Here is a 107,510-nt window from a genome sequence, read left to right on the forward strand (position 1 = left end):
TGGCAGGGATCTGTTCACCATTTGAAAAGTAGCTTCTGGCATGCAGCTAACCCTGACCATGAGACATCAAGTGAGTTTGTGATTCGAGCTGCCCACTCAGCTGAGTATTCTCAAACACCCCCACCCACCACACACACATGCGCACACACAGTCATGAGGTCAGGTGGGCAGCAGCCATCTGTCAAGTCCAAAACTGGGAAGGTCTGAGACTTTATCTATCCTGGATGATCCAGTCAGCCTGCCACGCCGTCACAGTGCTACACACGCACGCACACACAGCCCATGAGACGTCTGGATTTAGACAACAGAACATTTTCTCACACAGCATCTTTGCAGTGCTGACTCCCCACCTCCCCACTCTCCACGGGGCCATGTGATGAGGGTCAGATATATCTGCAGTCCCCCAGGGTCGCTTCTGAGCAGAGCTTTGAAGCTGTGAGACTCAGATCTGATATAGGGTGGCTGGCACATCCGTGCCTTCTCTATCTTTCTCTTTTCTCTGGGAGGAAGACGGGGGAGAGTCCCTAGGTTGGTTTTTGTTGTTCTTGTTGTTTTTAAGTAGGCTCTACACCCAGTGTGGGGCTTGAACTCATGGCCCCAAGATCAAGAGTCTCATGCTCCACTAACTGAGCCAGGCAGGCACCCTGAGAGTCCCTAGGTTCTTATTACTCTTAGAATATAAGCAAGTGGCCCCAGGGCAGATGAATCTTTAAAATTTCGGGAGTAATTCACTATCTCCAATTTCTAAGATATGTTTGTCATTCCGTCATTCTTTAACCCAGAATGACAGTCATTTTTGAGCAGGAAGCCCTAATTGTGCAGAAATATGCAAGTGTTCATGGAGCATTGTCTTCCAACACAATCTATTGATGGGATGCTAAAGGCAGGTCCAGAGGGCACAAGTAAGTCACATCATGTACTTATGTTACACCAGCTTCTCTCCCTTATCTGACACCTTAGAGCTTGGGGCAGTGGAGGGAGGAGGTGAGTGGGTGGCCTGTCATGGATGGGACAGCTCAATAGGATGGTATAGCTGAAAATGGACTGCTTTTGCAGTCCTGCTCAGGGGTGACTCTTGAAGATTGTGGTGAGGGAAAGACTGGGCAGAGCTTTGAGCAGTATACCTGGCCATTAACCTGTTTTAGGGACAAAGGTGACCTGATGTAAGTATATACCTGGACTCCTGAGCATCAGGGGCAAATAAGTTAGTGGGTAAGCCAGGGGCCTGTGAGGACTAACAACCGAGAGATTGGAAACAAAAGATCTGGAGAAAAAGCATGTGGACAGACCCACCCACAGGTGTGGGCAGGAGAAGATACCCATTTACTCAGAGCACGGCAGGCACTGAATACTCAAGTTTTTCGGATGATCCATCTATGAAAGGCCAGCCACCCCCTTTCCTGCCCATGGGGCCTTGAAACTAATGACGGGAATGGAGACTATGAGTGGGCCCAACAGTAAAACTGTATTCTATCCAGTGGGGACATTAAGACTGATATAACTTCTCCACTGCTGTCTGTCTGACCTGTTGGCAGCAGAAGTTGATGTCTCCCAGTATGCTACTTCACCTTCAGAAGACCAATGAGCCATCTGGTGGCAAATTTATTGTATCAGACTGCTTCCATTCTGGAGGGGACAGCAGTTTTCCCTAAGTGAAACTGGACACATATTCCAAATACAGGTTAGCCTTCCTTGCCCTAGTGCTTTGGCCAGCACCACTATCCAGGGTTTTACAGAATGTCTGCCTTATCACAATGGGGTCTTGCTTAAAAATCATATCAGTTTATGACAAAAGAGGTATTTTTTTTTAAAGATTTTATTTATTTGAGAGAGAGTGACTGAGGGAGAGAGAGCATAAGCGGGAGAAGGGGCAGAGGGAGAGGGAGAAGCAGACTCCCTGCTGAGCAGGGCCTGGGATCATGACCTGAGCCAAAGGCAGACACTTAACCGACTGAGCCACCCAGCAAAGGAGGTGTTACAATGGGCACATGACCATGGGATTTACCAGTCCTATTTTTATACCACCTCACCTACAAGCTATTGATCAGATAGAATATGTAACAGCCTCTTAAAATTGCTGCCAAGACACCAACTTAGGGGTAATAATCTGAGAGAGAGCACTATCCTTCATGATGTGGTATATACTTTGAACCAGTGACCATTGTATGCTGCTATGTCCCCACTGGTTGGAACACGTGTCTGGGGAACAGTAAGTGGAGGTACAATGGCTTCTTTCACCACTGCTCCAGCAACTCACTTGGGAACAGTCCTGAACTAGAGGTTCTGTTCCAGGGACAAGAGGAAGCTTCCACAAGGGGATACCCAATGAGAGTTCCATTAAACTTGCTGGTATGACTGCTGCCTGAATATTTGGGGCTCTTCATGCTGGTTGACCATCAGCCAAATAAAGATGGTAGCATACTGGCAGGGAGTTTGGCCTGATTATTATGAAAGACATGGCTGCTGCTATAGGAGCTGGGCAGACTCTCTCTTGTTACATCTACGACTTGATAATTACAAGTGGGCAATTGTACCAACCATGGCCTTACAAGGGCAAGGTAAGCAGGGACTCAGTTGCCTCAGAAGGGATGAAGGTATGGGCATCCCATTAGGGGCAAGCCTTCTAGACCAGCAGAGTACAAATCTAGAGTGTGTGGTAGACGAGAGAGGAGATAAGTATCAGTATTGGCCTCAGGGCCAATTACAGCAGCGCAGACTTTACAGCTTATTCTAATGAATCTCCTCTTGTAAGTTCCCCTTTCTAAAGATTTTATTTATCTATTTATTAGAGAGAGAGCGGGGGTGGGGGGTGGAGTAGCAGCAAGAAAGGGACAAGCCGACTCCATGCTAAGCACAGAGCCCAATAGGGGGGTTGATCCCATGCCCCTGAGATCATGACCTGAGCCAAAATCAAGAGTCAGATGATTAACCAACTGAGCCACCCAGGTGCCCTTCCTTCTTTTTTAAAATTATGACCAGCCACCACCTGGAGGAAGCAGTAACAGGAAAGAGTAAACTTAATGTAGGTCCTAAGTGGATCTCAACAATGCAAAGAATGAACTGTGGTAGATGTTGTACCCTCCTTATCCCCTCAGGACTTAACAAAATAGTACACACAGGTCCCACTTCTCCTATCAATACTTGCATCTTTTCGCCCGAGGACTTTGCCTGAGCCAGAGCCCAAACTGCCTAAAAGCAGAGTCCAGAAGTGCCAAGAATTAACACCCCCCTGGTGTTTATGCAGCGCACCCTAAATCAGTGACTAACAGGAGCTGGTGTATAAATCTCTCTCTGGCCCCTCAGCTGGGATAACTTTAAGACACCTGTGCTTCCCAGAGTTCCTCGGTGGTATTAAACTCCAACTATCCACAAGTGGGTAACTTGCTTGATGATGTACCCTATATTAAATGTTTCTCCTTCCCTGTCTCATTTCCTCATTCCACAACTAGTTCTCCATGGAATTACCTCCCCAATAAACTACTTGCATTCAAACTCATGTCTAAGGGTCTTCCTCTAGGGGAACCCAAACTGACTGAGAATACCTGAGTACATACCTCAGGAGTAAAATTAGCCTGGAAATAGATTAGTCCTAAAAAAGACTGAAACCTAGTTTCAAATCAGTACAGTACCTAATTAGATTAGAATGATTTTCCTTTCCTCTATTTCCATGTCAGAAGTAAATGTAAATCTTTCCTGGAGAAAGATAACATCTTGGGCTCCAAACTGTCTCAGTAATTTCATACACAATGCCTGGCATTCAAATAAAAGTAGCCAGGCAAACAAACAAACAAAAAAACTGACTGAAAATCAAGAGGGAAAGTAGACAAGAGAAACAGATCAACAGGAGGTTCCAGATTTTAATATTACCAGATATAATTAAATTATTTTCAAAGAATTATGACCATATGTTCAAGATAACAATGGAGGACTTTAGCAGAAAACTAGGAACAATGAACTAGAATCATTATAAAAACCCTAGAGCCAAAATATGTCTGAAATTGACTTCAATAGATGAAATTAACAGAAGACTGGACAAACTAAAGAAGATTAGTAAACTGGGAAACAGACCAGAAGAAAATCCCAACTGAAAAATAGAGAAGATGGGAGATACAAAAACATGAGAGACACTTCCAGAAAGACAGATTGAAGTACTTTTCCCTGCTCCTTCAACTAAGTACAACTAAAATCCCCAAACATTATATATAAAACAAAAGAAGAGACTTGAAAGGTTCAGAGAAGGCAGAGCAGCTGGGGACCTTAGCTGGATCTGAGGAATAACATGGTTGTTTTTCCTGGCTTTTATTTTAAAAAAAATTTAATTTTTTTATTATTTATTTTTTAAAAAAGATTTTATTGATTTATTTGAGAGAGAGAGACACAGCGAGAGAGGGAACACAAGCAGGGGGAGTGGGAGAGAGAGAAGCAGGCTTCCCGCGGAGCAGAGAGCCCGATGTGGGGCTCGATCCCAGGACCCTGGGATCATGACCTGAGCCGAAGGCAGACGCTTAACGACTGAGCCACCCAGGCGCCCCCACCAAAAAAAATTTTTTTTAAAGATTTATTTGACGGAGAGAGAGTGCACAAGCAGGGGGAGCAGGAGAGGGAGAAGCAGACTCCCCACTGAGCAGGGAACCCAGTTCAGGGATCTATCTAAGACCATGAGATCATGACCTGAGCCAAAGGCAGATGCTTAACGGACTGAGCCACCCAGACACCCCCTGGCTTTTCTTTATCTGTCCTAGACTTGATGCTGGAGAAGTTGGCAATGTGGAAACACCAACAGCTGCAGACAAAAATCTTCAATAGTGTGTTCTTTCTAGCCAGGGGACCAGGAAAAGGGCAGCCTAGCAAGACAGAACACTTTTTTCTTAAATTTTATTTATTTGGGAGAGAAAGAGAGCATGAGAGCATGAGCAGTGGGAAGGGTAGAGGGAGAAGCAGACTCCCCGCTGAGCAGGGAGCCCAAAGTGGGGCTCAATCCCAGGACCCTGAGATCATGACCCAAGCTGAAGGCAGGTACTTAACCGACTGAGCCACCCAGCTGCTCCAAGACAGAAAACTCTTAAAAAAGACAATGATTGCTCTACTGCAGCCAAATACCACAGGAAAAACAAACAAACAAACATGGTCCTACTTCTACTCTTGCCAGCAAAAACTTAAGTGGGGATGCCAGGTTTCCACCCTTGCCAGGCTCTAACAAGATTCCTCAAGCCCTGATGAGGTAGTGTCAGAGAAGGCTGAGTAGGGAGCTGGGACTCTCATCCCTGCTAGGTGATAATGCTCCTTCCAGCCTCCTGTTATGTCCACTTGGAGAGCCTGGACTTTCATCCTCATTCATGGTAGAGAGGTACCTCCTGTCTTCCTGCTGGTGTGGCATTTCAGGAGACCGGCTGGAGAGTCTCAGATCTTTGATGCTGTCCAGAGATAACATCGATTGAGGCCACTCCACCCTGTGTCAGGGGAGCTCTATGAAGTAAGAGGCAATGAAGCAATCCTGCCCCTCCTAGCCAGAGTGATAGTAGAGGCCTAGTGGGGATTCAGAACTCCCAACTCTGTCCAGCAGGGAAGAGGAGGAGGAACTCCTCCCTGACCCTGAGTGTTAACATAAGCTGAATGGAGATCCTGGACTCCCTGCTCCCCTCAACCCACCAACCTGGTAGTAATAAGGCAGTACTGTCTGTTTTCCCACCACAGTGTGTCAGATGAGGTCTAGTGAAATAGAATATTTAAGTAAGATCCAGAGTCTTATATAAATGCCAAAAAATGTCCAAGTTTCAATTAAAAAAAAAATCACTTGTCATACCAAGAACCAAGAAAATACCAACCTAAACTTAAAAATACCAACAGATGCCAGGATAACACAGAGCTTGGAATTACCCAACAATTTTAAAGCAGTCATCAAAAAATGTTGAAATGAGCAATTACAAAAACACTTGAAACAAATGGAAAACTAGAAAGTCCATATGGAAATTTTATAACTGAAAAACATAATTGGGGGGAAAAAACACCAATGGATGGGCTAAGCAGCAGAAAGGAGGAAAAAACTGGTATTCTTGAATAATAGAAATTATCCACTATTAGTAACAGAGAAAATAGATGAAAGGAAAACAAAACAAAACACGAGAGGATCAGGGGCCTGTGGAACTATAACAAAAGATCTATTATTCATGTCATTAGAGTCCCAGAAAGAAAGAAGAAAATGGGCAGGGCTGAAAAAGTATTCAAAGAAATATGATTGAAAACTCCCAAATTTGGCAAAAGATAGAAACATTCAGATTTGAGAAGCTGTGTATCTCTAAATAGGATAAACCCAAAGAATGCACACCAAGGTACATCATAGTCAAACATCTTTTGAAAACCCAGCCACCCAGTATTTTTAGGAAGTTTTACTGGAATGCAGTGACACATTCATTTACATGCTATCTACAGCTGCTTTCTCACTACAAGAGCAAACATACACACTTAAAACATATATAAGAAAAAAATACCATGAACTCTCACTGATCCATCACCCAGTTTCAACTATTACTAGCTCACGGCCAATCTTATTTTGTCTATACTCCCCTACACCTCCCCTCCACTTCTCCCAACCCCTCTGGATTATTCTGAAGCAAAATCAAGACACCATAACTTTTCTGGGAATCCTTTTGTGAGACTCTTGAAAAGGAGGCAATTTTCTCTCTTCCACTGGGAGAATATAAGCCAGGGGCTGCAGGCAACCATTCTTGCAACCACTCAGAATCTTCTAGTGACAACCTATCTCATACAGAACTCTAGTCTTTACAATAATCTACAAAGCAGAGGTGCCTGGCTTGCTCAGTCGTCAGTAGAGCATGCGACTCTTGAACTTGGGGTTGTAAATTCAAGCTCCATGTTGGGTGTAGAGATTACTTAAAAATAAAACCTAAACAAAAACCACAATCATCTACAAATCCCTACATGATCTGGCCCCTGGATCTCTCTCTAACCTCATTTCCTAACACTCTAACACCCATTCAGCTTCAACTATACTGTTCTTGTTGTACAGTGAACACATTAAGGATGCTTCTGCCTCAGTGGCAGTTACTATTTCCTCTCCCTACACAATCTTCCCTGGGTTATTATCTGCACGAACCTCTCCCTAACTTCCTAAGAAAATGTCATCTCCAAAAGGAAGGTCATTATCCACTTGTTCAACAAATATTTACTGAGCACCTTCAATCTGCCTAGCATTGGTACAACTTCTTGGGATACGCAGTAAATAAAACAAAACATCTCTGATGTCACAAAGCTTACCTTTCAGCAAAGAGTAAATAAACTCCTATAGAGAAAAACAAAGCAGAGAAGGGGAGTATGGGTGGTATTAACAAGGGAGGCTGTGGCAATTTTAAGTAGTCAGGGAAGGCCTCACGGAAATAAACATCTGAGGAGTGAAATGTGCACGTCCAGAAGAGGAAGGACTGTACCTGGTATGTTTGAGGAATGAGGCCAGTGAGGCCAGAGTGCTATAGAGGAGAAAGTAGCTGGCATGTGGCCAGAAAGATGGAGTGGCACAGCAGATATTAGAAAGGTGATTATAAGGACTTTGGTAAACTGACATGAAAGCCTTCAGAAGATTTTGAGATGAGTAACTAGACAATTTTAACAGGCTCACTCTGGCTTGTTTGTAGATGTTTGTAGGGGTGGGTTTTTGATTCCACTGTTGGTCCAAATTCTCTACCACTGCTTTTGCCTACACCTTTTGCCACATAAGCTTGTTATGTCCTCCCATGTAAATGCTGGGACCCGGTTGTGTGATTTTCTTTGACCCAACAGGATGTTAGCAAATTCACTCCGGGACACCATTCCTCGGGGGGCAGGCTAAGCCTCACTGCCTCACTTCCCCCCCCCCACCACCCACCTCTCTTTCCTTTTAAATCTGAGCCCTTAAAGGTTTATGTCATTCAATCGAATGCATCTTACTTTCAGTCAAACATATAACCAGTGCATTTCTCTCACATCTTAGGGTGTTAATTAGTACAACTGAATATCCATGTCACCATCTTCAATGGCAAAAATAACTCAAAAATTAGGGCTATAGCCATCATATATAATTTGAGATTATCTAATGTTATCATTTAAAATGTACTGTCACGGGCGCCTCAGATGGTTAAGTATCTGTCTTTGGCTCAGGTCATGACTTCCGGGGTCTGGGATCGAGCCTATCAAGCTCCCGGCTCAGCGGGGACTCTGCTTCTCCCTCTCCCTCTGTCTCTCCCCCTGCTCATGCTGTCTCAAATGAATAAATGAAATCTTAAAAAAAAAAAAGTACTATCATAGGGTGTCTGGATGGCTCAGTTGGTTGAGCCTTCGGCTCTTCATTTCAGCTCAGGTCATTTCAGGGTTGTGGAATCAAGCCCTGTGTTGGGCTCTGTGTAGTCTGCTTGTCCCTCTCCCCCTGCTCTCTCAAATAAAATCTTGGGGCACCTGGGTGGCTCAGTTGGTTAAGCATCTGCCTTCAGCTCAGGTCACGATCCCAGGTCCTGGGATTGAGTCCTCCATCGGGCTCCTTGCTTAGCGGGGAGGCTGATTCTCCCTCTGCCTGATGCTCCCCCCCCTGCTTGTGCTCTTTCTCTGACAAAACATAAATAAGATCTTAAGATTAAAATAAATAAAATAAATAAAATCTTAAAAAAAATAATGAAGGGGCGCCTGGGTGGCTCGGTCAGTTGGGGGTGTGACTCTTGATTTCGGCTTGGGTCGTGGGATCAAGTCCTGTGTCGGCTCCATGCTCAACAGGGAGTCTGCTTCCAATTTTCTCTCCCTAAGATGAAGTAAAAAAAAAAAAAAGTGCTAAAAAATAAAATGTACTATCATTTAGGGTTTACTCAAGAAAAAAATTCAGATACCCTCTGCACAGGCAACCTTAATGTAATTTGAATGGGAATTAACCTTAAGACTAATTGTATTGCAAGGGACCAAACATGCAAAATACCAATCAAGATATACATGGTTCCTTCCAGATCAATAGCTTATATACAATCTAGGCCACTATTCCATTTGTGTTTGTATTTTTTTTTAAGATTTTATTTTGATAGAGAGAGAACATAAGCAGGGGGAGTGGCAGGCAGTGGGAGAGGTTGGAAGCAGGCTCCCTGCAAGTAGGGAGCCCAAGTGGGGCTCGATCCCAGGACCCTGGGATCATGACCTGAGTCAAAGGCAGACGCTTAACCAACTGAGCCACCCACGTGCCCCACCACTTGTGCTTTTCATCTATTAAACATAAACATAACTCTGAGAGGTAAATGCCATAATATTCCTGTTTTACAAATAATATAGATAAGCATAGACTTGGTGACATTCCGAAGTCCTGCAGCTAGTAAGGGCTAGTTTTCAAACTACACAGTCTGACTCTGGAGTTGAGATCCTCATTCTAGCATCAAGAATTTATATGGCCTACAAATCTGCTAATTTTTAAATTTCTAAAAAGCCCCAAAACTCTTGAACCAACAGTGCAGGAACTGGACATCCACACATAAAAAGATTAATCCTTCACAAAAATTAACTCAAAATGGATTAGACTTAAATGTGAAACACAAAACTTTTAGAACTCCTACAAAGAAAACCTCGATGATCTTGGGTATGGTGAATTTTTAGAGACACTAAGGGCATAACCCATGAAGAACTGACAATCTAGATTCTAAAAATCAATTTCTGTGTTAAGACAAGCCAGACTGGAAGAAAATATTTGTGAGACACATCTACTAAAGGACTCTTAACCCAAATATAAAAATAACTCTTACTATATCCTATTTGATCTAGCAATCACTCCTTGTTATCTATCCAAAAGCAGTGGAAACATGTCCACACACAAACCTGTCCATGGATATTTTTAGCAGCTTTATTCGTAATTGTCTTAGAAGCATGTAAGATGTCCTTTAGTAGGTGAATGGATAAGCTGTGGTACACATCCAGACTATGGAATACTAATTCAGAACTAAAAAGAAATGAATGATAAAGCTATGAAAAGATGGAGGAAACAAATGTACATTTAAGTGAAAAATCTGAAAGGCTAAATACTACAGTATTCCAATTATAGGACATTCTAGAAGAGACAAAACTACAGTTAAAAGATCAGTGGTTGCCAGAGTATGGGAGGGGAGGGCAGGGCAGGGCCGGATAAAAGGCAGAGCAGATTTTTAGAGCAGTGAAAATGCTCAGTATTGTCATGATGGATTCATGTCATCTTCCATTTGTACAAACCCACAGAATGTAATGCACTAAAAGTCAACTAGAAAGTAATCTATGGACTTTAGGTGATTATGTCAACATAGATCCAATTTTAACGAATGTACCCATTGGTGAGGGATGTTGATTAACAGAAAAGGCTATACATGTGTGGGAGCAGGAGGTACATACGGAATCTCTGTACCTTCCTCTCAATTTTGATGTGAAGCTACAACTCTAAAGTCTTAAAGAACTTAATTAAAAAAAAAACAAACAAAAACTGACTGTAGTCTTAAATGATCAAGCATAAATAAAACCATAGACAAATGCCTAACTTTGACCAGTCACTTAATATTTGACACTTGGCTACAAAGTATTCTGGAAAGATTTTTTTTTTTAAGGATTTTATTTAATTAATCTCTACACCCAGTGTGGGGCTCAAATTCACAACCCTAACATTAAGGGTTGCATGCTCCACTGACTGATCCAGCCGGGTGCCCCTCTGGAAGCTTTTTTCTTTCTTACGATTTTTGTTTTTTGAGAGAGAGGACAAGCAGGAGGGAGAGGGAGAAGCAGGCTCCCGGCTGAGCTGGGAGAGTGATGTGGGGCTTGATCCCAGGACCCTGGGATCATGACCCAAGCTGACGGCAGACACTTAACTGAGCCACCCAGGTGCCCCATGGAAGCTTTTCTGTTATTTCTTACCAGTCTTGGATGAGAATAGGACCTGAAGCCATTTGTAGTATCCCACTCAGGGGGTATTTGAATGGGAATAAAGGGAGAAAAAAATTGGGGGCCAATCTCCAGTTCTTTTTATTCTGTAAAATTTGGATTCATTACATTTGTTTTCAAGGAGGAAGGCAGAAGCCCCGATGCTGGCCATCCCTAATATGGAAACAAAGCTAAATATTTCCAAAGACTTAAAGGAAACCTCCAAAAATGGAAATATATACAGGAAGAAAAACAGTGCTAAAAACCGTGCAGGAGGCGCCTGGGTGGCTCAGATGGTTAAGCGTCTGCCTTCAGCTCAGGTCGTGATCCTGGAGTCCCGGGATCGAGTCCCGCATCCGGCTCCCTGCTCAGCGGGGAGTCTGCTTCTCCCTCTACCTCTGTCCCCCTGCTCATGCTGTCTCGCAAATGAAATTAAAAAAAAACACAACACTCTACCTTTAAAAAAAAAATGTACAGATTCCTATAGATTTCATAAGCACAAAAAATTTATTCTGAATAAATCATTTTATACAGTAATTACTGGAAAAAAATGTTCATTACTTTAGCAATTTACTTAAATCAAATTATCCAAGCAAAATAAACAGCAATACAAAAATGTAAGAATTTTACAAAAGCTATACAAAATAACTTATTTAAAAATTAGACTGATACAGTCTATAAAATATCTTCAAGAGAACTATAGATCTATGGAGCTTTTTTAAGGGGGTAAAAGAAGGGATGCTTTAAGGCTTCTTTGAGAGTAATCCTTTTAGCTGGATCATACTCCAACATTTTCTCAACAAGGTCAAAGAGAAGCTCATGTTCAGCATCCTGAGAGAGCATAAATTGCTGAAAGGAAAAGAAATACAGTCAACAGTCTTTTAAACTACCACTTATCGTAATTTTATTTCTTTACCATAAAGAGAAGGGAAAACTCAAGGTTTTAATCATTTAAGTAATGGTCCAGACTCACCTTCAGAGGTTTACAGCGCCTTGAAACATATCTGCCGGCAGAACTGTGTTCATCCCAGTCTAATCGATCATGATGGAAATATTTACGTTTCCTAAAAAATAAGTCAATATCCATTGATGTTTATAATGCTGACAATGAAAACTTAACACCTCTAGGAAAATGATTGGTTTCAATTATTATGCTTTTATAGATCAAAGATTAACACTTTACTAGAGACTTGAAAACATAGCCTAGTTATTGGCTTCCCAACAAAGGAATCTGTTATTTAAGTGAAAAAGCATTAGGACTTCATTGTTTATATTAAAAAGTTCTAATCAGAATATAAGACCAAGTGGTACAAAGGATGGCACCTACTCTTAAATAAAAACATACCTGGTTTTCTGTATCATATGTTTTGGTAAAGGTCCAAGAATCCTTTCCATCATTGCCAAATGCTCCTTACTATCATGTGTCTAAAACAATAAACAAAACTTGTTAATAAGCACACTGTATACTTTGTTCTCATTTAACATAGCTGCTAAATTTCTAGTCCATAGAGATCAAAAGAAAGGTGATTACTAAAAAGGGCAAACTGTTAGCAAGTTACAGCTGACAACAAATATTAAGGCCCACAGAACAAGCTCACCAATGTTATCTCCAAATGAACAGGTAATTGTTTATAATATACTTAAAAAATTTTTTTAAATGATAAATTCTTAAGGAAATGCAAATATCCAATAGCATCAGCTACAGAATTTTTATTCCTTTATACTTAACAATTAAGTCTATTAATTAGAAAAAAAACTTGCCTAATGCCCAAATGTACATACTTTGCGCTTTAAAGTGCTCATTCACATAAACAATTTTTTTGAGCAAAACCATTGAAACAGATCACTGTCACTTACTGGAAATACTGTAAACCCAAGGTAGTATTCAATAAGAATACAACCTATACTCCAGACATCACATGGCTGGGACCACCCTAAGGCTGCAAAGCAAAAGCAAACTGTTAGAAAAAAAACTAGTATTTCTCAAAGACATTAAAAAACAAACATGAGCTTAAAATCCTTAATGTGTGTTTTTTTTTAAAGATTTTATTAGAGTGGATGCGCACAAGCTGGGGGGCGGAGGGGCAGAGGGATAAGCAGACTCCTTGCCAAGAGTGGAGCCCCCCATGTGGGGCTCCATCCCAGGACCCTGAGATCATGACCTGTGCTGAAGTCAGACACTTAACCGACTGAGCCACCCAGGCGCCCCCTACCCTTATTGTGTTTTAAGTTACTAATCTCTTAAAGGGAAAAAGATTTTAGAAAAATCCCCACAAAGAATAAGACTAGAACTATAAATTTTAAAGTTAGCTTCAGGGGCACCTGGGTGGCTCAGTCATTAAGCGTCTGCCTTAGGCTCAGGTCATGATCCCGGGGTCCTGGGATTGAGCCCTGCATCAGGCTCCCTGCTCCGCTGGAAGCCTGCTTCTCCCTCTCCCACTCCCCCTGCTTGTGTTCCCTCTTCTCTCTCTCTCTCTCTGCAAATAAATAAAATCTTAAAAAAGTTAGCGTCAGTAAAGATATATACAGGTTCCCAAAGCACAATCAAGTAACTTACCTAAAATAACTTCAGGTGCCCTATAATGCCTTGTAGATACCAGTGTACTGTGATGTTCATCATCATATGTTGCGCTTCCAAAGTCTACAACTTTAATATCTGGATTTATTAAAGTACGTTCATCACGTTTCTGCAATCACAAATGATGGGTTAAGGACGCATAATATTAAAAAGACATAAGAGCTTCATTTCAAACAATGAAGGTATACACCTGAAGACTTACCATTTTGGGATTATATGCTTCTGTGTAGTCAGACTGCACAAATAAGATGTTTTCAGGCTTTAAGTCTGTGTGAGTCAACTTGTTACTGTGCAGAACTGAGAATGAAACAGAAAAAGTTGTGATCTGAAAATCAAAAACCTAACCAAACTCAAAAGCCCTACAACAAAAAAACCTCTCTGATGAACATGTCCAAAGTTGTCAACATGCAACCGCCTGCTAGAAAACCACCCACTACCCTCAAAGTTAGTCCACCACCAGCTAAATGCTCAAAAAGTGAAGTATTTTTATTCATGAAGCCGAGATTTGCCTGTTTCCAATGATGGCTTGTAACATTTGTAAAATCGTGTGAATTTTTTGGGTGGGGAAAGCATAGAATCTTAAAATCTATTTTTTTTAGCCATTACTTGGAAAGCAGATCCGTAAATGAGAAAGATTATCAAAGTCGATGCTACGTTGACGCATACAGAAATGACTACAGTCAAGGATGTGAACCTGGACATCGTCATAGAGACCATGAAAGCAGGTATCAGAACCATAGTAGCAAGTCTTCTGGGAGAAGTGGAAGTAGTTATGAATCAGGCTAAACTAGTCTTCTATATGACATTATTACATGATGGACAATATACTACTTAATGAAATGCAAAACTGACCAATAGCTTGTCATCAACATCTTCCTCAAACCTACCCTTAAGTTAGGCTTAGATTCCATTTTTTTCTTAAAATATCCAAATCAGTCTGGCATTAAATTAGTCTTAATAATCTCAAATTTCTGGAAGATATGCCAAGTACTTACAATTCACTGACTTGCATATCTGATATGCCATCTTCCTGATATGATCCAGACGAAATGGCAGAAAACCATTTTCCTTAATGAAGTCATAAGTACTAAGTCCTAATAGTTCAAACACAATGCAAATGTGACCATGATGCTCAAACCACTCCAACATCTGGACACAGCGGCTATAAACACATGAAAAATAACTGAGTACAGATTCTCACAATTCAAATGTACCCGAGAGCATTTTCTGAGTTCTACTTTGATACTTACAATGTACTACTGGGGTCTGTTGTATTCAAGTGTTCCAGAACCTGTATTTCTGAGCGAGCAGCTTCACAGTATCTATCCACATTTTTAACTATTTTTACTGCTACATGTCTACTTCCTCTGTTAGAGAGAATTAAGTTCAAGTTAAAAAAAAAATGTTAAAAATGATGTCCTCTTCCATTTCTCTATCACTCTTTTCAAACTGTACTACTTCTAGTTTAACCCAATGTATTTGTTTTCTTGAATTACGGTCTAGCATTCAGTTTTATCTGACTATACGTTAAGTACTCTCTTCTAATTGCAACTCACTGTAAGCAACGAGAATGATCTTTAGCTATATGGTGGAATCAGATGATACAAATACATGTTGAATGACACAATTTTTTTTTTTCATCAAACCACCACTCACCTGATTTCTTTTTTTGGTCCTTCAACTAAACTATATTTAATAGCTGTAATGTAACAAGAATATTACGATATCACCACTTCAATTTGCTGTCCAACTAAGACTCAAAACACATTATTTTAAACAGTTCTCTTGTAGTACCTGTCACTGGCAAATATTTTATCAAATTCTTCACTTTGTCTAGGTTACCAGAAAAGTTGGGATATGGGAAAGCATAGTAAGGAGCTCTACTTCTCAGGGCCTTACTAACCAAGAGTAGGAAGCCCTTCCCAATAATTCACTTAGAAAAGCTCTGCCATTCAGAATGGGGGAAAATTCAAATAGGAAACAAAAAAGATACTGGAAAAATTTCTTATACTATCTCAAGAAATTTCAACCAGTAGGGGTGCCTGGGTGGCTCAGAGTACCACACTGGGCTCTCTGCTCAGTGAGGAGCCTGCTGCTCCCCATGCTTGTGCTCTCTCTCCTTCTGACAGTAAATATAATCTTAAAAAAAAAAAAATTTTCAACCAGTAGTTTGAAAGGCACAAATAAACATGTGATACCAATTTAAAAGGGTTCTCAACCCTAGCTATGTTATCAATTATAGCATTCGTTGTGTTATGAATTATAGCATTTTCTAAATAGAGATTCCTAAGTAACTACCCTGAAGACTGTGTCAATATGTCTTGGGTAAGCCCAGTTTCAAATACCCCTAACATAAAACCAAGGCTGTGGCAAGTTCTGATTTGGATCACTGATATGGGGTGTGTGTGTGTGTGTGCGCGCGCTGCCCAGTGGGACAACAAAATACTTTGTAAAATAATAACATCCATCCTCAAAATCAAAGACTACATACACTATTAATAGCTAACGTTTAATAATCTAAAGGGCTGGTACTTTTTTTTTTTTTAAAGATTTTATTTATCTGAGAAAGGTAAAAAAGCAAGCACACACGAGTAGGGGGGCTGTGGGCAGAAGAAGGAGCAGCATACTCCCTGTGAGTAGGGAGCCCAGCGCAGGGTTTGATCCCAGGATCCTGAGATCATGACCTGAGCCAAAAGCAGATGCTTAACCGACTGAGCCACCCAAGTGCCCCTTAAGGGCTGGTACCTTTTACTGGGAGTTTCCTAGATCAAAGTCAAAAAACCAAGTGAAAGTATATAAAAATATATCTAACTTACGGTCAGGCAATATTCCAAAGCTAAAAAAATTCTCTACTATTGCTGACAACACCAAATGCAGTCTCAGGCTAGGAAACTTACGCTTTATGATCAATGCACTCCACGACTTTTCCAAAAGCTCCTTCTCCTAAAGTATCAACAATTTCATCTAAAAGAGAGAAATAAATCTCAGTTATACCAAGAAGTGGAAATAGTTTACTTATCATAATAAATACTATCAATGCAGATTATTCTAGTTGATGCTACAAATTTCCTTATCACTAGACATTTTATTGGTCAACACTGTCAAAAAACATTTTTAACTATTTTTAGGTCTAATTTCATTCTTAAGCTCATTTTATTAACTTGATTTACTGTTCTGGAAGTTCTGCTTAACAAATATTAAATTTCTAAAGAAAGAAAAAAAACACAATCCCCCCCCACCAAAAGAAATGAAAAACAAACAAAAAAACAGAGAAAGAAAAGATTTCCAAATCCCTGAAATCTTTATATATAGATTATGTTATCTGAAAAGTTAATAAGTGTTGAAAAATATTCTATACATCTTGCACTTAGTACGTCTCCACTCTGACAGATCAGGTGACCCTCCTCATCATCCTCTACACTCCTGGTTCTTTTCCTTCGGTGACTCTTCTGGAAACGTCAAGTGGGCGGCACCAAGATCATCCAGCCAATCAATATACCCGAGTGAATTCAGGGCAGAATACGAAATTCATTCAGCGGGGAGATATTCAGGCATTCAGATACACGCCAGGCCACAAACGGTTGGCAGGAGCAATTTCAAATTCAGTCCCCAGAAATTCACAGGGCACATAGTTTATGTTAACAGGAGAAAAACATGGCAAGGAACAGATTTTCAGATAAGATACTCAAAGTGGCAAGGCAACAAAACATAATACAATTGTTTTTCTTAAAAAAAAAAAAAATGCTTAGTTGTAGCATTCACTGAAACATAATTTTAAGTTTCTAGTGTTCTAATTTAATGTTGCAAAATTGTAGGATGTAATCTTTACTTGGTCAAAGTAGACTGTGGCCAAATTAAGATTTCCTAGCTAATCTAAGAAAACAAATATTAAAACAGTAAACAAAATTAAAGTCCTTATTTTGGGGAGGAAAAAAAAGATTTGGCATACAAGAATAACACTATGTCATTTCAAATGTCATCTGAACTGATCTTCAAATTAACCCATTACCCATAATGTTCAAATCTGTTAAGTGATTTGCTTAGTGAAAAAATTAGAGCATGCTTTGCTAGAAAAAGGCATGCCTAAACCCTCAACCATACAAAAATAAAATGCTTATTCTATTGTGACAAAACTTCAATTTATCAAATAAAATTTCCTGAAATACCATAAAAACAAACTAATCTAATTACCTCCACTGATTCACTGGAATGACAATTAGTTGCCAACTACTAATGTTACTATAAAACTTAATATGTACTGTATTTCATTCAGCAATTTTCTATTCAATGCACAAACAGAAAGAATCCAAGTTAAATTGACATGACTTCTTTTTAAACAGAACTTTCTCAAATGATCAAACACAAATTCAAGTATTACTGTTTCACGTGGGAAATAAACTTTACAAAATGTTTTAAAAGAGCTCATACCCCATGTGAACGATGGTGTGAAGTACTGTGGTGAATCCTGTGTTTACTTTTATAACTACTTCTTCCACTTCTCCCAGAAGACTTGCTACTATGGTTCTGATATCTGCTTTCATGGTCTCTATGACGATGTCCAGGTTCACATCCTTGACTGTAGTCATTTCTGTATTCATCAATGTAGCGTCGACTATGATAATCTTTCTCATTTATGGATCGGCTTTCCAAGTAATGGCTAAAAAAAAAATCAATTTTAAGACTTTATGCTTTCCCCACCAAAAAAAATACACACAATTTTACAAACATTACAAGTCATCTTTGGAAACAGAAAGGAATGGGATTTATCCTTACTTAAGTGATACTATAATTTTAATCAAGAAAATATATCCCCCTCACACACTTTTACTGAGACATAGTTGACATACTGCATTGTAGTGAAATGTATTTTTACACTGAGACACTCTAAGTACCATCCTTACCTATCAGATGTTTTAGAATGATTATATTTGCAGCGCTTGTTCTCCCGGGCACTGCTATGGGATCTCTTCTTTCTTTTATGACTGCTACTGCTTCTCCATTTTCCACAGTCCCAATCTTTTTCATCCCAATCAGGACAGTAAGTTCTCTTTGAGTGTCTCATCTACATAAAAAGACAAGTTTTCCCAGTTAAGTTGTATCCCACCTGTCAACATTGAGCAGGTTAATGAAACTCTTCTTTGCAAATTCACTCTAGCTGTGATTTTTTTCTTTTGTTTTGTTTTTAAAGATTTTATTTTTAAATAATCTCCACACCCAATGTGAGGCTGGAACTCACAACATGGAGATCAAGAGTCTCACGCTCTACTGATTCAGTCGGACCGGTGTCCCTAAAATGTTCTTTTAAATCCAAGTTCAAAAGTCACTGTCAACCAATCTAAAATCATTAATAAATCCAACGAGTGCGCTGTGTGCCAAACTGTGGAGTCCAAAACTCTACTAATAGGTATTATGCACTATACACCTTATGCTAAGATTTACTGAAAACAGGTAGGAAAAGAAATAAAAGGGGTGGGGGCCAGAAAATCCAATTTATCAATTCTGGTAAAAATCGTACTCCTTTCCTGTCAGCTGCACAAATTTACTATAGGTCCATATATGTAACCCTCCCCATTTAAATGTTTATCAGAAACTAGCCTCCAACTCAAATGCAATCATAAATGTTCTTTGCGAAAGAACCCTCATTATTATTTCCGTAAAGCAGATAAATCGATCAAACTACCAACGTCTTTTATTATACACAGAAGTCAACGGTGGCATTAGAAAACCACGAAATACCATATTTTGGGGTACCCAGAACATGCTATATGTAACAAAACCTAGCTTATTCTAAAAGCAATCTTATATGATCAATTTGGGGGACGGGAGCGCCTTCCTTCCAGTAACGTTTCGAACGAAAATCAACTACCGTTCTTACCAGTACAAACTGCTAGGACTCCACCACGTCTTTAACATAACTGAATCAAAACACTCCAATTGTTCCCTAGGGGTTGGGGGGGAAGGGGGCGCAAAAATTCCAACGCATAAAATGTCTCATAGCCTGACTTCTCTCACACACTCCTTCAAATAAACCCTATTATTTCTGCTTCTCCGGGTCCCTAAATCTGATTTTTGTTAACGCCACCGAGGGGAAAGGCACTCGCGATTTTCACTCGAATCTTTCCAAGACTAGTCTAGACGTTCGGTGATACCGCCTCATATCAGGTCAATGTGTTCTCTCCATTTGCTACAAGAGAGTGACACGCACATTCCAGGACCCAAGTAAACACCACCCCCAGCAGAAAGGTTCGCCTCCTCCGCCCCGCCGCCATCTTACAGATCCGCCGAGGTGGCCAAGGCCGTCGCCAACAAAATGGCGCCTATGGGCGCCTGGCCCAGCCTTCCAGCCTAGCAGTCGCTCACTACCCCTCGCCAGGGTCTGGGGCGTCGCGCTTCAAGGAGAAACTCGCGGCAACAGGCTCGACAGAGAAAGGAAGACAAGCCCGCCGCCTTCGTGCAACCCAGGGGTGAGAGGAAAAAAAGGGTCGTCGTGTCGGGGATTATAGACAGCCAACAAGCGAGAAGAGGGCATCACCAGGCGCTCTCGAGGCACAGAAAAAGGGCCCTGACACCTAGCCCGCTTCCTCCGGCATCTTACCGTCCAGGCCACAGAGTCCAAGCCAAAGGAGACGAAGTTTGCAACGCGAAAACGGGAAAAGCCCAACTGACTGCGACGGGCTCCAACAACAAAATGGAGCTGACAGCCGCAGCGTCGGGACTCTACTCGAAAACACTGGTGACGCGGCGAGCGCGTCCCCCCGCGGGGCGGGGCGGGGCCGGCGGCGCCTGCACCCGGGGATGGAGGGAGACGAGCCGTGGCCGCCGTGTGCGCAGGCGCCGGGTCGGGAACCCGAAGACAGAAGGTGGAGGTGGGGAAATCGGCCGTGGCTGCCGTGTCGGCCATGTTGGCGACTGTCTAGGTCTGAGGAAACAATGTAGGTAATGGGGAGAGGAGTCTCGAACGTGCTCATTAAAAGTGGTACTTGGGAACGCTGGGTACAAGAAAAAGTGAGGAAGGCATGATACTAATAGCCTGTGCCCTGATCACCTCCATCATGTAGCTGTAAATTAGTAATTGTCTGGATTTCGGCTTTTGCTAAGGTTCTGAGACCTATTTAAAACTAGTTAAGTCTTTAGTGTTTGGGACTCACACTGAAATTGGATTGGAAAGATTTTTCTCAAGGTTTTTTTTTTTAAGATTTTATTCACTTATTTGACAGAGACAGCGAGAGAGGAACACAAGCAGGGGGAGTGGGAGAGGGGGAAGCAGGCTTTCCGCTGAGCAGGGAGCCCGATGCGGGGCTTGATCCCAGGACCCTGGGATCATGACCTGAGCCGAAGGCAGATGCTTAACGACTGAGGTTTTAAAAGTCGAAGAAACGAGTGGGCAAGAGGTAGGAAACAGGAAGTGGGGACCCTTCATAGTTAAACATTTTGGCATTAAGTCAGTGCTCTGCAGCAAGGCCAGATGAACTCTAAAAGGGGAAATGGAAGGTAGTGAAGAAAAAGTGTCAGGAACAACCTCTGAACAACAAAATCCTCAAACTACCCTTTAATACACCAGTGTAATTGCCAATCCTGACCCCACGCCCTTCCTCCATTTTGTCTCTCTTGCTCATTCCAAACTTAGTGGAAAACGTATAAAATTAAACATTACAACTAAGCAAAATTTTGCTGTTCACACTTGCACAGGAGAGCAACATACGTAGCCAGCCCTACACAGATGCACAATTATTGGGTAAGAAGCAATGAGGAATACGTATTTCTTAAAATTTCTATGGTAGTTTGCGTTTCTTAAGCCCCTTCTCTCAATGGTTTTAAAAACATTAATACTTATAAAACCATTAATACTTAAATCTTTATATTGGGGCCAGGGTCACCAAATAGAAGGTAAATATTTCAGAGGGAGATATTCATAATATTCATAAATTCACAGTAACTTGTTTAATTCAGGATGCATTTAGCACCTTTAAATGTTAAGCAAACCTAGGGAACCCCCATCTTTGGAGGATAATAGCTAATCATAGTGAGCTAGTTATTGTGCTAAGCACTGTACAAACGTTCTCAATCCTAACAATCTAGGAGATGGGCATCAACTATATTCTGCTATTACAGGTAAAAGTTGCAGTGAAGGATTACAGAGAGCAATTTAGAAATCCCCATAGTAAGATTACAAGGGTGAAAGACAATGAACATTGGAAAAGTCTTGTATATACTACCGAAATTAGTTTCCAAAATGGTTTTAAATTTAGCAAACCCTTAGGGCACCTGGGTGGCTCAGTCGGTTAAGCATCTGCCTTCAGCTCAGGTCATGATCCCAGGGTCCTGGGATCGAGCCCCACATCGGGCTCCTTGCTCAGCGAGGACCTGCTTCTCCCTCTCCCTCTGCCTGTTGCTCCCCCCTGCTTGTGCTGCCAACTAAATAAATAAAATTAGAAAAAAAATTTAGCATACCCTCCTACCTAACCAATTACTAACTTGGTATTTACCCAAAGTTTCATTTATGAAATTATTTTGTGTGTTCTTTAGTGCATGTTATTGGTTGTTTTGGGGTGGCACTATGTCCCTCCAATTCATGTTTAAGTCTTAACCCCCACTACCTCAGATTGTGACTTATTTGTAGGGCCTTTACAGACGTACTTAAGGTTAAAATGAGGTCATTAGGGTGGGTCCTAAACCAATATGACTGATCTTTCTTTTTAAAGAGATGAGGACACAGGCACTCACAGATTGTGTCAAGATAGAAGGGTCATCTGCCAGCCAAAGTGAGACCTTAGTGTAAACAACCCTGCCCACACCTTGATCTTCTAACTTCTAGTCTGTGTAACAGAATTTTAAGTTACCCAATTTCTGGTACTTTGTTATGGCAACCCTAACAAACTAATATAGTGCAAAGATTTAAAAATGGTATTTTGGAGGAAACTTGCAACTTAATTCCCTAATTAGTGAAGTTGAACGTTTTCCCTTTTCTCATTACTTGCCCATTCATACCTCATTGCTTTTTTGAATATACAGTTCTCATTTGTCCTTGAAGTTTTTTAATTGCAAGAAAGTTTTCAGTTTTCATGTAAACTTGTTCCATCTTTACCTTTGTCATGTTTGTAAACTGAGAAATTCTTTCCTCTTCAGAGATGTTTTTTCCTTTTTTTTTAGGCATCTGGAATTTTGCTATTTTTCTCCGTATAATTTACTGGTTATACTAACTCCATATAATTTACTGGTTATACGAACACAATTTATGAAATAACTTTTCTTTTTAATGCTTTTGGATACTGCTTTATTTTTTTAAGATTTTTTATTTACTTGAGAGAGAGAGCAGAGGGAGAGGGAGAAGCAGACTCTCTGCTGAGCAGAGAGTCTGGGGCTCTGCGGGGCTCTATCCCAGTACCCCAAGATCCTGATCTGAGTCGAAGGCAGACGCTTAACCAACTGAACCACCCAGGCACCCATGTTTTTCTTTTAAGTAGTCTTTACACCCAATGTGGGGCTCGAACCCACAACCCCGAGATGAGGAGTTTCATGCTCCACCAACTGAGCCAGTCAGGTGCCCCTCATTGTAATTTGTTTTTAAAACTTCACATTATCGTTTATTCTAGATTTGCTTTAGTTATTATATTGAGTTCCCATCCCTACCTCTATAGTTCGTACAAATTGAATTGAAAGGAGCTATCAGTTTTTGTTTAAATTCACTAGTGAAATAGTAACTACAGTAATCTATCCAGTTTGCTAAACTGATTAAAAGTTGAGTCCTGGGCACCTGGGTGGCTCAGTTGGTTGGGCGACTACCTTTGGCTCGGGTCATGATCCTGGAGTCCCAGTATCGAGTCCCACGTCTGGCTCCCTGCTCAGCGGGGAGTCTGCTTCTCCCTCTGACCCTCTTCCCTCTCGTGCTCTCTCAAATAAATAAAATCTTAAAAAAAAAGTTGAGTCCTATGTATTAAAATTTATCTATTTATATATGTTAGCTTCCTAGAGTGCACTCCCATGGAATAAGCAGTGTTCTATGCACCTTTATATCCAAGCCTGGAAGAAAATAAATTACTAGTTTTGAGCAAAGCAGGGGGAGCAGCAGGCAGAGGGAGAAGCAGGCTCCCCATTAAGCAGGGAGCCCAACACAGAGCTCGATCCCAGGACCCTGGGTTCATGACCCGAGCCGAAGGCAGCAGACGCATAACTGACTGAGCTACTCAGGCACCCCTGGTTTTAGTTTTTCAACAAAAAGATGAGAATATGTATCTTTAGAAATACCCAACATAGCTTATATGTTGCTAAACGGATTTGGAAATACCAAGTTTAACCAAAGTATAAATTGTAACTATTCAATTCACCATTAACCAAAGGCCTACACAGAGCTCTCTTGGGGCGCCTGGGTGGCTCAGTGGGTTAAGCATCTGCCTTTGGGTCGGATCATGATCCCAGGGATCTGGGGTTGAGCCCCGTATAGGGTTCCCTGCTTAGTGGAGAGCCTGCTTCTCCGTCTCCCTCTGCTTGTGCTCTCTTACTGTCAAATAAATAAATAAAATCTTAAAAAAAAAAAAGAGCTGTCTTCAAAGAGCTCCAAACCAAGATCTAACAGGATTTAGGTATTCTAATGGATAGGTGCAGGTACATTTTTAGAGTGGTGAAGGAACTATCAAGGCATATATTTAATCTATCCCTTAAGCTTATCAAGCTCCCTTTGCTATGAAACCATGATTTTCTGGCAACTTCTGATATTCTAGATCAAAGATTAGCAAATTTTCTTAAAGGGCAAGATCGTAAATATTTTAGGCTTGTAGACCTTTAGTCTCTGTCACAACCAATCAATACTGCTGTTGTAGCACAAAGCAGTCAGAAAACACAAACAAAATGGGCATGGTTGAGTTCCATGAAGACTATTTGCAGAAACAGGTGGCCAGCCTGAGGGCTGTAGTTTGCTAACCTCTGGTCCAAATCGGGAGCCATATTACTCTCTTTTTAAAGAAAATTTGGTTGATCAACAATATTCCAGTCTTCTTAGTAGTTTATGTGTACTGCCAATTAATAAATGGAACAGAACATCAAGCATGCAACTGCCAAATGTGATCAGTGTGAACCAGTCGTCAACTCAGTGTGAGTGGACAGAAAACAGTGTTAGGATTTTGATCCTCATGATGCCTCCAATAGGCCCAAAGTGGGCAGCCAGTCTGTCTCGGAGATCTTTATAGCTATAACTGAACAGACATTGTAAGAATGAGCTCTAAAAACCAAAAAACCCACCATATTGGTAACACTTAAAAAAACAAAGGCAGAGTTTGGAAGAAAAACTGAGGGAATGCCAGTCAGTACAAAAACATCTTGACAATCCGTAAAAGCCTCTTAATAATAATGACAAAAAATTTCAGTTGTCATTCACTGGAAAAGAAAAATACCAGGTATAAGTGTCAAAACAAATTCTGCCCAAAAGAGGCTTTAATATTAAGTCTAGAAATCCAAATGATTAAATTAAAAGGCTGAATCACAATGTGAAGGCATTAGGGGTACCTGGCTGACAGTAGGCAGAGTATGCAATTCTTGATCTTAGGGTTGTGAGTTCAAGCCCCACACTGGGCACAGAGCTCATTTTAAAAAACAGAAGTGAGGATATTAGTATAATTGGCACATCAGTTTAGTAGAAGGTATAGATGGTAATAAGAGGATATTGCAAGCTAACATCCAAATTGTAGGTAAGAAAGAAAATATTTAGATCAGCTATCTACAGAAATGATACAAACCAAGAAATAACCAAAATCTAATCAAGGTGATCAAAGCAGTTTGAAGAATATGGTTCTTGATGAGATCAATGGTATCACCTGATAAATGATGAGGCCTAATTCGGTGAGAGCCCTGTGGTGGAGAAAGGTTAGGAGAGGTGCTTCCATTTACTCACTACAGAACACTGAATACATGTCAGAAGCTTTACACACATTGTTTCATTTAATCCTTGTAATAGTCTTACAAGCGGGATGAGACTTTAGGGATGAGAAAACTTGGGAGATGTTAACCTGCCTAAAGGTACTAGTACTGTGATTCAAACACAATCCAGGACTCCACAACTGGTGCTCTTAACCAACTAATTGCATTTTCCAAACGGATCACCTGTAGTATTCTATCCTGCAGTACTGTAAATGATAAGCTTTCAAAAATGTTCCATGGGCAAATGAGTTGGGAAATTCTGAGTGCTTACTGTACTCTAGGACTTCTCTGAGCCTTTACTGTAAATCTGAAGACTAGAGAAAATAGCAAAATGGATTGGCTGGCTTTTCTAGATGATCTCTATCTTGTCCTTACTCCTAACTGTACAAAGTGAATAATTAAATGGAAAAGACTACTTCTAGAACATGGACTAGATATGGCAGGAATATGTAATTAGAGTACTCAAAAATGCCTGGATTTGAGACTCAGCATTTAAAAATGAATGCTTATATGTAACAAAAAAATTAGAAGTTTTAAGAAAATTAAACTTAAATACATTAGATAATAGTTTAATAAAAAATATGCTTTAATAATGGGAATAAAAGCTGTTTGGGCCCCCATGGTACCACCAACTCATAGAAGATCTTAGCTATAAACAAGAAGGATGATGTAATCTTTGAACATAATTAAAACTGGGTAAACCACAGTAGGTGTGTTCCTTGAATAGTCTGCCAAATATTTTTCCAGATTACTGCTATTGTGCAAATGGATTGGCATGAATAGTTATGTCCTTAATGTGTACATCGTTAAGAGGTCGATAGGTCTTCTCATTTACTGGTAACTTCTCCAATTCATCCAGAGTCTCCAGACCATCTATTACCCTGAAATAGAAACAATAAAAATGCATGAAAATTTCCTTAGATTGAAACATAGTATCCAAATACCTATAGCAATTACAGTTTCCTTAAGAGAAAAGGACCATGTCTCATAGTTCTTTGAATTCCCGAATTGATTTTCTACCATGGATATGAGCCAAAATTCAGAAAAAAAAATTCATTTTTATGCCTTTAGACAATAGCAATGGGTAGGAATATTACCACCAAAGTATTCCCACAGCATAGCTACAAATGGGTCTAATATAACCAGTCATAAGATTTTTTTTGCTATCGGAAAGCCCAGAGAAAGTATGTTAAGGGTGACACTTATTGCTTAGTACTGCCCTATACTAAAGGTCCTGAAGTGAGTGGCAGCTTTACACTTTATTGTTTAAATGTGTTTTTACTTTTTGCATCTGGGCAACAACAAAAAGCAGTAATAATAAGAGAAGGGAAGATGGGACACTTAAGCCCATTTCCAGCAAGTGTATTTCATGTTACTACAAAGAAAAAGAAATATATAGACAGTTATCCTTCGGGCAAGTTGGTCTAAAACATTTGCAAAGAAAAGGTGGCTTGCTTTATTTATTTATTTTAGAGCAAGTGAAAGAGCATGTGAGTGAGGGGAGAGGGAGAGAGAAACTCCAGCAGACTGGGCTCCGTCCCAGGAACCCGAGATCACGACCTGAGCCAAAATCAAGAATTGGTTGCTTTATGGACTAAGCCACCCAGGCGCCCCCCACCAAAGTCTTTAAATTTTAAGTTTCAAAACCCTTCCCACCTTCTGGGTCAGTAAGAGAAAACAGGCTATAGGAAACAGATCTCAGGCAAAAAAGGTCATGTAGAATTGAGGCAAGTCAGTCAAGTATTTGGGACACGGGCCCCTTTGAGAACAAATGGAAAGCTATGTACCATCTTCCCAGAAAAACATGTGTGTATACACAGAGAACACATAATTTCAAGGACTTAAGGGACCTAAGGTTAAGAATCTTTGTTCTCAACTCTCTAGTTCTGTCACAAAACTAGTAACATAAATCTTAGTAATTAATGATCGATAATTCTGAATGGTGAGTTAAAGGAGAAAATGAAAAGAAGGGAACCTGAGTGATCCAGGCAATTACTACTAGAAGCTGTAATATTTCATTAATTTCACTGAATATTAATCTATAAATTAGACATATATATACATATGGAATGAAAACTAAGAGTTGTTGAGTCTTCTATTTTTAATTAACCTAACTTGGCATCCACACTGTTAAGTGAAAGAAACTCTAGAACTGTGCCTTGGTTTATTGAGCATAGTAAATATTTGTTGAATGAACAGACAAGCTGACTTCTTGCTGATTTATAAAAGCAATTCCCAGGCATAGTGCTAACAGTGGATATTCTGGCAGAACCTGCTAAACACCTCCCTAGGATCCAGGCTCCCCTTCTTACTCCTAGAAACCTGATTTTATTGAGAGCGGCAATGTGTCTAGCTGAAAAACATTTCCTACCCTCCCTTGTAGATAAGGGGAGGCCTCATTGCTAAGTTCTGGGTCTTCTAGGAAAGCTCTTTAAAAAGGGGCTGACTTGTGGAGCCTACTAAATATATACATACATACATACATAAATAGGGCTGACTCAGCTGGCAAGCACCTCTTGCCCTTCCTCCTCCTTTCTGTCTGGAACACTTTCTGACTGGAGCTATGCTGCCCATATTATGACCATGAGGTGAGCATGAGGATGGAAGATAAAGATGGTTTAGGAAGAACACTGGTGACAGAAGCGAACCACCATCTAAGCCCATCTTGTTGAAGCCACTGTTTTTCAGATCAGTTGCTGCAAAATGCTATTCATAAGAAATACATTACTGTTAATTTGCATAATAATCCTCAAAAAAAAAGATTGGCTCCTACTTTACAAAATAAAGACATTAAGGCTTGAAAAGGTTATAAGTTCCCAAGGTCGCAGTGCTGGTAAGTGGTGAACTTACCAGGTGTATTTAGCTTTCCTACCGCTCCTTCAGTATTAACACTATTATCATAGCCTCTCATATGCATCCCTTGCAATGAAATTCCAAAGAAAACAGTAACCAAAATACTCACTTTCCAAATACTGTGTATTTCATGTCCAAATGTGGCTGCTTGCCATAGGTGATGAAGAACTGAGATCCATTGGTGTTTGGCCCATTATTAGCCATAGATACAACACCTCTAACATTGTGCTGTAAAAGACAGGCCAAAATATTTAACTGTGTTTTTATATAAATATTCCAAATATAGGACTTAAGCCAAGACCTGTACTTTTTTTTTTTAAGATTTTTTAATTTATTTTTTGACAGAGAGACAGTGAGAGAGGGAACACAAGCAGGGGGAGTGGAGAGGGAGAAGCAGCTTCCTGCGGAGCAGGGAGCCCAATGCGGGGCTCAATCCCAGGACCCTGGGATCATGACCTGAGCCGAAGGCAGATGCTTAACAACTGAGCCACCCAGGTGCTCCAAGACCTGTACTTTTTAAGGGCCCAAGAAAACATTTAAACAGCTTCTATTAGGGCTAACCCGAATGTTCGCTTTCTGTATTATCTGCATTTCTAAAACTTGTATGTAAATTGTTTATATATCAAATCATATGCCCCAGTTAATTTCATTTTCACTTTGGAGGAGTATAGCCACAAACATTTTTCACAATACCAAGGTATTAATAGACATCCTTACATTATATTAAGGAACATGCTGGCGTGAAACGATCAGGCAGACAACAAAACCAAAATCCCCATAAGCTCTTGACACATACACTGGACTCTGGCTAGTTTCTTTATCTGTAAAACAAGGGAGGGAGGTTGGACTAGTTCAGGGGTTTATTCATAATTCAAATGCTCACAAGGGTCAGCAGATAATAAATTGATTAACTGGACAGAATGTACACATTAGGGAGTGATGGGAGTCTGGCAAAAGGAATGGCATATCTCTTGCCTAACAGCACTAAAAAAATTTTTTAAACCAATGGCAATTGAGAATACATCTGTGGATCCCACCAAGGGCAGTCAATTCATGACCCAGGACTGGATGATCTAAGGGAAGATCTCCTACAGCTCAAATATGCATGATTCTATTTGTTATACAGGGACTGTTTAAAGAATTAAAAGGACTTTACTGATAAGACTGAAGACATGACAGAACTGTGTTATAAGGAGGTGCTGCAATAAATAATGGTTACTCTCTCTTTAGCTATTCATCAAGAAACACTAATGAGACAAACAATAGAAATATAGCTATATCAAGATATTAGTGCTTTGATGGACATTAAGGAGGGCATGTGATGTAATGAGCACTGGGTATTATATAAGACTGATGAATCACAGACCTGTACCTCTGGAACCAATAATACATTATACGTTAATTGAATTTAAATAAAAAATGTGAGAAAAGATATTAATGCTTTATTGTCTTCCTAAAAGGTGACTCCCAAATGTTACATTTGATATATACACAAGAATGTATGTACCACTTATAACTTAATAAAATACTCAACCTATTTCTAAGATAATTTACCAAACTGTTGCATATGCCTATGTACTCATCTATTACCTCAACTTCTCCGAGACCCACTATTCTATCTTTATACATGCCTAAAAAATATATTTTTTTCTTTTGCTTGTTTCTGAGCTAAGATAGTATCCATCTATTTGTAGTCGTCTGGGAAATGGTATTTATACAATCATTATGTTGCTAAGATTTACACATGAATGTGTAGCAGTAGTTGTGATTTTTACTGCTGGATAATATTCCACAACTGAATATAATTTCCATTTTATGATCAGTGGACATTTGGGTTGTTTTTAGATTTTTGCTATTAAAATAGCACTCTAGGAACACTCTTGTACTGTTTCCTGATGCACACGTACAAGAGTTTCTGGAGGGTAAACATTTGGGAACGGAATTGCTGGGTCAGAGTATGTAAATATTCAATACACACCCTCAACTCTGGTATATAAAGATAATGGTTCTTAACCGTAACTGTAGGAATCACCCAGGAACCCTGAAGTATAATTCAGGTCCTAATCATTCCTATTCTTTTTCTCTATATTTAGGGGGTGTAAGGCCATAATATTTCATATTTTTAAAATTTCCACAGGTGAGTCTGTATTAACCAGTGTTGAAAACCACTGGTATACAGATTAGTGTTATGGAAGCAGTTATTAATTAATGTCTAAGAAGTTTTGTTTTTAATTAAGGAAAAGGATGACTTAATAAACAGTTTATCACCTCCCAACCCCAACTCCTATAACAAAAGTAATGTTCCCTTATGAAAGAAAACAAAAAGAAGAAAAAATAAATTACTCCTAGTCCCACCATCCAGACATAAACACTGCAATGGAACTTTTTCAGAATTTTCCTGGATATATTTGAATGTGACTGAAATACGATGTACTAAATTACATATTTTTATTGAGGAGAATTTCTCTTTTTTCTAATTTCTAAAGTTATCATTTTATGCAGATATGAAGTTTATTTAAAAGACCACATGATAACTGTCAGCAGATGTCATCTCTGGGAAGTATAACTGATTTATTTTATTTTTTTAATTTTTAATTTAATTTTTTTTTAAAAAACAGGCATGCATTAGTTTTTTTATTAAAAAAAAAAAAGGTTCTTGGAGTACCTGGCTAGCTCAGTTGGTGAAGCATGCGACTCTTGATATCAGGGTTGTAAGTTTGAGCCCCACACTGGGTGTAGAGATTACTTAAAAATAAAATCTTTTTTTTTTTTTAATTAAGCTTCTTTAGAAAGTTTGGAAAATTGAGGAAAAATATGAAAAGAAAAAAAACAGGAAAGGAAATAAAAATCTCTAATTTCACCATACCAAGCACTTCCCTTTAACCTAATTGGGATCCACCACAGACATTAATTCAGGAATATTCAAACATCAAACAAAGATAATAAAAGTTCATATTGATAATGTGCAATATTGCAACCAGGAGGTCTCAGAGGCTTTCCTCCCTACTCTCAAAAAAGGCTGGTGATTCATGTCATTCAACATTAATTTTATAGTGAGACATTAAGCCCTTTTGGTACATTACTGATTAAACATTTCGGGTTGGACCCAAAGATGAGCTCACTTAATATCAAGATCCATGTGATTGTGACATTCCAGAATATATTTTAGGCAAGAAATGCAATTTATATTTATATTTTCTCCCTGACATTTATCAAGTGTACTAAAACTACAAAAATATAATGTTTGTATACTAATGACATTAACTTGTGTTACTACAACATGTATTAAAGTTTTCAAGTGTAAACAAGGCATGAGAAAATAGATTTTGAAGGACTAGAGATATACCTTAAGATATTCACTATATTCATCCTCAAATTTCTTGCCCCAGATACTGTTACCTCCTCTTCCGGTACCTATATTACAAGACAGACAAATCGAAGTCTCTAATTAAAAAAAAAGTAAGTTGAAAATGTTCATTTTCTAAAACATAAGAGCTATTTTATAACTATCTATTTATTTATTTTTGAAGATTTTATTTATTTGTGAGAGAGAGAAAGAGCACACAGCTGGGGGAGAGGCAGAGGAAGAGGGAGAAGCAGGCTCCCCAGTGAGCAGGGAGCCCAACGTGGGGTTTGACCCTAGGACCCTGATATCATGACCCAAGCCGAAGGCAGACACTTAACCAACTGAGCCATCCAGGTGCCCTAATAACTTTAAATATAAATAAAATTTGGGATGCCTAGGTGGCTCGGTCTGTTAAGCGTCTGCCTTTGGCTTTAGTCATGATCCCAGGGTCCTGGGTTCGAGTCCCACATTGGGCTCCCTGCTCAGCAGGGAGTCTGCTTCCCTCTCTGTCCCTCTTCCTGCTCATGCTTGCGGGTGCACTCTCTCTCTCTCGCAAAAATAAATTAAAAAAAATAAAGATAAAACTTGTTATGTTCTCTCTTATCAAAATTTCACTTTAATATAAATATTAAGAAAAATAAAGTATCTCTACAAAAAAAGTATCTCTACAAGAAAAATAAAGTATCTCTACAAAAAAAAAACCCTCTATCAGTATTTTTCATATTTTAAGATGTTATTTAAGGAGAGAGTGCATGAGCAGGAGGGGCAGAGGGAGAGAGAATCCCAAGCAAACTCTGTGCTCAGCGGAGAGTCTGATGCATGGCTTGATCTCACAATCCCAAGATCACGACCCAAGCTGAAACCAAGAGTCCAATGCTCAACTGACTGAGCCACCCACGCATGCCAGTCATATTTTATTTTAAAGATAGATGCCAGTAGCTTCTACTTAAAAATTTCTTGTTATGGTAAGGTAGCAGGTTATAAAAACGCTATGTACTTATATCTTTGGTTTTATTTTATAAAAATTAAATTTTATTTAAAAAAATATATTTATATATATATTTTCTAAGTAGGCTCCAAGCCTAGTGGGGCTTGAACTCACGACCCTGAGATCAAGACCTGGGCCGAAATCAAGAGTCAGATGCTTAAGTGACTGAGCCACCCAGGCACCCCCCCCCAAATATTTTTAATTTGAGTATAGTTGACACACAATGTTGCATTATATATTTTTCTATTTGTCTACCCTCTTCTTCATACTATATACCCAATTCTCTAGATAGATATTAATGCAGTAACTTACCTGTCGGATCTCCTGTTTGAACCATGAAACCTTTGATATTTCTATGAAATATACAGCCATTGTAGTAATTACTGGCACAAAGAGCCAAAAAATTCTGAAAAGGGTAAAAATAATGATTGGGAAATGATGTAGCAGAAACACATTTAAAGTAATGAACAAACTGTATTTACTCAAAATACCATAACAATGCATTTATGTTTTTTAGGCATTACTTTGGATAATGTCACTTTTCTGTCTAAAACACTTGAATGGCTTCCTTCTGTTCTTGGAATAGAATACAGTCATACCTCTACATCTCATGTGTTAATAACTTCTTTCTCTTACTATGTTAACCCCATCATCATTCTGAAAATTCATCCAAAAGAGGTGGGCTTTCCCATCTTGTGGCCTTTGTACTTCTATCTCTATACCTGGAATATTCTTTTTATCTCTTTCCATGGAGATGCCTTCATTACCTTCTGCACTCAGTTTAAGTATCACTTTCTTGGCTAGGCCTGCCCTTAACTTCTTTTAAATAATTCTCTTCTATTAGTCTCTACTTCAATGCTTTGTTTCCTTCAAGGCATTATCATGATCTAGAATCACTTTTTTCTAGGATGATCCCCCCCACCAATTCTTTTCTCAGAATGTTAGCACCATGAGGGCAAGGAATGTCTCTTGTTCATTACTGTATTCCCCTGGCAAGATAGCCTTTCATAAATAATTGTTGAATGAATATGTAGAGAGAGCTCTTTCCTTCTTTGAAATTTAAATAATTAAAATAATGTAAGAAACAGTTCTCTTACCTAATATCCTAATGATTATATTTCCTGAGGAAAATAAGTGAAAAGAAAAAGATACCAACCACTCTTATGGTTAGGGAAAAATTATCTACCCTTTCTTTGATCCACCTTTAACATCAAAAGTTAAGTGGAAACTAGAGCAGAAATTATGATGGCTAGTTTTTCCTGACATTGGTTTTATATACAAGTGTTTATTTTTTAGGTTAGATAATTTAATTTCAAAATGGTTATCCTGCGGCATTAACTCATTTTTTATATGTACATAATGTACTCACCTCACAAGTTTTGGGTGTCCTCTCACAGAACACTTCTATTTTAATATCACCTACATCTGTATGCAGTGTCACTGACTAAAAAGGAGAAAAAAATGTAAGAACAAACGAGATTTCTCCATGACTTTATGCGCTGTATTATTTCCCCAACTAGATTAAAGATGACAATCTGAATGAAAACACAAAAAGAAATACCATTTCAGAGATGAACTGTCCACACAGCTGAGAGTAAGCTGCACTTCTTCAAAATTTATTTCAACAGTAGGAAAAACTCCAGAAGATAAATATGTTAATGTAAAATGCTGTCTACCCTAAACATTTTAACAATAAATATTGTGCTGGAAATACTTCTTTTAAGTATGAATTTTTCATCAATAAAAATGAAAACAATGGTTAGTATTACTGATTTAAATGGCAACTCACCAACATCATTAATATATATTGAAAAATAGTAAGAAAACAACTTTTCAAAACAGTCTCCACCATTTCCCTATGTAATTTAATTACGAGAGAGAGTGTTAAAAACAATTCCTTTCTTCACTAAAGATCCTAAATGTGCAGAGGTAACCATATTACTCCTTGCTTATTTTTGTTTATCTGATGTTCCAGTAACTTGAACGTTCTTTTTGTTATTCCGTTGTGGGGTGGGGGTTACTCTGAGGCTTCCTTTTTCACTTCTCTTCTTCCAGTAGTATCTAGCAGTCAGAAAGTATGGTGGGTTGATAGAGGGTAGGAGTGTGTGAGTTGGAGGTAGGGTGAGAGGGAGACAGCATTATTCTCATTGCTTTTCTTCTATTTCAAGCTGCTCGTGCTCTCTCTCTCTCTGACAAATAAATAAAATCTTAAAAAAAAAGAATTGTACAAAACTTACCATTTTTCTGTTTGATGGTTTCAGGAAGTACTACTGCTTAATTTCTCAGTCTTACCAAGAGAAGTTAGAAAACGTGTCTCTATTCCCAAAAGAGAAAATTAAGTTCATTTTCCTCTCTTAACTCACACATGCTCATTTTTACTGCTTATTTAAAAGAAAAAGTCTCGAATAGCACCCCCAAGCAATAAAAATCTGGTTATGGAAACGATAAGAACCTACCCGACTCAAGCCCCTCAATATCCTACTTCCCCTGTTCACTATCCTTCAAAAGCCTCCCTGCAACTCTTCCAAGTCAGGTACATTTCCGCCTTAGGGTCTAGACACTGGGTGTTCTCTCTTTGGAGCACTTATATTCAGACATCTGGACAGTTATATTCCTCACATCCAAGTCTCTGGTAACTCTATTTAAAACTGCCTTCACTCTAGTACCGGCCCAATTACCCTTTCCTGTAGCACTTATCAATAATACGCTATATATTTTTCTAATTAAGTCTGTTCCAATACCACCCTCCCCGCCCAGTATGCTCACTCGAAGCCCAAGAATTAAAACACAGAGCTTAGCAAGAGTCTCGGTAAGTGAATGAAAGAATGATGTTACTTACCACTTTAGTTAGCACAGCTGTTGTTGAAACAGAAAAGATGCCCTTGCATATACCCACGTTTCGAAATTAGTGTCTCCTGGCTACCGGAAGTCGAGCGCGGGACCCATTAGAACGCCCCTCACCTGCTCGCCTCCTTCCTTCCTATTTCAAACCAAAATGACTAGAACTAGGAAGACGATGTAATTTATCCTCACCTGGTACGCTTTTGACGGTGAAAGGGAGCTCTTTTAATAATTATACAAGGACACGAAACGTAAACCGGAACCATTCCGGGCACCCTCTAGCAGTACTTTAGGCTCAGACGTAAAATGGGAAGGACCACTTCCGCCCGGCTCCTCTCCATCCCATCCTGTACGCCAAGAGGCCCTGCGCAGGCCCGGAAGTAGTGAGTCCAGTTGTCCCGTGCCGGGCGGTGGTTAGTGCACGCCCTGGAAGTTGTGAGGGTGCTTCTGGGAAAGAAGCCGGAGGAGGAGACAGGGGCCGGAAATTGGTTTGTGGCGTGATAGCGTAGGGTGCTGGTGGGGAAGGAGTGCCGATTCGGGAGCTTCTGGCCGTGTTTGGCCTCTTCATTGTCCTGGAAAAGGTCGGAAGTGGGACTGAAATGAGAGGTAGATGAAGCAAAGTAATAAGGTGCAGTTTGCAGGCTGTAAAGTGGGTCATGCTAATGTCGTTTAAAAACAGTGCGGACAGTAGGCATTGTTCCCATCTGTACGGTTAAATCTTGCGACCACACCGTAAGCGGGGCACTATTATTTTCATTCTTCGGAGGACAGCAGAGGTTAGGTAATTTGTTACACAGCTGTGGCTCTGGGAGTCAGTCTGGTTTCAGAGTCGGAGCTCTACCACCACGTGTGCCGCCTCCCATTGTTAATTGCGGCGTGAAGCCACGCAGCCTCGCAGTTTCCTGTCTGTGAAATGGAGGGTGTTGTGTTTATTTTCAAGGGTTTTCAAATTTAGCAGTAAATAACTCAAAGCTGTGGTGGCCCACTAGGGCTTCACTTTCACGCCTGCCAGATTTAGAAGAGTCTGGAGAGCTGGGCAGTATCAGTACTTGGAATCGGAGAGGGAAAGTGGTGTAAGAACCACTTCCAAGACCCCAGGCTCCCTTGGATTTTGGAGGCTCCGCAGCATTTCAAATCAGATTCTGAATAAGTACACACATGTAGTAGTAAATATTTTTGCTGAAAAAATACTTTTTTCAACAAATTTGTTAAATATTTTTGTTGAAAAATTTGTTTTTGAAATTACTGGATTACGAATACTTGATTAAATTTACGATTGGCTATGCTTATCTTGTCTATGCACACTATGAATGCTGTTCTTCAAAAATAGAAATGATCCTGGATTCTTAATGGAGTTGATAGTGTTAGTTTTGTATAGGGCCTAGATACTGAAAAGGTTTGTCGAGAAAAGCTTTAGGAAGTTGAAGGAGACTTGGAAGGAAGGGTAGTATTTAGAGAACTGGAGAAGGGAGGAGAGTGGTTGAAGCAAGGATGGGGAGAACAAGAATCAGGGCGTGTGTGAGGTCGAGGAGGTGGGGATGAACATTTGTGTATTACGTACCAGGCTCATGCTAGGTGACTTACACATATTAATTGATTTGCTCCGTTGAATGGCCTCTGATGTAGGTTATAGTGTCTCCCATTTTGTAAATGAGAAAATAACCTCAGGTCAAATGACTTATCTAAGATACCGTGTCCTGGTAAGTGGCAGAATCAGTATTTGAACCCAGGAATATGTGACTACAGCTCTTGTACTCGTATGGTTTGCTCCTTCGAAGGTCCAGGCCTAACGTGTATCTGTGTACCCTTTTTCTGTGTTTTGACTTCAGACACTCAGTTTTGCCTGATTTCTGTATGTTGTCCTCTCCTGTACGCCTCATTCCCAGAACAATCCGGCTTGTTCATTCCCCGATCTGCAATTTTTCCCGTTCCTTCATGGATTTGAAGGTGCTCCTTTCCTCCTTGAATGACTTTGCATCCCTCTCACTTGCTGAGAGTTGGGACAATGTTGGATTACTGGTGGAACCAAGCCCACCACACACTGTACACACACTCTTCCTTACCAATGACTTGACGGAGGAAGTAATGGAGGAGGCGCTGCAAAAGAAGGCGGATCTCATTCTCTCCTACCATCCACCTATTTTCCGACCCTTAAAGCACATAACCTGGAAAACCTGGAAGGAGCGCCTGGTGATCCAGGCTCTGGAAAACAGAGTCGGTATTTACTCTCCTCACACAGCCTATGATGCTGCACCCCAGGGAGTCAACAGCTGGTTGGCTAAAGGGCTTGGTGAGAAGCCTCTTATTCTTTCATGTTTAATATTTTCCCTACAAATGCTTTGAAATTTTAGAATGTCTTTCCAACAGAATTTTAACTGCTTTAGATGTGGGTACCATTATTTTATTTTTATATATTTGAAAATAATGTGAAATCTAGCAATTATATTTGAGAAACGAAATTTTTATCCTTAATGAGTAAGGAGAGCATAGGAAATCTTCATTGCTGGACTGAGCTTTGTGAGTCCTCACTTATGTGGCACAGTGCCTAGCACCCAGAGATTTAAGAAGTGCTTGTTAAATTGAGTCGAGAGCTCAGACCTCCAGAATATACTTTATGTATCAGTTAAATAGACATCAGAGTTTTATTGAATGCTTGCTCAAGCCCAGTACAATGAGGACTTCAGCCTATGTGTTTTTAGTTTTGTTTTTAGTAAGTTATTTTAGTTTACTCATTGGGGCTGAAGCTTTTATGATGACATACCTGGATTAATGTGGTCAAGTAGATTATGAGCATTTGCAACCCGAATGATGGTTTACATGAATAAATTTAGGAAGCAGTCACAATTCTGTATATCCTCTAAGAATTCATGAGTCAAGTTTTTGTGATATTTAAGAGTCTTCTGGAAAATAATTCTGAAAATAACTGATTTTGTATGTACTAAATCCCTAGATTATGGGGATTTAGGTATATATGTAAGGGATATGTGTGTGTGTATTACATAAGTATCTGAGAAATGATCTTTAAAAACTCATTTCCTTAAAATCTTGCCCCTAATAGTTTGTTTTTAATTAAAAAAAAAAACAAAACATTTTTTTCCTAGGAGTTTGCACCTCCAGGCCCATACATCCTTCCAAAGCTCCCAACTACCCCACAGCAGGGACGCATAGAGTAGAATTCAGTGTTAACTGCACCGAAGACCTGGACAAAGTCATTTCTGCAGTGAAAGAAATGGCAGATGTTTCTGTCACTTCTTTTTCTACTAGGTACGATATATTTTTCTCCTTTTTTGTGTATATTTATCTGTATGGATCTTCCTTATAAATTCTATAACCCTGGTATTTAGGGCTGAAACAAACTGTTTTCCCCCAGAATGGGTTTCTAAGGCAGCCTACTTCTCATCTGCATGTGGGTGTTCCATGGGGTCTTTTTGAAACAATAAAAATGACAAGTAACACTTATTTATGTGGGAGGGACTGCGCTACACCTTTTACTTATAATATTTCTAGTTCTCCTGATAACATTGAAAGGTGGTTTTTACTTGAGAGTATATAGATAAATCCTACCGATAACACTTGATTACATGGGTTTACTTTCAGTTTCCAGCAAATCAGTGATCCCCAAGCACTTTTTATTTTTTTATTTAAAAAAAATTTTTTTTTAAGATTTTATTTATTTGACAGAGATAGCGAAAGAGGGAACACAAGCAGGGGGAGCAGGAGAGGGAGAAGCAGGCTTCCCGCTGAGCAGGGAGTCCCATGCGGGGCTCGATCCCAGGACCCTGGGATCCTGACCTGAGCCGAAGGCAGATGCTTAACAACTGAGTCACCCAGGCGCCCCTCCCAAGCACTTTCTAAATATTATTCATTTTTGGGCACCTGGGTGGCTGAGTCGGTTAAGCATCTGCCTTTGGCTCAGGTCATGATTCCAGGGTCCTAGGATCAAGCCCCACGTCGGGCTCCCTGCTCCGCGGGGAGCCTGCTTCTCCCTCTCCCGCTCCCCCTGCTTGTGCTCTCTCTCTCTGTCAAATAAAATCTTTAAAAATAAATAAAATTTATTTTTTATTTAAATTTAATTTAGTTAACATATCCTGTATTAGTTTCAGGGGTAGAATTTAGTGATTAATCAGTTGTATTTAACACCGAGTGCTCATTACATCAAGCGCCCTCCTTAATGCCCATCCCCCCACCGAACTCCCCTCCAGCAACACTCAGTTTGTTCCCTAGAGTTAAGAGTCTCTTATGGTTTGCCTCCCTCTCTGTTTTCACCCTATTTTATTTTTCCTTCCCTTCCCCTATGTTCATCTGTTTTGTTTCTAAAATTCCACATATGAGTGAAATCATACAGTATGTCTTTCTCTGACTTATTTCACTTAGCATAATGCTCTAGTTCCATCTACATCGTTGGAAATGGCAAGAGTTCATTGTTTTTGATGGCTGAGTAATATTCCATTGTATATGCATAGCATGTTTTCTTTATCCATCTATCTGTTGATGGATATCTAGGCTCTTTCCATAGTTTGGCTCTTGTGGACATTGCTGCTATAAACATTGGGTGCATGTGCCCCTTCCGATCATGGTGTTTGTATCCTTTGGATAAATACCTAGTAGTGCAATTGCTAGGTCGTAGGGGAGTTCTATTTTTAAATTTTTGAGGAACCTGCATACTATTTTCCAGAGTGGCTGTACCGTTTGCATTCCCAACAACAGTGTAAAAGGGTTCCCCCTTTCTCCACGGCCTCCCAAGTACTTTAAAGGGAAAAAACAAACCATTTGGGTGCCTCTTACAGGGCCAATCATTTATTTAGGGCAGAGATACCAAAATGGCGTCTCATAGAAGATTTCCTTTGAAGCCAGTCTATCCTAATGCCTTTTGAAACATGTTAAAAGACAAGTTACACAAAGCTGTAAATAATTGTTTAAAAAACAAAGATAAATAGAATGATTTTAATAAAGTGGAAATCTTTATCAGGCTACAACAAAAAGTGATTCTTTCATGAGTGTTTTTTTTTTTTTAAAGATTTAATTTATTTATTTGAGAGAGAGCGTGCACGCACACACACAAGCAGGAAAAGGGGCAGAACGAGAGGGAGACAAGCAGACTCCCTGCTGAGCAGGGAGCCCGATGCGGGCCTCAATCCCAGGACCATGAGATCGTGACCTGAGCCAAAGGCAGACGCGTAAACAACTGAGCCACCCACGTGCCCCTTATGAGAGGTTTTTAAGTGTAGACACCTTATAATTAAATTGCAAATGTTTTCTAATGGTGTTGAGGAATTTAAAGAATCTCAAGAGAAATTATAGGACTTTATAGATTCCAGTCATGGCGGTCTTTTACCATATTGAAATACTGTGTAAATACTAAAAAGAAAATGATACAAATAAAGCATGAAAATTTCAAACAATACAAAAGTCCTCCTTGTTCCTTTTACTCAATTCCAGTATCTTCAATGCAAATCATCTTTTCCTTGTTTTCAGAGAAGTGGGTATCTTTTCATATATATACAGGGATATGAAGAAATGCATAGTTGTTTTTTTTTCCCCCTTAATTAAATGGTATGCTGCATTTGCCTTTTTTTATTTGCCAGGGTGTCTTAGAGATCATCCCATATAGTTATAGAAGATCTCTTTACCTGCTGTGTAGTGTTTCTTATTTTAGATGTACTGGGTTTCTTTAAGCGTTCTTCTTCCTAACTGAAGAGTTTTGTTTTTTTTTTTTAACTGATGCACATTTGGTTTTAGTTTTTCCCTATTACAGGTAATATCTCGGCTTTACCATTAGATTGGGGTCCAGGCAGTTTTTCTTTTCAAAGCTCCACAGATGGTTCCAGGGTTGACAACTGCACCTCCAGATTCTTTTAAGGTGTCTTTTAGTTCTAGAATTCTAGGATTATATTTAGAGTTTATGGTTAAATACAAAACTTTCCTGATGCCAATCTTTTTGGATAGTCTCTAGGGCATTGCTTTTCAGAGGGTGCCTCAAGGACCCCCTACATCATTGTTAATGGGATGCTTATGAAAAATGCACATTTTTGGCTTTTCATCCTAGATCTATGTAATTAGAATTGGGGTTGCCTGAAAATCTGTCCCAGAGATACTTGTATTCAGTACTATTTGAAAGTTAACTTCTGTAGGGCCTTAAAAAATTCAGTTTGCCCTACTCCCATTCGTAGAATTTGTGTTTCACTGGATCTTTAGAAGGGTCCAGCGGCTATCATTTTAAGAAGCTAGCAGATTTGCTGATGCACACCTGGGATTAAGAATAGTTTTATAACAGGGCCCCTGGGTAGCTCAGTAGGTTAAGATCTGCCTTTGGCTCATGTCATGATTCCAGGGTCCTAGGATTGAGCCCTGCATCGGGCTCCCTGCTCAGTGGAGAGTCTGCTTCTCCCTCTCCCTCTGCTGCTTCCCCTGCTCTGTGCTCTCTGTCAAATAAATAAAATAAATAAATAAATAAAAGGAATAGTTCTATAACAGTGGTTTCAAAGTGAGGTCCCTGCGTCAGCAACCTCAGCATCACCTGGAGCTTATTAGAAAGGTAAATTCTCAGATCCCCATCTAGACCTACTGAATCTGAAACTCGGGGGGTAAAGCTCAGCAATCTGTGTTTTAATAAGTCTACAAGGAGAATTTGTGGTGCCTTGGTTGTGCAGTGGGGTTAAGCATCTGACTCTTGGTTTCCGTTTGGGTCATGATATCAGGGTCATGAGATCAAGCCCTGTGTTGGGATCTACACTGAACACAGAGCCTGCTTGACATTCTCTTTCCCTCTCCCCCTCCCGCTAATGCTCTCTCTCTCTCAAATAAATCTTTAAAAAAAAAATCTATAAGGAGATTTTGATGTGTGCTGAAGTTTGAGGAATATTATTCTAGAAAATAGTTTGGTTTGGGATTGAATCCTAAATTTCATGTAATTTAATCTATTTCAGGAGGCTGTAAACTGGATTGTTTAAAATACGATTCAAAGAGCACCTGGGTGGCTCAGTCAGTTAAGTGTCTGGTTAAACATCTGATTCTTGGTTTCAGCTCAGGTCAAGATCTTAGGGTTGTGAGATTGAGTCTCGTGGCAGTGAGGCCCAAACTCAGCACAAAGTCTGCTTGGGATTCTCTCTCCCTCCCCCTCTGCCCCTTCTCTTGTGAGCACATGCTTGCTTTCTTTCTCTCTCAGATAAATAAATAAAATCTTTACGAAAAATAAAATACATTTCGCTTACATTTATCCTAAAGGAGCAAGTGATTTTTTTTTTTTAATAGGACTGACGATGAAGAACAAACACGGATTAGTCTGAATTGTAGTCAGGAGGCTTTGATACAGGTGGTGGCTTTTCTTTCCCAGAGCAGACAGTTCTATCAGAAGACCGAAATTCTGTCACTGGAGAAGGTAATAAAAATATATTACTGTGCATTTTTGACGGATTCATTTGTAAATTGTTAGATTGACAGGCTGTTTACTTAAGCACAAGGTGGTGTTGAGTGCATAAAATACCCGGAAAAATATATTGAGAAAGGAAGACATTCCAGGAGTGGAAAAGTGTTGGTAGATGTTTAGTCTGTTCGGGCTGCTATAACACGTTTGGGCTCTATGTGGATAGCTTTTAAAGAACAGAAATGTATTTCTCACAGTTTGGGAGGCTGGGAAGTCCCAGGTAATGGTACCAACAGATGTGGAGTGGCATCTGGTGAGGGCCCACTTCCTGGTTCATCAGTGGCGCCTTCTCTCTGTGTCCTCACATAAAGGGAAGGACTAGGGATATCTCTCGGAGGCTATTTTATAAGCGAATCCCAGTCATGTGGGCTCCCCACTCATGACTTAAGTACCCCCCAAGGGCTCCACCTCTTAATACCATCACCTTTGGGGGTTAGGATTTCAACATATCAATTTGTGTGGGGCAGATACATTCAGGTCATAGCAGTGCCGTACTTTGAAAAAAAGTTCTGGTTTTGGGGTACCTGGGTGGCTCAGGCCATTAAGTGTCCGTCTCTTGGTTTTGGTTCAGGTCATGATCTCATGAGGTGGGTCATGAAGTGGGGCTCCATGCTGGGTGTGGATCCTGCTCAAGACTCCCCCTCCCCCCCAAGCTCACATGTGTGCTCTCTCTCAAAAAAAAGTAATAAAAAATAATTTTAAAGATTCTGTTTTGTTTTTTTTTAAGATTTTTTGAAAAATTTATTTAGTTGAGAGAGAGAAACAAGCAGGGTGAGGGGCAGAGGGAGAAGCAGACTCCCCACTGAGCAGGGAGCCGGTTGCAGGGCTTGATCCCAGGACTCCAGGATCATGACCTGAGCTGAAGGCAGATGCTTAACCAACTGAGCCACCCAGGCACCCGTAAAGATTCTGTTTTTTACTGAAGTGTAGTTGATACCTAGTATTACATAGCAGTACTTTTTAGGGTTAGAGACTCCGTTACAGGTTATAGATTCTGTCTCTTTTATACCCTCTGCCTGGACCATTTTATTTGCTCCTTTAACAACTGACCGCTATTTATGTAATGATTCCTGTATCTTGATTTTTCTGGCTCAGAATGCTTTCTTAAGGTAAAAAGTTAAACCTATATTTCCAGGGACTCTGTGGACATTTTCCTCCTAATGGATCCCACAGGTACTTCAATATATACAAATACTGACCTTATCTCCTGTATCACCCCTTTATTTTTATTTATTTATTTTTTAGAGAGAGCATGCACACCCGTGAGAGCAGGGGTTGGGGGGAGGGGCAGAGAGAGGGGGAGAGAGAGACTCTTAAGCAGGCTCCACCCTGAGATCATGACCTGAGCCGAAGTCCAGAGTTAGATGCTTAACTGATGGAGCCGCCCAGACGCCCCTACATCACCCCTTTAAATATTTTTTCTGTTTCATTGGTGGCATCATCATCTACCTTATTTTCTAAGTTTCCACAACTCTGCCTTGCCTCTCATAATATCCAAGCCCTGCTGATTCTGTCCCCAAATCAAAACTGTCTCTTCTCTATTTGCTTTGTCATCGTAGTAGTTGAAACTCTCATCTTTCGTCACCTGGGAGTTGAGTAGTCTCCCTAGTGGGCACCTGAAAGAGACAGTCCATGCTTTCGGGCACAGTGTACAAAGCCTTCATGACTGGCTATGCCTTCTGTCCCTAGCCCTGCTCTGCACACCAGCTAGAGTGTCTGCTCTTGGATCCACCGTGAGCTTATGCCTTCCACATTTCACCCTATCCCTTTCCTACTACACGGCACTTACCATCACTTTTTTTTTTTTTTTTTTTTTTAACCTTTTTTCTGATCTGGGAGACCCAAGTCTCTGTAAAACCTTTGATTCCAGGAGCCTGGGTGGCTCAGTCAGTTAAGCATCTGCCTTCGGCTCAGATCATGATCCCAGGGTCCTGGGATCGAGCCCCACATCAGGCTCCTTGCTCAGCGGGAAGCCTGCTTCTCCCTCTGCCTGCTGCTCCCCCTGCTTGTGTTCTCTTTCTCTCTCTGACAAATCTTAAAAAAACAACAACAAAAAGAACCCCTTTGATTGCACTTCCTCCAAGTACCCTCACGCCAAGTACCAGCTCATTTATTCTGTGGTTTCTTTGTGCTTCCATAAAATAGCACCTCTCCTGTATTTAAACACTTTTATTATGATTAGTTATCTAAACCTTTGCCTTTCCAGAAGACTGAGCTCGTAGAAGTCAGAGAATGTTTTTGTCAGGTTTGCATCCCGAGACTTTAGCCTGGTGCTGGCTATAGTAAGCTCACAGTGTGCATGTTTTATTCTCATCATTTGCTGTTTGTTTTCTAGGACGAAGATGGATAATTTTTCTAACTTCTCTTTCTCCTCAGCCTCTGCTTCTACATACTGGAATGGGACGGTTATGCACACTGGATGAATCTGTTTCCTTGGCAACCATGATTGAGCGAATCAAAAGGCACCTTAAACTATCTCATGTTCGCCTTGCTCTTGGGGTAGGAAGGACCTTAGGTAAATATGTACCGTTTATTTGTCTGGTGTATCTACTAATGTAGTATTATGTAGTGTTTGGGCAAAAGTTGAAGCTCTTGGTTATAGTCATATAAGTGACAGGAAACATGTTAGCTCATGGGAGATGACTGGTTTATTTTATCAGTCAGAGTGGCCTAGGTTATGCTGTGGTATACATCTTATTGGCTCAAACAAGATTTATATCTCTCTCATATTTGGTGTTCATTTCAAGTCAGCAGCAGAAGTCTCCTCACTGTAGACTGATTTCTGTTGCAGAGGGAGAGTTTTGGAGGGTCTTAAAGCATCAGTTAAGTATGCTAGCCTGGACATGATACATTTTCTGTTCAACTCATTGTCCAGAATTAATCACATTGCCAGTACAAGTCAGGGCATGAAATGCAGTCCTACCATGGGCCAAGAAGAGAGCTGGAAATTGTTATTGCTGCAATTCACAATGCAAATGTTACTTTTACAATACTGGTGATATTTTATAATGAGGTGCAAAGTGACCCACTGCAGTTTGAGTCTTATAGCCACTTCCTTGTCTTTTGGCTTTTCCCAGTATTTTGGGGAGCAAAGGAGGTGAACAGACCATTTGTCCTGCAGTGAGCCTAGCAGTGTACTGAACGTCCTAAGTATGTGAATTCCCACTGCAAAGGCAGTGAGTGGGGCATACTTGTGCTGAGTGTGGATTCTGAATGCCTTGGGTTCAAATTTGTCCTATTTGCTGCATGACTTTCGCGAGTCAGTGAACACCTCTGTGTCATGGTAGGCTCATCTGTTAAAACTGCAGTAACAATAAGAAAACCTTACTCATCAAGTTAGTCCAAGCCATGTGACAGGGCACAGTGACTGGCATACATAACATGCTAGCTGTTAATCATGTGGGAGGTATTATTATTCCCATTATATTACAGGTTCAGACAAATAGGTAACTTAGTCCCCACACAACTCATGGAAGTTAGTTTCCAAAGAAAATGGGTGACAGAGATGGGATTTGACTTCTGATCCAACCGCAAAGCTGCTTTTTTGATTTTTTCTTTCAGACTTAACATTTTTATGTTATTTATTGATTGATTTAATTTTTTAAAGATTTATTTATTTTGGAGAGAGAGCAAGCACGCACGCACGTGGGTGTGCGTGGGGGGTGGGGTCGGGAGGGTCAGAGGGAGAGGGAGAGACAGTCCCAAGCAGAGGCTGCACTGAGCACGGAGCCTAACGTGGGGCTTGATCTCCTGACCCTAAGATCACAACCTGAGTTGAAACCAAGAGTCGGACGCTTAACCACCTGTGCCACCCTGGTGCCCCTGTTTCATTTATTTTAATTGAAGTATACTTAACATACAATGTCATATTAGTTTCAGGTGTTCAGCAAGTCTGTAGACGCTGCTGTGCTCACTAAGTGTGCCTACCAGTCTGTCACCGTACAACACTATACGATACCAGTAACCATTTTCCTTGTGCTGTGCCTTTTGTCCCCATGACTTACTCATTCTGTAACTGGACATGTCTCCTACTCCCCTTCACGTATTTTGCCCATTCCCCCTCTCCTCTGGCAACCATCTGTTCTCTGTATTTATGGCTCTCCTGCTTTTTATTTCTTCTTTTGTTTTTTTTTAGATTCCATGTATGATTCCTCATTATGGTATCTGTCTTTCCGTCTGACTTATTTCACCTAGCATAATACCCTCTAGGTCCATCCATGTTGTTGCAAATGGCAAGATCTCCTTTTTTGTGGCAGAGTAATGTTTCATTATGTATACTTACCACATTTTTCTCCGTTTATCTGGTGATGAGCATTTAGTTTGCTTCCTTAGCTTGGCTGTTGTAAATAATGCTGCAGTAAATGTAGGGGTGCATATGTCTTTTCAAGTTTGTGTGTTTACTTTCTTTGCGTAAATAGTAGTGGGATTACTGGGTCATATGGTATTCTATTTTTAATTTGTTGAGGAACCTCCATACTGTTTTCTACAGTGGCTGCACCAGTTTGCATTCCCAACAGTACATGAAGGTTCCTTTTTCTCCACATCCTTGCCAGCATTTGTTATTTCTTGTCTTTTTGATTTCATCCTTTCTGACAGGTGTGAATGATACCTCCTTGTGGTTTTTGATTTGCATTTCTCTGATGGTGAGTTGAGTATCTCTTCACGTGTCTGATGGCCATCTGTATGTCTTTGAAAAAATGTTCAGGTTTTCTGCCCATTTAAATCGGGGACTTTTTGTTTTTTTAGTGTTGAGTTGTATAAGTTCTTAATATATTTTGGATGTTAACCTGTTTTTGGATTTATCATTGCAAATATCTATTCCCTTTCCAGTAAATTGCCTCTTCATTGTGTCGATGGTTTCCTTTGCTGTGTAAAAGTTTTTTGTTTTAATTAAGATTTTATTTTTTTGAGAGAGAGCAAGAGAGCAAACACAGGGTGAGGGGCAAAGGGAGAGTCAGACTCCCTGCTGAGCAGGGAGCCCAATGTGGGGCTCAATCCAGGACTCCAGGATCATGACTTGAACCAAAGGCAGACGCCTAACTGACTGAGCCACCCAGGTGTCCCTGTGCAAAAGCTTTTTATTTTGGTGTTGTTCCAGTAGTTTATTTTTGCTGATGTTTACCTGGCCTCAGGAGACCTATCTAGAAAAGTATTGTTAAGGCCACTGTAAGAGAAATTACTGCCTATGTTTTCTTTTAGGAGTTTTATGGTTTCAGGTTTCACATTTAAGTTTTTAATCCGTCTTGAGTTTATTTTTGTGTATGGTGGTAGGATAGGGGTCCAGTTTCATTCTTTTGCATATAGCTGTCCAGTTTTCCCAGCATCATTTGTTGAACGGACTTCTTCCCATTGCATATTCTTTTTTGAAGATTTTTTTTTTGAAGATTTTTTTTTGAAGATTAATTGACCATATATAAATGTGGGCTTATGTCTGGGCTCTATGCTGTTCCATTGATCTGTGTGTCTCTTTTTGTGCCAGTACCATGCTGTTTTGATTATTAAACCTTTGTGGTATATCTTGAAATCAAGAAGTGTGATGCCTCCAGCTTTGTTCTTTCTCAAGATTGCTTTGGCTATTCAGAGTCTTTTATGATTCCATACAAATTTTAGTATCATTTGTTCTAGTATCATGAAAAATGCTGTTGGTAATTTGATAGGGATTGCATTGAATCTGTAGATTGCTTTTGGTAGTATGGACATTTTAACATTCCATTATCAAATCCATGATAATGGATTATCTTTCCATTTGTGTCATCTTCAATTTCTTGTATCAGTGTTTTATAGTTTTCAGAGTACAGGACTTTCACCTCCTTGGTTAAGTTTATTCCTATTTTATTACTTTTGGTGCAATGGTAAATGGAATTGTTTCCTTAATTTCTCTTTCTGCTATTTCATTATTAGTGTATAGAAATGTAACATTTCTATATATTAATTTTGTATTTTGCAACATTGAATTTATTACTTTTAATGGTTTTTTGATGGCGTCTTGGGGTTTTTTTGTATATTGTCGTGGCACCTACAAATAGAGTTTTATTTCTTCCTTATCAATTTGGATATCTTTTATTTCTTGTTTGTTTGCTATGACTGGGACTTCTGGTGGCAAGAGTGGGCATTCTTATCTTATTCCTGAGCTTAGAGGAAAAGCTCTCAGTTTTTCACCATTGAGTATGATGTTAGCTGTGGGTTTCTCCATATATGGCCTTTATTATGTTGAGGAATGTTTCCTCTAAACCCACTCTTTTGAACAGATGTTGAATTTTGTCCAATGCTTTTTCTGCACCTATTGAGATGATCATATGATTTTTATCCTTCACTTTGTTAACATGGTGTATTACATTGATTTTATGACTATTGAAGCATCCTTGCATCCCTGTAATAAATGCTACTCGATCGTGGTGAATGTATTGTTGAATGTGGTTGGCTAATATTTTGTGGAGGATTTTTGCATCTGTGTTCACTGGGGATATTGGCCTGTAGTTTGGGAGTGTCTTTGTCTGATTTTGGAATTGGGGTAATGCTGGCCTTGTAGAATGTATTTGGAAGATTTCCTTCCTCTTCTATTTTTTGGAATAGTTTGAGGAGAATAAATATTAACTCTTGTAGAATTCACCTGTAAATTCATCTAGACTTGTATTTGTTGGGAGTTTTTTGATTATCAATTTGGTTTTGTTACTAGTAATCAGTCTGTTCAGATTTTCTATTTATTCCTGATTCATTTTTGGAAGATTGTGTATTTCCAGGAGTTTATCCATTTCTTCTGCGTTGTTCAGTTTGTTGGCATGTGATTTTTCGAAGTAGTCTCTCATCCTTTGTATTTCTTTTGTGTCAGTTGTTACTTTTCATTTCTGATTTTTTAAATTTGGGTCCTCTCTGTTTTTCTTGAGTCTGGCCAAAGGTTTATCAATTTTGTTTATCTTTTCAAAGAAACGAATCTTGGTTTCACTGATCTTTCCTATTGTTGGGTTTTCGGGTTTTTTGTGGGTTTTTTTAGTCTTTTTCATTTATTTCTGCTCTGCTCTTTTATTTCCTTCCTTCTACTGACCTTGGGTTTTGTTCTTTTTCTAATTCCTTTAAGTATAAGGTTAGATTGTTTACTTCAGATATTTCTTGTTTCTTGAGGTAGGCCTGTATCACTGTAAATTTTCCCTAGAACTGCTTTTGCTGAGTCTCAGATTTTGGACCATTGTGTCTTCATTTCCATTTGTCTCTCTGTATTTTTTTATTTCTTCTTTGATTTCTTTGTTGACCCATTGGTTGTTTAGCTTTCACATATTTGTGGTTTCTTCCAGTTTTTTTCTTGTGATTGATTACTAGTTTCATGCCTTGTGGTCTGAAAAGATGCATGATTCGATTTCATTCTTAAGTTTAGAGACTTCGGGGCAGCTGGGTGGCTCAGATGGTTAAGCATCTGCTTTCAGCTTAGGTCGTGATCTCAGGGTCCTGGGATTGAGCCCCACATTGGGCTCCCTGCTTGGCGAGGAGTCTGTTTCTCCCTCTCCTTCTACTGCTCTCCCTGCTTGTGCTCTCTCGCTCTCTCTGTCAAATAAATAAATAAAATCTTTTAAAAAAATTACTGAGACTTGTTTTGGGGCCTAACATGATTTATCCTGGAGAATCTTCCATGTACACTTGAAAAGAAGGTGTATTCTGGTTTTTTTGGGATGGAATGTTCAATGTATATCTGTTAGGTTCATCTGGACTAATGTGTCATGCAAAGACACTGTTTCGTTATGGATTTTCTGCCTGGATGATTTATCCATTGATGTAAGTGGGTGTTAAAGTTCCCTACTATAATGGTATTACTGTCAAGTTTTCCTTTTATGTCTGTTAATATTTGCTTTATGTACCTAGGTGCTCTGATGTTGGGTGCATAGATATTTATAATTGGTATATTTTCTTTTTGCATTGATCCTTTATCATCATGTAATGCCCTTCTTTGTCCCTTGTTAGTCTTTGTTTTAAAGTCTGTTTTGTCTGATGTAAGTGTTGCTACCTTGGTTTTTTTTTTTTTTTCCTTTTGCTTCCATTTGCATGGTATATCTTTTTCCATTTCTGCTCCTTCATTTTGTATGTGTCTTTAGGTGTGAGGTGAGTCTCTTGTAGGCAGCATATAGTTGGGTCTTGTGTTTTATCTGTTCTGCCACCCTAAGTTTATTGATTGGTGCATTTAGACCATTTACATTTAAAGTAATTACTGATAGGTATGTACTCACTGTTATTTAGTTTCTGGTTGTTTATGTAGTTCTTCTCTGTTCCTTTCTTCTCTTGCTCCCTTTCCTTGTAATTGATGATTTTCTTTAGTGTTAGCTTGGCTTTCTTTTCTCTTCATTTTTTGTGTATCTGTTACAGGTTTTGTGTTTGTGGTTACCAGGAGGTTTGCATCAGGCTCCACGCTCAGTGGGGAGTCTGCTATAGAATCCTAAGTATATAGCCATCTATAATAATGTGATGGTCACTTAAGTTGGAACACATTTTGTTTTTAAATTTATTCATTTTAGAAAGAGAAAGTGAGCAAGTGGGGGGAGGGGCAGAGTGAGGGAGAATCCTGAAGCAGGCTCCCCGCTGAGCCCGGAGCCCCATGTGGGGCTCAATCCCAGGACCCCAAGATCATGACCCAAGCCGAAATCAAGAATTGGCTGCCCAGCTGACTGAGACACCCAGGTGCCCCAGTTGGAACTCATTTTAAAAGAACTTCTTTTTTACTCCCTCCTCCATGTTTTTTGTATACATTATCTTATTTTACTTCTTTTTATTCGTAACTTTCTTCTAATTACGGCTTTTTCTTTTCCACGTAAAGAAGTTCTTTAATATTTTTTGTAAGTCTGGTTTAATGGTGGTGAGCTCCTTCAACTTTTGCTTGCCTGGGAAGCTCATTTTATCTCTCCTTCAAATCTGAATGATAATCTTGCTGGGTAGATTATTCTTGGTGGTAGGTTTTTTTCCATTTAGCACTTTAAATATATCCTGAACATTCCCTTTTGGCCTGCAAAATTTCTTCTGAAAATCAGCTGATAAAATTCTCTTTTAGTCCTTGACATTTTAATTATTATGTGTCATGGTATGGACCTCCTCGGGTTCATTTTGTTTGAACTCTCTGTGCTTCCTGAACTTGAATGTCTGTTTCCTTCTCCTGATCAGGGAAGTTTTCAGCTATTATTTCTTTAAGTAAGTTTTCTGGCCTCTTTCTCACTTCTCCTTCTTGGACTCATATAATGCTAATGTTTGTTAGCTTGATGATGTTGAAGAGATCCCTCACTGTATCCTCGTTGAAAAAATGTTTTTCTTTTTGCTGTTCAGGTTGGTTGTGTTCCATCACCTTGTTTTTCAGATCACTGATCCATTCTTCTGCATCCATTAATCTGTTGATTTCCTCTAGTGTATTTTTCATTTCAGTTATATTCTTCAACTCAGATAGGTTCTTTATGTTTTCTGTCTCTGTTGAAGTTCTCACTGAGTTCTTCCACTCTTCTCTGTAGTCTGGTGAGCATTATTATGACCATTTCTTTAAACTCTGCCTGGCATATTGCTTATCTCTGTTTCATTTAGTTCTTTTTCTGAGGTTTCGTCTTGTTCTTTCATTGGGAATTTACTCCTCAGTCTCCTTGTTTTGCTTGGCTTTCTGTGTTCATATCTGTGAATTAGGCGGAACAGCTACTTCTCCTAAACTTGAAGGGATGGTCTTGTGTATGATCATCCCTGTGTAGGCTGTATGTGCCCGGTGACTTTGGCTGGCTGGCTGGACGGTGTCTGGCATGATCTGGGAGTCCCAGGGTACTCTGTGCTGGGGCTATCCTAGTGGGATGGCAGGAGCTAAAGTGGGCATGGACCAGGATGGTCCTGAGGCTCTCAGAGAATGCCCTGGTAGGACAGCTGAAGCTGAAGTGGGTACACACCGGGGGGGGTGTCCCTTGGCTCTCAGTGTAGAGGGCATCCTGGCAGGATAACTGAAGCTGAAGTGGGTGTAAGCCGAGTGTCCCAGGGTGCTCTGTGCAGGGGGTGCCTTAGTGGGGCAGCTGGAGCAGAGGTGGGGAGTGGGCTGGGGAGGTCCCAAGGTGCTTTATGCAGGGGCACCCTGGCAGGATAGCTGTAGCTGAAGTGGTACAGGGCTGGGGATCCCGGGGCTCTCCATGCAGAGAGCCCCTCTTTTAAAATACCCCAGGGGGTGCCTGGGTGGCTCAGTCAGTTAAGTGTCTGACTCTAGATTTTGGCTCAGGTCATGATCTCAGGGTCCTGGGATCAAGCCCTGCATCAGGCTCCACGCTCAGTGGGGAGTCTGCTTGAGGATTCTCTCTCCCTCCGCCCCAACCCTGGTCACACTTGCGCACACACACACTCTCTCTCAAATGAATAAATCTTTAAAATACCTCTAATGTAGTGACCACTAATGAAGTGTCCATTCTAGAAGCCTTAAGGGCTAAATACTTGTTGGATTTGGGCTTCAAAGTTTGTTATTTTGCTCTTCAACTCTTCAGAGGTTGTTCTTTTAGAGTAAATATATTTTAAAATATATGTCAAATCAGCTTGTAGCATTTCTTTAACTAGCTGTTTTGGTTCCTCACCTGAGAACAGAGATAGTACCTGCCTACCTTTCACCTTTGCATGGAAACCCAGGAGAGGTCACTTTACCTAGCAGCAGGGATAAAGCCTAGAGCTGCGCAGTTAGCACTGTTCAGTGGTACCTTCCGTGGACTTGTGCAGCCACGTACATCTGAAGAAATAACAGCCCTGTGTTGGGTTATTTATGCAATACCAAAGAATAATCTGCTTGTTTCTATGAAGACATGCTTTGTTATTTTTTAAAATTCAGTAAGCAAAGTTGATGTACTGGTGATGAGACCAGACTGAAATCTGTATTACATGAAGGATTCTTGACACAAATTATAATGCTAAAATGAAGGGCAATTGTAAAGTATTGGTCTTCTTGTTTCCTTTATCCTAAAGAGTCTCCAGTCAAAGTTGTGGCCCTCTGCGCTGGTTCTGGGAGCACGGTGCTGCAGGGGGTGGAGGCCGACCTTCACCTCACAGGTAGGACAGCCTTTGGGTCTCCTTTTCTTTTTTTGTGTGTATCCTTTCCCAACCTTGGTTTATGTTTTACAAGATAAAAAATAGATTTTAGGACAGCACTTGGTATATAAATGGATCTGATAACTGTTGTTTGAACCTGAACTAAACAGGAACCACACTGAAATTGGAGACAGATCATATTCTTTGTAGAGGGGAAAAAAAATCATTTAGCAGTTTATTATTAGATTATCTAAAAGACTGATGTTGAGCATTTATTTAACCTGTCTTCTTCCTACACATGATTTCTTTTTCTGGGACACTTTCTACCTTTCCACCTTAGCCAGAAAATGGTTCTTACTCAGCCCTTAGAGCCAGTCATTAGTTCCTGTCAGTTCTAGCTCCAGAATCTTCACAGAGCCTTTCCTCTTGTCTCTGCTCAGGCGTCATCTCCTACCTGAAATACTTTGGTAAGTCCCTAATCTTAGTCTTCCACATACGCCCCCCAAATTAACTGTTGTTCACAAGTACAGATTTAATGGGCTGTAGTATTACCCTAGCTACAAAGCCTTCAGCGATTTCCTTTCTGTGTCTTGGGCGAGCCTGAACGTCCGTCCTCTTCGATGCAGCCTCTGCTTATGCCGTTTTCTCCAGCCGGAACGCCTTTCTGGCCCCTTCCTTTATACTTGTAGCGATAAGCTCGGATACCTCCTCAGAGAAGCTTTTCCCGTCACTGTCTGGCTCCTGCCCTGATGGCATGCCTTCCTCTCCAATCCCTGTCACTTTGTCCTTCACCTCTAGGATACATTTCTTTTGGACAGTAATTGTTTGGCACCCAGGCTTGACATTCTGTCCTAGAGGCTAACATCTAATAGGTAACATGGCCTCTTGTTCAAAGGATTTGGAGGCACTTGATACACTTGCTGATACCAGCTGCATTTCCAACTCTGTTCCTCCTTAGGGTTAGGAGAGAGGGAGTTAATTACTTTTTCCAGGGTACCTGGCTGGCTCAGTCAGTAAAGTGTGTAACTCTTGGTCTTGGGGTTGTAAGTTCGAGCCCCACGTTGGGTACAGAGATTACTTAAAAACAAGATGTTTAAAAAAAAATTACTTTTTTGACTTCTAGGACCAGAATCCAGGGTCTTAACCCCCTGGCCATTCCCATGGCTACTTCCTAAGCCTCTGTATTATTACTCCTCTCCTGCCCCCCATGTCCGTGCCCCTTATTATCTAGCACACCCTCCTTCAGAGGCTGCTGAACTTAACATTGTCACATCCGGAAGTATAGAGGTGCAGCATCTGAGCAAGCCTGATGTAATTGCTCTGAACTTATTAAAAATATACACAACCGTTACCCGTTTTCTATTCTTCTAAAGATGTTATAATTTTTATAAGCCCTCCAACTTGTACCAGATTGAAGTAAACTTTCAGGGGAGCCTGAGTGGCTTAGTTGTTAAGTGTCTGCCTTCGGCTCGGGTCATGGTCTCGGGGTCCTGGGATTGAGCCCCGCATCGGGCTCCCTGCTCAGTGGGAAGCCTGCTTCTCCCTCTCCCACTCCCCCTGCTTGTGTTCCCTCTCTCGCTGTGTCTCTCTGTCAAATAAATAAATAAAATCTTTAAAAAAAAAAAAAGGAAAAAGCTTTCAATGCATAAGCAATTTGACAGACTATCTTATAGCATTATATGACTAATTTTAGTATTTATTGTTTTAATTTTTTAAATACTTATTTTAGAGAGCAAAAGCGAGCAGGGGAGGGGTAGAGGAGAGAATCTTCAAGCTGACTCCCTGCTGAGCATAGAGACTGACCTGGGGCCCGATCCCACAACCCTGAGATCATGACCTGAGCTGAAACCAAGAGTAGGATGCTCAACCGGCTGAGCCACCCAGGCTCCCCATGACTATTTTAAAATTAACTGTAGGGGCACCTGGGTGGCTCAGATGGTTAAGTGTCTAACTCTTAAAGTTTCAGCTCGGGTCATGATCTTACGGTTGTGGGATCGGGTCCCGCATCAGGCTCCTTGCTCAGCAGGGAGTCTGCTTGTCTCCCTCTCCCTCTGCTCTTCTCCTTGCTCTCTCTTTCTCTCTCACTGTTAAATAAATAAATCTTAAAAAAAATGTAAGGGGCGCCTGGGTGGCTCAGTCGTTAAGCGTCTGCCTTCAGCTCATGTCATGATCCTAGGGTCCTGGGATTAAGACCCGCATCGGGTTCCCTGCTCTGCGGGAAGCCTGCTTCTCCCTCTCCCACTCCCCCTGCTTGTGTTCCCTCTCTCGCTGTGTCTCTCTCTGTCAAATAAATAAATAAAATCTTTAAAAAAAAAATATATATATATATAATTACAGCATTTTACTTTGAAAAAATTTCAGACTTGGGGAAAAGTTGCAAGGATAGTACAATGAACTTTTGTATGCCCTTCACTTAAGATTACTAATGGTTATGGGGCACCTGGGTGGCTTAATCGGTTAAATGTCTGACTTGATCTCGGCTCAGGTCTTGATCTCAGGGTCGTGAGTTCAAGCCCTATATTGGGCTCCACACTGAGCATGGAGCTACTTAAAAAAATAAATGAGTAATAAAGGTTACTGATGGTTATATTTTGCTACATTTGCACATTCTGTGTCACATATATATGTGTGTATAAATATTTATGGGTGTGTGTATAAATATATTTCTGTTTATGTGTTTCCCCCAAAACCATTTTGTAATAAATTGTATACATGACCTTTTATCTTATCCCTAAATACATCAGTATATGTCTCCTAAGGATGAAGACATTATATGACCATGCACAGTGATGAAATACAGGAATTTAATATTGTTAAAACACCTATTTAATATGTAGTCTATATTTAAATTTTGCCAATTGATCAGAATTGTATCATTTCTTTTTCTTTTTCTTTTTTTTTTTTTTTTTTTTTTAAGATTTTATTTATTTATTGGAGAGACAGAGAGAATGAGAGAGAAAGCACATGAGATGGGGGGAGGATCAGAGGGAGAAGCAGACTCCCTGCCGAGCAGGGAGCCCGATGCGGGACTCGATCCCGGGACTCCAGGATCATGACCTGAGCCGAAGGCAGTCGCTTAACCAACTGAGCCACCCAGGCGCCCTATCATTTCTTTTTCTGATTGGTATCTAGTCCCTCCCTGGTCACTGTATCTAGAATGCATCTTTGTCCACAGCACTGTCATTTTTGAAGAGTATAGACCATTTGTTTTGTGGCATATCTCTCAGTTTGGGGCATGTGATTGTTTTCCTATAAATAATGACTTTCTTAAAACTAGGTTTTTTTTTTTTTTTAACTATTAAGCAATATGTGCAAAGATAAATTAATGCAATTCAAAATTGTTAAAATAGCCTTCCTATCTGGTTACTTGGGGAAATACAAAGTGTCTTATCTGGCTGACCTTGGTTGTCTGTGATCTCTGAGGTATCACTTTGAGTTATAACTTTAGGGATGAAAAGTACCCAGCTCAGAGACCACACACAGGCCTGTGCTGATGTCCGTCACCCTTCCCTTGAGCGGAACATGGTAGTATCAGGTCATTAAGGGCAATATTGTGGAAGGACCAGCAGATGGGGTGCTTGCTCCTTGCAAATATAAATTCTCTCTCATTTGCTCTTTCTTTCCCACAGCTACCATCCTGAGCTAGGCCTTGCTTCCCTTTTAGCTTTTATTCAACTATTATTCAGCTATTATTGCAGAGTCTTTGCAGACTCCTCCACTTTCACACCTTCTCCTTAGAGCATTTCTAACCGTCTAGGCCACCGAACTTGTCTCTCCTGAAGCATGCCTTCTAACTTGGGCCCGTTAGGGTCTTTTTTTCTATTACAGATTAAGATATTTCACTATTACAGATTAAGATATTTTGGGTGCGCCTGGGTGGCTCAGTCGGTCAAACATCCGACTCTCAGTTTCAGCTCTGGTCATGATCTCAGGGTCGGGAGGCTGGGCACCACGCTCCGCAGGCAGTCTGCTTGAGAGTCTCTCTCCCCCTCTGCCCCTCCGCTCGTGCGTTCTCTAAAATAAATAAGTAAATAAAATCCTAAAAAAAAAAGACATTTTAAAAGGTGCTTGAATAAAAACTATCCCATATTATGAAATTTCATATGTTGGGGAGCAGGGGGAAGTGTGGGGGGTTGAAAATTTCTCAGGGAGAAAAAACCTTTTTTTCTTATTTTTTTAATGCTAAATTTTAGGGCTCTAAACATATTTCAAAATTATGCCTGTTATGAACAAGCCAAATTGTGCAGTGTCTTTTTGCTGTTAAATTTGAAAGTCATCACATTCACAAATGGGGTTTTTAAAAATTCAAAACACTTGAGTTTTCCCAAAATCTTTTTATAAAAGATGAGATCCTCTTCTGCCAGTAACTTCAGAATTTCTGGAAATTTTGCCGAAGTCAAAGGAAAATAAATGCCCTGTTTTTATTTTTATTTTTTTAGCTTGTCTTTTAGAAATAACCTTAAACTCATTTCATCTTTATGAATTAGACTAGAGTTTATACTGAAAATTTTGGTGTTCACAAAGCATAAAGGAGTCTTTGGAAAGTATACCTAGGATTTTCTGGAGGTATTTGTTATGTAATATTTATATGAGAGAGTTTTCTGAAAGCCCCAGTTTACTTAACAGTGGTCACTTATTTTATAATGGAAACATTTTGTGTTTTTTGTTTTTTTTTTTAAAGTAGGCTCCAGGCCCAGCATGGAGCCCAAGGCAGGGCTCAAATTCATAACCCTGAGATCAAGAGGTGAACTGAGATTAAGAGAGAAGTTTAACCAGTGAGCCCCCCCAAGCGCCCCTAATGGAAACATTTGGAATGGGTGTCCTTATGGGTCTGGTTCTGGCAGTGTTAGAAACTGTTGCATATGCGGCTTTAGATACTTGTCTTGAGCAGGCCAAGGAGAAAGAATTTGGAATTCTCAGTGGGATGGTCTCTTTCTAAATTGGAGGACATGTAGGGGCGCCTGGGTGGCTCAGTTGTTGAGTGTCTGCCTTCGGCTCAGGTCATGATCCCAGGGTCCTGGGTTCGAGCCCCGCATCGGGCTCCCTGCTTGGTGGGAGGCCTGCTTCTCCCTCTCTCACTCTCCGGAGCTTGTATTCCCTCTCTCGCTGTGTCTCTCTCTGTCAAATAAAATCTTTTAAAAAATAAATAAATAAAAAATAAATAAGTTGGAGGACATGTAAGAAAACCTGTACCTGACTTATGGTTCAGCATTCTACAGACTCCATGTCTAATATTTAAGTGTTTGCTCTTTCCTTTGTTGGCAGGTGAGATGTCCCATCATGATGTTCTGGATGCTGTGTCCCAAGGAATAAACGTCATCCTCTGTGAACATAGCAACACTGAACGAGGCTTTCTTTCTGATCTTCAAGATATGCTGGGTGCTCACTTGGAGAATAAGATTAATATTATCCTGTCAGAGACAGACAGGGACCCTCTTCATGTGGTATAAAGCATATATAGCATAAATAACAGGATGACAGTCTGCAAATTGATTGCCTCCCAACTTGAATGCATAACGTGAATCAGTGGAGTTAGAATCCTCCCGGAAGAATGTCTTAGAATGTACATTATTTCTGGTTTGTAAATCTGCTTCACCAAATGTTCTGTAGCTCATATGGTAAAAACCATAACATAACTACCATTCAAGAACAAGTATTCATTATAAGATGAATTAAGATGATTATACAATGTAAAGCATATATTCATTATAAACTACAGGAGAGATCCACTGAAATCTGTTTACTTAACATTCTGGGTTAAGTTGCTCAAGCAGTCTTCTCCTTAGCTTACTTATAGATGGGATGTGTCGTTCTAGATCTCTCTGCCCTTGGTTAGTTTAAAAATATACTTTAAAAAACTTGAGATTGGAACACTTATTTCTAGGTATCACCCCTCTAGGGGGTGATAATGTCTATCTCTATGTTCCCATTCTCAGATCACTAATCTTTCACCTAAATTTCAGAATCAGGATGAGGTTTTATGTTTTTTTTTTTTTAATATAGATGATCATTATTCATGACTATTGTTTTATTGCTTTTTAGGTAACTCACCTGGAATTTTATTAGTAATATTTTTATTGTTATGTTAATCGCCATACATTACATCATTAGTTTTTGATGTAGTGTTCCATGATTCATTGTTTGCGTGTAACACCCATGGAATTTTATTAGTAATATAAAAATGGTTAGCTTTTAGAATAATCCCAGTTATCATACAATATTAACTTTGTGCTAGGCATTCTCAGGTATGTTATAAACACTTTCAATCTTGAGAAACAAGAATATAGGTATTATGATTTCCATTTTACAGATGAGTAAACTGAAACAGGTTAAGTAGTTTGCCCAAGGCCACATGGCTAGGAAATGATGGGAGTTTGGACACAAACTCAGGTAGTCTGGCTCCAGAAGTCTGTGTTCTTTTTTTTTTTTTTTAAGATTTTATTTATTTGTTTGAGAGAGCGAGCATGAGAGGGGGGAGGGTCAGAGGGAGAAGCAGACTCCCCGCTGAGCAGGGAGCCCGATGCAGGACTCGATCCTGGGACTCCAGGATCATGACCTGAGCCGAAGGCAGTTGCTTAACCAACTGAGCCACCCAGGCGCCCTCAGAAGTCTGTGTTCTTAACTACTTCTTAATGAACATTGACGAGAAACCTGATACAGGAGGTTTGTAAGAAATCCTGAAGGAAAAAGATCCATTTTAGCTGGGATTTTCTCTGGGTGGTATGGGAGTTTTTTCTTTCGAATTCTTCTATATATATTTCCAGTTTCTCTGCTGAGATTTTTCCTTTGGTAATGACAAAAGCCAGTCTTTTAAAATACCGTCTAAGATGAGAAAGGAAAGCATTTTCTTTCTTTTGTAGGACCCTTATCCTACCAGTCATCTCCTGGAGGATTTGGGATCCTAACTTAAAAATTATTCTTGGTGGTTCACCTGTAATATTGTTGATTCACCACAGAAATAACCAATAAGACCGAGCCTTAAGAAATGCCCCCAATTCGAGGGTTGGAGGAGGAGCCAGGAGAGGAGGTGGGTAGAGAATCCGCAAAGCATCAGAAGCCAAGGAGAAAACTTTGATGGGGAAAGGTCGACATCAAAGTCGAGCCAGTGGGAGAGCAGACAGCTTTGAGAGACTCTTAGTGGCGTTTGCCTCAGTCATTGCTTGTGTTCTTTGTGCCGGGCCCATGGCGATGTGGGGAGAACAGGACGGAAGTTTGGATGGTACTTCAGGGTTTATGGTAATTCCCTATGCTAAAGATACAGAGGGCTTGCAGGGAAGGTTTTCTGGGGCAAGGGGGTGGAGTTCAGTCAAGAGGCACAGCTTGAACCAGCGGTAGGTAGTACACTGAAAAAGCCCAAGTAAGTCATCCGTTATTGTCTGGGCAGAAAGCAGGAGGCAGGAATGATAATGGTCAGAGATGATGCTTAAGAAATAGCTTGGGGGCAGTGATGCTTAAACCTTTTTTTCCTTTGTGGCACACTGAAGGTAGGACATGATTTCACCTTTAACAGTTACTCATCCTGAAGGTTGTGGATTAAATTCCTTTTGTTAGAGTTTCGAAGGGATTTAATGGATCAACGAATTTGTTTATGATTGGACATGCTTATTGCTAAATTTTTTTGTTGTTGAAGAATGCCATTGTTACTACAATTTTTAAAGTTTCTCTACTGGCATGCTAGCGTTTCTAAGTAACTAAAAATACCCCCAAATATGTCCTCTGTAGTTTTTTAAAAATAAAGTATCACCAAAGATGAATTCTTTATTTTCACTTGTCAAATTTTCTGAACTGGTAACTTTAAGGTGTTGATTGTTTAGTTGTATATCTCATTGCTTTTCAAACTCAGTGTGCAGTAGAATGTATGGAGGTGTAGTTTAAAAAATGCAGACTGATTCAGATGCCCGAGTAGGGCCTCAGCACTTGTGTGTTCCCGAGGGAAAGCTGCTGCGGCTGCTGCCATTTCAAGGACCACATGTGAGGCAGCACAAGTGAAGACGGCGACCTGAGTGTGTGGGCGGGCGCAAGGCCGAAGTGTGCTGCTGTATGCCCAGATTGTTACAGAATGTGCTAAGGAGTTTTCTGTTAACCTCACATTTAAAGTTCTCTTTTCCATAGCATCAGTTTTTTCAAACTTCTTTTCAACATGTTAAGAATACTGGAACTTTCAGTGCTATTAACACCCCATAATATTTCTTCCTTCATATTCCTTACAACTCCTCTATCTAGCACAGAGCCTTCTGTGTAGGAAGTGTTCAGGAATATCATCTCCAGTATAAAAAAATTCAAAAACATCCAGCTCCAAATAGTCCCTGAGCACACTGTTCATTCCAGCAAGAAGTCTCCAGAGAGGTAATGAATGAAAGGCACGTTTTCTCCAACTTGAGGACCGCTGCATAGTACTGGAGATGGTACACCAGCCAGGCTAATCAAGGTTCTAACTGATGACATTCCTCCCCTCCCATCAAACATGAATGAAAAGGTTCTGACAGCAATTTGAAATCCCAAAATGTAGGAGACTCTCCTAAGGGAGAAGTCAAGTAATTGCAGAAAGCCCAAGAACAAAGTCATTTGCGTAACACTTTTTTTTTATTCCTCAGTTTCAGGAGCCACACGGTCTGATAAGGCAGACCCTCCTGACTTTCTCATCTCATGGTTACTCAGGACTAAGCTGGAAGAGTCTTCTCACCTCCTAGAATAAACATTCTGAACAATGCTGCTGGCTCCACATTGAATTAGGGGAAAAAAGTAGACTTCTAAAGTAAGTTTTTTAAAAAAAAGATAAGCAAAATCTATTAACCATCCCCTAAACTCACTCATCTTTTATATGAATGTTCATGTATTAAAATGACAAACATGCTGAGAAAATCAGTTTCTAGAGTATCACAAGAACTGATTTAGCACTCTCTGCATCAGGAATGCAGTGTTATGTCCAACTTTTGTAGAGTGCAAGAATGCCTGTTCGACGTCCTCTGTGCCTTTTTTGGGCCTGTTTGGCCATTTTATTTATTTTTAAGATTTTATTTATTCGTCAGAGAGAGCAGAAGCAGGGGGGATGGCAGGCAGAGGGAGAAGCAGGCTCCCCATTGAGCAGGAGCCTGATGCAGGGCTCGATCCCAGGAACCCGAGATCATGACCTGAGCTGAAGGCAGATGCTTAACGAGTGAGCCACCCAGGTGCCCCGATTTGGCCATTTTATTAAGTGCAGCCAGAAAAATCTTCCAAGGTTTTCAGGTCTGTTCCACTCTTGTCAGAAGCAAGTAACAGAAGTTGGGGGCCTTAGCAGTCAAGCTCTTAACTGGTAAGAGAATAAGGAACATTGATACTGAAACAAGTTGACGAAGAGTGTAGAATAATTAGCAGAATTACAGATCTTCAGATCTGTAAGATGCACTTATAAAATTTTTGAATTTTTGAATTTAGTAAAAAACCAGTACTATAAAAATGATTCTATCCAAATTGGCTTTTTATTTATTAATAGACTGTTGACACATACTGCTTGCAAGTAGTATGGACACAAAAATTATAAAAATAAACCAGTAGATATTTAAGGGCAAATGCAAAATTTGCATATTAGGTCATTAAAGATTTTATATACTTTTTATACTACAAGTTATAAACTAGATATATTAAGCAAAAAAAAAAAAGCAAGGTGCAAACGAGCACGTATCATATGCTACCATTTGTGTTTTTAAAAGGAGATACGGACACATACCCTTCCGTGTGCATAGAATACCTCTGGAGGAATAAACTATCACTGGTTGCATAAGGGACTGGATCGGTGAAGGGGAAGGAAACTCACTTTTTATTGAATTATCCTTTGGGAACAATTTTTAGAATCAAATTCATGTACTAGTTTTTTTAAATATTTTGATTATATATGACTAAGCCCTCATCCATGGATTTAACAAATTATATGCCACAAAGAGAAAAGACTTAAATTCTGAGCATTTTGGGAAACAGTTTCATGAAAGGGCTTTACAAGATAATGTACCGCATCAGCAGTTCTCACTTATTACAATGATATTTTATTGAAAAATTTCATTTCCAAGTATGAAATATTTTAGAGAGTATGTGAAGACTATAAGCTGACCAGTGGCCAAAGTTAGCCTTTTTCTCTTTCCTAAGGAAAAAGGTTCATGTAAGTATTTAGAGGGCTTGAAATTGTTACTTTAAGAAAAAAACTGAAATGTCTTATAGTGAGTTTTGGGTCTACTTGATAGAGAAGTCAAGATTAAAATCAGCCATTAATATGCTACTCGTAAGTCATTGAAGAAAAATGTCAATGCAAAAATAATTACATTTTTTTTTCTGTTGTCTTGAAAACAATGCCTAAAATGTAATTCGGGACTGTGTTTCCGTAGCCTGGCTTCTTACTTGTGTCATGAAGGTGATGGCGCAGATGTTGGCTGCTCCGCGTATCCTGATTATTGTTCCTGTGCTTTCTAAGGTGGGTATACACCCTATATGCTCATTATGCTTTTCCCACTATCCCAACTGAAGAGGGTCACTCCCTCTTCCCCCACCCCACCAGAATGGAGTCTGAATCCAAAAGGAGAAAGCTAGATCACCTACTCTTCCCCAGTCTTACACACCTTTTTTAAGCCGTTTAAGAACAGGCAGATGATCTGCCTTCTTTACACTCGTCAGCTCTGACAGAACAGCAAATAAAGTAGATTTATGTGATGTCACTGTTTTTGTACTTCCATGCTCTGGAACAAACACATTTGCCAACAGTCAGCTCTGGGAGTGTTTAAAAGGCCCTCAAAAAATTAGGAATATCATCTCCAGTATAAAAAAATTCAAAAACATCCAGCTCCAAATAGTCCCTGAGCACACTGTTCATTCCAGCAAGAAGTCTCCAGAGAGGTAATGAATGAAAGGCACGTTTTCTCCAACTTGAGGACCGCTGCATAGTACTGGAGATGGTACACCAGCCAGGCTAATCAAGGTTCTAACTGATGACATTCCTCCCCTCCCATCTTTAAGTCTTGTACACTGGAAGAGTCTAATGTTAGATGTAAACACAACACTTTAGACTAGAGGAGTGGCAGCTGGGGTACAACCCTTCCTTCCACAAAAGATTCAAGAGTAAAGGACAACTTCAAGACTCCTCTTCTTCCTTTTCCAGGAAATCACTCAGTGTTCCATTGTCCACAGGAATTAACAGATACTCCACTCCATCAGTTCCCTAAAAGAAGTGAGAATACCCTGGACATTAGTCATTTGTAAAGCGATATAGGTGAACCCTGTCGTAGGTTAAACAAAAAAAAAAAGGATTTATTATTTTATATAAATACAGAAATGTAAAGACTAAGGCAAAAGGGTACGTAGGCTTATCTATTTAAATACACTGAGTTTATAGTTAAACCACTTCATAGTAGAAAAGAAGACTAGAGGGTGAGTATATCTCTTTACCCTCCTGCTCTTTCTAGAATCTTACCCTACTGATTTCTCTGTTCTTTTAACCAGGTATCTCCATCCCCCCCTTACACCCCCCCCTTTAAAAAAGTAATCTCCAGGGGTTCCTGGGTGGCTCAGTTGGTTAAGCATCTGCCTTCTGCTCAGGTTGTGATCCCAGGGTCCTGAGCTCCCCGCCCAGTGGGAAGTCTGCTTGTCCCTCTGCCTCTGTCCTTCCCCCTGCTCATGCTCTCTAATAAAATCTTTAAAAAAAAAAAAATGTAAAAAGTAATCTCTACACCCAACACGGGCTGGAATTCACAACCCTGAGATCAACAGTCACATGCTCTGTGCTGCCCTTTTTAAATAACCCTCACTAAATTCTCATTTCTATCACCCAACCTCTACCTTTCCAGAAGAGTTGTCAATAATTACTGGTTTCCGTTTCCTCACCTTTCACTCGACTCAGTGCAACCTAGCTACTACCACCATTACCATGTCATTAAAAGACCTTCTGTTTGGACCACTGAGGAATTCTTTACTCCTGAATCCAATACATATTTTCAGTTTTCATCTTTTTGGCCTCTTAGCAGAACCTGACACTGCTGACTGTTCTTTCTTAAAACGTGCTTCTCTTCTATGACATCATATTCCGGTTTTCTTTCTGGCTATCTGGCTGTTTCTCCTGCCTCTACACGTTTATCTTCTACTTGGCCATAAAATGTCACACTTCTAGGCTTAGTTCCTGGCCTTCTAATCTCTCTCCCACCGATGCCTGGTTTCCGTTACAACCTAAATACACAGGGATTAATCTGTCTCCAGCTCAGATCTTTCCTCTGTTTTTTTTCCCTAGGAAACCCAGTTGCCTAGTTGACATCTCCATTTGGAAATCTCAAAAGAACCTCAAACAGAGTAAGTCCAAACATACTACAATCAGGAACTCATGATCTGTCTCCTCAAAAATGTTTCTCATCCAGTGATCTCACCATTTCTCTGGTTATGCAAGCCAGACACCAGAAGTCATTCTTGATTGCTCATATCCAATCTATCAGTTCTTGTCAGTTTGGCCTCCCAAGTGTATCTGAACTCCAACCACTTTTCTCTCTTCATCCTAGTCAAGTTACCATCAGCTCTACTACTACTATGACTACTAACACACCTCCCTATCTGATCTCTGTGCACTGACATTTAGCAATCCCTACCCCACCCTGCCCCATTCCATTCTCCGTACCAGCGTCAGAACAATTTTTTTTAATGACTTCCCTTAATTTTCCAATGAAGATTAAAATCCTTTCCTTGGCCTAAAAGTAGTGTGTGGGCTAGTCCTTACGTCATTGTCTTTTCAGCCTCGTCTTGGGGCACACTGGCCTTTCAGTTTTTCTCTCTGACCAGTTATCTCCTAGTTTCCCTCTAGATCTCAGCTCAGTGGTCTGATGTGACTCTGACGTCTTTCAGAACCATGTGTCTTTCTGATCATAGGACACCACAGTTAAAGCTTTACGTGTGTGTGACTGACAAATGTCCATCTCCTCCATTAGACTTTAAGCTCTATCAGAAAGGAGTTAGGCTTTTGCTTACTACTATATCCTAATACTTAGTGCTCCATATAGACCCAATTAACGAACGTGGTAGAAGGAAGAAGGGGAAAAAGGAATAGAATTATCTGACTCCTATTTCTAATGGCCTATTACTCTGGACTAGAACTCTTCTAAGTTCTCTGCTCTGAAGCTGAGTACTTCCACTTTATCTCTTTCTACAGAACTCAAATGGCACACCGCCTAAACGGATCCTTGTGGCCCATCATGGAACCTGCATTTTATTATCAAAGTTGAGTCAAAGGCATACTTGTCCTTAAGTAAACAAGAGATAAGGTAATCCTAGCATATAATGCTGTAATAGCAAAACTCTCACCTTCTTTGTCCTTAGAAGCTTGTGGTCCCTAAATTCAGTTAACTGGGCCCGAAGTGTCAGATCACTATTGACCAGGAATGCCTCTCGACACTGTTGGTAAAAATCTTGAAAAGAAAATCCTAGAGAGTTCAAAAGGAGATGTGAACATAAGTCAGCATTTAAGACATGACCCTACATGTGGGTGCCCATACCAAAGAACACAAGCTGTTGCCATAGTATGTCAGAACAGTCAGTACTGATTAAAAAAAAAAGGTACCTCTGGAAGAAGTGAAACTAGAGAACACTTAAGTATTATACGCTGTGGCTTACATTTTAAAGGGAACTGACTGGTTGAAAGCAGTCATCTGTGACCAAGTGAAACAAATGTTGTGGGCAGCTTTCAGCAGCATGAATAGAGCTGACTTTCGAAGAAGGAACGAGTAAGTCAAGAGAGCTGCACGATTATTAAAATATTTGTCTAAATTAACACATTTTTACCTAAGGGGAAGAAAAGCTGCTAAGATGCCCAGCATATGAAGTGTATGTGATTGGTAGACACATATCCACAGTTACCATAGGAAATGTAAACCAGGCCAGACGTGTCTGTCGGTGTGCACTGGCAAACAGCGTCTCTGCAGGGCTTCTTGAAAACATGCCACGTGGCAGACAAACTGATCCCGGAGCAAACCATGTACCTGCCCCTGTGAAACGCTGCAGCGCTATTACTAGATTCCAGAAAAGGAATTTATGGGCTGAAACAAAAAGTCACACACAATCTAATATCATAAATACCAAGGTAAGAAGGGTTATCCTGGTTATCCAGCTGATACTTTATCAGTAGCCTGAAAATCCCCCTAAGGAGAAAAACAAAACAGGAATTCAAATCCAGAACATTAACATCAAAAGATAACAGTAAAATAGACAAAGATAATGTGAAATACTTGGTTTAAATCGTATGTATTTTCTTCTGTTCCTTTCTCCGGGAAACATCCTATCCTGGCCTTTCCTTTTAAGGAAAATCTAGGAGTTTTTTTTTAAGGCTACAGGTTGTTCAAGTTAGAAAATGTGGAATATATAATAAAATGTACAGAGGAAAATATTAATGCCATAACCCTAACATAACAGCCACTAACATTTGATGTGGAGATCATTTCTGTGTGCTGCCTTTACAAATCTTTGTCAGTGAAGCAAGGTGGAAACAAATTCATGCATTTATATATAGTATACACCATTTTACATCTCACCTTTTCACTTACTCATCTTCCCATATCATTAAAAAGTCTTCCTAAATTTTTAATGACTGCCCACCTATCATGTACCACAAACTTACCACTGCCCTACTCATTTTGGATGTTTATATTACTTCCAATTTTGTTAAAAATACCTCCACACTAAATTGTACATAAATATTCTTTCATATCAATTTCTACAGAAGTATACAAAGTGGATTATAGGGCTGAAAGCATGTCACCCACACTAAGATTTCCAGGAGTCCTTTGGTGTGGCAAAAACTTTAAACCTTTACATTTACATTTTTTAGACAATCTAAAAAATAAGCACTATAAGCTTATTTGGATCATCTGAATGGCCACATTATAACTAGATACTGCCAGTGACTCCACAGCTAAAAGTTGGTTAAAGTTTTTGATCACATTCATACCAAATAAAGACTAAATGATATTGGAGTTCACAGAATGAAACAAAATTGCAGTTAAAAAAAAAAGGCAGTGGAGGCTAGTACACAGACACTTAGGGTATGCCAAACTAAAAATTACTTGCTTTAGATCACTCAGAGTCATCTTTAATGTTGAGAGTACTTATGTTGCATAGATTCCCAACTCTATACACAGCAACTTGCATTAGTCCATTAACAGTAAGCACAGTAAGACTGAATGAGACTTTTTCTGTTGCAAATCCATAGAAACTTTGATTAGTCCTTTAATGCACATTTCAATATTAATGCAATGCTAATCTTAAGGTATACAAAGCAGCTTTATAGAGTAACAAAATTCATCATTAAAGTGTGAAAATTATTGTACCATCTTAACTAGAAGTGCCATTGCTCTTGGGAGAAAAAGACTTTGCTACAGTCTCACCTTCTTTAAGAAACTGCATTTTGTGTCAAATTTAAAACACAAGAAAAATCATCAATGTCTGGATTAATTTATAGGTCTAATACATCCTAACTTAGGAGGAGCTGCTACCTTTATAATATTCAGTCCACTCATCCAAGAACACAGTATTTTTCTTCATCTTTCAAGTTTTAATTATTCTCAACAGGGCTTTTTGTTTTTAAACATTTCATCTTGTTAAAAATTGTTCTAGAGGGACGCCTGGGTGGCTCAGTCGTTATGCATCTGCCTTCGGCTCAGGTCATGATCCCAGGGTCATGGGATCAAGCCCCACATCAGGCTCCCTGCTCTGCGGGAAGCCTGCTTCTCCCTCTCCTGCTCCCCCTGCTTGTGTTCCCTCTCTCACTGTGTCTGTCAAATAAATAAAATCTTAAAAAAAAAAATTTGTTCTAGAATTCTGTGCTTTGGCGGGAGGAATCTGCTACTCAAAGCCTTTTTCAACAGGTTAATTATTGTGCCCTTTATGTTTTGCCAGTTTATGCTGTATCCAGCTTTTCTTAGCTTTTATTAATTCAGATATGCCTCTTGGTGAGGCTGCTGAAAGGGCTTCACTGGTGAGATTACACAGAGATGTTTAAAAGCAAGAGTTTGGGAGCCAGGCAGATTTGGATCAAAATCTCTGTGCCTTTTGCTATCTACCTTAGAGGTTGTGAGGATCAAAGGAGTTATTTCATGTAAAGGGCTCCATGTTTATATCACAGTGTTCAATATATAATTAAACCATCAGATTTAAGTAAAATTCATCAAAATTATTTTTCCTCCACGATGACCACTATATCTTGAGATGCTCTTATTTAGAAATATAAAAATTAAGAAAAAAAAAATGCTGACACTATTGTTAAGGAGTCTGGCTACTGCATAACCCAGTACTGGCAACTCTTTTTTACTTTCTCTTAATCCTGCAAACTTAAGTAGAGACTTTAGAATTGCCATTAAAAGCTACTCATGAATATCATTAAATGTAGAGTTTTTTAAAAAAGAAACTAGTTTTCATTCTTACCTTGCATTAGGGGTAAGGCTTCGTAAGACATGAGTTAGGGAACTAAGTGGTAATGATCCAGATTGTTTAACCAGAAGAGAATTCTCGTAGGAGGTTTCTTCAGTATAAGGACTATATGTAGTAGTTTCATACCAGAGCCAGTTATAAAGACTCTGCTTTGCATGATCCCACACTATAGCATATGATTAAAGAAAATAGGAGTTACTAATTATTGTCATATTGTGGTGTTACTAGATTCCACTCTAGGAAAGAAAGTGTTAAAAAATGAATCCTGAAAATTTTTCATTTTTGCCATTTCCCCATCCATATCAGTACCTCACAATCTAATTGTCAATCAAAATCTGAATCTTTACTTGTATATTAAATACAGTTTAAATAAGTGCTACCAAGGCATAGGGATTATCACAAAGTCTCGGAATTAAATGCATAACATAAATATTGCAATACCACAAAGTGGAAAAAGACCAAAATAATAGTTGGATTTCTTCTCTTTCATGAAACTTCAGGTATAAAACACCCCCTTTACAATCTGAATTTTTATTTCCAAGAAATGTTCTGAATTAGACTGAGGACACTTTTATTTTTAGCAATCTGTTACTTTATGCATGCAACAAAAAAAAAGTGTACTGAGAAACAATAAAAATGTTGCAATTTACACCATTAAGACATTTTTTAAAACTGGTATCCTGAGAAAGAAAAATGGCAATACTTACTGAGAGGAGCATTGAGGTGATCGATAGATGCTATAAGATATATGTTACGTAAAGATGACAATTGTCCAATAATTTGCTGGCTTTTGTCTCCTCTCAACATTTGGCTATCCAAATTGTGGATGAGAAGGAAGAGTTCTAAAGAAGAATCTAAAAGGAAAGACAATTCAATTATTATTTACAAGGAGTATTTGTAAAGTCTTTACCACACACAATGCCTACGTATTAAAAGATGTGTCAAAGAATAGTATGGGACAAAGTAACTATTGCATAGAGGTATGTAATTTGAGAAGATATCAGCCCCTCAAAAGAGGCAAAAGATTACTAAAGTCTTAAGGAAATTCACTGAAAATCAGTAAGCACTGGATGTTGAATGGTTAGCTCCTGAATCATATCATAAAACAGTTTCAATAAGGCACAGGAAATAAGGGAAGATGCATTTTGGGTTGGAGGTAAATCTGGACATGTTGCATTGCAGGGCAGGAGTGGGGAGGGGACACACACACACCAAAAGTTCTCACTAGGCATTAAGAGAGAAAACCCTGATTATCACAAAAGCCAAAGAAGACAAAAAAAAGGGAGGGGGTGGAATTTAGGATATTGCTCAAGGCATCAGGAAACTCAGAGAAGTAAAAAATGTCTTAAAGGTCAATGAAGGCAGAATTTGGAGGATGGGGCTGTCAAAACCATTAAATACTTGCAGAGATCAAGATAAAGGATGAGCCAAGGCCACCTGTGTTTAGTAAGAAATTACAGGTGATCTTCAAGCATATAGTTCAGGTAGCACAGAAGTAAGAAATTAAGGAAATAGGTAAAAAGCAGAAAGCAGGATATGTCTTCAAAAACTCTGAAATCACTGAACTAGGAAAATAAAAGTGCAGAAGGGCAGCAGAATCAAGTAAACCTTTTCTTATGATGGAAGAAGTCCTATACATGTTCAAAAGCCATTGATAAGTCTCTCTGGAGTTGTTAAGAAATAGGACATAATGGAGGATGAGCCTTTTAGACTAAATTTCTCTCCCAATGGGGCTAGAGGGACAAGAGACAATATAGCAACAAAGATTCTGACAACATTTGGAAAATCTAGAAGCCACCATGATCATCAGTATTTAAATTGTAAACATTTCTATTTTATAGTTGAATTATACTTAAATGTTGACATATTTACATCATGTGCCTTATACTATAAATTTAATTATGAATCGTGTAATTAGTTATATATTCAAATTATATACCCATATGCAAATGTATATAATTAAAATTTATATAATTACAAATGTTTTATATAAATATATAAAATAGGCATTATATATGAATATATACATATAAAATGACTTAGGCACCTATTTTCATGAGCATATAAACAATATCAAAATTCTCCATCAGATTATTTTTTTTTTTTTTAAGTAGGTTCCATGCCCAGCGTGGAGCCTCACAGGGCTTGAACTCACCACCCTGAGATCGAGACCTGAGCTGATACCAAGAGTCGGACACTTAACTGTCTGAGCTACCCAGGCACCCCACTCCTTTTAATTCTTAAGTGACTAGGGGCGTCTGGGTGGCTCAGTCATTAAGCATCTGCCTTCGGCTCAGGTCATGATCCCGGGGTCCTGGGATTGAGTCCCGCATCGGGGTCCCTGCTCAGCAGGGAGTCTGTTTCTCCCTTTCACTTGCCTCTGTGCTCGCTCGCTCTCAAATAAACAAAATCTTAAAAAAAAAAAAAAAAAAAAAAAAAACTCTTTTAATGACTGTCAACTGTGGGACCCTAATAATTTTATTTTTAATTTTCTGAAATGCTCACATAGCTAAAACATTCACACCAAAAGAGTAACAAAAATGGGGCGCCTGGGCGGCTCGGTTGGTTAAGTGACTGCCTTCGGCTCAGGTCATGATCCCAGGGTCCTGGGGTTTAGTCCCACATCGGGCTCCCCCTGCTCTGTGGGGAGCCTACTTCTCCCTCTCTGCCTGCCACTCTCCCAGCACTCTCTGTCAAATGAATAAATAAAATCTTTAAATGTTTTTTTCCATTCCACAGATTTTAGTGTATGAAACTATTCAAATGCAATGTTACTCCAATTAGAGAGAGAAAAATGTTTTATAAAAATATTAAACAATATAAAAATACCAGAGATGCACCTATCACCTGGGGGCATTTCACATGGGCCAAGTAAAACCTGAAAACTATTCTGAAATAACAGGCCTTTGGTTATACAAATTCAAGATAGTATGAGCAATTCTTTCCTGTTAGGTTTAAGTGAAGTTCACAGAAAAACTTCGTGGAAAAAAGAAAGGACAAATTATTTCAGAGAAATCTAAATCAGCATTGAGATAAGTGTTACTGAAATCCACATTTTTGTATACAATAATACAGATTTTCCTTGGTTTTAGATGGGGATATGTCCCAATCAACCCATCCTAACTTGAAAATATAAGTCGAAAATGCATTTAATACACTCAACCTACCAAACATCATAGCTTAGCCTAGCCCACCTTAAATGTACTCAGAATGCTTATGTTAGCCTGCAGTTGGGCAAAAACACAAAGCCTATTTTATAATAGTGTTGAATGTCCCATGTAATTTACTGAAGACTGAAATTTAAAAAGAGAATGGTTGTATGGGTACAGAATAGTTATAAGTTTATTGGTTATTTACTTGCATGCTCATGTGGCTGACTGGGAGCCGTGGATCTCTGTCATTGCCCAGGATCACAAGAAGAGTGTAGTACCACATACCACTAGCCCAGGAAAAGATCAAAATTCGAAGTATGATTTCTAGTGAATGCATATTGCTTTTGCACCATCATAAAGTCAAAAAATGGTAAGTCAATCCATTTTAAGGTGGGGACCATCTACCTGTACACGAATAAATAGAAGTGCATGCTTAGCTTTACCCTAAAACTAGAGCATCTACTTCATGTTACCTTCTTTCAATCTGTTCACTATCCAGTCCAGCTGATCCAGTACACTGCGGAAAGTGCCCGCATGATCAAGGGCTTCTTCTGTTATAGAATTCAGGATCTGTATCATCAAAGTGCAAGAGGTACATCAATTACTACTTGTTCTGTCATACAGTATAAATACAACTAACAAATCAATCCTTTTTTATAAGTTAAAAATGCATTTAGATTTCCCATCAAGTCTGAAACACCACTTAAAAAATTCTACTGGTACTTAAGTATATCTAGTTCATCTTTTGGCGTAAGTTAGAGCTAAAATGGAACATGGAAGAAGAGCGAAGACGTACAGGTGAGAGGGTAGCGAAACACCACCCCAGCTGACACAGGGGACCTGAGAGGGCCACACCCCCGCCGACATGGGAGACCTGAGGGCCACACCCCCACCGACATGGGGGACCTGAGGGGGCCACACCCCATCCGAGGAAACAGGAGACAAACACCCTTAAAGAGGAATACTGCATCGGTTAATATCCAGCACCACAAGGTTTAGTTTTCAAATGATGAAAAGACATGAGCATTTGCACTGAAAATGATCTATAATAAATGCATTATGAAACTACAAACTATTACTTATATTATTACTTTTAGAGTACCAAAGTGACACAAAAGCATAATAAACCCGAAGTCTTCCATAATCCTTTCAGAGAAGTACTGTTGGTATTTGGGATAGTAAACAAAACTAACATTTCTCTAAGATTTAATACATTTATCAGTTACAAAGTAGGAAATTCAGAGATGAGGATTCAAAGCTAGAACCCTGAGTCCAAACATATGATCTTAAGCACTATGCAATCCTACTAGTGGAAAGGCTAAAAAAATTTGAATGTTCCAGAATGAGAAGTAGCATCCTCATTAATGTAGGGGTATGGATTGGCAGGGATATAATATTGCTCCTTTTAACGTTTTTGAAACTTACCGATTTCACACTTATTCCAGGAAAAAAGCCGTTGATGACAACGTGAATGGAATCTTGCAGCACAGTGGTTCGAAACCTTTCTAGTAAATCTCTCTTAGAACCCAAACCATAAAGCACAATGTTGAACCCCAGGCTGTTAGGAAAGATAGCATTCATGAAATTAAAGTTTGGTATCTCTTAATTTTTTATAATCAGCTAGTTTCTTTAAGTTGATAAAGAATACAGAAAGGACTGGGATGACTAAGTAACTACACTGATTCCCCCTTAGACACAGTAGAAGCACAGTTCTATTATCTGTACACCAAACTTCAGTTCCAACTTCAGTAGCTTTCTTTCCAGCTCTTTATTACCTTTCAAGTGATGGCTGGCTGGAGGTAAGGGAGAACAGCAGGGACAAGGCACTAACTGTTCCACAGGCTGAAGCAGTTTTAATTGATAGATTAAACAGGAAACGTTAGCAGAGGCCAGGTCACAAAGGTCTTGTTTAAGTCAACTAAGACATTAAATTTTATTTCAAGGACAATGACCATTTAATGTTTTATTTATTTATTCATGAGACTCAGAGAGAGAGAGAGAGAGAGAGAGAGAGGCAGAAGCAAAGAGAGAAGCAGGCTCCCCGCCTAGCAGGGAGCCCGATGCGGGACTCGATCCCAGGACCCTGGGATCACGACCTGAGCCGAAGGCAGACGCTTAACCATCTGAGCCACCCAGGCGCCCCAAGGACAATGACCATTTAAAAGTAATTACTCAGGTGTTAACTGAAATGTTTTAAGTAGGAAAGTAGCATGGTATTTTCAGGAAGATAGTACTGGCTGAACAGGGAGAACGGAGAGAAGGAGAGACAAAACTGCCAAAAACTATGGACCTGAATTAGGTGTTATGGAGAAAAATAGTAGTTGTCAAGAGCTTTACATGTCCAATCAATAGGATTTGGAGAGTGGTTAGATGTGGAAGGTGAGCAAAAGAGTATTTCAGAATAACTTGTTTTACTGGCATGGGCAACTACATGAATGGGGTGACATTCACTGTGCCAGGCTGCAGGGGCAGGTGGGAATGATGGATTTAAGAGTAGTTAAGTTTTATGTATACTGAATTATTTACAGGACATCCACATGGAAACCTCCAACATACATTGAGATACCCATATCTGCTGCTAAGGAGTGATACCTGGGCTGGGCCAGGGATACAATTATGGGAGTTTTTGACATGCAAAAAGCAACAAAAGCCAAGAGAGTAAGAAGATCCAGAACACCAAGCACTATGAGTCAAACTAAAACTTGACTCCATGATTGTTCATAGACGTCAATCAGAAACAGTATTTACATGGTGCTCTGTAGCATTGCAGGGGGAGCCTAGAAATAGAAGAAACGCAATAACCCCCAAGTAGAGATTAGCAAGGTAGCAGCAGCGGAAAAAAAGGGAATTCAGAGAGTTGGCAATTCTATTGAAGTAGTTGACTGAGGTCTAGGCTGGGAAGCAAAGCTGAACAAGTTATCAGAGTTGACATACTGGAAGGAGGAACTGGTCTCTGGGGGATGGGATCAGAGTGAAGAGCTACTTTACAAATTTATAATGAACAGATCTATAAATAGTTATTGAGAGAAGCTGAGGTCCTAGCAGGGAAGGTAAGCATAACACTGATGTATTATTGGCAAAAGAAAACCAGGATCAATGGGGAAAATTGTGTCAATTTCTGTGTTTATTGCTTTGTGGACCTGCCTTCTTACTTATTCCAGTGACTATGTAACTGTGAGTATATATTTACAGTAGCATACTTTTTGAGCACTTCCTTATACTAAGATCCTTTTTAATAAAAGTATAAAAGTAATTATAGTAAAAACAGTTTAATAATTCTTCTAGTTATTTTAATGAGTATCTGAAAAATGGTAAAATTGAAAAAATATTCTAAGAAATAATTTTAAAATGGTAAAATAATGTTTATAGGACAGATATCACAAAATTCTGAAAATCTGTAGTACATGAAAATAGAATGAGATTAAAATAAATATTTCTTTTTAGGAACTTTGCTGTGGAAAACTGGACTTAAATGTCACTGATCTTAGCACTCTTGACAAATTAGATTTTCAAATACTTTTATAAGTAGTAACTTAGAATTCTAAGAAATTCTAAGTTATTTTACCAGTGGCTTTCACATCTGATAAATTTAGACACATTTCTTGAAAACTAGAATTTAAGATGAGTCATACTGTATGAAATTTCTACATGTGAGTCATAAAATTAGGAAAATACCTATTTTTTTCAAATTTTTATATATAAAAATTATCAAGTTGATTGTAAAAAGAAAACTTAATGTTAAATTGCTTTAACAGATATAAATATGTTGTTATTTTACAAGGGTATGAAATAATAACAGTACATACCGTAACTGCAACATCCATTTATAAAATAATTGTTCATATTGTTGATTTAGTTGTTTAAGTTCAGCAGAAAAGGAAGGAGAAACTTTGCTCAGTAAGTTACGCAAAGTTTGCTTTAAAAAAAAGAAGGGAAGAAAATCATTCTCAAACCATTTACATCAAAATCAATCCAAACTAAAAATATTTCACTAGAGGTAGAGGTTAAAAGGGGCCATTAGTGGAAATATTACTGTAATCAGGTTTGGTAATGAGCGCATCAACTGAATACACATAATATTTCAAGTATGATTTAAGTATTTGTTTTCTTTAAAAAAATTTTTTCTTAGTGCGAGATCAAGAGCGAGAGAGAGAGAGCATGTGCATGAGTGCAGGGGGAGGGGCAGAGGGAGAGGGAAAGAGAGAATCCCAAGCAGGCTCCACGCCTAGTGTGGAGCCTAACACGGGATTCGATCCCACGACCCTAAAATCATGACGCCAGCCAAAACCAAGAGCCAGATGCCCAACCAAATGAGCAACCCCCGGCACTCGTTTTCTTAAAAAGTTTTAATTACTGTTTTCAGTACAAATATGTAACAGTAAAGAACTTCCCAAGTTTTGTCTAGAACCATTTCTATGATTATAAATTCCAAACATAAGGCTTTAATTTCTAAGATCATTACCGTAAGAAGATGATTAAACCTGCCTCCCGGCTTTTACAACAAATCCAGACAGATTTTTAAAAACCTATGAATTTAATGAAATGTGAAATCTTATGGTAACAATGAAATACGAATTCCCAGAAAATATTAAAAGTTCTTTATAATTTACCATTATCACTAGTAAAATAAGCCTGTATCATTCTCTTCCAAAAGCTATTTTTTTTTTAAGTAGGCTCCATGCCCACCACAGGGCTTGAACTCATGACCCTGAGATCAAGCAAGACCTGATGTCAAGTCAGAGGCTCTTCTGACTGAACCACCCAGATGCCCCATTAACGTTTGATTTTTTTTTTAACTTTTATTAAGTGATCTCTATCCTCAACGTGGGGCTCAAACCAATGACCCCAAGATCAAGGGTCACAGATGCCCACCAGAAGCTTTTACCCCTAAAAGCTTCTTCTAACAAATCCATCTTTGATAAGTACAGCAAAGTTTTTTGTTTTTTTCTTTTAGATTTTATTTTTAAGAGGCACCTGGGTGGCTCAGTTGGATAAGCATCCAACTCTTGATCTCAGCTCAGTTCTTGATCTCAGGGTCGTGAAAGTGTGAAGAGGACTTAAAATTAAATAAGTAAGTAAGTAAGTAAGTAAGTAAGTAAGATTTTATTTTTAAGTAATCTCCACACCCAATGTGGGACTCAAACAATCCCAAGAGTAAGAGTCACATGCTTTACTGACTGAGCCAGCCAGCCACCCCAGTATGGCAAAATTTTTTTAAAGGATAATGTAAATAAACTGAGGAAGGTACATTGCTCTGTACCCAAAATTTAGAAATTCATGCTGGTGAATCACACAGCTCACTTTCTGAAATGAAAACTCTAGCAAAAAGCTGTATATGCATTTTACTTTGGCGCTACCATGTTTCCATGATTCTATGCCTTAAGTAAAATATTTTTTTTAATACTAAAGGGTCGAGTTGGTTAACTATGTCACAGTCAATGAAAGACCTTCCCATCCCTCATTATTGGTAACAGGTGTTCCTTTCATTTTAGGTCTTTCAGCATCTCAGTCCTATGAAATCCTGCTTTAACTCTAGACCCATGTATCCTTCTCCCATGTTGCTTATACAGAAATATATGCCCTAAGCAGATGTTAATTTCATCTGCTCCCTGGAACAACCTGGCTTCTTGACATGTTTTCAGCTAGTCTCTGATCTGAATCTGATTACCAATAAGCCAGGTAACAAAAACAACCATAGAGCATCAGGTCTTCTAGGTCATAGCAGCTTACCCTATATCCTCCTCTTTTCTGTATCTGTGAAAAGCCCTGGATACCTTAGAAAACTGCAAAAATTCTAGTTTACAAATAATAAGTCTCAATACTCTTTGAGCCAATAATAATTTCTTCTTGACTCAGATTATCAACCTCACTTTCTACTCAAAAGATTTTCTCACTCAAATGAGTTCTGTCTTCTCTCTCAGTCAAAACCCCGAGTATAACTGGTATTTTTTATAAAATAAGATACCAGAACTATAGTATATAGTAATCTTGTTACCTTACAGTACTGAGCAGGTTATTCCATTAATATCAAGAAGCAGATCTGCTCTGCTCTTTGCAAGGTTTGTAACTAAAAGAGTCAGGTCACAGTCTATTTTACAACCAGTGTGCAGTTCAATGAATATGTGGGTTAAAGCTACATGGATATCAAAGAAACTATGGCCTGATGATTATCATAAATCCTGAAGAAATGATAAAGTAGAGAAAAAAATTTAATTACTGTATGTCAAACAGAATTCAAGTGAACCATTTACCATTTCACATAATATATAATAGGTCACATTAATTTGTGTTTCATTTTATCAGGACAATAATTCTGTTTGTGTAAACTTACCCTTCAAATTTGTTGTTTATGCAGTGTACTTTTTATCTCACAATAAAAAAAAAAAAATGTAGAAGTAACTTCCTTACAACATACCTGATCCAGTTTAGCTCGCTTTAGTTTCTGCAGTGTTCTGTCAGAGGTTAAAACTTTTGAACTGCTATGAGCTTCAAAATATTCTTCTACCAAATCACTCTGAAAGTGAATAGAGCAAAATCAATTCTTAGTTGCAGATGTTTTTAAAAATTTTTTTAAATTATTTTTAAAGATTTTATTTATTTGAGAGGGGAAGGGAGAGAGGAAAGAGAGAGAGTGCATGCAAGCAAGAGCACAAGAGATGGGGAGGGACAAGCAGACTCCCCCCTGAGTAGGGAGCCTGATGCAGGGCTCAATCCCAGGACTCTGGGATCATGACCTGAGCCCGAAGGCAGCCACTTAACCAACTGAGCCACCCAGGCATCCCTAGATGTTTGTCTTATATCAAAACTAGACAGTAACATTAGCATAAAATAGGTGAAATTCTTTATTTGGCACTATTTTCTTTTCGAAGCAACAATACAGATTAAGAACCAAGGACATTTAATTCTAGTAGTAAAACTGAGTAACTCTTAGGGGTCATAAAAGTTAAAGAAATGACTAGATTGAAGTAGTCTGAAACGATTCCTAAGTTCCAACATAAAAACTCCAACATAAAATTTCCATTCAGACTTAAAGAAAAGGGAGTTTTACAACTATCGGGACCTTCATTTTGCCTCACAAAGTTCTAACAAATCTTTTAATATCAGGACAGTCGAAGAACTGAAAATGAGGAAGATATCAACAGTAAAGTAAAAGACCTGCCTACCGTTCCAGTAAAATGGCTCACTGCTTGTTCTGAGGACTTGCGGCAGGACTAACCTCCATGGTGGTAAGAAGGGATGGAAAAGCTTTCAAGCAGTAGGCTTCCTAGACTGCTCTAAATCTTTATACAGAACACCAGATAATTAGCCTTTTCTCAGGCCATGGTGCTTACAATGTTCTTCCAAACAACTCAACATGGATCCACAGCCACTTCACTTACTATTTATATTGATTTGAATATATCAACAATGTTACAAAAACAAATCTATATAAAAAGGTATTCACTGAGAAGTTCTGCTTCCAATTATCCAATCAAAATTTATTTAAAAGCTCATTTTTATACAACTGAATTGAGATGTCACCTTTAGCATATGGCACTGGTACATGAATATGAATGCAGACAGGCCAAAAAGAAAGTTCAGAAATAGACGCAAATATAGATAGGCATTTATGCAAAAGACTGAGAAAATAAAGAAGTAAAGAAAAATTATGTTGATCCCCCATTTGAATCTCTTTTAGGGTAGCTTAGCTTTAAGATATTCCATAATTTTTCTTTAAGGTTAAAGACTCCACTTACTGTTTTATCTCTTTTCATTTTCTTAGAAGGTGTTTCTTTGCAAATAGGAGCTGAAATGGCTCTATTCTGAGATGGAATCTTTTGGCTCAATATGACTTCATTAGTGTCCTCTTCATATTCTTGTGCAACCCCGTCATCATCTTCTGAGTTGGAAGCAGAATATTCACTTTCACTGTCAGAATGAGACCTTGGAACTGTGGGGGGGAAAGCAATTGGGAAAATTTGACAGTTTGACAAGAAAGGCACTGAAGGGTAATGGAAAGAGCGTGGACTTTGAAATAAGAGAATTTCACTCCTGGTTTTGTCATTACTTGCTGATGATTTCACCAGAGCTAGTTATTATGTAAAGTTTTCTGAGCACCAATTTCCTCATTTATCAAATGAGGCTCATAGTGCCTAATTTAATGAACCACTGGGAAGATCACACTGAAAGGTATGTAAAGCAACCCACAATGCACACCTGGGAACTGTGGCCGAAACTGTCAATCATACCTAGTATCATTTCTTTTCTTCTTCCTTGCTAACGAACTCCAATTTTGTAAAATGTGGCAATGTGTCTCACCCTAAGGAATAAATAATCTTGGTAATTATCTTTTCCTCTGCCAGATACTTGTTTTCCCAGCCTCTTTTGCAACCAGGATTGGCTATGTAACCCTCTGATCAATGAAACTTGAGGGGAAATTAGAAGCTTCTGGAAAAGATTTCTCTCACTTATGGAGGGAAAGCCCCTTATTTATACCAATAGCTTAGAGGTAAAGAAGCCATTTGCAGTATGAAGCATCAAACCTACAGATGAAAAATGCTGCTGGCAAACAAGAAGACTAGAAGAACGTGGGTCCTTTATGACACTGCTGACTTACCTCAACCATGGAACGGTGTATCCCTAGACTTTTCATGATGTGAGATAATTAAGTGTTTAAGGCTTAAGCCATTATTGTAGAATTTTCTGTTGCTGCCTATACAGAAAATGCCATCCTGACTCAATAAATGGTAGCTACTATTATAAGTGTTAGTAATACATAGGCACATTCCATCCCAGAGCTGATATAAGAATTTTATTTTTAAACAAACCATAGCAACCTCCACTACTCTCCAGAAATAATAAAGCTAGTTTTATACTCATAAAGTAAGGATAACACTAGTTTTACACTCAACAAAATAAGTATAAAACTTTTGTTAACTTCCGAAATATGAGTGAAAGAACTTTAACCAAATCAGTATATCAAATTTGAGCAACGGATATATTTCAGAATATCCAGAGTCAGCATATAATAAATACAGATCTAAAGGAAGAAAAAAAAAGGACTTGATTTTGTGGGCATATACTTTAGCAGATTCATATTTGCACTGACTGCTGCCCATGGTAGATGCATGGGATAGAAGTAGCAGTACGAACCAGAAAATGCTTCCACCTCATTTACATATATACCTCCTACATGTTTGGTGGTGACTGAGAAGGAAGAGGAAATGTACCTACTCTCTAAAAAGGATGATTCTTGATCTCAGGGTCATGAGTTCAAGCCCCATGGTGGGCCTAGAGCTTACTTAAAAAAAAAAAAAATAGATAGGGGCACCTGGGTGGCTCAGTCAGTTGGGCATCCGACTCACTCTTGATTTCGGCTCAGGTCATGATCTCAGGATGGTGAGATGGAGCCCCACATAGAGCTCTAGAGCTCCACGCTCCACGGCGAGTAGGCTTCCCCCCCCCACCATGCACTCTCTCAAATGAATAAATCTTTATTTTTTTTAAAGATTTTATTTATTTATTTGACAGAGAGACAGAGAGAGCAGGAACACAAGGAGGGGGAGTGGGAGAGGGAGAAGCAGGCTTCCCGCTGAGCAGGGAGCCCAATGCAGGGCTCGATCCCAGGACCCTGGGATCATGACCTGAGCCGAAGGCAGACGCTTAATGACTGAGCCACCCAGGCACCCCTCAAATGAATAAACCTTTAAAAAAATAAATTTAAAAAAAAGATAACAGCTAACACCTGTGAAACACATATCAAGGTCAAGCACTATACTAAGCATTTTTGACATCTTTTATTTCCGTTACTCTCAGAACAACTCCAGGGCTAGTACAATTATTATCCCTATTTTGTAAATGAAAAACCTAAGCCACAGAGAGGTCTCTGTAAGTGGCAGGCCAAAGATAAAAAACAAGCAGTCTAAGACTAGAACCTACACACTAAACCATTACTGCCTCCTTTTTAGGTGCTTTTTATAAAAACTCAGTTTAAAAAGAAATACATACCTATTAATCTTTTCCTTAGACCACTAGGTGCTGTTGACAGAAATTCACTTTTATCGCTGTTCTGTTTAAAAATAAAGCAAAACAGTTTCAATAATCAAATCACAATGATGACATGTAAATTAATGATGGATGAGTGGAAGAGGCTACACAAGAAAAATATTTTGTTTTCATTAGACTACCTTGGAATTAGAAGACAATGACAAATGACTGTTAGGAAAAAATAGCAGAAAGCAACAAAAACAATACAACAAATTCCAAAGGATTCCTAGAGTGATTGTAGAAGTTGTATTTCAGACATCTATAAAGTACTTTTTATTATGTAAAGAAAAAAATATATAAGTATATGAATTAGCCTTTTGAACCACTTTCACCCATCAGATTAGCAGAATATTTCTTTTTTAAAAATTGGTAATATCCAGGGGTGCCTGGGTGGCTCAGTCGTTAAGCGTCTGCCTTTGGCTCAGGTCATGGTCCCAGGGTCCTGGGATCGAGCCCTGCATTGGGCTCCCCGGTCAGCGGGAAGCCTGCTTCTCCCTCTCCCCCTCCCCCTGCTTGTGTTCCCTCTCTTGCTGTGTCTCTGTCAAATGAATAAATAAAATCTTGGAAAAAAAAAACTGATAATATCCAGTGATAATGAGTAAGTGAAGAAATGGGCACTACTATGCATATGGCAGTGGGCCTTTTAATGTGCTTGAAATTCACTGGTGTTAAAGTACTACCTTCTGTGAGGAGAAGAGAAAGAGATCTATACATTTTACTCCATTATGTTAAAAATTTTTAAACACTACAGAAGTATAAAGTCTTTCTTTTCCTCACAGAATATAATACTCTAACACCAATAAATTTCTAGCACATTAAAATGCCCACTTTTGTATACATGTTAATTTTTAACAGTATTGATAAAAAGATAAATTCCCTGTGTTGTTTTGGCAATATGAAATTATGACAAAAAATTGAAGTCTTGTCTTGTGATAGGTTTTTGGTGCTAGTTTCATATGTTAATACATTCTGATTTGGGATATTAAGAATAGTACTATAATAAATGAACTGAGCCCAATGGGTTTATAAAGTATATAAACTTTTTTGATCCAGATCCTTAAAAAATGTTTTTATATTTTGCACATCTTGATCCACATGTGCACACAGTATACAACTGAAACAATTTATAATGAAATAATACTTACAAAATAGACATTTTCAATTTTATTCTATCTCATTTTTTAAACTGCAGGTCATAAACTCATCTCAAGACTGAAAGTTGAGACAGCCTGCCTCCATATAGATTATCAGGTATGAGAACACCTGTGTCAAAATAACCGTTTTGGATAATTCTTGCTCAAAAAGGTAAGGCTATAAACTAATAAATAACTTCAGTGTTTGCTACAGAAAGTTTTGCAAACTAACTTATCTAGACAGTTTGCTCATTTGGGCAACCTGTTTTCCCATCAGGATAATAGATGACTCAGCAGGGCAACCAGTTTATCAAACAATAGTTCATTCATCAGGACTCAGTTTAAGACCCTCTCTTTTCTGTGTCCACCAATCCTCAAATATCTTGTAATGAGTTTTGTCTAATATCAGTTTCCCATCTTGATAGCTGTGCCTGAAGCCTTTTGAGTCCAGATCCCCGAGCCCTATACATATTCTCTCCTGAACCCCCTCCCTTCTAAGACAGTGCACTAAGATTGCTACTGGGATGCTGTCTCTTATTGTGGTAGGTTTTCTGATGGTTTCTTGGGGTAACTGACAAGATCCACTTATCTGTTGTGATCCACACCTTGAAAAAGAATGTGCTAATATATCTATATTCTTGACTGGATTATGGGAATGAGTTTTATTCTTTCGTAGTGATACAGTATACAAGATATAATACAGGAAAAAAGCATTATCAAAGACAAAAGAGGCTCTAACATGTCTAATCTCACATCTAGACTTGTAAATAGGACATTTGCACACAGGCCATAACCATGGCCCTGAATGTCTATACTCATTCTTATAAGGGGTTCCCCAAACTTAGCCTATGCACAATTCCAGGCATGTCTAAATTTATAGCCATCCAAGCCTGGACACACTCACCACTCACATACTCATTGTGCTGGATTCATCCATGCCCATCTGGGCTTGCTCATATTCAGACAGGGCCACTTGACAAGGCATAATGAAAAAACAAAATCACAAAAACACAAAGGAGAGGATAAAAATTGTCAATTCTTTTCAGCTACCCTAGAACAAATTTACCAAAACCAACTTTGTTTTCAAATGTAAATTATGAAAGGATATATTAATGGATTTAATGGATCTTGGCATTATTCCCTCAAGAAACAAAAGAACACTATGTATAAAAGCAAAGCAAAGCAAAACAAAACAAAACCAAACCCATAAAATTTCCAGGCCAGCTCTACTAAGATGAAAATACCCAGGGATAGTTCTGACACAGAAATGGCACAGCAGTTAGGTGTAGAAGACCTGGCTTCATTTTTCATCTTTTCTCCTTCCCAGTTAGATGAACTTAAGACAAGTCACTTCACCTCTCTGAACCTCAGATTCTTCATCTAATATAAGGTGTCTAATTGGCAAATACCTGTAAATTGTAAAGCACTATATAAATTAAGAGATGAAGGCTATTTTTCATCATGTCCTTGTAACACTGAAGTTTTTGCTTGTTTTCAGTCATTGCTTACCTTCAACTGAACTTTGTCTGAAGCAGAATTCCCTAAAGAATAAAACAAAAAGGCATTACTTACCATAAGTACTTCAATTTTCATCATAGTCTAGTTTCATTAAACTGCTCCACAATTCTCCACAAACTGTGACTTCCAAACCCCCAAAGCCTCATTTCAAATAGAATGTGGCTAAAGCAAATCCTCCATGAACACTTGGCTTACTCAAGCAAATGATAATAGGGTGTTTTTTTTAAATTAACATATAATGTATTATTTGTTTCAGGGGTACAGGTCTGTGATTCAACAGTCTTACACAACACACAGCGCTCACCACAACACATACCCTCCAGTAATAGGGTTTTAAGAGTGTTTCTAATTGGCCCTGTCAATTTGCACAACTTCAATCAGCAGTTATTTCCCCCTTTTATTGATAGCTAAATATGGGCATACTAAGGCACAAATTGGGTATTAACTGCATTTTGTTGAATGAATTTTCAGAACAGAAATATGTAACAATGCATTTAGACAAGGAATTCAAGCATAACTTGAAGCAACTACGAAAACTCTATTCAAAGAACTGAGGTAAAATCTTACCCTTACTACACTGAGGAATGTTTATCATAATCTCAGGATCATTCTTCAAACTGAATGAAACATTTTTTCTTGGTGTTTTTGCTAGTTCTGAAGCTATAAACAGACAAAAGAAATATATAAAACAATCTTTAATGGATGACAGCAGGTGAAGGGGGGAAATAGCTTTATTTCACTTATAAAGTTATTTTTTTTAAAGATTCATTTATTTTAGACGAAGAGAGAGAGAGACAGAGCGCACATGTGCTCAAGAGTAGGGGGAGGGGCAGAGGGGAGAATCTTCAAGCAGACTCCCACTGAGCATGGAGCCTGATGTGGGACTCAATCCCATGACCCATGAGACCTGAGCCAAGATCAAGAGTTAGTTGTTTAACCAACTGAGCCACCCAGGTGCCCTTCACTTACATAAATTCTTAGGGGGGGGAAAAAAGAAACCTGCCTGCTACTATTACCAGGAAGATAAATAAACCTACCCATATTAAGTACTGCCTCTTACCTTTATTTGCTATATTCCAAGCATCTTAAGTCTTCTTTCAATTATCTACAGATGTCTCAAGAAAATACAAATAAACAGTTTTGACCTTACTGCTTTCTATAATTGTCACTCTCTCTCCCTCTCCTATCCATAGACAATTTTACACTCTTTCCATTTCTTTAACATATATATTTGAGGCATATCTTTGTTAGGGGTAAGAATGGCCAGAAAATAGGATCTAAAATCAAATGGAAGCCGTGTATATTTAAAATTTTATGCTTCAAAAACTCTTAAATCTCCCATCACATGTGGTATATTCTATTTTGTGTCTAAAACTCTATAATACATGTGAATAACATATAAAATTTAATATAGCATTGAACAGATGGCTGTTTCTTCAGTTGAACATCAGATTAAATAGTTGGCTTCTAAAATATAGGGCCATTTTAAAGGAAAACTAAAATCTTTACCTTTAAAGATACATACTTTCTCAGTAGCGTGAGAGGCATGTGGAATGAAGCCTAACTAAGGAATAGATTTATATTTCCCAATTTAACACACACTGGCACGTTGTTCACTGAGAAGAAAGTGAACATTATATCCCCCCCATTTTTTTTAAAGGAGAAAGTACACTTGAATTTGTGTAAGTTAAAGCCACTTTACTCAAACTCTTCCTGTTTCAGTTTTATCCTCCAAACTGGAAATTGATCCAAAATACTCATGACAGTCCCCACAAACGTACTGCCTTCTTTTTTAACTAACCTCCTCAGTCTTCTGTATCATTCACTAGAGATTTTTATCCATCTTTCTTTGAAATTATTCCTCCGTTTGGGTTCTATGACATTATTCCGGCCCCCAGCTATTGCTGGTAGCTATTCCATCTCTTCCCTGCTGTCTCCTCTGCACATTCTATCTCTAAGTATGCCTAAAATCAGCCCTTTGCTTTCTCTTTACACCAGAATAATGTACTATGTTTGGATTAAAGGCTGTTGACCCAAAGGATAGGGGGAAAAAAACTTCACATCAACAAAAAGCAACATAAGCACAAAGTAATTTAGCTGGGATCATTTTGGCCTTATGTTGCAACATGGAAAAATTCTGTTTTTAAATAACTATTAAACTACAAAAGGGAAGAAAAGGAAGAATTGAAGAGGAAAAAGAATAAAAGACAGTTAATTACATATGGCTATTGACTCTACTAATAAAAAATTGGGGCATATAGCATACAGAATATATATTCTGTATCTTTTTCTTTTCATTTTTCTAATAATTCATTTGTATTGTATTTTACACAACTGGTCTGCAACATATTGGAAATTTTATTTTATTTATTTATTTTTAAAAAGGGAACACAAGCAGGGGGAGTGGGAGAGGGAAAAGCAGGCTTCCCAGTGAGCAGGGAGCCCGACAAGGGGCTCGATCCCGAAGGCAGACGCTTAATGATTGAGGCACCCAGGGGTCCCCATATTGGAAATTTTAAAATAAAATTTCAAAATCTTTGCCGTCTCATTAGGCTATTATTTATCCTATCATCCAATCTATTTTTAATTTCCTAAAGTCATCCCTTTCTACAAGCTCGTTGAACTCCTTAGTGTCCTCTCCTTGGTACTTCTACCTTAGCTCTTTTGTTTGCATTAATTTACTCATCCCAAACATGTATTTTAAAAAAGCCTCCCTGTCGGGCGCCTGGGTGGCTCAAGTCGGTTAAGCGACTGCCTTCGGCTCAGGTCATGATCCTGGAGTCCCAGGATCGAGTCCCGCATTGGGCTCCCTGCTCAGCAGGAAGTCTGCTTCTCCCTCTGACACTCTTCCCTCTCATGCTGTCTCTCATTCTCTCTTTCTCAAATAAATAAATAAAATCTTAAAAAAAAAATAAAAGCCTCCCTAACTCCTAGTGTATTTCTAGTCCTATATCTTTATTAGCCCAATTATATTTAATCATTTATACACAGTAATATATGATTTTATGGCAGGTTAGAGTTATTCAAAAAACACTAAGGCTGGGGCGCCTGGGTGGCTCAGTTGGTTAAGTGTCTGACTTCAGCTCAGGTCATGATATCAGCATCTTGATACCAGGCCCTGCATCGGGCTCTGTGCTTCTCCCTTTTCCTCAGCCCCTGCCCCTGCTCGCGCTCTCTCTCAAATAAATAAAATCTTTTTTTTTTAAAGATTTTATTTATTTGTCAGAGAGAGAGAGCACGTGCACAAGCAGGGGGAGCAGGCAGAAGAAGCAGGCTCCCTGTGGAGCAAGGAGCCCGATGTGGGACTCAATCCCAGGACCCCAGGATCATGACCTGAGCCGAAGGCAGGTAACTGAGCCACCCAGGCGTCCTTCAAATAAATAAAACCTTTAAAAAAAAAATACTAAGGCCTTCTACTTCATTGATATAATTAGATGTAAACACAATTAGCAACAATACTTAATAAGTCAAAGCAACTCTTTGAAGAGCATTACAACTAAACATAAGTCCTAACTAAATATTTTAGAAAGTATGATCAATCTCAAATTATACAGAAAACCATCTTTTCATGACTGTATATATTTTTCCTTTTTTTAAAGATTTTATTTATTTCACAGAGAGAGAGAGAGAGCACAAGGAGGGGGAGTGGGAGGAGAAGCAGGCTCCCCACTGGGTAGGGAGCCCAATGTGGGGCTCCATCCCAGGACCCTGGCATCATGATCTGAGCCAAAGGCAGATGCCCAACTGACTGAGCCACCCACGCGCCCCCATGACTGTATTTCTTTCATTTATGATAACAGAAATGTACAACATAACAATGCTTAAGTTTCTTGCAGCCCATATAATGTAAGACGTACATCATGGTTATTATATGCATGTTGATTATCTACTTGGAGAACTTCTACTTGATTACTCTTCTGGGGCTCCTCTCCACTATTAGTTCTCTTTCTCCAATGTTCTTTGTCCTATTTCATGGTTCTGGGGTTTCAGGTTAGTCTTGGTGTCTATCTGATCCTTTCTCTAATAATTGTTTTAACATTTATTCTCTGGTTTCCCAGAGATCTTACACAGAATGCAGTCATTTTTACAGATCGAAAAACTTTCAATTTCTTGATGTGGATTGTAAACACTAAGAAACAGATCAGATAATGTAAATTATTATACATACCATGCTAGCTTCAAAATTAATAATGAATTTCGTATTATACCTTTTGGAAAAACTGAATTTTGCAAATGATTAAATATTATTATGTTCTCTAACACAGGTCTTATAATTACTTCTATGTCCCTCATCAGTGTCAACACTTAAGTTTTTCACTTGATCTTGAATGTTTACCTGGTTACTGGCCAGAATGATTGCATAAAAATACACCACTTCAGAAATATATGTTGGTGTTCTGTAATTATACATTATAAGCCCTATTAAACAACTATTACATCTTACTGAGTAGTTAATTATTATTCCCTTACTCTTGACTTCTTGGTGTTCCCAAACCTTCATATACTTATGGACCTCCTTAATTTTCAAACTGCTTTCACATGTTATTTCCCTTCCTCAAAGCTTTCAAATCTGACCCCTCATACCACAGAACCCAAATAAAGTGCCATCTGAATTTTTACTGGATTGACAGTTTAATTTTAATGTTAAATGTAATTTATTTTAGTCTGGTTTTTCTAAAAATCAGTAATTCATGTGTAATTAGTATAAGTAGCAAATTGAGTAAGAAAATGTCACAATAGCCCATTTGTAACAATTTTATAGTTTTCTACATTTTTTTTTTTTTTAAAGATTTTTATTTATTTGACAGAGAGAGACACAGCGAGAGAGGGAACACAAGCAGGGGGAGTGGGAGAGGGAGAAGCAGGCTTCCTGCCGAGCAGGGAGCTCGATGCGGGGCTCGATCCCAGGACCCCGGGATCATGACCTGAGCCAAAGGCAGACGCTTAACAACTAAGCCACCCAGGTGCCCCTACAATACATTTTTCTATACATAGCATAAAATTCTTATTTAATAAATTCAGAGTATCTGTGACTTAAGTCACTCATATACTTAAAAATTTCTTCAGAACCTATGCTACATGTGGGAAGATGAAGACAGTTCTACTATGAGATGCTTAAAACCTATCTGAGAACAGAAGACACATATGAGCATGAAAAACTGACTATGTATGCTTGAAAATGTGATATAAAATGACATCCCTCATTCTTTTAGGGAATGCAATAACCGGAGAATGTGGTTAAATACACCTTTTAGAAAAGCAACATACCTAATTTGGCCATCTTTTCAGAGTGTTTTCTATTCTGAAAAGAATAAACTTTATTCCCACCATCTGCAGCAGAGCCGTTTTTCAAGGATTCTGAAAGAGAAAATGCAGTATGTTTTGGAAATATAAGCAAAATTAACAGAAAAAAAGATAAAATCTTAAGGTTTGCACCGCCCCACTGTCTTGCATAAAGGTTTAACAATATTTATACATAAAATATTTTAAAACACAAGAGAACTGTTTATATAAATTTGAAACACAGAAAACATATTATTCTTCACGAGTACACACAAATTAGATATATAAACACACACACATAGCACCCCCCCCCAAAAACCCCTCCAGACTAGAGGGATATCCATTCAATTCATGATAGTGTTGGCCCTGAGGAAGGAAAACTGAAGGGACTCGAATAGGTTTTCTTCTTGAAGCAAACACGCAAAGTACAATTGAGCTGAGGCTGAGATTTAAATCAGTTACATGGTGGAAGCTCTCCTACTCCCTATCAAGATAGTGACTTAATTTCATTCTTCAATCATCCCTTTAAATAACAGCTGCTACCTACAACATACCAGATACTCATGGCCAGTAGCCTACCCTCTGGCAAAGCAATTCTCCAAGTGTGGTGGCGTCAGGTCTCTCAGGTCCCCGAGGCCAAAACTATTTCATAACACTAAGACATTATTTGACTTTTTCTCAATCAAGAGTGGAGAGTGAGGTATTCCAGAGACTACATTATGTGTGATGACAGCACCATCCTGTGGGTTAATGGAACGTGTGAAGCAGATATGAAAATTCAGCTTCTATTAAGCCAGACATTTGCAAAAATGTAAAACAGTGACTTTTTTTTGGAAATAGTTGTTTTTTTGTCTAAATATATTTATGTCAATATGTATTGGGTTTATTATTGTTATTACAAAACAGTGCCAGACTTTTCCAAAGTCAGTGTGCACTATCCTTACTGTTTAAGAGTCCCTATTTTATATGCACTAATACTTGGCATTATCCAAACTCCTTAATCTTTGTCAGTCGAGTGGGTGTAAAATGAATCTTATGGGGAAAGTTGTTTTAATTTCCCTTTTCCTAATTGCTAATGAGGTTGAACATCTTTTCAAAACTTTATTTCCAAGGAAGAAATATCTTCTTCATCCTGTGACTTGTCTTCTCACCTCTTTATGATGACATTTGATGAAGAGAAGTCCTAAATTTTTTTTCAAAGACTTTGTTTTAAAAGCAGTTTTAAGTTCAGGGCCAATTTGAATAGAAGGTACAGAGATTTCCTATATACTTCCTGCCCTCACAAATGCACAGCCTCTTCCAGCTACCAACATCCCACACCAGAGTGGTAGATTTGTTACAATCATGAACATACACTGACACCTCATTAACATCCCTTAAGGTTCACTTTTTTTTTTTAAAGATTTTATTTAAGAGAGAGAGAGAGAGACAGAGATAGCGAGAAGAGAGCATAAGCGGGAAGGATAGAGAGAAGCAAGCTCCCACTGGGCAGGGAGCCCGATGTGGGGCTCGATCCCAGTACTCTGGGATCATGACCCGAGCTGAAGGCAGACGCCCAACCAACTGAGCCACCCAGGTGCCCCAAGGTTCACTCTTGGTGTGGTACATTCTATAGGCTTTTTTTTTTTAAGTTTTTATTTAAATTCTAGTTAGTTAACAGTTAACCAATATAGTTAATATTGGTTTCAGAGGTAGAATTTAGTGATTCAGTGCTTATATATAATACCCAGTACTCATCATAACAAGTGCCTTCCTTAGCACCCATCAGCCATTTAGCCCCTTCCCCTCCCACCTCCCCTCCAGCAACCCTCAGTTTGTTCTCTACAGTTAAGAGTTAAGAGTCTCTTACGATTTCCCTCCCTTTTTTTTCCCCTTCTTCTATGTTCATCTGTTTTGTTTCTTAAATCCCACGAGTGAAATCATATGGTATTTGTCTTTGACTTATTTCACTTAGCATAATACATTCTAGCTCCATCCATGTGGTTGCAGATGGCAAGATTTCATTCTTTTTGATGCATTCTATAGCTTGTGACAAAGTATGATGACATGTATCCACCACTGTAGTATAATACAGAATAGTTTCAATGCCCTAAAAACTCTCTGTACTCTACCTGTTCATACCTCCCAACCCGATGCCTGGCAACCACTGATCTCTTCATTGTCTCCGCAGTTTTGCCTTTCCTAGAATGTCATACAGTTGGTATCATAGCCAGTAGCCTTTTCAGATTGGCTTCTTTCACTTAGTAATAAGTGTTTAAGGTTCCTCCACATCTTTTCATGTCTTGATAGCTTTTTTTTTAAAGTGCTGAATAATATCCCACTGTATGGATATATCAGTTTATTTATTCTTTGTTAACTTTTTGGTTGCTTCCAAGCCATAGCAATTATGAACAAAGGTTCTATAAACATGTGTGTGCAGGTTTTTGAGCGGAGATAAGTTTTCAACTCATATGAGTAAATACGAAGCACAACTGCTAGATCATAGGTAAGAATATGTTTACTTTGTAAGAAACTGCCAAACTGTCATCCAAAGAGTTGTTCCATTTTGCATTCCCACCAGCAACAAATGAGAATTCCGGTTGCTCCACAGATTTGCCAGCATTTGGTGCTGTCAATGTTTTACACTTGGGCCATTCTAATAGGTGTGTAAGTGGTATCTCGTTGTTTTAATTTGCAATTTCCTAATGACATATAATGCTTTTAGTATATTTTCATGTGATTATTTGCCATCCATAGATCTTCTTTGGTGAGATGTCCAGTTCCTCTGCTCATTTTTTTAAAAGATTTAATTTATTCATTTGCCAGAGAGAGAGCACAAGTGGGGGGAGCAGCAAACAGAGGGAGAAGCAGGCTCCTCACTGAGTCCTCTGCTCATTTTTAAATCAGGTTATTCATTTTCTCACTGTTGAGTTTTAAGAGGTCTTTGTATTGAGTAATATTCTTTTCTTTTAAGATTTATTTGAGAGAAAGAGAGATCACAGAGGGAGAGGGAAAAGCAGATCCCACCCCCCCCCAAGCAAAGAGCCTGATGTGGGGCTCGATCCCAGGACCTGGAGACCATGACCTGAGCCGAAGGCAAACGCTTAACCAACAGAGCTACCCAGGCGCCCCTTAGGTAACATTTCTTTAACAGATGTGTTTTGCAAATATTTTCTCCTAATCTGTGGTTTGTCTTCTTGAGAAGTGCTGAATTTTAATTAGAATATGTCGTCAATCTTTTGATTACATTAAACTAAAAGAAATTCTTCTAATAAAGTCAAAACCATATTCTCTTGTATTTTCTTATAAAAGCATTTACAAGGGCGCCTGGGTGGCTCAGTCGTTAAGCGTCTGCCTTTGGCTCAGGTCATGGTCCCAGGGTCCTGGGATCGGGCCCCGTGTCAGGCTCCTGCTTGGCGGGAGGCCTGCTTCTCCCTCTCCCACTCCCCCTGCTTGTGTTCCCTCTCTTGCTGTGTCTCTATCAAATAAATAAATAAAATCTTAAAAAAAAAAAAAGCATTTACATTTGCTTTTTTTAATGTAAATCTTAAATTAAGGTAATTAACTTGTTTATGATGGGAGGTAGAGATCCAGTTTCTTTTATTCATAAGGATACCCAACTGGCTCAATGCTATTTACTGACCAGTTCATCCTTAGCTGAGCGATCTTCAATGCTACCTTTCTCATATGTCAGATTTTCATGTATGCATGGGTCTGTTTATGGTAAACCTGTCTTTATGTAACTTAAATGTCTGGCACAGAGACAAAATATTTAAAGATGCTGAGTGGTTTCTCTGTAAACTAAATGCTTTAGAAATATTTGATAAAAGTTATTAACTAAAACAAATGGTTTCAAATTAGGTATGGATGAGAAGCCATAAAAGATTTGAAAAAAATTTGAAAAAATATAAAAGCATACTACACCAAGACTGCATTAGAAGTGTCTTTAAATGTACAATCTAACGGAGGGAAAGAAAACCTGAAATCCCAGATGATGCATGCATTATGGATATATTGTCTAAAAAAATCCAACACCAAAATCAAAAGGTAATGCTGTTCTTCAACCAGCTGACCTCTAGCAAACTTCTAATTAAAGAAAAGACTGTGGGCGGGTGGGGGGGGCGCCTGAGTGGCTCAGTGGTTTAAGCGTCTGCCTTTGGTTTAGGTCATGATCTCAGGATCCTGGGATCACTGGCATGGGGCTCCCTGCTCCGTGGGGAACCTGGTTCTCCCTCTCCCTGTCACTCCCCCTGCTTCTGCACTTGCTTACTCTCTCAAATAAATAAATAAAATCTTTAAAAAAAAAAAAAGACAAGACTGTGGGGTTTGTGTCTGTGTATGCTTATATATATATATATGTTTATACATAAAAATGTTTAGAGGGGCGCCTGCGTGGCTCAGTTGGTTAAGTGACTGCCTTCGGCTCAGGTCATGATCCTGGAGTCCCGGGATCGAGTCCCACATCGGGCTCCCTGCTCAGCGGGGAGTCTGCTTCTCCCTCTGACCCTCTTCCCTCTCGTGCTCTCGCTCTCTCATTCTCTCTCTCTCAAATAAATAAAATCTTTAAAAAAAAACTTAAAAAAAATGTTGAGTACAGTAGTTATTTTTGTGATTTTCTGGTTCTGACATTTCGATTGACTAATTAACAATGGTTCTAATCACACTGGCCAAGATTTTACTATAATACATATAAAACTTAACAGGTTTTAAATTACTCAAAATGCACAAAACCAAAAAATTATGAAAAACCATGGAAAAATTAAAATGGGTAATAAATGTAAGAAAAAATGTTTAATGCCAGTGAGGGATCTTTTTTTTTTTTTTAAAGATTTTATTTATTTATTTGAGAGAGAGAGAATGAGAGATAGAGAGCATGAGAGGGAAGAGGGTCAGAGGGAGAAGCAGACTCCCCGCTGAGCAGGGAGCCCGATGTGGGACTCGATCCCGGGACTCCAGGATCACGACCTGAGCCGAAGGCAGTCGCTTAACCAACTGAGCCACCCAGGCGCCCGCCAGTGAAGGATCTTAATACTAGTTGATATAATCTTTCTAGAAAGCAATTTGGCAATATGTATGCCTTATAAAGTTGATACACCTTCACCAATAATTCTACTGCTAGGACTCTCTTATGAAGAAATAAAAGATCTAAACAAAGATTTATATCCAAGGATAATCCCTACTGCATTCATTACAATAAAAATTTAGAAACAATCCAAAAGTCTAATAGAGGCCAACTATGTTATTTATAAATCTGAATGCAATACTACAGAAATAACACTACCATTTCACACCCATTAGGAAGGCTATTAAAAAAAAAAAAGGCAAGTGTTGGTAAGCATACAGAGAAACTGGAATGCTTATGCATTGTTGGTGGAAATGTAATTTGGTGTAGTTGCTGTGGAAAATATTATGGCAGTTCTTTAAAAAATTAAAAATAGAATTACCATATGATTCAGCAATTCCACTTCTGGGAATATACCCAAAAGAATTCAAATCAGGGTCTCAAAAAGATACTTGTACACCCATGTTCATAACAGCATTATTCACAGAGGCCAAAAGGCTGAAGCCACCCAATGTCCACTGACTGATGAATGGTTAAACAAAACGTATATACATACAATGAAGTAGTATTCAGCCTCAAAAAGGAAGGAAATTCTGACACGTTGCCACAACATGGATGAACCTTGAGAACACTATGCTAAGTGAAATAAACCAGTCACACACAAAAATACTGTATGATTCCACTTATATAAGATACCTAAAATAGTCAAATTCAGAGAGAAAGTAGAATGGTGGTTGTTGGGCTGTGGGGAGGAGGGACTGGGGAGTTTTTAATGGGTAGAATTTCAGTTTTGTAAAATGAAAAGAGTTCTGGAGATTGACTACAAAACAATGTTAATGTACTTAATACTGAACTACACACTTTAAGATGAGAAATTTTATATTACATATATTTTACCACAAGTTTTATTTATTTATTTATTGTCTCCCAATTTTTAAATTTTTTTTTTTTTTTTACAATTTTATTTAGTTGACAGAGAGAGCACAAGCAGGTGGAATAGCAGGCAAAGGGAGAAGGAGAAGCAGGCTCCCCGCCAAGCAAGGAGCCTGATGTGGGGCTCAATCCCAGAACCCTGGGATCATGACCTGAGCCGAAGGCAGCTGCTTAACCAACTGAGCCACCCAGGCATCCCAATTTTTTAAAAAAGATTTATTTTAGAGAGAGAGCGTGAGAGTGGGGGGAGGGACAAAAGAAGGGGGAGAGGGAGAATCCCAAGCAGACTCCACACTGAGCCCAGTGCAAGACTCGATCCCGCAACCGTGAGATCATGACCTAAGTCAAAACCAAGAGTCAGATGCTTAGATGACTGAGCCACCCAGGTGCCACTCTCATAATTTTTAAAAAGATTTTATTTAACCACAATTAAAAACCTGACATAATCGTTAAGTTCAAAAATGGAACTGTGAATAAAGCAAAATTAAATATAATATGAATGGGGTGCCTGGGTGGCTTAGTCAGTTAAGCGGCTGACTTCAGCTCAGGTCATGATCTCAGGGTCCTGGGATGGAGCCTTCCCTCAGGCTCTGCACTTGGTGGGGAATCTGCTTCTCCCTCTCCCTTCCCCCACTCATGCATGCGCACTCTCTTTCTCTCTCTCAAAAAAATAAATAAAATCTTTAAATAAATAAATAAAGAATGGACCACACATTGGTCACGGAATTTTCTAGCAGCTAACTTATAAGAATCAAGTATCCAAAAAACCACTTTAAAGACAAATATATTGTTTTCAATCTCTTCTTAGGACTACCATAACAGGAATCAAGAATCCAAAGTTCTGGGGCGCCTGAATGGCTCAGTCAGTTAAACATCTGACTTTGGCTCAGGTCATGATTTCAGGGTCTTGGGATCAAGCCCCACATAGGGCTCCTCACTCAGTGGGAAGTCTGCTTGTCCCTCTGCACCCCCCACCCCGCTCATGCTCTCTTGCTCTCTCTTAAATAAATAAAAATCTTAAAAAGAAAAGAAGAAGAAGAATCTAAAGTTCTATTCAGAACATGCCCTAAAAAATGTTAACTCTCTAGGTTGGGGACACTTTTTAAAAGAATCCACTCTGCCCACTTAGTCTAGTGAGGGATAGTCGTCGTTTTTTTGTATCATGCCATTTAACATCAGAACTAAACCAGAAGCATTATGACTCAAGAAGTGACAAAAAGGTCAGGAGTAGTGATGATGGCCATTTATAAGTCAAATATGAGTAAAAAGCACGTACATGAGAGAGACTGGTAACACAGAAAGAGAATGGATGCACAGAGATGACTTCCTGAAGGAGACTAGGAGATCCATAAAAGCAAAGTCCCTAGGTTTTTAATGTGGTCTCAGTTCCAATGTCCCTAGTGCCCAACAATACTGATTTTGTTCCTTGGTCTTTAATTTTTCAAGCCAACTTAAGTAAATCTGTGTTCCTTGAGCCCTAACTAAAACATAAGCCTAAAAAATTTTAAATATAATCTGGCAGGAATCTGGCTTAGGTTTAAAAAAACAAAAAACCTAACACTAGCATGCCTAGGTTGAAACAATATTACTTCTGGGAATGTTCCTTCTATCTATCTCCCACCCTCCCACGCCCCCTTCCTTCCCTCCCTCCTTCCTTCCTTGCCCCCCTTTCCTTCCTTCCTTAAGAGACAGAGAGAGTGGGTGTGCGTGAGGCAAGGTGGGAAGAGGGGCAGGAGAGGGAGAGAATCTCAAGCAGGCTCCACACCTAGCACAGAGCTCGACATGGGGCCGATCCCAGAACCCTGAAATCATGACCCTAGCTGAAATCAAGAGTCAGATGCCTAACCGACAGAGCCACCCAGGTGGGCCCTTTCTATTTCTGTAAAGAAGACCAAAGTAATAATAAAGTGACTTGCTTTATGAAATTATTTCAAATTAGTTAAAAATATAAATATCTTAACAAATAACTTTAGATTGGTCTGTGGAATCTAAAAATAATTAAGTGCACAAATGGTTGCTTGTGGGGAAAAAAAAAACTAAAGAAAAAAACTATAGTGGAAATTCAGTGCTTTCAACCTTCCAACTATATACATAAAAACCTGAAGCAAATGCTTTTTTGGTGAGAAATAGAATAATGTAGCATGCCTGATGAAAACAGTTCTGGAGATGGATGGTGATAACAGCACAGCATCATCATGAATATATTTAATACAACTGAAGTATACACTTAATAATGTTAAAGATGGTAAGGTTTATATTATATGTAGTTTACAATAAAAAAAAAAAATATAGCTTGCCACTGCCTAATCTACCAGACTACTGTTATGTATCCTGCAAAGCAGTTTCAGCCACTAGCAGAAATTTGAGTGTACTTTCCCTACCCCAACTACCAAAATACCTTGAATATCTCGTCCTAAAACGTCCACATAGTTCTGATCTTTTAAGACTTCCTGGTCATCTTCTTCCAAATCATATTCTGGCTTTTTTATAATTTTTTTTGTGTTGACCAAAAGCTGAGCTCGTTCCTTTTTTAATTTAGCTCCTATAAGAACATCCAAAGAATTAGAACATGACAGGTATAAATTCTTTCCAAACATTACATTTAAATAAGTAAATAAACTGTAATACTTATACTGTCATTATTTAAAATCTGGAAAAAAATTCAGTGTTTTCTCTCTGATGAAAGTATGTACCACTCTTCACCACAGTTTATATAATTTAAGGAAAAACCTTGAAAGTTTATTATTTTGGGGGGTCACATTTTAATTACAATGGGTAGTTATCACTTACCCCTAATATTAAGTATTTCATATCAGATAAGGCTTTACTATTTTTAATTTTCAAAAGTTTGAATGGAATAAACTACAAAAGTAGTTTTTATTTAGTCTTACTAGGTCAAATACTTTGTGCTCTATTTTTAAAATAGAAGGTTAAAATATTTTAAAAAGTGAGATAATCCATAACCATCACATAAGCATCTCTTCAATTGTATAATCACTCAGTACCTCCTTCTCTATCAAGAATGTGATTAAGGACATCATCATCTCCCACAAACTGAACCTCCAGCATCTTGTCTTCCTTTAATTCCAGTTTACTCATCATTGCCAACCTAAACAAAAGCAATAAAGCACTCAAAAGTGATGAAAAATTCATTTCAACAACCAAATAAACATTCACATAATACATGTATTTATATTACATTTTAAAGAGTCTCAAGTATGAAAAATATATTATGCATTATCGTATTAATATTATGCTTTTGATAAAAGGTAAATCAACTCTTTATCTGAAAAATGGAAAGTACAGGAAGTGGTGTCTGAGAATTGGAAAAAGCCAAATTCAATCAAGGCAACTAAAATATATTAATGGGAAAGCAATTCTTCCTATAAAGAAAGCCTTAACCAATCTACAGAATGATTAACAGTACCAGAAAGGAGGTGTTTAATACATGAGAGTTTAGAGAAGGGGCAGACAAGCAAAGAATAATGGTTTGGTAGCCTTTAGTGTCTGTTCACTATAAACAGTCCATTGGGGGAAGTCCGTGCATTTCACCGGTATACCAAACCTGGATCAAATAATCCTCAAGTACCTCCCTTTACTATTAATGCATGCTTACCAAACAACTTTACAGTTAGAAAATGGCTTTCTGGGTATCCTGGTATCTAAAGAGTAAACATGTAACTTTCCAATACTTTATAGTCAGTTCTTCACTGAACAGACTTCAGAATTTGGCAAACAAAAACTTGATCAACTCCTCCCTACTCTGAAAAAATTTCATTTCAGAACTTGTAATACCAATGGCCTGAAACTAAATAATGATGATCCCAACTGGCTCCCAGCTAATCAGTTTACCCAAAAAATGAATTTTTTCTCTCCTCTCTCTCTCTTATAAATCCTGTTTTTGTTTTTTCTATCAATAATAGGAACTATGGACTATGTCACTCATAAGTTATTTGCATGCAGATAACTTACTAAATGCTGTCAAGTTTCCTTTTGTAACTAGCACACTTTTTTTTTTTAAGTTTATTTATTGGGGCGCCTGGGTGGCTCAGTTGTTAAGCATCTGCCTTCGGCTCAGGTCATGATCTTGAGGGTCCTGGGATCAAGCCCCGCATCAGGCTCCCTGCTCCGCAGGAAGCCTGCTTCTCCTTCTCCCACTCCCCCTGCTTGTGTTCCCTCTCTCACTGTCTCTATCTCTGTCAAATAAATAAATAAAATCTTTAAAAAAAAAGTTTATTTATTTATAATGTCTATACCCAACGTTGGGTTGAACTCACAACCAAGAGTCGTATGCTCTACCAACTGAGCCAGCCAGGCACATCCCTCACACTTAAAAAAAAAAAAAAAAAATGACAGCTTTACTTTTTTTTAAGTTTTATTTATTTAAGTAATCTCTACACCCAATGTAGGGCTCAAACTCACGACCTCGAGATTAAGAGTCATACACTCTTCCATCTGAGCCAGCCAGGTGCCCCTGGAACTAGCATACTTAAATGACTTGTCTTTATTTTCATTTACCTTTAAAAATACTACACATTCTGCAGCTGGAAAATTCAGGTAGTCACCTGCAATTATAAAAAGAACTTAGTCAAGGTCAGCTATAGGATATGAAAGCAACCAAAGAAGTTCACAAGTTTTATTTTTTTTTTAAAGATTTTATTTATTTATTTGAGAGAGAGAGAGAATGAGAGATAGAAAGCATGAGAAGGAAGAGGGTCAGAGGGAGAAGCAGACTCCCTGCTGAGCAGGAAGCCGGATGCGGGACTCGATCCCGGGACTCCAGGATCATGACCTGAGCCGAAGGCAGTCGCTTAACCAACCGAGCCGCCCAGGCACCCAGAAGTTCACAAGTTTTAATAAACAAGATGAATAGATAAATGCAGCTTTTACAAAGTTATTATGATGGCATAGTAAAGGACAAAACAACCATCAGTATTTTGGCCAGGAAGTACTAGAGACTGAGAAGATCTGGACTGTGGGGGCAAGTGGCTGGAATGAGGAGGCCAACATTTGAGCACTTACTATATGCTGGACACAGTTTTGAATATTCTATACGTATTTTCATTTAACCCTCATAACAACTCTATTAAGGCTTATGTTTTGTGTATAAAGATAATACTTCATCTATAATTTACATAACCGTTGCCAGGAGAACATATCCTTTTGGGCCATCTTTCTAGTCATGATACTGCTTTCTATTATGAGGAATTTGGATGTATTAGAGAAAAAGTTTAATGCATCTACATGATATTTGTATATAATAAGGAAACTTATGATTTCTTTATAGCTGTATAAAAGCTTTTCTGAGGGGCTGTTTGTCAGGCACTATATTAGGCACTTCCATGCACAGTAGATCATTAAATCCTCAGATTCTCTGAGGTAGTTAAAATATATATAACTCCCCCAATACACAGATGAGTAAACTGAGATTAACTATTAAATTACTCATCCAAATTTATTTATTTATTTATTTATTTATTTTTAAAGATTTTATTTATTTATTTGAGAGAGAATGAGAGATAGAGAGCACGAGAGGGAAGAGGGTCAGAGGGTCAGAGGGAGAAGCAGACTCCCTGCTGGGCAGGGAGCCCGATGTGGGACTCGATCCCGGGACTCCAGGATCATGACCTGAGCCGAAGGCAGTCGCCTAACCAACTGAGCCACCCAGGCGCCCCTCATCCAAATTTATACAACTAGAAAGTGTGTTAGGGCTAAAATCCAAGTCTGACTGATTCCAAAGTCCCTAATCATTCTATTACACACTTCTCCTGCCATTAAATACAAATTTGTTATCCTTTTTGTTCTTTAAAAAAGATTTATTTATTTATTTATTTTAGAGAGTGAGAGATAAAGAGTGGGGGGAGGGGCAGAAGGAGAGGGAGAAAGAGAATCTCCAGCCGACCCTCCAATGAGTGCAGAACTGGATACGGGGCTAGATCCTGCAATCCGGAGACCAGGACCTGAGCCAAAACCAAGAGTCGGACACTTAACCTACTAGCCACCCAGGCACCCCAAATCCGTTATCCTAAATGCTTGTTCTGACCTCTGGATACTATTCATAATATATCTAATCATTTTCCCACTTGGCAGTTCAAACATCCAAAGATTTCTATATTTCCAGTTCCTCTATGTTTCCAGTTCATTAAGTTAAACATGCCTAGTTCTATCAAGCACACTTTTAAAAGCATGCCCAGATTCAGTCTAATCTATATTGTTTTATTATTTATTTTTAATTTTTTTTAAGATTTTATTTATTAATGTGACAGAGAGAGACACAGCGAGCAAGGGAACACAAGCAGGGTGAGTGGGAGAGGGAGAAGCAGGCTTCTCCAAAAGATATGAAGTAGTGACAATAAGCAAATGCAATAAAACAAATAACAAACTATAACACTAATAGGCAGTCTGGATCCAGGAAAATATAAAGAAAGCAGAAAATAGGGGTGCCTGGGTGGCTCAGTCGGTTAAGCGACTGCCTTCGGCTCAGGTCATGATCCTGGAGTCCTGGGATCAAGTCCCACATCGGGCTCCCTGCTCAGCAGGGAGTTTGCTTCTCCCTCTGTCCCTTCCCCCTCTCATGTGCACTCTCTCATTCTCGCTCTCTCAAATAAATAAATAAATAAATAGATAAATAAATAAATAAATAAAATCTTAAAAAAAAAAAAAGCAGAAAATACATCATACAAAGAATTTGGGCTTGGGGCACCTGGGTGGCTCAGTCAGTTAAGCATCTGCCTTCGCCTCAGGTCATGATCCCAGGGTCCCGGGATTGAGCCCCACATCATGCTCCCTGCTTGGCAGGAAGCTTGCTTCTCCCTCTCCCACTCCCCCTGCTTGTGTTTCCTCTCTCGCTCTGTCAAATAAATAAGATCTTTAAAACAAAAAACAAACAAACAATTTGGGCTCTGAGCTAACTGGCAATCAAAGTGAAAAAGGAGTAAAGCTCAGTTACATGATTCTCATGAGCAAAAGTTCAGTGGTTCCTTCGGGGAAAGATTTTCAAGAAAAATTTAAAAACAAATTCCAGACAACTGAATATTGTCCAATATCCTTATGGTATTTTACAGAAGAACTGCCTGGACAGAGGCACCCTAGCTTAATCTTGTTTGTAGTTGAATACATTTATATGTAATTTCTTTTTCTAGATATTAAGGCATCTTATTACACAGTACAGAACCACCAAACTGAAGAAACTTCTTCGAAGGCCTTGAAAGAAACCTTTCCTTCCTTCTCCAACAATTTCTGGAAAACAAAACAAAACACACAAAAAACCACTACTTAACAACACACAATAAAATGCAAATTTTTAGCGACCATCTACTCTTCAAGGCACTGTCTCTGGGTGCTTATTTTTGTTTTTTTTAAAGATTTTATTTATTTATTTATTTGACAGAAAGAAAGAGAAAGATAGCGAGAGCAGGAACACAAGCAGGGAGAATGGGAGAGGGAGAAGCAGGCCTCCCGCTGAGCAGGGAGCCCAATGCGCCGGGGCTCGATCCCAGGACCCTCGGATCATGACCTGAGCCAAAGGCAGACGCTCAACGACTGAGCCACCCAGGCACCCCCTCTGGGTGCTTATTTTTAAGTGGGACTTCTTTCAAGGAGTTAACAAGTCAGTTAATACAGCAGCACCAAAAGAATATTAACAGCAACACACCCTCCTTTGAGAGCAAATAAAGGATTGCTACAATTTTTAAAAACATAATCCTTTTTAAAAAAAAGGTTAAACACCAATTTTAGTATCAGATAAACCTGGGTCTTAACTCCACACTCATACCTGTGTGACTTCAGACAGAACTGTGACGATTAAACGAGATCATGTGCTTGGCATATGAAAATGCTAATTAAATGTTTCCTATCATCAGCTTCTTTAAGCTTCAACTTACCCACGTAGATCTCATGAAGTTGCAAAGCCTCAATTTTATCAATGCCACCCATTTCCTCTATCAGAAGACTCTATGTCTCCTCTAACAGAAAAGGTGCTTAGTAAATGATGAATGAATGTGTGCAGTGCCAATACACAAAGGTGTAGGGCCAGGCTATTTTTCTTCAGATTGCACCTGAACTAGAGGAGGTATAATGGTTTTATTAGGATTTTAGTTCTAAGGCGAAAAGTAATGCATCCACATCCTTTTAATTTAAAAAGCTCTACCAGAAGAGCCTGGTTCATCCACATTTTACAACCAAGCATTGTCCCAGGGTGACTGTTAGTGAGCAGGATTCCAGGCGGGGATGACATCGAAGGTTCTCACTCCTGTGGTAGTTCTGGGAAGCAATCTCCTCCTCAGCCCTCACTGTGCCCGCTCCTCGCAGGTCACTCTACACTTTGGTTACAGATTTTCAGTTTTCTCTTTACAAGCACAAGGCTCTTTAAGCCGAGAAACTGATAGGTTGGTAACGCGTCCCTTGCACAGAAGGCCTATCGGTGCTGGAGAGACCGACCAACAGTGCTTCCAGAAGGAGCCTCTCACCCCAACAAGGATTTATGGACTTTGGCCGGTGCCTCGCGCCACTTACCAGTTGGCCGCGCTCCGCCAGCCGAGAGTCCTCGGGCCCGCGGGGGCCGGGAGCAGCCTGGAGAGGGCAAAGAGGGAGGCGCAGCGGTCCAGCCCGGAGCGCCGAGGGGAAGCCCTCTCCGAGACGCGGACCCCAGCTCGGCTGCGGGGCTGGGCGCCACCGGACTCACCTCACAAACCCCGCGCTAAGCGAGAGGGGGAAGCGGGCTGCCGCGTTGTCCCACCACGCACCTCTAGGTCTCCACCAGGCGCCGCTCCCGCCTCCCCGCGCCTGCCGGACGATACCCCGCTGACTGGGAGCCGCAGGGAAGGCGGCGTGGGCCCCAGCAGGAAAGGCCAAATTCCGGCTAAGCACAGCCGGAGAGGGTCGCAGGGTATCAGAGTCCCGTAGGGTAGCCCGGAGGCCGGCTGGGGGATGGGAGGCCTGCCTGCTGCACACCGAATCTCCCGCCCTGCTCAGGGGGCGGAGTCCAGAAAAGCCAATAGAAAGCGGAGTCAGCCGAGAGCGACGTCGCTGCCCGCCAGTCGGTCTCCGGCTGTCGGCCCCGCCCATCAAGAGACCTGAGGGAAACGAATCCCTAAACCCTGAGTTCTGGGCCTTTCCTGTCCTCTTTCCGTTTCCGGGGAAGGGGGAAGGAAGTGTTGGTTACACTTGGGGAAATTTGCAGCGGTGTAGTAGGTGTGTGTTAAGGTAATCTTAGAAGTCTTGATTAGTTTCTCTAGACACCTTCTTTTGAGGAAAAAGATAATGGGAATGAATCTGCGTTTGTGTTTTTTTTATTTTTTTATTTATTTGACAGAGAGCACAAGCAGGGGGAGTGGAAGAGGGAGAAGCAGGCTCCCCGCTAAGCAGGGAGCCCCATGCGGGAGTTGATCCCAGGACCCCGAGAGCATGACCTGAGCCGAAGCAGACGCTTAACTAACTGAACCACGCAGGCGCCCCTGTGTTTTGCTTTTTAAACTTTATTTCACCTCTTTGGGGTGAAAGGTAGGATTCCATACATCTCAAGGGTTTGGAGTAGGGGAGAAGGGAGACATTCCTCTCTGGAAACAAGAGAATATGGAAATGGGATCAGACTGCTAAGGGGATGGAGAGACTAAGATAGAATGAATAGATGTACAAAGAGCTAATGAAGAAAAGGATCGAACCTACTAGGATACAGTATTACCCACCAACAGAATACTATTTCGTTTGGATTCATTTATTCAAAACAACACTACAGAATTCCCTGTGTACCAAATAATGATAAACCATTGAGTAAGACAAACACGATCTCTGCTGTCACAGTAGATGCTATAGGGGAAGATATTGAACAGACAAGACTGAGAAAAATCCTACCATATGAGAAGTTCAGTGTTTATTGGACCACGTGGCAGAAGTATCTAAAGGACAGAAGTCAGGAACAATTTCCTTGAAGGAAGAGATGTTTAAACTGAGAGTTGAGTAGATTTAAGCCAGCCAAAGAGGAAGGGTAAAATTTTCCAGGTAGAAAGCCCAAATAAATATAGCAGGTGCATAAAGGGCCAAGAGGCAAGTGCCAAAGTTGGGTCTGTTGTTTTGAGGGCTAGTTCGGCTCTTGGTGCACTAGTCAGAGTTGTACTAAAAGATCACTCTGGATAAAGGAGGTAAGAGTGGCAGCATAAGGAAGG

The 107,510-nt window shown here is 39.3% G+C and overlaps 4 protein-coding genes across 17 annotated transcripts; 1 reads left to right on the plus strand and 3 right to left on the minus strand.

Moving 5' to 3' along the window:
- Positions 1-11,376: 11,376 nt before the first annotated feature.
- Positions 11,377-20,204, minus strand: CLK1 (CDC like kinase 1). Of its 2 annotated transcripts, XM_027589398.2 has the most exons (13): positions 20,070-20,204; positions 18,376-18,536; positions 17,903-18,131; positions 16,833-16,923; positions 16,372-16,438; positions 14,725-14,841; positions 14,470-14,636; positions 13,677-13,771; positions 13,454-13,583; positions 12,754-12,836; positions 12,242-12,321; positions 11,870-11,960; positions 11,377-11,745 (listed from the first exon to the last, which is right to left on the minus strand). In XM_027589398.2, the coding sequence occupies exons 2-13, from the start codon at positions 18,534-18,536 to the stop codon at positions 11,602-11,604; spliced, it is 1,455 nt and encodes a 484-aa protein (XP_027445199.1). In that variant the 5' UTR covers positions 20,070-20,204; the 3' UTR covers positions 11,377-11,601. The 2 variants fall into 2 exon arrangements, with proteins under 2 accessions (XP_027445199.1, XP_027445200.1); XM_027589399.1 differs by lacking the exons at positions 16,833-16,923; positions 18,376-18,536; positions 20,070-20,204 and having other exon boundaries at positions 17,903-18,108.
- Positions 20,205-25,937: 5,733 nt separating this feature from the next.
- PPIL3 (peptidylprolyl isomerase like 3) lies at positions 25,938-35,746 on the minus strand. Of its 3 annotated transcripts, XR_003519108.2 has the most exons (8): positions 35,411-35,745; positions 34,809-34,887; positions 33,941-34,015; positions 32,884-32,977; positions 31,584-31,651; positions 28,955-29,058; positions 28,347-28,465; positions 25,938-26,265 (listed from the first exon to the last, which is right to left on the minus strand). XR_003519108.2 is itself a non-coding variant. In XM_027589414.2 (7 exons), exons 2-7 carry the CDS (start codon positions 34,809-34,811, stop codon positions 26,139-26,141), a joined length of 486 nt encoding a protein of 161 aa, XP_027445215.1. In that variant the 5' UTR covers positions 34,812-34,887; positions 35,605-35,746; the 3' UTR covers positions 25,938-26,138. The 3 variants fall into 3 exon arrangements, 2 of the variants coding, with proteins under 2 accessions (XP_027445215.1, XP_027445214.1); XM_027589414.2 differs by lacking the exon at positions 28,955-29,058 and having other exon boundaries at positions 35,605-35,746; XM_027589413.2 differs by lacking the exon at positions 28,955-29,058 and having other exon boundaries at positions 35,411-35,701.
- NIF3L1 (NGG1 interacting factor 3 like 1) lies at positions 35,414-63,133 on the plus strand. 7 transcript variants are annotated; one of them, XM_027589405.2, is made up of 7 exons: positions 35,414-36,018; positions 37,242-37,702; positions 38,514-38,676; positions 42,664-42,790; positions 45,212-45,350; positions 53,777-53,860; positions 59,105-62,282. In XM_027589405.2, exons 2-7 carry the CDS (start codon positions 37,267-37,269, stop codon positions 59,287-59,289), a joined length of 1,134 nt encoding a protein of 377 aa, XP_027445206.1. In that variant the 5' UTR covers positions 35,414-36,018; positions 37,242-37,266; the 3' UTR covers positions 59,290-62,282. The 7 variants fall into 7 exon arrangements, with proteins under 7 accessions (XP_027445206.1, XP_027445213.1, XP_027445208.1 ...); XM_027589412.2 differs by lacking the exon at positions 59,105-62,282 and adding an exon at positions 62,434-63,133 and having other exon boundaries at positions 35,832-36,018; XM_027589407.2 differs by having other exon boundaries at positions 35,832-36,040.
- Positions 63,134-63,281: 148 nt separating this feature from the next.
- Positions 63,282-106,302, minus strand: ORC2 (origin recognition complex subunit 2). 5 transcript variants are annotated; one of them, XM_027589401.2, is made up of 19 exons: positions 106,031-106,302; positions 105,862-105,918; positions 101,866-101,912; positions 100,353-100,456; positions 99,746-99,889; positions 91,359-91,448; positions 86,658-86,750; positions 86,082-86,113; positions 83,401-83,461; positions 81,150-81,343; positions 79,829-79,927; positions 77,220-77,329; positions 74,839-74,971; positions 73,887-73,983; positions 70,969-71,115; positions 70,256-70,427; positions 67,916-67,977; positions 67,145-67,263; positions 63,282-65,024 (listed from the first exon to the last, which is right to left on the minus strand). In XM_027589401.2, exons 4-19 carry the CDS (start codon positions 100,447-100,449, stop codon positions 64,938-64,940), a joined length of 1,737 nt encoding a protein of 578 aa, XP_027445202.1. In that variant the 5' UTR covers positions 100,450-100,456; positions 101,866-101,912; positions 105,862-105,918; positions 106,031-106,302; the 3' UTR covers positions 63,282-64,937. The 5 variants fall into 5 exon arrangements, with proteins under 5 accessions (XP_027445202.1, XP_027445203.1, XP_027445204.1 ...); XM_027589402.2 differs by lacking the exon at positions 105,862-105,918 and having other exon boundaries at positions 106,092-106,302; XM_027589403.2 differs by lacking the exon at positions 105,862-105,918.
- Positions 106,303-107,510: the final 1,208 nt, after the last annotated feature.

The sequence above is a fragment of the Zalophus californianus genome, chromosome 3, assembly GCF_009762305.2.
Source record: "Zalophus californianus isolate mZalCal1 chromosome 3, mZalCal1.pri.v2, whole genome shotgun sequence".
In the NCBI taxonomy this organism is placed as follows: domain Eukaryota; kingdom Metazoa; phylum Chordata; class Mammalia; order Carnivora; family Otariidae; genus Zalophus; species Zalophus californianus.

Coding starts and splice junctions, on each gene's coding strand:
- PPIL3 (XM_027589414.2), bottom strand. Junction 28,466..31,583: donor AATATAGTGAATATCTTAAG/GTATATCTCTAG, acceptor TGTCTTTTACAG/CACAATGTTAGAGGTGTTGT. Junction 26,266..28,346: donor AAATACACAGTATTTGGAAA/GTGAGTATTTTG, acceptor TTTCTATTTCAG/GGTAATAGATGGTCTGGAGA.
- CLK1 (XM_027589398.2), bottom strand. CDS start 18,536: ATGAGACACTCAAAGAGAACTTACTGTCCTGATTGGGATGAAAAAGAT. Junction 14,842..16,371: donor GAGTGCATTGATCATAAAGC/GTAAGTTTCCTA, acceptor TCTCTCTAACAG/AGGAAGTAGACATGTAGCAG. Junction 13,584..13,676: donor AAGCATATAATCCCAAAATG/GTAAGTCTTCAG, acceptor TTGTGATTGCAG/AAACGTGATGAACGTACTTT.
- ORC2 (XM_027589402.2), bottom strand. CDS start 100,449: ATGATGAGTAAACTGGAATTAAAGGAAGACAAGATGCTGGAGGTTCAG. Junction 99,890..100,352: donor CATTCTTGATAGAGAAGGAG/GTACTGAGTGAT, acceptor ATGTTCTTATAG/GAGCTAAATTAAAAAAGGAA. Junction 86,751..91,358: donor TGAAAAGATGGCCAAATTAG/GTATGTTGCTTT, acceptor GTCTGTTTATAG/CTTCAGAACTAGCAAAAACA.
- NIF3L1 (XM_027589405.2), top strand. CDS start 37,267: ATGTTGTCCTCTCCTGTACGCCTCATTCCCAGAACAATCCGGCTTGTT. Junction 37,703..38,513: donor CTGGTTGGCTAAAGGGCTTG/GTGAGAAGCCTC, acceptor TTTTTTTCCTAG/GAGTTTGCACCTCCAGGCCC. Junction 53,861..59,104: donor GGCCGACCTTCACCTCACAG/GTAGGACAGCCT, acceptor CTTTGTTGGCAG/GTGAGATGTCCCATCATGAT.